The following is a 144,179-nucleotide window of genomic DNA, read 5'->3' as shown; positions in this document are numbered from 1 at the left end:
AATGTAAGCAAAGTACAACAGTGTGAACCAAGTCTTCTATGAGCTTAATGATTAGAGTTACAAGGTACAAGAGCATGAAGAGCTCCAAGATACTAAGCAGTGATAGTGAGAATTCCCTAAAAATGAGTAGTGAGGCCCTATTATAGCCAATAGACTGGACCTCTAATGGATTGTCCCTTGTGTCAGTTATGGTGATGACTCGCCTTGGTAACTACCAACCCAATTGCCCATCTAACTTTGTTTGGAGGCAGTTCCCACGGTTTAGATTCCTTCCCCCTTTTCTTCAGATTTTGGAATATTTCCAAAATTTTCAGCAAACCCCTATGATCACTCAAGCAATATTAGTCCAACAAACTATCTTCTGTTTGTTGAGAGTCCTCTTTCTTGGAGGTGTGTAGAGCACTCTTGGTGGTGCACTATAAGCCCCTTGATTCTCTCTCTGGATCAGACGATATAGAGCTTCCTGCTCTAGCTGGTCCTTGTGCACTGTCTTCATTTCTACCTTGTAAGGTGTTAAGGCATTCCAAGTCTTTGCATTTGGATTGTATAATGTTCTTATGCCTCTTGTGAGTCTGCCCATGGCAAGTTTATGATAGTAAGAAGCTGTATGAATTTAGCCTAAGAAGCTGTATGAATTTAGCCTTCATGAAGTGGCTAATTGCATTTGCCTCTGGTTTCAAAGAGATTTCAGCCATCTCCCTGAACCGAGGTTCAGAAGCTGCCTTGTTTGTCAGCTTGTGCTCTGGGATTTTGGAGGCTTCGATGGTGAGTTGGAGAAGATCATTTGTGATCATGATGAGTTGTTGTATCTGAATGTGTCACTTGTCCCATTCTTAGCCTAAATGTTTGTAGGGCATGCAACAAGTCATTAGGGCTTCATCCAAGACATTATTCCAGGCAGTCCATTCAATTAGTGATAGCCCTTTCATACCACACATGTGAATCTGCAGCAACTGACATACATGCATCATGGACAATAGGATCATAAGTGCACTCTGCACTAAATGCCCATTCTGTATCAACATCAACATGATTCACAATCCCCTTTGACAGAAGACTCTACAATTGCTGCACTTGTATTGGACCATGTAGTGGATCCAACCTCTTTCTTCTTAGCCTCTTTTTCCTTCAATTTCGGACACAGCTTGATCAAGTGATCATTAGCTTTATAATGATGGCAACGCATCTTCTTTTTTCCCTTATCACCATAATTTCCAGACGAAGTGCTGTCAACCGAAGCATCAAGAACAGAAGTTTTGCCACTCGCAGCAGAACCATAAGAAGTGGTTACATTGTTGTTCCCACCTTTTCTTTGAGTTGTAATAAAAGCCTGTTCAACTACACGTTGCCTAGTCCTATTTTTTCTAGAAAGTGACTCTTGCAACAACAATGTGCATAATCCATCAAACTTGACAACTTCAGGATTTCCTTGGGATAACAAAGTCAAGTTTCTCTTGGAATGCAATGCCACCAATAGCAGAGGTCCACTAACCAGAATGACCCTCAAAGAGTAGGAGATCAATCTCAAAAGCCTCTTTCATTTTATTTGCATTACCAGAAAGATGATGCAATAGGAGAATCAGATAGTTTTGAACTTCATTGAATGCATTCCAGATCCTCCAACGCGCATGTATGCCCTACCTGCTAAAGAGGATAAATTCCCTAGGTTCTTTCCACTGTTATATCCCAAATACACTAAGCCAACTAACCAATATAAGTATATCAAGATAGTGGATGAGTTAAGGATTTTGACAGTGGTGCTACAAAGCACATTACCTCACATCGTGATTGTTTACCTCTATTGAGTCTATCCCTCATGGGAATACGATGACTTGTGCCAACAATGCCTCTTATCTTGTTCAAGGAGTTGGAAAGATTGTGCTTATTGCTGCAAATGGCAGTTCTTTCACACTTGTTGATGCATTGTATGTAACTGGGATAAAAAAGAACCTCTTGTCTGTATCTGCACTTGCTAGACTTGGTCTCGTAGTCAAATTTGTGGATGACAAATGTACAGTTCATGATCTCAGTTTTGGTGATGAAATTGTTGCATCTAGCCTTTTGTGTCATGGGTTGTACAAGCTTACTTTGTATGACAAGTGTGGACAAAATTTTGCAAATGCAGTTGCAGATTCAAGGACTGTTTCAGATGCAAAACTATGGCATGCACGTTTTGGACATCTGAATTTTACAAGTTTGCTACGTTTGTAGAAATCTGATATGGTTGCTTCTTTGCCGCCTCTTGAAGCACCTGCCAAACATGTTTGTGAATGCTTTATTGTGGGTAAGATGCACCGTTCTAAAATTCCAAAGGAGGTTCATCAGTTAGGGCCGCATGCAGGTCGCAACTTGTGCATAATGATGTTTGTGGGCCTATGCAAACTCCGTCCTTGGGAAATCACTTGTACTTCTTGAATTTTATTAATGACTACTCCAGGCATGAATAGGTATATCCGTTGAAATCTAAGTCCGAAGTGTTTATGTGCTTCAAGCAATTTCTTGCTATGGTTGAAAATGTCTCGAAATGTACTATGGGCACCCTCCATTCTGATTGAGGGCGGGAGTATATGTCTCATGAATTTAATGCATTTTTGGCTAGTCGTGGGATAAAACACCAATGTACAGTGCCTTATACGCCTCATCAAAATCGTGTTGTTGAGAGGAAAAACACATCTCTTACGGGAATGGCACGATGTATGGTCAAGAGTCAAGCTTTACCACTTTTTTTTTGGCTCGAGGCTGTCATGTGTTCCACTTATGTACTCAATAGGTGTCCTACAAAAGCGTTGTAGTCTATGGCTCCGTATGAAGCATGGCATGATAGAAGCCATCTATTGAGCACATGCGTGTTTTTGGATGTTTGGCTTATGGTTTAGTGCCACAAGCGCAACGCAAAAAATTGGATGATAAGGCTGTCAAATGTATTTTTGTTGGTTATTGTGCTGAAAGAAAGGTTATATGTTGTACCGTCTGCAAAGAAAGCGTATTTTGGTCTCACGTGATGTTGTGTTTTTGGAAGATTTTGTTCAGACTTTGTTGTCATGTACTAGAGATAGTACTGTAAGCTCACATGACATTTATGACAATTTATTGCCTCTTTTAAGTGGTGGAAGTTTGAAAGTAAATTCAAATGAGGCAAATGTACAGCCTATGGGGGTTTCTGAAAATGTTACAGATCAGCCTATTACTGATGCAGATGTACATGATGTACTTGATGAGGAAAGGCTGAAAATGATCAGGCTAGAGATATGCCAAAATGGCTAGTGCACACTTTGCGTGATAGTAAATTGGATGCACCTTTGTCTCGTCGTACTTGTCAACTTCTCACCATGCATGTTATGCATCAGATTGTTACGCTTTGGCTGTGCCTAGCTTATGTAATGTAGAGGAACCCCTATCTTTTGATGAAGCAAAAAATTTAAAAATTTGGATGGCTGCCATGCAATCAGAATATGATGCACTTATAGAAAATGACACATGGACTTTATGTGATTTGCCTCCTAGAAAAAAGGCCATTGATACAAAGTGGGTTTACAAGTTGAAACGCAAGACGGATGGTGAGGTTGATCGCCATAAGACTCGACTTGTTGCAAAAGGCTATGCGCAACAGAAAGGCATAGATTATGAAGAAAGTTTTTCTCCCACTTGTCGTATGACTATTGTTCATTTACTATGTGCAGCTCCTTTTGGTTCGGATGTACATCAATCTGATATTGTTACTGCTTTCTTGAATGGTGACATTTTTTAGGAAGTCTATGTAACGCAGCCTCGTGGTTTTGTCAAGAAAGGACAAGACAACAAAGTGTGCAGATGTAAGAAGGCTTTGTATGGGTTGAAGCAATCTCCTCGTGCTTGGTATGAGAAAGCTGACACTCATTTGGTCAAATGAGGCTTTCGTAACAGTCCAATAGAAAGCACATTGTATGTCAAGCGTGAGGGCGATGTACTTCTCATTGTTGTTTTTTATGTGGATGATTTGCTGATCACTGGTCCCAATGAGGCACATATTGCTACTTTCAAGATGAAAGTTTTGGGGTTGTTGCATCATTACTTGGATATACAGTTTAAGCAGTGTGATGGTGGTATTGCCTTGTGTCAGAAAAGTTACATAGAGACATTGCTATGTAAGTATGAACTTGAGGATTGCAAACCTATTGCCACTCCCATAGAAACAGGTTTGAAGTTGAGTCTACATAATGCTGGTGATCCTGTTGATGTCAGTCTTACCAAACTGTTGTTGGATGCCTCATTTATGTACGCAACACGAGGCCAGAAATTCATTTGCAGTCTCGTAGGTCAGTAGATTTATGCATAGAGCAGGGTCTAAGCATTGGCAGACTGTCAAGAGGATTTTTTCTACTTGAGTGGCACGACTTGTTTTATTCTAAGGGGGAATCATTGCCGCCAAATGTACATGCTTTTTTGGACTCAGATTGGGATGATGACACGCGAGTGTCCACAAGTGGTTTTTGTTTCATGCTTAACAATTCATATATTTCATGGTTGAGCAAGAAGCAACCTATTGTGGACACTTCCCGTTGTGAGGTTTAGTACAAGGCAGTCTTCATAGCTACGGTTGAGTGTGTATGGCTTAGACGCCTTATGGCTGATTTGGGTGTTGGACAAGACATTGCCAACATCATCTACACTGACAGTCAGAGCGCATTGGCAGTTGCGAGGAACCCAGTTTTTCATGCTCACACAAAGCACATTGAGGTGCATTACGGCTATGTCAGGGAGAGGCTATCAACAAGAGAGATCAGCTTGGCTTATGTGCCAACACAGGACAACCTTGCAGATCTTTTCACAAAGGCATTGTTCCGTGAGAAGTTCAAAGCTTTTCGCAAAGCTTTGGGCTTGCTCCCCTTTGTGGAATGATCATGTCCTCAAGGCATGGAACTTCCCTTTACTCTTCGTGCCAGCCCTCGTTCACCACATCACTCCCAGGGGGGATTTGTTACTATATACATGTGGTAGTGATGTGTGTGAACACACTAGGACAGCGGGGCATTTTTTCCCTCTTTAGTAGGTTTTTTCCCTTGTGCATTGTATATACGTCAGGCTATCTATCTTTCCATTGCACACTAAGTAATACACTCTCTGTTGTGTGCCTTGAGCTTCCTTCGTCTTCTCCAAGCTGTGTGCGTTTCCCTGCAACCCTAATTCCTACACCACTTCTAAGCCCCATAGCTTCAAAAGTGTTCGTTCATTTTGATGGAAAACATATTGTTTGATACTATTATGTGGTACAAAACATGCTTGTGGAGTCCGACCGAGTTGCTCCTCCATTTGCTCTGGTAGTTGGATCCAAGATTCCTTGCATTTGTTCTCATAGTCCTGCCCATTTTTAAGTCTATTTTTAAGACCCACCTATCGTGGTTGAGGAGTAGACACAAGAAACCCTAGGGGTGTGAAGATTGGTCGTGAACTTAGAAGGAGAAGGCAAGGATATGGTACACTCTGGAGGTTGTGTAGAGGGTGAGAGCATAGAAATCTCCATAGGGAAAGGTGCAAGGCACGCAAGTTTCCGAGGATAAAGTGCAGGATCATGCACTCTTTGCATAGTTATCCTTATTTACACCATGAAATGCTCCCCTTGCTTGCATCCTTGGTTTTAGGACCACCACCTACGTGGCACACATGCATTGGTCAAGCTGCCTACTCATTAGTTATGAGATTCTATCCGTGATTGTTTCATTTAGTTCTTGAATGTGATTGTTAAAATTGTCAGACTTTATTGGCTGCTCATTTGGCTGGGTCTGAACTACAATTACCGCAAACACTCCACTAGCTCCATAAAATTTTGGCCTCCCTCCTGAACCGGTCTAATATGAAACAACTCAAGTGGTTCATGCTTTGATTTTGAATTAGTGTTGGTATTGGTGCTTCTGGTATCCCATTTGATCTAGCATAACACAACTTGATCCTGGACCAAGTATAAACACCAAGCAACAATAGTCCTGATAGATTTCTTACCCTTACTATGCCAATAGAGAATACCCAGTCGACCTTCCAGACCATGCAATTTTCAATTTAAGTTTCTTAGGTCCCAGTTTTGACTGATATAATAGTAACAGATCCCCATTCTTGAATTCCCTGACTTTAATTTTGCTATCATGCCAATGTTTCCTTCTTTGTTGGACCACCTCTTGTTCCAGCATAGCGCATTGCCTGATCTTATCTAGATGCAACAACTCATCCAATCTTTGTTTCAGATTCTTGTTGAAGTCCATTCCATGTTCCACTGCCAACCTGAGGCTCAGGATTGCAAACTCCATCGGAACTACTACCTTTGTACCATATACCATTATGAAGGGGATCATGCTAGTAGTGACCTTGTAGGCAGTCCTATAAGCCCATAATAATGTTGTCTGGAGTTTTGCATCCCACTAATGTGGCTCTTTCTGGATGATTTTAGTCAAGATTTTCTTGATTGTCTTGTTACTTATTTTTGCTTGTCCATTGCACCTAGGATAATAGGGCATTGATTTTTGTACTGAAAATATCTCAGTCAGTGTTTGAATTGTTTCATTCATGAAGTGTGTACCCTGATTTGAGACTATCTCGATTCTCATACAAAAATATTGTTGTTGATCTGGCAGTGCTATCTGATAGTGCCTTCGCTTTCGCCCACTAGCTCACATAGTAGATATCCATTATGATATACCTATTCTTCTTAGGATTAATCTTCTTGAATGGTCCCATAAAGTCCAATCCCCACTTCATAAATACTCCTAGTGGTTGCACTAGAGTCAGAGGTGTCATGTTAGCTGTCGTCAATCTTCCCATCCACTAACAAATGTCACAGGTGTTGCAAAATGCCCTGACATCCTCCATCATGGTCTACCACCAGAGGACTGCTTGTAGGATTTTTGTTACCATATGCATGTGCTGGAGATGTGTGTGAACACACTAGGACCAGCGGGGCATTTTTTCCCTCACAAAGAGGTTTTTTCCCCTGTGCATTGTATATATGCCCATCAGTCTAAGGCTATCTTATATCTTGATATACATGTGGTACCGATGTGTGTGAACACACTTAGGACCGCCAGGGCATTTTTTCCCTCACTAGGAGGTTTTTCCCCCCGTGCATTGTATATACATCCATCACTCTAGCGCTATCTTACCATATACAAGCACACTAAGTAATATACTCTTTGTTGTGTGCCTTGAGCTTCCTTCGTCTTCTCCAAGCTGTGTGTGTTTCCTTGCAACCCTACTTTGAGCAATTGGTATCAGAGCAAGTTACGTCCTCCCGAGTTTAGTCGCAAGTAGCTCCAGCAATTGGTATCAGAGCAAGTTATGTCCTCCCGAGTTTAGTCGCTAGTAGCTCCAGCACATGCCTGCTCACTTTCTTCGATTTTAGTGAGCTCTGGCGATTGTCAATAGGTCGTAGGTCGAAAAATATTTTGGGAGAGCTCACAGAGCTTGGTCTGCTCAGAATTTTCATTTGAGCTCATTTCGGCTCTGTTCCCTCTATAGACAGTAATGTGTAGGCTATTTTGTAATTTTGTGCAAAAATTATGTCAGTGCCATTTTCTACATAACAGGTCCCATATAGTCTTCGGTTTGTGCTATATAGCACGTGTTGTTCCCACTCCGTTTCTTCTCTTTTTGGGCAGTTTTCACATCAAGTGCAGCATTCATCATGGCTGATGTACGCTTCACCGTACGTATCAAAGATGGGAACTTACCTGTGCACTGTGTGTGAGCCTCAAAAGGCTGCAAACACACAACTAGAAGAGCCTAGCAAGCTCAAAGGGGCAGGGGTGTGTCACTCACCGCTCAATGATTTCGTCGTGAAGGATCCTATGCAAAGAAGAAGAAGATCCGCCATCAATGCCACGCTCGACCACCTTGTCACCGCGGATGCCGCCGCAATGCTCTCTCGCTCTCTCTCTCTCTCTCTCTCTCTCTCTCTCTCTCTCTCTCTCTCTCTCTCTCTCTCTCTCTCAAGCATACACACACACACACACACCTGTGAGCACAGGAAGGAGAAGGAGACAGAGATGGAGCAAGGGCACTTCTTAGCTTACACCTCAGAGAATGAGAATTTTTAGGTCAAATGGACCTTTTATAAGAGTTTGGTCCGTTCACAAATGGGCCCCCACAGTGGCCGATCATTGCAAAACTACTGTAAAAATAAGATACATGGTGCGCCTCTCATCGGCGATCACATATACACCTATTGAACCAACAAACCCAGTCCATGACTGAATCAAATATATAATATGCGTCCGCCGAAGGTGATAGGGTGTCCGTGAGGGTTAACATGTCCCCCTTCATGATGTAGATTCCGTCCTCGGAAGCTATTGAGATGAAGCACGTTCGTCGAGGTGGAAGAGCATCCAAGATTGAATGTCCTTAGCCTTCTTCAATCATTGCAAAATCAACCAAAATTGGCACAGTAACTGCATTCTCATATACAATAAAAAATCATATGCAGTTGTAGGCACACAAATTGATTAGTAATGAAATATTAAACAATTTTTCAGCAATAAACATTAAACTGTACTATAATCAAATGCATAAACAGTTGTAAATGTCAAAAATTGAACAAGTATAGGGTCGCTAATTTAATGATCAAAAGGCACTAGAGGTCAACTATCAATACCACGGGCAAGCTTCTCAATTTTCTCTGGTCAATTAAGCTATTTAATCGCGAGAGCCAAGTATTTCATGTCGGAGGGCTGACTAGAGGCTATACCTAGAAGACCTTGTAGTTAAGCTACGATAAAAGGAATTCCTCATGAAATCATCTCCTGACTTATTTCGTTTTCTTTGACCCCCCAAAGTATTTTCACATTGATTCAATTTTGATGTGTGTGCTTATTTTGTATGCCTTGGGTTTTTTGCTTTTCAAGGAAAAGCGTCCACACTGGGAACCTGTAGGGTGCTAGTACCATAGGTGATACATGTGAGTGAAGTACCAAATCAAGCTTGGATTCCTCTTCCAGCTTAAGATTTTCCATTGTGGCACTTTTTTTTTTGGTTCGTTTTGAGCATTTTAATTTTGTAACTTTGGGGGGTCATATAGCACTGTTACCCTCCCCATGCTCATCACACTAGTAAATTTCCTAGTATTATAACTAAAGGTCAATAGGGACTAAGCCCCACTAGAAAGCCCTAGTACATTGTACACAATGTTGCCTAAATCGGATTAAGAACCTAAAGTAACCATTGATTATTAGGAAGGTATTCCCCATGGTATTAAGAGAAGATCTGTAACTCCTAACTTGGTCAAACTAGCTTAATCAGACTGCTTGGTTCTGAAACCTAGACAAGGGATTATGACAGAAAATTATATACAATCTAATGTTTAATCTAAGCAAATGTGTGGAATATTGTGCTACCAATCACATTTAAAGTAGACAAACATGGATGCAAAAACAAAGACAAGGGGCAATGCTAATGGTCAAGAAACACCTGTTTGTGTTGATGATCGCGCTTGATTTAAAGAGTGAATGAGAGAAAGAGTCCATGAAGGTCCAACTCCTAACAACAGCAACACGTTCCTGTACACACTAGGAAACACAAAGAATACCTCTAGGAGGCACATCGGTGGGAAGAGGCACCAATCCTTATTGAACACAATCAAACAACATAAGGAACCCTAACCTAACTATTTGCACCACCCCCCCCGCTTAGAGAATCAAGGGAACATGATATTGTAGAGATGGGGAGGTAACCCTAAGGCTAAATCCCTATCCTCATCGTCTTGGGAGAATACTTTGACTAATAGTTTTTGAACACCCTAGGAATTTCATCTAGTTGCAAGGCTTCAAGCGATTAATAAAGTCTCTCACGGACTCTCTTCCTCTCGTTGGGCTTTCTAGAGTTGAGATGCTACACCCCAAAGCACTCCCTCTTGTATGTATTCTTTCAAGAACAGTCTCCTAAGAGTAGGGTAAATCATTTTTTCTTCCACCCTTAGGGTTCTATACCAATCCCTAGCCTTCCCACTTAAGGTTAGGCTTAAAGCATTACTCTTATGGAGGTCATTGTATTCTCCTAGAGAATCGCATATTTGTTCAAACACTTCGATATGCTTTCTCACGTTTCCATCTCTACTAAATTTTCGTGTGAGATTGGCTATTTGTACTGCCTTACTTCTAGGCTCTCTATCAGGAATGTTATGCATATTCTCAACAATAGATCGATCGATAGCTTGAGCAAATGTTGCCAAGTCATCTAAGTGAGTAGGCACCGTGGGTGAAGGTGCTCCAAAGACCACATGTAGAGTAGGTATTGGCATTGGGCTCGGCGCATAGGAAGACCTTGGATTCCAAGTTTGGTACGGTGTTGTGCCATGCGGCGGCCCAAAGTTCATATGTGTGGCCCTAGGCATAGCATACATCGGATGTGACATGCTAATGCTAGCCGATATGGTCCCATTGAAATAAGAGCTTGGGTTGTGGAGCATAGGTTATTGAAACAATGGGAGGGGTAGGAGCTACATGAGTACGAGGACCCATAGGTGTATACAATTGGTACACACTTGTAGGTACTGTTGTAGGCATTGAGCTACCATGTAGCGGTGCTTTATTAACAAAAGAGGTCCATGGCGTGTTTCTTGGCATGCCCATCACTGGGGTAGGCATGGTAGACGTGGTGTCATCGAGGGAAAGATGAGCTAGACTTGGAAAGGTAAAGCTATCACTTGTGGGTTCAGATTGCACTGAGACCCCTAGCGAAACAACATATGGAGGATCCATTGGACTTACTGAGGGAGTCTCCATTTGCAATAAAGTTGGTTGTTTAGCCTTCCCTGTATCCAAGAATCTCATGGGACCCGTTGAAGGCATGTGGATCCCCTTGTTCTGTCTCTCTAGCTCAATAACCCTATGGATGACCTCACAAACTCTTTGTTGTTGATCCTCTATACTAGTAGCACTCGTTGTGGATTGTAGGACATCTAACCAACCCACGTGATAGGTGTGACCTATGTATAGGTCGGTTAGAATTTCCATTTGTAGTTCGTACTCCCAGTTCTCATTTAGGAACGCTCCATCTAAGATTGAGGTGCTAGGGGTGTCCTTTGAACTAGATGCAATGTGGCTCTCTATGGGTTGATCCTTAGTGGTCGCTAATTCAGGAGGAGTCGATTGCTCTCCTAGTAGGGATATTGACATAGGGGCTTTCGCTTTTAACTCTCTTCGTTGCTCTGCCTTGCATAAGCTCTTGATTTCCTTTTCCCTAGCTGCAATGATATACCGCTCAACCTCTTGCACTTCAACAAGGCTTCTACCATCAGGTAATATAACCTCGGAGGGGAATAGCTTTGAAGAGTTAGGGGGTGCAATGAATGGATTATTCACGTGCACACTCTCCAGGAGCATGGGGTCTACGTTGGTCATGAATGGAGAATTTACTTCCCCACCCCTCTCATTTACATCGTTAGCTCCATGTTCGGAGTGAGTGGCTCTACTAAAGGTTTCCTTCAAGCATCTAAGCACACTCGGCCCATACCGTGGGCCCATGGCATTCATGTCTCGGCTTGAGCTATCAAGATTAGGCATTGGGTAACCCTCCATGACACCGTAGTCAGAGGAAGAGTCACTAGACACAATATGTGGGTCCTGATGAGGGCCTAGAGCCTAAGGTAGAGGAATAATGAGTGCCCACGTAAACGGAGACACTCTCATTGTGCTCGTCCTTTAGCACACGACCAGAGCATAGGTGCATGTAACCTCGACACTCTAGAGGTGTTGGTGAGTGTCCATGAAGATCGCTTACCTAGTTTTTTAGGTGTTTACAACCCAATTTTCAATGTATTTTTGGTCCCTTTTTAAACCGAGGCACGGAATATGGCATGTAATATCTCAAAACGAGCGTCTTGTCTAGGGGGATGTGCCGTGCTTTACAGCTACCGATTCGGTTACGTACAGTCCTCGAAGTCCTAAAACTAGTCTTTTCCTATGTGGGGAGGGGTCTAAAATTAGTAAGTTCAAAGGGTGAGTGTGAAGGGGATGGTGGAGGACTTGAGGAACTTGTCCCACATGCCCTCCCTTCACTTGAGGTGCTAGTCTTTATATTTAAAGTAGTGTGTATAATATATCATAAGACTGAGGCCTGGGCCTGGGCCTGTGGGCCTGGGCTTGGGCTTGGGCTTGGGCTTGGGGAATGATCCGGATCCTTCCTTTTAGGATAAGGTTTTTTAAATTTTAATTTTTGAATTTATTTTTGGTCTCAATATTCCCAAGCATTTTTTTTAAAACAATTTTTAAAATTATTTTTTTGTTTTTTTCCAAAAAAAACTTTTTCTGAGGATAATGTGGCCACGTGGACACCGAGCTCCCACACACACACAACAGCTCCTAAGAGATCTGTCTAACCTCCTTGCAACTAATTAGTAGCTAATTAATTGTCTAACACAGAATTGCACACTCATAGTGACAGTCAACGCTAATGAATTTCTGGCTAGTTGTGGGATAAAACACCAATCTACAATGCCTTATATGCCTTAGCAAAATGTTGTTGATGAGAGGAAAAACAGGTCATTTATGAAAATGACATGATGTATGGTCAAAAGTCAGGCTTTGCCGCATTCGTTTTGGCTTGAGGCTATTATGTGTGCCACTTAAGTACTTAATAGGTGTCCTACAAAAAAGCTTTGCAATCTATGACTCCATATGCAATCTTTGCACATGTGTGTTTTTGGATGTTTGGCATATGCTTTGGTGCCACAAATGCAGCACAAGCAATTGGATGATAAGGCTGACATATATTAATTTTTGTTGGTTATAGTGTTGAAAGCAAAGGTTACAGGTTGTATCATCTGCAAACAAAGTGTATTTTGGTCTCATGAGATCTTGTGTTTGTGGAAGATTCTATTCAGACCTTGTTGTCATGTACTAGAGACACTAATGTAAGCTCACATGAGATTTATGACACTTTGTTGCCTCTTTTCACTGGTGGAATCACATGACTGTTGGAATTACGGTTGCAGAGAAACACACACAGCTTGGAGAAGACGAAGGAAGCTCAAGGCACACAATAGAGAGTGTTACTTAGTGTGCAACGGAAAGATAGATAGCCCTAGAGTGATGGACGTATATACAATTCGCGGGGGAAAAAACCTCCTAAAGAGGGAAAAAATGCCCCGGTGGTCCTAGTGTGTTCACACACATCACTACCACATGTATATGGTAACAAATACCCCCTGGAGTGATGCGATGAACGAGAGCTGGCACATGAGTAAAGGGAAGTGCCATGCCCTGAGGACAGGATCAGTCCACAAAGGGGAGTAAGCCCAAAGCTATGCGGAAAGCTTCAAGCTTCTCACGAGACAATGCCTTTGTGAAAAGATCTGCAAGGTTGTCATGTGTTGGCACATAAGCCAAGCTGATCTCTCCTGCTGAGAGCCTCTCCCTGACATAGTGGTAATGCACCTCAATGTGCTTTGTGCGAGCATGAAAAACTAGGTTCCTCGCAACTGCCAATGCGCTCTAACTGTCAGTGTAGATAGTGTTGGCAGTGTCCTGTCCAACACCCAAATCAGCCATAAGGCGTCTGAGCCATACACACTCAACCGTAGCTGTGAATACTGCCCTGTACTCAGCCTCACAACTCGAAGTGGCCACAGTAGGTTGCTTCTTGCTCAACCATGATATACATGAACTTCCAAGCATGAAACAAAAACCTGATGTGGACACTCGCGTGTCAAAACAACCAGCCCAATCTGAGTCCGAAAAAGCATGTAAGTTTGGCGGAAATGATCCCCCCTTGGTATAAAACAAGCCAAGATGTAAAGTGCCACTAAGGTAGTGGAAAATCCTCTTGACAGCCTGCCAATGCTTAGACCCTGGGCTATGCATAAATTTGTTGACCTGTGAGACTGCAAACTGAATATCTGGCCTCGTGTTGCATACATAAATGAGGCATCCAACAGCAGTTTGGTAAAGAGTGACATCATCAGGATCGCCAGCATCATGTAGACTCAATTTCAAACCTGTTTCCATCGGAGTGGCAATAGGTTTGCAATCCTCAAGTCCAAACGTACATAGCAATGTCTCTATGTAACTTTTCTGACACAAGGCAATACCACCATCACACTTGCTTAAACTGTATACCCAAGTAATGATGCAACAGCCCCAAATCTTTCATCTTGAAAGTAGCATTCAAATCAGCCTTAAATTCAACAATGTGTCTATCATTTGGTCCAGTGATCAGCAAATCATCAACATAAAGAACCACAATGAGAAATACATCATCCTCACGCATTACATACAATGTGCTTTCTGTTGGACTATTACGAAAGCCTTGTTTGACCAAATGAGTGTCAGCTTTCTCATACCAAGCATGAGGAGATTGCTTCAACCCATACAAAGCCTTGTTACATTTGCACACTTTGTCCTCTTGTCCTTTTATGACAAAACCGCGAGGCTGCGTTACATAAACTTCCTCAAATATGTCACCATTCAAGAAAGCAGTAACAATGTCTGATTGATGTATATCCCAACCAAAATGAGCTGCCAATGCACATAGAAAACGCACAGTAGTCATACGAAAAGTGGGAGCAAAAGTCTCTTCATAATCTATGCCTTTTTGCTGTGCATAACCCTTTGCAACAAGTCGAGCCTTATGGCGATCGATCTCACCATCCGGCTTGCGTTTCAACTTGTAAACCCACTTCGTACCAATGTCCTTTTTGCCAGGAGGCAAATCACATAAAGTCCATGTGTCATTTTCTATAAGTGCATCATATTCTTATTGCATGGCAGCCATCCAATTTTCTGAATTCTGTGCTTCATCAAAAGACAGAGGCTCCTCAACATCATGTAAACTAGACACAGCCAAAGCATAACAATCTGATGCATAAGATGCATGGCGAGAGCCTGAACGAGTACGACTAGACAAAGGTGCATCCAATTTACTATCACGCAAAGTGTGCACCAGCCATTTTGGCATACCTCTAGCCTACTCATTTTCAGCCCTTTCCTCATCAAGTACATCATGTACATCTGCATCAGTAATAGGCTTATCTGTAACATTTTCAGAAACCCCCATAGGCTATACATTTGCCTCATTGGAACTTACATTCGTATTTCCACCACTGAAAAGAGGCAACAAAGTGTCATAAATGTCCTGTGAGCTTACATTATTGTCTCTAGTACATGACAGCAAGGGCTGAACAGAATGTTCCACAAACACTACATCCCGTGAAACCAGAATACATTTTGTTTGCGGATGATACAACCTGTAACCTTTGCTTTCAGCACTATAACCAACAAAAATACATTTGACAGCCTTATCATCCAATTTTCTGCATTGCACTTGTGGCACCAAAGCATATGCCAAACAGCCAAAAACACGCATGTGCTCAATAGAAGGCTTTCTATCATGCCATGCTTCATATGGAGTAATAGACTGCAAAGCTTTCGTAGGACACCTGTTAAGTACATAAGTGGCACACATGATGACCTCAAGCCAAAAAGAATGCGGTAAAGCTTGACTTTTGACCATACATCGTGCCATTTCCGTCAGTGACCTGTTTTTCCTCTCAGCAACACCATTTTGTTGAGGCGTATAAGGCACTGTACATTGGTGTTTTATCCCACGACTAGCCAGAAATGCATTAAATTCATGAGACATATACTCCCCCCCTCGATCGGAACAGAGGGTGCCCATGGTACATTTCGAGACATTTTCAGCCATAGCCAGAAATTGTTTGAAGCACATAAAAACTTCGGACTTCGCTTTAAGCAGAAATACCCATGCATGCCTGGGGTAATCATCAATGAAAGTCACGAAGTACAGGTAATTGCCCAAGGACGAAGTTTGCATGGGCCCACAAACATCACTATGCACAAGCTGCAACCTGCATGTGGCCCGAACTGAACCATGCTTTGGAAACTTAGAACGCTGCATCTTACCCAAAATACAGCCTTCACAAACATGTTTGACAGGTGCTTCAAGAGGCGGCAAAGAAGCAACCAAATCAGATTTCTGCAAACGCAGCAAACTGGCAAAATTCAGATGACCAAAACGTGCATGCCAAAGTTTTGCATCTGAAATAGCCCTTGAATCTGCAACAGCATTTGCAAAGTTTTGTCCACACTTGTCATACAAAGTGAGCTTATACAGCCCACGGCACAAAAGCCCAGATGCAATAATTTCATCACCAAAACTCAGATCATGAACTGTACATCTATCATCCACAAATTTGACTACAAGTCCAAGTCTAGCAAGTGCGGATACAAACGAGAGATTCTTCTTGATCCCAGGTACATAAAGTGCATCAACAAGTGTGAAAGAACTGCCATTAGCAGCAGTAAGCACAATCTTTCCAACTCCTTGAACTAGATAAGAGGCATTGTTGGCACAAGTGACTGAATTCCCATGAGGGACAGACTCGAGAGAGGTAAACAATTCACGATGTGAGGTAATGTGCTTTGTAGCACCACTGTCGAAATACCACACATGTGAATCTGCAGCAACTGACAAGCATGCATCATGGACAGTAGGATTGTAAGTGAACTCTGCGCTAAAAGCCCATTCTGCATCAACATCAGCGACACAGTCTCCTTTCACAGAAGACTCAACAATGGCTACATTTGTAGTGGAACCAGCATTTGCAGTGGAACCACCCTCTTTCTCCTTAGCCTCTTTGGCCTTCAAGTTAGGACACGACTTGATCAAGTGATCATTAGCTTTACAATAATGGCAACGCATCTTCTTTTTGCCCTTATCACCAGAATTGACAGACGAAGTACTGCCAGCAGAAGCATTAGGGACATAATTTTTGCCACTCGCAGCAGAACCATAAGAAGTGGCTGCATTACTGTTACCACCCTTTCTTTGAGAAACAATAAAAGCCTGTTCAACTGCACGCTGCCTAGTCCTGTTTTTTCTAGAAAGTGACTCTTGCAACAGCAATGTGCATAATGCATCAAACTTGACAACTTCAAGATTTCCTTGGGTCATCAGTCTCCAAGTACTAGCAAAAGTCTGGTAGGAATCTGGTAAGGCATCAAGAACAGTCTGCACAAGGGAACTGTCTAAAATGACTTCACCTGCAGAAATAAGCTGCTCATTGATATCCTTGACACTAGCAAGGAAAGTGTCCATATCATCTTCCTCATGCATAAACTTCGACTCCAGCTCCTTACGCAGCAAAGCAATTTTAGCCTCATTGCGGCTTGCATAAAGACCTGCTAGAATATCCCAAGCCTGTTTTGCAGATTTTGTTGAACGGATGTGAGGAACAATGGTGCGCTTCACAGACAACGCAATCAATGCATGAGCCTGCACATCCTTAACATCCCAATGAGCTTGTTCTGCCGTAAGCAAAACAACTCTAACAACTGCAATCCTTGCAGCAAGAACTGCAACATCCTCAACATCGCCTACATCCTCAGAACCAGGACGTACATCAATGCCCTGCACATGTTCCAGACACCCTTTGACACAAGAACACCTTTGACACAAGAACATGTTGCATCATATAAGCCCACATAGGGTAGTTGTCCCCATCCAACCTGTCCTCAGCAGCAAACATCTTGAACACATCTGTGTTGTTGTTGTCAGCCATGGTAAATGTTGCACTTGATGTGAAAACTGTCCGAAAATAGGAGAAATGGATCGGGAACAACCTATGCTATATAGCACAAACCGTAGAAGACTATAAGGCACCTGTTATGCAGAAAACGACACTGACAGAAATTATGCACAAAATGATGAAATAGCCTGTGCAGTACTGCCTGTAGTGGAAACGGAGGCCGAAATGAGCCCAAATCAAAAATCTGAGCAGACTGAGCTCTTAGAGCTATCCCAAAATATTTGTCAACCTGCAAATGCTCACGAAAGCTCACTGAAATCGGAGAAAGTGAGCAGGCGTGTGCTGGAGCAGCTGGCGACTAAGCCCGGGAGGACTTGACCTACTCTGATACTAATTGTTGGAATTAGAGTTGCAGAGAAACACACACAGCTTGGAGAAGACGAAGGAAGCTCAAGGCACACAATAGAGAGTGCTACTTAGTGTGCAATGGAAAGATAGATAGCCCTAGAGTGATGGGCGTATATACAATGCACGGGGGAAAAAACCTCCTGAAGAGGGAAAAAATGCCCCGGCAGTCCTAGTGTGTTCACACACATCACTACCACATGTATATGGTAACAATGACATTTATGACACTTTGTTGCCTCTTTTCACTGGTGGAAGTTCAAATGTAAATTCCAATGAGGCAAAAGTACAGCCTATGGGGGTTTCAAAAAATGCTACAGATTAGCCTGTTGGGGTATAAAGCCTAATGTGGTCGCCCAGGTAAGTGGGCGGGCCGCCAGGTATGTACACATATTCTTTTGAAAAAACCTAATAAGAACTCACTATGCTCTACACATTACAGTAGAGCGAGTTCACCATATCGTCGTGCTCTTCTTCTCGCACTCTCTCTCGCGTCGCACTTCCGCTCGTACTCCTTCAACTGGTATCAGAGCTCAGATCGAGGCTCGGGGCAGCACTGCAAGAGGCTAGAGTCACCAACTCAGATTGGAGTGAAATTCGAAAGGCGAAGACACGGCCCCAAATCTCGTGGGTAAGCCCAAAGGGCTTGGTGTTGTCAGAATTTCATTCTGAGGTCATCTCGGCCACCGTTCAGCTTCGACAAAGGTCTGCGCAGGCCATTTTCGACTACGTGGTCTCGACGGGTGCAGATCCGACTCTGCAAATTTGGGGTTTTCGGCCTACGACTGCAAGTGCTGAGGATATCGACACTCCCAGAGTGTTGATTTGTGGCTGTCTACACATCGAAGGACGGCTCACAGTTCTTGGAGGCGTGTCACATACGACACGGGCGTATCTACACACAGACTGTAGGCGACATCCACTAGTTCATCAGGTAGCTTGTGTTTGCTGCTTGATATTCCAGATTTCATTCTGACATTGCAGGTACTTCCACATGGGATGTATTGTCAGAGATGATGTATGTCTGTTGAGGGTTTGCTGGCTGTGAGTCACGCAGCAAACAACCGCCGCAGCGGTTACAGCATACAGTGGGAAATTTGTGGATGTATGACTTTGTGGGAAGTCTATGTACTGTCAGATTTACTGCAGCCTTTGTTGAGGGTCGAGTGAGGTTTTATTGAGCTGGGGGATTCTCGAATGTTGAGATCCTTTCGGTGATACAGGTCTTGGAGCGATCCCTCGAGCACCCTTAGATAGGCAGCTAGGATGTATTGACTGTGAGTTAGACAGTTGGGATTGCATCTTTGCTTTACTGCCGTTGAGGCATTGTCGCAGTCTATGCTTATAGGACAGTGACAGGATAGTGAGAGACAGTACAGGTGCAGGATAGGTTTACCCGCAGCTTACAGTGTCAGAGAGACAGTGTTTTTTGAGCTGTTTTTGGTCTGTTTTTTGAGTACACCAGAGCCATTTTACAAAGGAGACTCTGCCAAAATTTATGCAGAATCTGAAGCTTTCTTGGTTCATTTGACAGGTTGATATTGGTTCAAAGGTCAGTTTACAGGGAAAACTCTGCCGAATTTTTCCCAGGAAAGTAAACCACTGTGAAGCGTAGCTATGGTTGGATCACAGGACACTGCTCTTTACAATATCAAGAAGCTGGATGGAACCAATTTCCCATTGTGGAAGAAGCAGATTTGGCACGTGTTGGTACAAAAGAAGCAGATAAAACCTATAAAGCTCAAAGGGATAAAACCAGAAGATATGGACGAAGATGAATGGAGCGAAATGGATGAATTGGCACTTTCTACCATTATGCTGACTTTGGCAGAAAGCGTTTACTTCAATGTAGCAGACGAGATGTCGGCTTATCAAACATGGTTAAAGCTGAGTGATCTTTATGAGAAGCAGAGTGCAGCTTCACAGGTATACTAGCTTAAGAAGCTTGTTGACTTGAAGATGAAAGAAGGGACACCTATGTCCAATCATCTGAATGAATTCAACACAATCTATAGTCAGTTGTCAGCTCAAGGTGTCAAGTTTGATGAACCTGTTAGAGCTATGTTCCTGTTGATCACATTGCCGGAAAGTTGGGACACTTTTCGCACAGCTTTGAGTAATTCTGCACCTCCAGATGGTTTGAACATAGCAGGTGTAGAAGGAAGTCTGCTTACTGAAGAAACCAATAGAAAGACAATGGACAAAGGCAAAGGAACAGCCTTAGTTGTCAGGGGAAGGACCAAAGAAAAGTACAAAGGTGGAAAGAGGAATCAGTCTCGTAGCAAGTCCCGCAGTGCTAAAGGCAAGAGTGACATAGAATGCTACCATTGTGGCAAGAAGGGTCACATGAAAAGAGACTGCAGAGAATGGAAAGCAGAAAAAGGCAAAGAGAAAGCTGAAGACCATGGTGAGAAGAACAAGTCCTCAGTGAAGATTCAAGAAATAAATGTGACAAACACTGTTGTAGAGGACGACAGTCTAGTGTTAGGAGACATCTACTTCTTGAAGAATACAATGGACTCAGCTCTTCTTACAGCATCTGATGGAAATGCACTGAGTGACTGGATTATAGACTCAGGGGCATCACTTCATGTGTCTCCAAACAAGGAGTGGTTTACTTCCTATGTGACCACTAAAGATCATGTTCGGCTAGGCAATGGGCAGACATGTGAGATCTTAGGTGTTGGAGATGTTCAATTGAAGTTTCAGAATGGCTCTTCTTTCACGCTGAAGAATGTCAGACATGTTCTCGCAATTACAAAGAGCTTGATCAACACAGGTTTACTTGATGATGCTGGCTACGTCACCACTTTTGGACAGAACATGTGGAAGATATCCAAGGGTTCTATGACAGTAGCACATGGAGTAAAGTCTGGAGGACTTTACATGATTTATGTATCAAATGTCTCTAAAAATGTAATCAATGTAACCGAGCAGCCGAACGTTTCTTTGTGGCATAGCCGGTTAGGACATATGTCCAAGAAGGGAATGGAAATCTTGTCTCGTTCTGGTTATTTGCCTGGCTTTTCATTTAATGATTTTGAATTCTGTGAACATTGTCTGTATGGTAAGCAAACACAGCAGCCACATAAGCTATAGAAGCAGTAGAAGAGATACACAGTTGGCACTTGTTCATAGTGATTTGTGTGGACCTATGCCTAACCTATCTCTAGGGGGAGCTTCTTACTTTATGACATTTGTAGATGATTACTCGAGGAAAGTATGGGTTTACTTTCTCAAGCACAAGGATGAAGCGTTTAGTGTTTTCAAAACGTTTGTGACACTTGTGGAGAATGAGAGTGGCAAGAAGCTTAAATGCTTACGCACTGACAATGGTGGAGAGTATGTTTCAAAGGCCTTTCAGGACTTTTGTGAGTCAAAAGGTATAAAACGTGAACTTACTGCTCCTTACAATCCTCCTCAAAATGGTATTGCTGAGAGGATAAATAGGACCATACAAGAGAAGGTCAGAAGTATGTTGTCTAATGCACAGCTGCCAAATGGGTTTCGGGTTGAAGCTGTATCAACAGCTGTTCATCTTGTAAATAGATCTCCTAGCAAGGTTTTGCAGAAGGATTCAGTGCCAGACATGGTATGGTCAGGCAAGGTGCCCTCATACAAGCATCTCAGAGTCTTTGGCTGTGAGGCATATACTCACGTTCCAAAGGAATTTAGGAACAAACTTGAGCCAAAGAGTAGAAAGTGCATCTTTCTAGGCTATGGTAATTCTGGTGAGATGGGGTACAGACTTTGGGATCCCGAATCCAGAAAGGTTGTCCGCAGCAATGATGTTCACTTTAATGAATCCAAATATCACTCTAAACCACGAGAGGGTTGAGGAGATTAGAAGAGTTGTCTTCCAAGAAGATGGACCTGCACGTGCAAGACAAAATGTCAGGGCTCAAGAGGAGCAAGGACAGGATAGAGTGGAACCACAAGTTGTGGCTGAGCCTGAGCCACCTATTGTGCGTAGATCTGGACGTGTCACGCGACCTCTTGATAGGTTTGTTCCATCTATGAACTATGTCATGTTGACTGATTGCAATGAGCCTTCATGTTACAAGGAAGCAGTGCAAATGAAGGACTCCGGGAATTGGCAATTGGCCATGCAGTCAGAGATGACAGCTCTGCATAAAAACAATACATGGAAGCTAGTTAAATTACCACAGGGCAAAAAGGCTCTACCTTGTAAATGGGTTTACAGGTATAAGATCACCACTCATGATAGCCAACCAAAGTACAAAGCAAGGCTTGTTGCCAAGGGCTTTAAGCAAGAACAAGGCATTGACTTTGATGAAGTCTTCTCTCCGGTGGTCAAGATGACTACATTGAGATGCTTTCTTGCATTGGTTGCCATATTAGATTCGGTGTTGCACCAAATGGATGTCAGGACAGTGTTCTTGCATGGTGATTTAGATGTGGAAATTTACATGCAGCAGCCAGAAGGGTTTGTTGAGAAAGGCAAGGAAGATTGGGTATGCCAGTTGTTAAAGAGTCTTTATGGCTTAAAACAATCACCGAGGGCATGGTACCATAAATTCCACAAGTTTATGCTTTCTCAAGGCTACAAACGTAGTGAGTTCGATCACTGTCTATATACAAAGAAGGCTAAGGATGGCAGTTGGCTGATCCTTATTTTGTATGTGGATGACATGTTGATTGCTGGCAAGCACTTGGAAGAAATTTCAGCTTTGAAGTCAAAGATGGCAAAATCGTTTGACATGAAAGACATGGGTGAGGCAAGTCATATACTTGGTATGCGCATTGAGAGAGACAGATCAAGGAAGTTGATTTGGTTATCTCAAACAGAGTATATTGACAAGGTTTTGCAACGTTTCAATATGGAGAAGGGAAATGCATTGAGTGTTCCATTGCCACCATATGTGAAACTTAGCAAACAAGATTGTCCTATGTCTGAGGAAGAACAGGCTGAAATGGATAAGATTCCATATGCGTCTACAGTGGGTAGTTTGATGTAGGCAATGATTGCTACTCGCCCAGACATTGCATTTGTAGTGGGAGTAGTAAGTCGATACATGTCAAACCCAGGCAAGAAACATTGGGAGGCAGTGAAAGGAATATTGAGATACCTGAAAGCTACAAAGAGTATGCGTATATGCTATGGGATTCAGGAGCTAAGTGTAAAGGGTTTTACAGACTCAGATTATGCAGGTGACTTAGACAACCGAAGGTCTACGTCAGGGTATGTCTTTACATTGGCTGGAGGAGCAGTATCATGGCGTTCTAGATTACAAGATTGTGTTACTCAGTCTACTACAGAGGCTGAATATGTTGCAGCATCAGAGGTATGCAAAGAATCAATTTGGCTTAATCGACTAGTAACAGATTTGGGAATCAAAGAAGAGATGCCTGTGTTATATTGTGATAGTCAAAGTGCTATACAATTGGCTCGCAATCCAGTTTATCACTCAAAGACAAAGCATGTGGATGTGAAGTATCATTTCATCAGGGAAATGCTCGAGGATAAGCAACTTCAGCTTGTCAAAGTTCACACCACAGAAAATCCTGCTGATCTACTTACAAAAGGACTTCCCTTAGAGAGCTTTGCGCATTTTCGCAAGCAGATAGGTGTAGGGTAGTACATCACTTCTCTACATCTCTTGTATATTAGCTTGTATAGTAGCTTCTCTCACACTTAAAGTACCACATTGGACTTTAAGTGGGAGGTTGTTGGGGTATAAAGCCCAATGTGGTCGCCTAGGTAAGTGGGCGGGCCGCCAGGTATGTACACATATTCTTTTGTAAAAACCTAATAAGAACTCACTATGCTCTACACATTACAGTAGAGCGAGTTCACCATATCGTCGTGCTCTTCTTCTCGCACTCTCTCTCGCGTCGCACTTCTGCTCGTACTCCTTCATAGCCGTTACTGATGCAGATGTACATGATGTACTTGATGAGGTAAGGGCTGAAAATGAGCAGGCTAGAGATATGCCAAAATGGCTGGTGCATACTTCACGTGACAGTAAATTGGATGCACCTTTGTCTAGTCATACTTGTTCAGGCTCTCGCCAGCCCTTGGGTTTTTTAGATGTATCTGAATTAGCAACTAGAAATTTTCTTTTATTGTGCCCATACTGAGTGCGTGTATTACCATGTATACTAGCAGGCACATTACTATTATGTGTTTTCTTCTCATCAGGGTCATCATGAATATGTGCTTTCACTATGGCCTCCTTAAGTGTTTTAGGGTCTTGGGTCTTGACATACTTCTTAAGCTCGGGTGTCACACCTCGTATGAACCCTCGTACTTGTTGAAAGGTATCCAAGCCTTCCAATTTGAGGATAACGTCCCGATAGTGAGAGATATATTCCAGGAATGATGGGTATTGGCACATGGAACATGTGTCCCAAGCCATCCAATTCCGATCGGCCTCGTTTGTAGGCAAAAACTCCTTGCTAAACATTGCTTCAAAAGCTGCCCAACCCTGTGGTATGATGTTCTTCTCCTTGAGAGACATCCACCATTTGTAGTCCTTGCCTTCCAGAGTTAAGCTCGTCTGCAGAGCTCTGACTGCGTCCGGAGTATGCCGTAAGGCGTGAATTCCATCCCACTTGAAGAGAAAGATATTCACTACATCCTTATTGCGGTCTCGGTCTTCTCCCTTAAAGACTGGTGGTTTAAAGTTCTTTAACAAGTCATCCACCTCTTTGGCTGTGAGAGCATGCAATGTATTAGTAGTTGGGCCTTGCCCTTGTGTGCCAACGTGCTCATGCATGTGGGTGTCAGCTCGACTCTTAGACTGTTGATGCATTAATTGAATTACTAATATGGAGAGTTTAGTAACATTTTCATTTAAAGCTTTAAAATTTATCCATGACTGTCATGCGTGTCTGAAGTGCACGAAATTCTTGAATATCAAGCAATTCATAAGTATCTTCTCCTGCCATAGCATCGCGGGTACTCTCCTTGAGAGGATCCGGTCGCAGGCCATCATTGGTAGGATCAGGATTACTTTGCTCAAAATCGAATGTCATATTGATATCCGAATCCATGGCTACACAGTGCGGTGAAAGAAGTACTCAGAAAAAATACCTGATATTGAGAGCACTCGCAAAGTATAGTAGACGTGCTAACTCCGTCAAAATCGAGAGTAGTCCGCTGTATAGTGAATTCCATGAGCTCGTGATAGTTGAATCAATTAGGTTTGAAGATGCCGACAAAAACTTGTAATTGTTCGCTTTGAAAGTCGTAGATGACTTAATCTTCCCAAAGGAAGAAGTTGCAATAGATACTTGTTCAAAAATTTCAACTCCTTCGAAATTTAACTGCTACCGATTTCTGCAAATTCTGAAATTCTGACAGTTTGCCAAGAAGTGACGGCTTACCAAAGAAGTTCGTGGCTCCGTGCCGATTCTTATGTCGAATCTCGGCTGACAACCGTCAAAAATCTTGTGTATGGGGTGTGTGCCCGGGTGGGCATGCGCCCTTGCTTGAATTAATTGGAGAAATTGCCCAAGGCCAAAGGCCTTAGGGAGCCTTTAGTGTGAAAAAAAACGCTGCCCACATTCGACTATGGCGACCTGTAGCGCCACGAGGGCGAGGGAGAGAGAGAGATGCTTTGCCGCTGCGTCCCGGGCGTCGCTACAGTGACGGGATATGCTCCTCGTCGCAGCGCGCATCCGCCAAGCCAAGCCACACGCGATATGGCGGAGGTCGAGGTCTCCTCCCTCCTCGACACAAGCGGCTCTGCACGCGCTGTCTTTTTTCAACTCCTCCCTTAGCAAGCTCCTCTTCACATGCAAAAAGCCCTCAGTGGCTCCACACCCTCTTGCCCAAAATAGACCATGCTCTGATACCAATGTAAGACAGGGGAACTAGAGCCTTTAGAGTCCACCACCCAACCACCCTTTATATAGGCATGCCCCTAGCCCTTTGCCCTAGTTCGACTCTCCGTTCCACACCGCCTAGCCCGACCCTGCCTTGTCAAGTCTGGCCTTGCTGGTGTCCTGACAATATGTTTGGTGAATAATATAAGAAGGCAGGCTATTTGATGAACATATAGGTAGATTTATATTTAGAAGCCTCATGTAGGTCCAAAAATTCTCTACTAGGGTTCTGAAAGCGTATGAAGACATGAAGAGACCACAATTTTACATACTACTTTGCTATTTTCAATGCTTTAACATGTCAATGTGTTCTAAACTAGATGGGCCTCTTCACATATTCTATTTTATTTCTCATTCCTATAGAAGAGAAATTTTTAAATAAGTATTAACAAGGTGAAGTATTCACAGGGGCCTTCAAAAGGCAAAAGGCAAAAGGCAAAAGGCAAAAAGGTGACTATTGAGGGGTCATGAGAGTTAAAAATCTATTTCAAAAAGGAAAAAGCTCATAATGATCTCCATGAGAGAGAGAGAGAGAGAGAGAGAGAGAGAGAGAGAGAGAAGGTACTCTTTAAAATAAACCTTTTATTTAGTCCTTAATGTAAAGTTGTGAAATTTAGTTTACTTCTTAAGCAGTGTTTGAGAAAAATCGGGGTTTACTGCATTTTTATCCAGTTAGATTTGCAAAATCCTACCTAGATTATGAGATGGCCTTGACAAACACCTGTAAATATTTATAACTTTTAATGTAAAAATTGACCAATTTAATATTTTGACCTAGTAACTGTCAAACTTTCAAGTGTGCCCTTAATTTCTTTGGTCAGGAAAAATGCTTTTGGCAAGCCCTGTTCTTAAGTTTAAAACGATTTGTGGTTTTAAAACATCAAACTTTTTTAACAAATTATTATGTTCAAACTTCAAATCATTTGTTGCATCCTTTCCAAAATAAAGTAAATGTAGCATTGAGAAAGATCATGTGAAAGGCTTTCTCTTCAATGCTCTTCAAGAAGTTTTGAGAGACACTTGTCAAACACCAAAAATTGGACGACCTTCATCCATATGGATGCTAAGGCCTTTAGAGGCCAATAATAACAGACTGTGGAAGTTTTGACATTACTACAAAGGACACAAGGTGAAGGTTTACGTTGGCATTCTGAAATATTAATATTAAAGAAAAATCAAGTCATTTATGTATGTAAGCTATGAAATGAAGGAACCCATGACAAAGTAAATCCTAAAGAAGATTTCGATTGGGCACATGAAAAGAAAGGTCAAATCAGAGTAGTAACTAGTAAAAATTTGAATGTACAATTAACTCCCTTCTCCTCTTAGGCTTGTTTTACAAAGACTAAAAGTTGAAAGCCCTAAGCTCTTAGGAAGGAACATTTACAAATTAAATAAATCTATATTAAAGAAAAATTTGAATAGGAAGTCATGATGGGATTGAATTACAAACTAAAAGAGAAGGGTGTCAGATCCTATCATAACCTACATGCCACATAATTTTCTTTGGCATTTGAAAAATAGAAGAGAGAGAGAGAGAGAGAGAGAGAGAGAGAGAGATCCCACAACTCCAAGAGACTCCATGCAACTAAAAACTTCCATGTGTGTGTGTGTGTGTGTGTGTGAGAGAGAGAGAGAGAGAGAGAGAGAGAGAGAGAGAATCTTCCTTGATTCTCCTCTTACATAATTTTTTCATAAGCCTATCGACATACTTGATTGAGATTCTTCTCTTACATATTTTTTCATAAACCTGTAGACATACTTGATTGGATATCATTAGAGATGAACATTTAATACCATAAGGACATTTTGAATTAACCAAAGAGAGACAAGATAATACATTGCCTAAGCCCAAGGAAGGGGCTCAATGATTTTATCTATACAATTATTCAAATATGTAGACATGTAGTAGTGTTAGTGTGTATACGCGCTTCACCAGGGGCACTTTTCTCCCACTGGGTTTTTCCCCCTGGACATCCGGTGTGAAAGGACACCTTATCTCTTAGGGTTTTATATAAGCTTTGTAGCTCTGAGTTTGTATACATTATTATTCCAATACAGAGAGACTACAGAGATCTCGTACACAAGCTCTGTGTCTTCTCCTTCTCCATCTTCTTCCTACTCTGAGTTGCTGTCTTCCTTCTGTTTCCTGTTTCATCATCTTCAACAATTGGTATCAGAGCGAGGTGATTTCCAGAGCCTCTACTTGCGTTTTCGCGTCCGCGCGCGCAATCGCAGTTTTCAGGCAGTTTTCGGAAAATTTGTTCGTGGGAGCATCCTCGACGTTCCGGGAGTATTCTGATCAGGCGACTTGGGGTTTTATCCCCCTTTCGAAGCCGTTCGAGCCCTCAGAATTTTGTTCTGAGCAGCGTAGCAGAAGTTACTTTTCGGAGGCGTTTAGATCAAGAGGGTGTGCTTTTTGACAGATTTTCTTCAAGTAAACAGTTCTTTTGGGAAGCAGCTTGTCTTAGCTTTGTGCTGAGATTTTGTGTAGAGTTTTGCTTGCATTGGAGAGGAGATTTGTGAATCTCTTGGAGGTTCTTTTGCTCTCTTGTGTGCATCTACAGTATGGCTCAATCTACGGAGAAAGAGATTTTTGGTGCGTTTACATCCGAAGACAAATTGGATGGTACCAACTATTCTCTTTGGTCTTTTATGGCCAAAAATGTTTTGGTTGGTAAAGGATTGTGGGATTATGTATCTGGAGATGAAGTTCGTCCAGGTAGCATTGCACCTGCCACGCCTGGTCGTGGTGCAGCTGTTGGTGCAGGACCCTCACAAGTCACTCCAGAGCAAAAGAGATGGGATACTAAAGATGCACAGGCTATGGCTGTGATTGCCTTAACCATAAAGAGGACAATCACACCACATATCAGATCTTGCAGAACTTCTGAGGATGCTTGGAACACTCTGCAAGCTATGTTTGGAGGAAGAAACGCTGCCAGAATAGAGTTTTTGAAGAAATAACTTGACAAAATACAGATGGACGAAGGTGACGATATTGTCGAGCATCTTACAAAAATCAGGGATCTTAAAGAGCAATTGCTTAGCATTGATGAAGTGATTCCAGAGAAGGACTTGGTTTCCAAAACACTCAATTCACTACCACCATCTTATTTGACTTTTCAGACTTCTTTGACTCTGTCTTTGCGAGCTAATCCTGACCCTCTTCATTTTGAAGAGTTAGTGGCTTTGCTATTGCAGGAGGATCAATCACGTAAGAACAAGTCTTTACAGGTGGATGGTATGGATCATGCTCTTGTTGTACAGAACAAAAACAGGGGTAAAGAGAGTGCTCATCACTCCAAGTCTAGTGCAGGACAATCTTCAGAGAAGTCTAAAGGTGATTCCGACAAGTCCAAGAAGAAAGGTAAATGTCACTACTGCAAGAAACCTGGTCACTACATTAGTGAGTGTAAAAAGCGAATTGCTAAAGAAAAGAAGAAAGAGTCAAGTTTGGTTGTTTCAGCTTCTGGTGATTCTTCTACAGCTAAAGAAGAGTCTGCAAACTTTGTGCAGGATTCTTATGCTTTTGTAGTATGTTCAGATTTTTCTGCTTACAGTGTTGACAAGACACAAATGATTTGGTACTTTGATAGTGGTGCATCCAGGCATATTACTTCAAGGAAGGATTTGTTTTGTTCATTGGATGCAGCTCCAGCAGGAAAGAAGGTGACATGTGCAAATAATGCTTCTTATCCAATCAAAGGCGTTGGTAAGATTTTGATTACCATTTCAGATGGTTCAAATTTATGCTTGCCAGATGTCCTATATGTTCCAAGGATCAAGAAGAATTTGTTGTCTGTATCCTCTCTTGCAAAAAATGGTCTTCGGGTCATTTTTGAGGATGACAGATGTGTTGTACGAGATCGAGAGAATGGTTATTCTCTTATCACTACAGGTACGCTAGACAATGGACTATTTGTGCTAGATCGTTATGAAAAGCAGATTCAGGTATGTATTGCAGAAACAAAGACTCAGGCCATGCAGGATGCTGAGTTGTGGCATGCTAGATTTGGGCATGTTGGTTATGGCAGTTTGATGACTTTACAACGTCATAATATGGTGCATGATTTGTCTTTATTGGAGATGCCACCAAGACATGTATGTGAAGGTTGCGTTCTTGGAAAGATGCACAGATTTGCATTTTCGCAGGATGGTTCAGTAAGAGCGACAAGAAAGTTGCAGCTTGTACACAGTGATGTATGTGGTCCTATGAGGACGCCATCTATAGGAAACAGCCTTTATTTTGTGACCTTCATTGATGACTTTTCCAGGTTTTGTTGGGTGTATCCACTCAAAGCAAAGTCAGACGTGTTTGCAGTTTTTCAACATTATGTCGCCATGGTTGAAAATGAAACAGGTTGCAAAGTACAGACTCTTCGTACCGATCGAGGAGGTGAATACATGTCAGGTGCATTTAAGGATTTTTTGGGAAAGAAAGGCATTAAACACCAATGCACTATGCCATACACACCACAACAGAATGGTGTTGCAGAAAGGAAGAACAGGTCTTTAATGGAGACAGCCAGATGTATGCTCAAGGCTAAGAGTTTGCCTCATAAACTATGGATGGAGGCAGTTGCTTGTGCAGCACATGTTTTGAACAGGTGTCCTACTCGTGCCTTGAAGACCATTACTGCATATGAAGCTTGGTATGACAAAAAACCTTCAGTCAGTTATCTTCGTGTTTTTGGTTGTCTTGCTTATGCTCACATCCCTCAGCAGTTACGTGGGAAGCTTGATGATAAGGCAATCAAGTGTATATTTGTGGGGTACAGTAGTGGAAGTAAAGGTTATAGACTTTACAATCCTGCTACAAACAAGATTTTTGAAAGTCGTGATGTAATTTTTGCAGAAACTACTGCTCAACCTATGGTTGCTTTTGATGTACCTCATATGCAGACACATGATGTATTTGAAGGTTTGCTTCCTTCTTTTGTGGAGAATCAAGAATCACAACAGGTTGATAATCTTGATCAATCTTTTGATCAGCATGTGACACCTCATGATGTAGAGGAAATTGTGCGTGAAGAGCAAGAAGTTCTCAGGGAAGAAAGAACCTTGCCTAAATGGGTTCAGAAAACTTTGCAGGATAGCAAGTTGGATGCACCGTTGCCACGAAAAACACGTGCTGGTACTACTTTTGGCAGAGAGCAAGTAGATTTGGCTTGCTTTAGCACTCTTTGTGATGCAGATGAGCCTGATTCATTTGAACAAGCTTTAGAGTGTGTTCAGTGGAAAGATGCTATGCAGCAAGAAATTGATTCTATTAATAAGAATCATACATGGGATCTAGTGGACTTGCCTACAGGCAATACTGCAGATGAAATTGAAGCGTTTAAAGATGCTTTGAGAAAAACCTTTGAGATGTCTGATCTTGGTTTGCTACATTATTACTTGGGTATTCAGTTTGTGCAATCAGAGGATGGCATATACATGTTGCAGGCAAAATATTTGCATAAAATTTTGGACAAGTTTGGTATGCAAAATTGTAAGCCAATCTCTACACCCGTAGAAACTGGATCAAAGTTGAGCATGCACGATGCTGGAGAAACTTTTGATGTACATACTTATGCAGCAGCGGTTGGTTGCTTGATATATTTGGCAGGCAACACTCGTCCAGACATTCAATTTGGGGTTTCACAAGCAAGCAGATTTATGCACAGCCCAGGTATGCATCATTGGCAGGCTGTGAAGCGCATACTTCGTTACCTTTCAGGTACCCCTAATCTTGCCATGTTCTTTCCAAGGGGGGATATGTATGGAAAGCACAGTTCTATGCAGCTTCTTGGTTACAGCGATTCAAATTGGGCTGGTGATTTTGACACACGACATTCCACAAGTGGCAATTGTTTTTTCTTGGGAAATGCATGTATATCTTGGCTAAGCAAGAAGCAACCCACAGTGGCTACATCAACTTGTGAAGCTGAGTACAGGGCAGCTTTCACGGCAACAGTTGATTGTGTATGGATACGCAGGTTATTGGCAGATCTTTGTGAGTGTCAACAGGCACCCACTACCATTTTCACTAACAGTCAGAGTGCTATGGCAGTTGCAAGGAATCCAGTATTTCATGCAAGAACAAAGCACATAGAGGTTCACTACCACTATGTCAGGGAAAGGCTACATGCAGGGGAGATCACACTAACTTACTGTCCTACACAGGATAACATTGCAGATCTATTTACGAAGGCGTTATCACGAGAAAAGTTTGAAGCTTTTCGAAAAGCTTTGGGCTTACTCTCATACACATGATGATCTGCTACCTTGTACGGATTCACACTATCACTACAGGGGGGATTTGTAGACATGTAGTAGTGTTAGTGTGTATACGCGCTTCACCAGGGGCACTTTTCTCCCACTGGGTTTTTCCCCCTGGACATCCGGTGTGAAAGGACACCTTATCTCTTAGGGTTTCATATAAGCTTTGTAGCTCTGAGTTTGTATACATTATTATTCCAATACAGAGAGACTACAGAGATCTCGTACACAAGCTCTGTGTCTTCTCCTTCTCCATCTTCTTCCTACTCTGAGTTGCTGTCTTCCTTCTGTTTCCTGTTTCATCATCTTCAACAAAATATTGGGATAGATATAATGGGATTGAGTTACAATCTACCATCATATACTGATCATAGGTACAATTGCAAAAAAACTAGTACAACCAAGATCCCATCATGCACAACGAAGATAATCTAGTACACTTTGAAGACTACGTAGGAAGCCTTGTACTTCTTGTATCTTACCAATCACATTTTGAGCATGGTCTTCTGTTTCTTTGGTCCATTCCTTCTGGTGTTCAAAGTTCCTGTTGACTATCTTTTTTGCACAACCTTCATCTTGTAGGGCTTCATAAGGTAGCACATCTTTTACATGAGATTTGTATCTATCCTAGGCATATTTGTGTATCCTAAAAGACACCATCAAAAGAGACTCTCAGACTAGGAGTCTAGTAAGGACCTTGATACACATAAAAATTCCTTTGCCTCTAGATAATCCACAATAATCCTAATCAAACTTTGTTCCAAAAGATTGAAGGAAGGCCAATGTTTGCCCTTAACATTGGTAGTTTCTAGGAGGGGACAAAGCCTAGAACTTTAATAAATGAGGCAAAAATGGGTAGATTAAACGAATAGTTTATTAAAAGGTGAGCACTATACTTGATTCCTTCCTTGTATCTCGGACAATCCCTTGATCGATTCACATTTTGAGTAGTTTGGGAGCAGTCCAAATAGCCTTGTGAAGATGAGTCATAGAAGAATCAATTTCTTGGGATGAATACCCATTGCCTAATGCTCTAAAATTTAAAGGACCAATATTTCTTGTCCTTGTTAACCATCCATCTCCTATTGAGAGTGGTTTTGAATAGAGGGGATGGTTCATGTGAGTGAATTGGGGGGTGAATAACTTGTAGCCCCCTCTCCATTTGAATGCCTTGTAGGAGAGCGGAGATACATAGTTTAGAGTCAATCTTAGATTTACAAGGAAACTATTTCACCTAGCTCTTAATAACTATATTTCTCATGGTTTGAGGTTAAAATGCAAGGAAGGGTCTAGGTCTGTGATCCACTGACCACTATCAATAACCCAGACATCTCCCCACATTTGAAGGCCTTTGTTGTGTAACTTTGACTCTACCCTCTAAGAACCCTCCTCGATCCTATCAACATCAATTAGAAGTTACCAAAGGGAATCGACCCTCAAGATAGTTAGACTAGTGTGAGAATCCCAATTGATGTAAAGTTTGTACTTTGTTGTGCAACTTTGACTCTAGCCTCTAAGAACTCTCCTCGACCCTATCAACATCAATTAGAAGCTACCAAAGGGAATCAACCCTCAAGGTAGTTATCCTAGTGTGAGAATCCCAATTGACGTAAAGTTTGGACTTGTGTATATCCCAAGATCTCCATAAGAGAGTAGATGAGGTCTAAACCACAAGGAGAAATGGGAAACTTTTGAAGAAGATCGTGATTAAAGCAAGGCTTTCCATCCATGTTCCTATGATAGCTTGGACCTATCAAGATTCCTTGGAAGAAGGATAGCCCATTCTGAGTCAAGGCTAAGAAAGGCTACCATGATGGTTCTTATATCCATCTTGTTAGTTAAAACAATGATGTTCCTGATCCCCATACCACCTTTACCTTTTTGGAGACAACATATATCCCATTTAACCTTTGCCAATCTAGAGGTGAAAGGATCACATGCCCATAGAAAGTTCCTCAATACTTTGGTAATTTGATCAAGACGATAATGAGAGAGTCTCTAGCTAGCCAGGAAAAAGATAATGTAAGCTACTAAGAAATGGTTTATAACCATGTCAAGGAGCCCTTGTAACCTTATCCATGATCTATTGAGCTTGATTGCAAAGTTTGAGCAAACCCAATCCCATCTTTGGATAAGGAAAACCCCAAAGCCCATAGGGATCCCTAGCAGTCTAAATATATTATCCTTCCTTGGTGGGATTGCATCCTTCATTCAACAACCAAACATGGATAGAGATGTTACTTGCATATACACCCCAGTTATGTGGTGATTAATTTTGGATCCCGAGGCTAAGCAAAAGGTATCCATATATTGCCAGAATATCCGCATAGAGTTTTGATCATTAGCCAATGAGGCATTTGTGTTGTTTGCAAATCGGGATAGACAATGTTTCCTATCTGAGTTTGGTAATTTGGTATCTTTGATTAATCCTTTGGAAATTTTGTCATTTAATAAGGAAATTAAGCCCATCCACTACGATGGAAAATAGAAGGGGAGATACGGGGCAATGTTTCCTAACAGGCCTTTGTATAGAGAAGGGCTCTAAGGGAGACCCATTGATAGCAATTCCAAACAATGTCTACACAAATGTTATGAATTTATGACGGAGGCCCATTCTTTCCATTTCATTAGTGGGAAAAAATACTTTTCTTAACACATCCTTAAAGACCGCCCATGTATGCAGTATGATGTCCTTCTCTTTGAGCGATATCCACCATTTATAGGCTCTGCCCTTTAGTCTTAGATTTGCTTATAGTGCCTTGATTGCATCCAATGTTATTCTAAGAATGTGAATTCCATTCCATTTGCTCAGAAATATATTCACCATATCTTTATTGCGCTCCTTTCCTCCCCTCAAAAGGTCGGTGACTTAGTGTTTTTCAACAAATCATCCACCCCTTTTTGAGAGAGAAGGCATCTGGATTGGAGTTGTGCTCTTGCAGACCAGGGGTGTTTATTCCAAGCACATGAGTCAAAGAAACCCGAGGCTGTTGTAACAGGGCCCTTGGCCGACTGTTGTATAAATTGTACAAGGAGAACATACATTTTACTCACATTCGCTTTCAATTGTGAAAAATTAACAGACATTCATACTTGTATTGCTCTAAATTCTTGCATATCAAGAAATTCTATGCTATCGTCTTGCCAGTTGCCGTGCAGGCATCCTCTATGAAAGTAGCTAGGTACGAGGCAACAATAGGTTGAACGGGTGCAAGCGTTTGAAAATCGAAAGCATGATGCATGTGTATGTATGAATCCATGGTGCAACCGTGCTGTGTGAGTAGTAAGAAAAGGAATATCTTGTTCCAAGAATCACATGGCGAAACGCAAGAGCAAAAGCAGAAGAGCAACCGCCATAAGAGATGGCAATTTATCTTGCCAAATCGAAGACCAATAATCTTGCCAAATCGAAGACCAATATTCAAAATAATTTGCCAAATTGTTTCTGATGTCGATTACGACTGCAAAGTCCTCCAAGAACGGATACTCTAGAGAAACCATCAAATAATTCAAAATAGCTTCAATTTTGAAAAACCTTCGCTCCATGTGCTTCAAATCTTTGAAAAAGCTTCCAAAAGTCTTCCAAATTAACTTGCCGGAAAAATTTCAGAATTTGCAGGTGTTGTAGTAAATGCACCGCCTTGCCAATTCGGGAAAACTTGGAGGAGTTCTCAAGTTTTGGATCGAAAACGGTGTGCATGCACCCCTAATCAATAAAAATGGTCAAATACCTGACCTTGCTTGACCTTGGGCGCCCATTTAGTCCTGAGGGGCGCCCATCGTGTGGAGCTATGCGCCAAAAAGAGAGGGAGACAGAGAGAAGGCGCCACGAAGGTCGGATTGGCTGGCTGCAGAGACGAAAATACCCCGCAGGACGGCGTGAATCCGTAGAGAGTGAGAGAGATTGATTTCGTGCAGGTCAACTCCACATCCCCCTTCGCCCAATGGAACGCTATGTCTTTGTGCGTGTGCTCGATTCAATCTGGTTCTAATCAGGGTTTAATGCGGGTTTCGTAGTGTGCGTTTTCTCTCATCTCTCTACAGCCACGCTTAGTAATGCTTCAATGCAAGCCTCATTACCCTCGCGGACTAACTTGAGATGGGTGCTTCTAAGCGCCTTTCTGATTGGTCTGATGAAGCAGGTAACCTTTGTATCAAAAGATTGTGCAATTTCCTGTCTGATGAAAATTCCTAGGCCTACTCTTGTTCAAGTCTTCGTATGTTCTTTCTTACGAGCAGATGAGGGCAGTCATGGTCTAGGAGGATGGTACAGCCCCACCACTTCTTCAACGGCACAAAAGAGCACGATGATAAGGTAGCCCACTACCTTAAGTTAATGCTCTTTGAAGTTCATAATCTACATTGCAGGCTCTTTGCATGTTGTTGTCATGCACACAAGCATAGGCACAAATATTTGGTCAAAATTTCTTTCCTATAACTCCCAAAGTCTTTTTCTTTTGCAAATCTTCATGGAGGATTGGTACTCCCTTAATAAAATTGCTAGAACTACAATCTTAGGTATTCTTGTGTCACTTGAGATAACATAAACAATGCACACAGGCATAGGCACAACATTGCATGCACATTGCTAGTCTTTATAGCTAAAGACATGTTTTGTGTCATTTTCTTTATGGCCGATCCCATCAGTGCTCACATTTTTCAGTTTGTACTGTAAATTTCCCGGCTGAAAATAAAAAAATTAGCAGCTGTCTTTTCATTGAACCTTAATTTCCACGGTAAAAATTTATGCATTTTAGTTAATATATACCTCAGATGCTGGCATAAATCCCGGTTGTCTCATCAGCTGGACCTTAAAAAACAAGGTTGAGAAAATGGTTTTTTCCCAGCAGAGGATCCCACTTTGTTTTTAAACATGGTCTCTCCAAAGTTTTTCTTGCCGAAAGCTCAACATAGTTGCTGCCACCTACTTTTGTCACAAATTAAGGATGTGTCTGACTCAGTTAGATAACTGTCGAAGGTCATTAAGAGTTAAAATTGAGTTTCATTTTTTTTTTCTGATGAAGTGGTTTTGTGAATTCCTGGAAGATCATAGATTGACTTGATATATAGTAGTTCTTCATCAGATTACCTAATTGATTGGGTAAGATAGTATAAAGAGATCTTTAGAGACTCAGATGCACGAAAGGAATTTTTAACTAAGCTTAAGTACCTTGTAAGTCCAGAATCAAGACAAGTTCTTGAAAGTTCATTATGATGCTTTAAGGGCTTGAGGTATTATTCTCTTGTGAACTTTTCCCTTGGTGTTGTGACAAATGTTTATTGGTATTTGACCTCTCTTCGAGAGCGAAGGAGCAGAACCTTTGTTCAAGAGATTCTAGGATCGAAATTTGAGACTGCTTCAAGAGAGGGTTTGCTTTGAGATCAAGTCGAGGGATCATGAAGATGAGGGCTCTTGTCACGAGGACGTGGCAATTGCTAACCTTAGTTGTTGGTTTCTTTCCAATGATTTTTGTTTAATTTTTGAGACCCTCTTTTTGAAGTTGCAAATGGTCGGACATTGCATGGCCAATGTGAATGGTAGTGTCCCTCGTAGACGGGAAGTTGGTCGGCAATGGAATTCGTATAGTAAGAGGATGCCTAGGCTCAGTTCAAGATCATGTAGGTCCCCCGCCGCACTTAGCAAGTTGGTGGATACTAGGAAGTGAACTCAATAAAGCCATAGTGCCAAGGTGGGGTCACCGAGGGAAAGTACCCGACAGCTGGGCCACATTGCATTTTTGGATGTGGTCCCCGTGGGGATAGATGGTCAAATGACCAGTGGGTCCAACGGAAGCATCCCCTAAAATTTAGGGAACTGCTATTTTGGACCATAAAATTTGTTTGCGTCATTACCTCCGGAATGACAAGGGGAACATTTTAGAACTCTGCTGCAAAGTCAACTGGGCAACCAGTCGAGAGATTTTTAAGCGGGAAGCCCAAAACGGTAAAATGCTTGTAAATGTGCCAAGTGGCACTTTCTGGTGCACTTTCCTCATGCAGAAAAAGGGGCGCTCAATTTCTAGCTCAGAGGGGCCTCATTTGCAAGCTGTCCGGTTAAGAGCTATTGACTGCAAGCTTTCCTTCTCATGTACAGTGTGGTGCAAGAAGTCATGTCTTGCACACCTCACACTGCTCTCTCTCTCTCTCTCTCTCTCTACGTGCAGTAATGTGATGCCCCACAAAGAGGGCTCTTCATTTGACTCGTGTACAACTGTGAGGTCTTATGCGTTTTTGCTGAGGCAAGAGCCTCTCTGAGCAGGAACATGAGTAGCTAACTATTGCTCCAAAAGCAGGCACCGGTGAGGGTACAGGTGCGTTTTCGCGCTGGTTATGCGTTGAATTTGGACTGTTTTTCAGCCATACTAATGTCAGAACCATGGGGAACAATGCCCCACTGTTATAGGACAGTTGAGGGACTGTTTAGGGCTGAAAACAGGGCAAAAACCAGTAAATACAGCGTGCTGAATTTACTATTTTTGGGCAGAAAACAGAGGGTCTATGTCAGTGGAAGTGAGTTCAAGCAGGGGAATTGGTTTCAAGCAAGTTTTGTGGTTGTTATGCTACCGAAATTTTGCCAAAACAGGTGCTATCTAGCTGGATACAGGTAAAGACTTCCCAGGATTCTTCTTGTAATTTACCCTATTAAAGAATAAAGAAATACCGAAAGGGGTGTCAATTTTGGGGCCTACAGGTTGTCGGCGTCTGCTCGGAGCATTCTAGCTTCTGAGCCGTGTGTGTGCTTTGAGTGTTAATTCCCGTTGCAGGTTACCTTTGCAAAGTTCTGTGTGTGTGTGAAAGTCTAAATGTAAGGTGCAGCGGAAGTGAATGTTGAACTTTGCTCAAGATGAGTGCTTCGAATTGTGCTCAAGGGTTCCTTTTATTTACGAAAGGGAGAGCCTTCCGTTCCTTTAGTGAGAGAGTGCAAATGATTACAAACAAATGGTAAACATTGTGAATGAAGGTGCTGAGACTGAGAGATAGAGAGAGAAGAGTACGACACCAGAATGTGGTCAAACCCTCCTCCAAGGGCCCCACTCTCTATGGCGGGAGCGGTCTACTATTGATTGCACAAATCTCTACAATGCAATGGACTTGTCGACGATGTCGACGATGAGGACGGCGACGAGACGGGCTGAAAACTGAAAACGCTAATGGCTGAAATCTGCAAGTCTTGTCTCTGCTGAATTCTGACTCTATGTCTGTGACGACGGCAACAACGACGCGCTGAAAACGCAGATACTGAAATCTGCGAATAGCGGGCTGAATCTGCAATTGCTGGCTGATCTGACTGTGCGGCGAGGATCTGCTGCGGGAAGATGAGATCTGCGAGGTTTGAGGGCTGCGGTACGGAGGATAACTGCTGAAAATGCAAAACGCTGGTGCAATGATACTGAATTGTCGCGGAAAACTGCAAACGCTAGGGTTGGTTTGCTGTTCCCAAAACGCTAGGGCTGAAAATGTATCTACTGCAAAAAACGCTAGGAGATCTACTGTCGCCAGGCTGATCTGCAAGTTGCAAACGTTGGGGCCAATCTGCACTTGAGAAAAACGTTGGTCCTTGGTGGTTGAAAACGCTAGGTTGCCGGGTCTTGCTGAGAAGGTGCACTGTCAGATTTGTGGTCTCTGCTGCCTCTTCTGTCAGAGAAAGTGATAGCACTAGCTTTTTATATATAGATCCTTAGCTAGATTGCCCTACCCAGTTTCCCAACAAAGTCACTTATTAATAATAAGTGAAAAATGGCGAAAGAAAATAGGTTTTTTGCACTGTAAAATGCTCTTGATGGTACTGTTGATGATCATGCTGTGTGCAACCAGAGGATATGCATCTACTCTTAAGTGCCTGGACATGCACGGTCACTGAACAGACTCACAAAAGTGCGAGAACACTTCCGAAGCTAAGCTAATTGAACCCTTGTCATGAAGTAGCTTGTCCACATGCACATAGGGTTAGATGTGCACGTGACATCCCCTCCTTTTTAAAGTGAGGTACTAGTACTGATCTGCATGGCTTCCTTGTAGGCTGCCAACAATTCGGGATAATCTTTGAAAAACTCTTCATCAACCTACACTGCCTCTTGGGTGCCTCGATCCTTGAACTTCAAAAAGTACTCACTTGCTTCTCTGAACCATAGCGAAACCGATGCAACAACACTTGCTCCAGCTCCATGACTTCAGCTTCATCGATGATCTCCGATTCTTCTTCTTCTGAAATGTCCTTTGGAGGTGTTCCCTGAAACACTTTCAACCAAGAAACATGGAAAACGTTGTGCATTGACCACGAGTTAGTTGACTGACCGAGGGAGTCAAAAGTGACTGGAACGGACGGCCAAAAGCTGCCTCATATGGAGTTCGACCAATGGCAGAGGAAAAAGAGTCATTCAAAATAGCCTGAACCAATGGGAGCTAGAGATCCCAATGAGACTGCTGATCATGCACATATGACTTTAAAAGATCAAAAGCCAACTGATTGTAAATCTCTGTCTGGTCATCTGACTGTGGATGAAAAGCCGATGAAAAATGCAGCTTAGTGCCAAAATTTTCAAAGAGTGGGATGTAAACTTAACATCTCTATTTGAAACAATCGATTTTGGCAAACCACAGAGGGGGTACAAATGCTTGATGAATAACTGTCACGAGGACGTGGCAGTTATTAACCATGTCACAGAGATGTGGCAACTGCTAACCTTGGTTGTTGGTTTCTTTCCAATGGGGTTTATTTTATTTGTTTAAGACCCTCTTTTTGAAGTAGCAAACGGTCGGACATTGTATGGCCAATGTGAACGGTAGATTCACCCGCAGACGGGAAGTGGTCGGCACTGGAATTCGTATGGTAAGAGGATGTCTAGGCTCAGAGCAAGATCATATAGGTCCCCCCGTCGCACTTAGCAAGTTGGTGGATACTAGGAAGTGAACTCAATTAAGGCGTAAAGTCAAGGTGGGACTACCAACAAAAAGTATCCGACAGTTGGGCCACATTGCATTTTTGGATGCGGTCCCAATGAGGATAGATGGTCAGAAGACCAGTGGGAGCCCAACGGAAGCATCCCCTAAAATTTAGGGAACTGCTATTTTGGGCCACGAAATGTGTTCGCGTCAATATCCTGAAAAGGTCCATCGGGAATAGGCAGCGGAACCAAGAGGCCTTGTTGCTTACACCCCGAGGAGCTTTTACCTTTTGACAAATAGTGCACTTTGTGACATAACGAAACACATCTTTTCGCATTTGAGGCCAATAAAAGAATCTTTTTATTTTTTCCAGAGTGGTGTTCATTCCCTTGTGCCCACCCGTGAGAGAGTCATGTGCATCATGCAATATGGCCCTCCTGAGAGAGGGCAACACACATGGACGTTGCCGAAAATACAACAAACCATCACGAATGAGATAGTTGGTTGGCGATTGGGAAGCAAGAGCGTGCAACCATTGCTTGTCAAACTCGGAATCCGCATACTAGTTTTTCATGCTGTCGAAAGACACACCCTGAAGAGAAACTGTGGATCTTGACTCAAGAGCCAGGATCTGTGCTTTGCGACTTAATGCATCTGCAACAGGGTTAGCTTTTCCAGGCTCATACTCAATCAAACCTCCAAATTGCTCAAAACATTGTGACCACCGTGCTTGGCAATCACTCCAATGTGCACTAGGTATAGACTTGAGCCACTTGAGGGCTTGGTGATCTGTCGAACTGTAAACTCTCTACCATACAAAAAATGCTTCCAATGCTTAAAAGAGTGATTGACAGACAAAAGTTCTTTATCATAAACTGAATAGTTCTTTTCTGCACTATTGAGCTTTTGACTAAGAAAAGCTATTGGACGACCATGCTGTTGAAGCATAGAGCCTATGGTGACATTGCTCGCATCCGTGTATACCTCAAAGGGGTCATCCAAAGAGGCAAGGATAAGACACGGCGCTTTTATCACTGCAACCTTGAGAGCTGCGAAAGCCTCAATGGCTGCCTCGGATAAATCCACGCGCTGTCGGTGAGTCTTTACCCCTTTCAAAATATCAGTCATGGGTGCGGCAATGTGTGCAAAATTCTCTATGTGTGAACTATATGCTTGACATAAACCAAGAAAAGAACGCACGTCATATGCAGTTTTGAGCAAATCCCAGTTACGTATCTTTTCCACCTTCGCGGGGTCTAGCTTGACGCTTTCTGCAGAAATGGTATAACCCAGATAAGTAACTTCAGCGAGAAAAACCTCAAATTTCTTAGCTGCAATGTACAACTGACACTCATCCAAACGGGCTAGTACCCTTTCTACATCCTTTTCATGTCGGTCCCACGATGCAGAAAAAATGAGAATATCAAGAAGAAAGATGAATACACATACACCAACTATATCGCCGAAACGGCCTACTATGAGACGGTTAAATGTACCCACGGCACCCGTCAATCCAAAAGGCATAACAACATACTCCCATTGCCCTCGCTCCGTGTGAAAAGCGGTCTTCACATTGGCTTAAAAAATTGGGGCAAGCCAATCCACTTTGGCCGGCCACTTGGCATTGAAATTTTGGGCTTTAAAATTTACGTTGGCTGTTGGCTAATGAGTTTACGCTATTGGCTGATTTACATAAAGAGTTCAGCAGCGCAACGTTTCATCATTGCCCAACGATTTGGTAATTCAGCCCAATGTAAAGAATTTCAGCATTCAGCGTTTTGGGAATTTCAATGCAAAAGCAAAGTTATATAGGAGACGAAGAGAGACAAATGAAAAGGCATGTCTCTTGGTTAAGAGACATGACTTTAGACGTAAAGACACATCCTTTCGGCGAAGAGCTGCAACCATTGGGCGAAGAGTCGCACCCGTAGAGCAAAGGGGTGTAACCAGTCGTCGAAGGAGTGTGGCTTTTGGTGAAGAGGCACGTCTCTTGGACGAAGGGGTGTGACCATTCAAGCGCAAGGGTCCTGCTTGGCATGGCACTTCGCATATCTACAACTAGGAAGAGATGTAATACTGCAACATAGTCACAATCGTGACACTATGTGTCCATGGACAAGCTACACCATAATAGGGTTTCCGTCAAGTCCAGTCAGTCTAGATTAGAAGTGATCTGGCACTTTTGTGAGTCTATTCGTAGACCGTGCATGCTCAGTCACTTAGTGTAGATGCATATCCTCTGGTTGCGCACAGCATGATCATCAGTATTCCCATCAGAATCCATTAGAATCAGTTAGGAGATTTTTCCAGTGCATTTAGCCCTATTTTCCCTATTTTTGACATTTTCCACTTATTAATTTAAGTGACTTCCCAACAAAAGTAGGTAGGGTAAATTGGGTAAGAAAATATATAAGCAAACCAAAGCTAGCACTCTTTGGCAGATGAGCAAGGAGCACAATAGGCCTTTGGCAACCGGTACTCCCCTCTCTCAGCAAGAACCTCTCAAGCACCCCATCAGCCCTAACGTTTTGCTCATCTCCAGCCCCCCATCCTGCTTGGCGTTTTCAGCATTGGCCTGGACCGCATTTCTTCCCCAACACCTAGCGTTTTCGCCATCGCTACAAGCTGCAAGGAACCAGCGTTTTCAGCCTTCATTCACAGCAGAGAAAGCAGCGTTTTCAGCATCAAGTACAGCAGCGTTTTCAGCCATAAACCGCTGCCGACATCAGCGTTTTCCATCCCCCCAAAAACGCAGCCAAATCAGCGTTTTCAGCAGTCCCAAATCAGCCCCAGATTTTCAGCAGATAGCGTTTTTGGACAGCCGTGAAAAGCTTGCAGATTTCAATCCCTTAGGTCATTGTCGCCATCCCAGTCATCGTCACCGACATAGCCCCGAGTTGCATCAGTTTCCATGCATCATCATTGTACCACTTTGTGCAATCATAAGTAGACCACTCTCGCCGACGAGAGTGGGGCTTTCGGAGGAGGGTTTTACAACGTCTCTGGTGTCGTATCTCTCTTCTCTCTATGTCTGAGTCTCATATACTTGCATGCACAGTGTCCACTCACTTTGTTCGTGATCATAGCACTCTCCATTAAGAACGGAAGGCTCTCCCTTCTATAAGAACTAAAAGGAACCTTGAGCAAATATGGATCACTCATCTTGAGAAAATACAATATTCATTCCGTTGCACCTAACATTGGTATCAGAGCTTTGGCAGTGTTCTGTATCACTCAAGCAAAGAACCACAAGAATCACAAGAATTTTTTTCTGCTTGTTGCGGTCGCACGAACCCAAGTTCGCTTGGGCGCGTCGATTCGTAATCGTGTTTTTGAAGAGTGATAGGAATCCCAGGAAAGAAGGGCTTGTTCAGCCTCCCCTTGTGTCTCTTTTCACTCATTGAGAGCGGACCGTGCACTTAGCGGCTGCCCAATTGATGTGAGGTGGGAAAAAGCAACCTTGGTGTGAGCGCAAGGCCGCCAAGGGGTGCGTCCGCGGAAAGGAGTAGAACTCGGGTGAAGAGAAGATCCTTCTCAAACACGGTTTGCAAGCGAAAGAAAACCTCAAGAACCTCAAGACCCTCAAGAACCCAAGTTCCTCGTGGACTTAAGAACCAAAGATCATAGTGCATGGTCGTCACCCGAAGCGGAATGGATACTTCGCATATAGGTGATGAGCATGAGAGAGGCGACGAAGAATTTTCCCCACCAAGAGATTTTTTCGACCCTTCCCCTTTGCCATCTACGCCACGAGTTGTACCAACTTCCATGGAGATGATGGTCAAGTCGATGTTGAACATGATGGCGGCATAACAAGAAGCCAATCCGCGAAGCGACTCGCCTTACGCTGGCACAACAAGAAGCGAATCTCATTGCGCTGGCCCAACAAGAAGCGACTCCAATTGCTTTGGAATGCGAGCGCGAAGAACGAAATGAACGAAATGCAATACAACAACAAGAAGCGAATCGAGTTGTGTTGGCACAACAAGAAGCAAATCGCATTGCTTTCGAACGCGAGCGCGATGAACGAAACGAACAAAAAGCAGAAAGGGAGGCCGAGTGTGAGGCTCAAAGAGACCTACACACTCAAGAATTGATTCGACAAGTACTTGTCTCGAAATCCGAACCAGCCAAAGATCGTGGGAGTTCCTCAAGTGGCGCAAGCCACGATGTGGATTTTAACAACCCAATCACCGAGAAGTTGACTTTCAGTAAGTATGATGGTAAGATGGATGCTACAGTTATTTATTCTTGGTTGCATCAAACTTTGTGACAACTAAGAAGACAGGAAATAGCAAGGTTTTGATGGCAGCTATGTACCTTGTCGGTTATGCCATCAATTGGTACCATGCATGGCAAGAGGCATAGCTAGCCGCGCACCTAGAGGAAGCCGACGAATTCACGCCCCTTTCCTTCAATTGGGTTGATTTCCAAGACAAGCTCAAGGCGCGGTTTATGCCACCTCAGTACCTCACACGATTGAAGGACGATTGGCGTGCTCTCAAGCAAAATGGTATACCGGTTATGTCTTTTTCTAATCTTGTTTTGCAGCTAGGTACCCAATTACGCAAGTCGGATGATGAACGCAAAGAGGCATTCCTTTTTGGGTTAGACGACTATATCAAGTTTGATGTAGAAGTCTTCAATCCAATCGATCTCAACAAGGCGGTCGCGATTGCTCTCGCACAGGAGATGAAGCACAACAAGGGAAAGCCTAAGGAGAACAAGACTTCCACAAGTACCTCGCAGACTTCTCAGAACCCTTAGAACGGTAAGAATGGTAACCCTTCTAACCAATCTTCCAACAGTCTCTCAGAAAAGAATTCTTCCAATGAATCTAAGGGTAAGGCTAACACAATTGCTAGACCTAAGCTCACTCGAGATGAAAAGGTAGCACAAGGAATTGTAGGAGGATACATCACGTCGGAAGAGCAAAGCATTTATTCTAAGGAAGGTCGTTGTTTTCATTGTCACATTAAGGGTCACATAAAAGAACATGTTCTAAGCTTGAATTGAATGAATCTAAAGAATCCACAGAACCCACTTCCTCTGTCCATGCAATTAATGATAACACGAGTGTGTCCAAGATTCTCATGACCCTCCCATTGATGATTCTCTCATTAAATGTTATGGTCATATGACGGGGCAGCGTTTTGTCATATTGTTTGACCCAGGTAGTATGCATGATGTGATCAGTCCCTCTCTTGTTGAGAGAGCCCGCCTCGAAGTTAGTCAGAGATCTCCTATCGAGGTCTTTGGCTTTCTTCCTGGTATGGATGCTCTCATCACGGAGGAGTGCCTTGATGTGTTGTTTGCAATTCAAAAAGCTGTCTTCACTAGAAGATTTGTTGTTTCTCCTCTCTCAGGATGTGATATGATTTTAGGCATTCGATGGTTTTGTGATGCTGACCCTTTCATTGATTGGGAGGCTAACACTTCCAGTCTCAATGCCAAAAGTGATTCTCCCATTGTCATTCATGGAGAGCACATTGTTCATTCTCCATCTCTCATTGCTAATATGCAGGACAAGATTGAACGGATTCATGCGAAGGAGACTCTCTGAGTCTCTTTTTCTCAAAAGCACGACACACAGGATTTGCATGATTGTGAGCAACATGGTGATTTGATTGACAATGATCAGTATGATGATTTGGATGATAAAGACAAGCATGATGATTTGCATGAAGAAGCTGTGATTGTTCACAAGGATGATGTGTTAGTTGATGCTTTTTCTAGCGACGCTAACCTCGTTGCAGATTTGATCAATCACGAAGGATCGATCTTGGCTCTCGAGCCTAGGTCCAAAGAACCCTCATAGGAAGTATTATGTGTTCGCATGATTGATACGTACGCATTGTTCGAATGTTTCATTCGTGATCGTTTCGTGTATTTTAGTCAGCATCTTTATGTGATCCCTTTTCCTAGGCATGACATATTGTATGTTGAGCACGTTGGTGCAACTAAAGTTGGTCTGTGCTAAGAAGTGTGCAATGCAATGATGTGTATGTTGACATGTGTATGGTAGAGGGCTAAAGCAGGTATGAAGGTCCTGGGCAAGAGAGTGGCAACGGAAATGTATGCTTAAAGTGGTTTTTTAGGCCGGGGGGCCCTCCAAAGTGAGATAATGACGGCATGTCAAGGTATTCAAAATACGAAAAATGTTTCCCGAAATGTAGTATTCAAGATGCTCTAGAAGCTCGTCCAGACAACTCGCCAAACGGAGCCCAAATGTGCAAGATATGGCAAGTTGAAGTGGGATGCGTTTGCAGATCCTCGCTGGATTGGGCAGGCACTGGTGGTTGGTCAAGGCGGGTGTGAAATGATACACGGGAAGTGCTCGAGTTGTGGAGCACGCCGGTCTTTTCGGATTGAGAATCAGGCTTCTGGATGGAAAGTTATGGGCAATCAAGTTTTGGGAGGGGCTAGTTTCGAGGCGGTTGGGCTGCATTGGGAAACGTGCCATTTGGTGTTTTCTCGAGCTCGCCAGGTGTTTGGTGGATAGTATGCAGCACGTGATGCTAGTCGGAGTCGACGGCACCTGAATCGGAGTGCGAAGCATGGAGATATGCTTCGCTGAGGTCGGCAGTTCGTAGCGAACGTGGATGGTCAGATGCTTTTTTCCATGTTTGGGACACGTCGTTCAAGGCCGTGAGGCGGTCTGAATGAAGTGGAGTTCGTGGGGTGTGGCTTGGCAAGAAGAAGGTTCAACGAGTCCGAGCACGTGAAGCACCGGCACCATGGGAAATGAGGAAAAAAAAAAGGAAAACCCATGGGCTATAAGTGTAAAAAAGTAAGCCCATTGGAGTTTGGCTAAAAAGAACTCTCAATAGTTAAGGGGAGGAAAAGAAACAAAAAGGAGAGTTGCAAGAGGCTAGTGGCGCCCGGCGTCACTGCTAAAGAAGGAATTTTTTCCTTTGGACTTGAAAAAGGAAGAAAAGGGGAGAGTGAAAAAAAAGAGGGTGCGACAATTTTTTCGAGGCCAGGAGGAGGGTTTTGCTCTTTGGCTCCTTAGGCTTGGGAAGGAGGAGAAGCTTCGTACGCTCGATGGTGGGAGTCGACATGGGTGGTCGGTGAAGCGGCTCGAAAGAGCGAAAGCTCTGCAGGAGAGGTAGCCAACGAGGGCTGCCAAGGGAAGTAGCTGCTCTCGAAGTGAAGCGCGAGGTGAATTTTCCCATCGAGGCGTGTGCCGACGGGTTCGGTTTTGTCGAGGGAGGTGTGTGTCCCTCTGTATGAAGCGGCGATGGCCATGGTGTAGCCTTGAGCACAATTCTTGGAGTTTGTACATGGTTTCTGGTTTGAAAGAGAAGCTTTCATTGTCGATTTTGGCATCGTCTTTTCCCCCTTCTCCCCTTTCTTCTTTGCTTGTCTCCAGGGTGGGTGGTGCCGGTGTGTGAGCGTGTGCGCCCCTCGGGCTCCCTGTGTGTGTGTGTGAGAGAGAAAGAGAGAGAGAGGTGTGGAGTTGTGGAAGAGTTGGAAGAGGGCAAGATCGGTGTGGTAGCTGTCCGAAGATTGTGCAGAGTGTTTGTGCGTTGGGCGAGGCCCTGCTAGTGTGAGTTGCTTGTTTTGAAGGTGTTTTCGAGAGGACAGGGGTGCTGTGAATACCCTGAGCTATATAGGGGCCATTGCGTGTGTGTTCCCCATTCCCCCTCTCCATCTTCTGGTGCCCCCACGGAGGAGCACACTGATTGCTCCCTGGTGATACGTTTGTAAGCAAAAATGTGGCAGAGTGTTGGTCCGATTTTCAATGGTGATGAAAATGCGGATGAGTGGCTGGCAGATTTCGAGTTATTTATGCTCTCATTGCAAATGTGGAGTGATGAAGAAAAGCTGGAGACAGTTCCGTTGGTGCTGCGAGGAAAAGCGAAGGCATGGTTCGATGGTCTCGAAGCTGCAAGTAAGCAAGACTGGGTTGGTTTTTGAGAGCGGTTTCTCTGCAAGTTTCACAAAGTGGTGTCGTCTGCTGAAGCGGATGCAAGGATTAAAGGGTTGCGACAAGAAGTAAGTGGAAATTTTGATGCTTTTGTTGATAAGTTCGAAGCTTGTTGGAGTGATCTGGTTGCTGCCACCCAAGTGGTCAATGCGGATGGTTTCAAGCTGGACAAATTCCTAGCTTGCCTGTGTCCTCAAGTTCGAGATAAGGTGGATGATGAAGAGCCAAAGACTTATGCCGAGGCAGTTAGAGTTTCCCGGGTGAAGAGCACGAAAATGAAAAGAAAGCTGGAGTTAAGCTTGTTAAAGCCTGCAGATTGTGTGCATGTTGAAGCAGCAGTTTGTTCTATGGGCCCGTCGAGGATGGTGCCAGTGATGCGAAGTGTGGAGCCTGTTAGGGTAAGGCCTATGATTGACTATGTTCCTTGGGAATTACCTGTTGGTGAAGCATCTACTCCATTTGTGGAAGAACTTGTCAGTGAAGATGAGCCTTTTATTGAAGAGAGCCCATGTGTAGAGGAGCTAGCAGATGCCAAGTGTCCAGTGTAACTTGAAGAGGTGGAGCCTGTTCTTGTGGAGTGCTTGTATGAAAAGGTAGTAGACCGTGGACAAATGGTAGGTGCCGAAAGGTTGGGGTTGGATGATGAAAGTGGACAGGATGATGGTCCAACTTTTGTGGAGCAACTAGAGGATGATGATGATGATGATACCGAATTGGCCTATGGTAAAGACGATGAGGCTACAAGCTCAAGCTTCTGGGAAACGAGCGAGGAGGATACAAGCTGGGAGACTGAATCCGAAGGGTCTATGCTAGTAAAGGTAAAGTTACCTTGTTATATGCATGAAGATGTGGTGGTTGCCACTATGAATGAAGAGCAAGGAAGAGTGTTGGAGCTTGCGAATAAAGACATGCAGGTGAGAGTGCTATGCGGCACCATGCTACTGATGATGCTCATCAAGGTAGCTGTGGAAGGTGCTTTGATTGTACAGCAGATACAAGGGTTTCCCAAGAAGGAGAGAGTTGTTGTGGCTAAGGAGGAAGAACAGGCTGAAGAATATGGCATGCAAGAGGTATTGGACGCTCAGAAAGATGAAGAGCAGCTCCAGCTATCCATGGATTGCATGAAAGATGCCTTGGATATGGGTTCTTTTGAGTAGGTATACTTGGGTGAGGTTGATTGGGGGTTTGATGACCCAGTGGGTGAGATGGATGAAGAGACACGAGTGATGGCTGGGAAAGCTTTGACCAGAATGCAGGTGATACGAGGGTCTATCCCTCTACAGCTGGCGGTTTCTTTGGGAGAGCAAAAATCTGCTGCTATGGTGGTGTCGACAGAGGCAGGTATGGAGGTGAGTACGGAAGCGATGGTGACTAAGGTGCCAATGTTGAAAACATTGCCCGCCAAGTGGAGTGGTCCTCTTGAACATGAAGAAAAGTCCAAGGGTGTGGACTTGTTCGAGCTGTCAAAGGAAATTTGTGTATGGTGGTTGAAGGGGATGCTGATAAATGCAGCTGTGCAGTGGGCTGTCGAGCAGGTGCAGGATTTGATCGAAGAGGATCTGGCTTTATATGGTTGGGAGGGAGGGCATGGTATGTTTTGTGTCAATGATGATATGTCTGATGGAAGCGGTGATGCTTTTGATACTGTTTTGTTGGAAGTGGATAATATGCCTATGAATGCTAGGAGCATTGGAAGCATGTCGAGGGAAAGTTATGTGGATGATTGGCTGTGTGATAGGATGCAGCACTATGGAAGGCCGTTGCAAGTGGATGGAAGTGATCAAAGCCAGGTGTTTGACCCAGGTGGATGATGGCAAGTAAAGTAGGGGGTTGGGCAACCCGCATGAGCAAAGACAGCGTGTAGCAGGTGCCAATTTTGTACATATACTAGGTGGTTTTACAGTGTACAGAGAGTCTGTTTTTAGTTTGCAGTTTTTAGTACAATAAGGCCATGTGTGGTTGAACATAAATGTTCAACGAGGGGGTGGGCAATGATGGTGCAGCTAAAGTTGGTTTGTGCTAGGAAGTGTGCAATGCAATGATGTGTATGTTGACATGTGCATGGTAGAGGGCTAAAGCAGGTATGAAGGCCCTGGGCAAGAGAGTGGCAGTGGAAATGAATGCTTAAAGTGGTTTTTTAGGACAGGGGGGGCCTCCAAAGTGAGATAATGAGGGCATGTCAAGGTATTCAAAATGCGAAAAATGTGTCCCGAAATGTAGTATTCAAGATGCTCTAGAAGCTCGTCCAGACAACTCGCCAAACGGAGCCCAGATGTGCAAGATATGGCAAGTTGAAGTGGGATGCGTTTGCAGATCCTCGCTGGATTGGGCAGGCACTGGTGGTTGGTCAAGGCGGGTGTGAAATGATACACAGGAAGTGCTCGAGTTGTGGAGCATGCCGGTCTTTTCGGATTGAGAATCGGGCTTCTGGATGGAAAGTTATGGGCAATCAAGTTTTGGGAGGGGCTAGTTTCGAGGCGGTTGGGCTGCATTGGGAAACGTGCCATTTGGTGTTTTCTCGAGCTCGCCAGGTGTTTGGTGGATAGTATGCAGCACGTGATGCTAGTCGGAGTCGACGGCACCTGAATCGGAGTGCGAAGCATGGAGATATGCTTCGCTGAGGTCGGCAGTTCGTAGCGAACGTGGATGGTCAGATGCTTTTTTCCATGTTTGGGACACGCCGTTCGAGGCCGTGAGGCGGTCTGAATGAAGTGGAGTTCGTGGGGTGTGGCTTGGCAAGAAGAAGGTTCAACGAGTCCGAGCACGTGAAGCACCGGCACCATGGGAAATGAGTAAAAAAAAAAGGAAAACCCATGGGCTATAAGTGTAAAAAAGTAAGCCCGTTGGAGTTTGGCTAAAAAGAACTCTCAATAGTTAAGGGGAGGAAAAGAAACAAAAAGGAGAGTTGCAAGAGGCTAGTGGTGCCCGACGTCACTGCTAAAGAAGGAATTTTTTCCTTTGGACTTGAAAAAGACTCACAAAAGTGCCAGATCACTTCTAATCTAGACTGACTGGACTTGACGGAAACCCTCTTATGGTGTAGCTTGTCCACGGACACTTAAGGGGAGAGTGCATTCCCTTGTGAGAAATCTTCATTGTCTCTCTCCTGTGCAGTTTTCTCTCTCTAAAAACAGCAAGCGCAGGTGTCTTCTCTCTCCTCCCCGGAGTCAAGGAAGACAATACCTCAGCCCACAAGTGCTTATATGTTGAAAACAGGTCATTTCGGGCTGTTTCTCTTCAAAAACAGGTTTTTTCTGTTAAATACAGCAAGCACAAGTGTTACAGGTACATTTGGGACACTTTGTGCAACACCAAGCCACTTGGAGAATTGGGGGTTTTGCCCTATTTGTTGAAATTTCAGTAAATTTCAGCAAGTTGTCACTTTAAACTTGGGGGTTTTGCACATGTGCAAGATTATTCAAGTCTACGCCTACAGGTGTAATTATAGGAGAAATTCTCGAGGATTCGAGTTGAGAAATTGAGGGCTTTTGCTGATTTTTCAGAAATTTCAGCAAATTGTGCAGTAACTTTTGGGGCTTTTGCAAATGTGATGCAATTCTGGACATTTTGTGTCATGTATTGCAATTTGTGGTACAATTGAGCAGAGTTTGAGACCTCTCTCACATATATAGGAGGTTTATGTGACAATAAACACATGTATTTACTTGTGGATGCTTCCCATTGAGTCTATGTATTGCTGAAAATACATTTTGCAGCAGCTTTTACCTCAATTGCAGATTTGAGGTTGTTGCAAATGCACTTTGGTCTTACTGTTGAAGTGGGAGCAATTCATGCACAGGATGCATGCTTCATGTGTGTGCTGAAATTTTAGTATTTACTACTGAAATTTATCTCTTTTACTGTTATACACTTTGGATAAAGTGTTTGTAACCCAGTGTTACGTTTCCTTGCACTTCTATAGTGTTCTCTGAGCCTGTAAGAGGCTAAAATTGCAACTTGCAGCTTGCTGTTATAAAATTACAGCAATGAATTTTTGGTCTATTTTGCATCGAAATGGCTTCCAATGCATCTACAAGTAGCAGTGAGTCAAAGTCTTTGATGGAAATCAAAAGATTTGATGGCACTGGCTTTGATTTGTGGAAGGAAAGAATGCAAGACATTCTATTCCTTAAAGATTGCGAAATGCATTGCTCGTTGCAAAACCTGAAAACTTGTCAGATTCAGATTGGGCAAAGCTGAACAAAAAGGCTATTGCCTATATCAAAATGGCTGTGTCAGATGATGTGCTTACTGATATTAAGCGTCTTGACACTGCAAATGCTATTTGGCAAAAGTTGACTAGTTCGTATGAGAATAAAACTCGTGTGAATCAAGTTCATCTCATGCGGAAACTTGTAAACATGAAATTGGATGAGGCAAAGCCTGCATTTGAGCATTTGAATGCGTTTACAGGTGTTTTGAGTCAACTTCAGGATTCAGGGCTGCAACCATTTGATGACAAGTTGAAAGCTATCTTTCTTTTGATTACTTTGCCTGACAGTTGGGAAGCGCTTGTTGTGTCATTGTCAAACAATGCTGCTTTAACCTATGATGGTGTAAGAGGCTCCATTCTCAATGAGGAGATTAGGAGGAAAGCCAGTGGTGAAGGTAGTGGCACAGCTTATCATGTAAGGGACAGGTCAGAGAAAAGGAACAATGTAGCTAACAGGGGCAAGAGTAGAAGTAAGAGCAAGGGAAAATCTCAAGATATAACTTGCTATCAATGTGGACGCAAAGGGCATAAAAAGCATGATTGTAGATTTTACAAGCAAGATCTTGAGAGGAAGAAGCAGCAGCAGGGTAAGAAGAAGAAGGATGCAAAAGATGCTAAAGGTGATGATGACACATCCTCTTCTTCCAAGGATGTTGGCAAGGCCAGTGTGCCCTCTAGTGTGGTCATAGAGGAAATTGTTGATGTGGACGAAGCACTTGTCGTAGCTTCGAGTGTCTTTGATGATGTTGTGGCTATGGCAAGTGATATGTATATCACGAAGCTAGATCTTATTGACGCTTTGCTTTCAACACATGATGGGCTGTCCCAGTCTTGGATAGTAGACAGTGGTGCCTCATTTCATGTAACTCCTTCTTTGGAGTCTTTTGCCACATACACTGCAGGTAACCTGGGTAAAGTTTACTTGGGTAACAACTATGTATGTGACATTGAGGGTGTTGGCACCATTCACTTGGCTTTGGAAAATGGCCAAGAACTTGTTTTGCATGATGTTAGGTATGTGCCTGGCATTAAGAAGAGTCTGCTATCAGTTGGGCAGCTGGATGTAAAGGGCTACTTCACTACTTTTGGTGGTGGCTCTTGGAAAATACAAAAGGGTTCTATGTTGATTGTGAAGGGCAGCAAAAGGGGAACTTTATACTATTTGCATTGCAAGGCCTTACCTGGCAAGTGTGTTGCTATGCTTGAAGTTCATTGCCCAATGGAACTTTGGCATAAGAGACTTGGCTATATGAGTGAGAAAGCACTACAGGTTCTCTCCTCTCTTGGGAGATTTGATGTAAAAGTCCTTGCCTTGAATTTTGTAAAGATTGTATCTATGGTAAACAAGTGAAGTTCTCTTATTCGTCTGGTGTCTCTAAAAAGTTGCATGCTCTTGATTTAGATATTCAGATGTTTGCACTATGCGTGTGAACTCACATGGTGTTGATGCTATTTTGTATCTTTCATTGAGGATTTCAGTAGAAAGACTTGGGTGTATGTACTTAAAAACAAGAGTGATGTTTTTGATGCTTTTAAAAGATTTCATGCTTTTGTGACCACACAAAAGGGTCTCAAGTTAAAGGCCATAAGAACAGATAATGGGGGAGAGTATGTATCACGTGAATTTAATGTTTATTTGTGAGATGCATGGTATTAAAAGGGAGTTAACAGCCCCTTATAATCCATCATCTAATGGCGTGGCTGAGAGATATAACCGCACAATTTGTGAGAGGATACGTTGCATGTTATCCACAGCTAATCTTCTGCAAGAATTTTGGGGAGAGGCTTTGAAAACTGCAGTTCATGTATGCAACCGTTCTCCAAATCGTGCTTTGGACAATGGCATCCCCGAAGAGGTTTGGTCTGGCAAACCTGCTTCATATGACCATTTGCGTGTTTTTGGCTGCGAGGCATTTGTGCATGTGCCTGTAGATCAGAGGACTAAGCTAGACATGAAATCCATCAGAGGCATCTTCATGGGTTATGGAGATCAAGGTGAGATGGGTTACAGAGTATGGCTACCTGATTAGAGGAAGGTTGTACGGAGTCGAGATGTAGTATTTAATGAGGCTAAATTGCTCCAAAATGCTACACATGTAGACCATGATAAAAAGAGGGTCAAATTTCATAATGGCCAGCCAACCATAAAGCCTTCCTTGGCTGAAAATATGGTGCCTATTGATGCTGAAAATGAGCAACAACCATTTGTGCAACAACCAAAAGATAATGGACAACAAATAGATGCACAAAATGGGGTAGAACACAATGACCAACAGGCTGAAAATGATTTACAACAGGGTATAAATGTTGAAAATCAGCCGCTAAATGATAACGGAATCATTCCTGAGGATGTTGACCCTTTACCGGCAAATGTAGATCATTGGGTGAGGAGATCTACATGTCAGAGACGTCAACCAGAGAGGTTTCAGCCATCTTTGGATTGTGTTTTGTTGACTGAAGAGGGAGAACCTCTTACATACAAAGAGGCCCAGTCTTGTGACGGCAGAAGTAAGTGGGAGCTTGCTATGAAATCTGAGATGCAATCACTGTATGCAAATAATACATGGGAGCTTGTGCATTTGCCCAAAGGTAGGAAAGCTATTCCTAACAAGTGGGTTTATAAGATCAAATGTATTGATGAAAAACCCAAATACAAAGCGCGTTTAGTTGCCAAGGGTTATGCACAGAAGGAAGGCATCGACTTCCAGGAAATCTTCTCACCTGTAGTGAATATGTCTACTCTCCGTGTGTTGTTTGCTCTATGTGCTATCTTGGATTTGGAGCTTGATCAAATGGATGTGATCATTGCTTTCTTACATGGTGACTTGGATGAGGAGCTGTATATGCTGCAGCCTGAGGGCTTTGTCATTCCAGGGAAAGAGCATTTGGTATGCAAACTAAAACGCAGCTTGTATGGGCTGAAACAAGCTCCTAGACAGTGGTACAAAAAGTTTGATACTTTTATGCTCAATCATGGTTTCAAACGTAGTTAAGCAGATCACTGTCTTTACACTAAAAAGGCTCCTGATGGTAGTCTTATTGTGCTAGTCCTATATGTGGATGTTGATTGTTGGCAAGCATTAGGAGACTTTGAATGCTTTGAAAAAGGAGTTGAATTCTCCTTTCTCGATGAAAGATTTGGGTGCAGCTGAACATATTTTGGGTATGCGTATTAGGAGGGATAGAAAGAAGCGTCTTTTATTCCTTTCTCAAGACAAGTACATCAAGAAAGTACTTGAGAGATTTAATATGGCTGATGCTGAGCCTCTTGGTGTGCCCTTACCTACGCACACAAAGCTTAGCAAGCTTGATTGCCCAAAAGATGATATAGCTGCGCATGCTATGAAAGGCATTCCTTATGCTTCAGCTTGTGGTTCATTGATGTATGCCATGGTTGCTACACGACCAGACATTGCTTATGCAGTGGGAGTTGTAGCAGGTTCATGTCTAATCCTGGCAAACCCCATTGGGAGGCAGTGAAGAGCATATTCAGGTACTTAAAAGGTACACTGGACACATGTATATGTTATGGCAAGGGTACACTATTATTGCAGGGATTCTGTGATTCGGACATGGCAGGTGATCTTGACACTAGAAAGTCTACTAGTGGGTATGTATTCACACTTGCTGGAGGTGCTATTTCATGGTGTTCAAGGTTACAGAAGATTGTGGCATTGAGCACTACAGAGGCTGAATATATTTCAACCACAGAGGCTCTTCTAAGGAAGCTATTTGGCTTGGCAGGTTGGTCAAAGACTTTGGTCTTCCTGCATATGCTCCAGTGCTTGGTTGTGATAGTTAGAGTGCTGTATGTCTGGCTAAGAATGCCATGTTCCATGCTCGTACCAAACACATTGATGTGCGTTACCATTATATACGACAGGTATTGGATGATGGCCTTGTCACACTGACAAAGGTCAAGACACAGGATAACCCTGCAGATGTTCTCACTAAGTGTCTTGCTAAGACACAACATCAGCATTGCTTACACTTAGTGGGAGTTACTTAAAGGTACCACATCGGGCCTTTAAGTGGGAGGTTGTTGGGTCTAAAGGCCCTCTTATAGCCTCTCTTACTCATTTATTCATTCTTTTATACTTGGGTGTGTTCACACCCAAAGGCCATTTAAATGGTCATAAGTTTGTACCCTTACATAATAATAAAACATAGGGTTTTTAGTTGTGTGCCCAAGAAACACAATAAGAAATCGTACGCTTCCTTCCTCTCTCTGCAACAGCGCTCGTGCTCTCTCTCTCTCTCTCTCTGCTCGTGGGTTCTTCTACACCCATCGCTAGCCCCACTATCACTTCACAAAGTCTTTTGTGGCTCCTTCAATTCTTCAACTTCGTCTAGAGTCATGCTTCTTTCTTCTTTAAGAATCTTCATGACTGAAAATTCTAAACCCATTTCCAACACAATAAAACCATGAAATACCTATTTTATGTAAAGTGAGTGGAAAAAATCTTGTCTTCCTCAAAGATTGTGCATGCAATGTAGATGAACAAAGAGACGGAGTGCTACACCGTTCACCACACACACGCAAACAATGAGATCGAATCTTGTCATTCTGATCCAAATCAATCAACTCTGGCAATTCACAACGGAAATGCCCATGCTTGGTGCTCATACTTTCTTGTGTTCTTTCTACGACTGTGTTGTGCCAAGGAAGAGACATGGAATGTGACTTCCTTACATGCATACTTTTCACCTTATCATGAACAATCCGCATACATTCGTGCTCATCCATGAGTGAAACGTGCTCAACATACAATATGTCATGCCTAGGAAAAGGGATCACATAAAGATGCTGACTAAAATACAAGAAACGATCACGAATGAAACACTCACACAATGCGTGCGTATCAATCATGCCAACACATAATACTTCTTGTGAGGATTCTTGGGACCTAGGCTCGAGAGCCAAGATCGGTTCTTCCTGAGGGGGTTCTTTGGACCTCGACTTGAAAGTCAAGATCGATCCTTCGTGATTGATTGAATCTGCGACGAGGTTAGCTTCGCTTCAAAAAGCATCAACTAACTCATCATCCTTGTGAACAATCACGTTATCTTCATGCAAATCATCATGCTTGTATTGTGATCATGCAAATCATCATGCTTATCATTGTCTATCAAATCATCATGCTTATCATTGTATCATCATCATGCTTCTCATAATCATACAAATCCTGTGTATCATGCTGTGGAGAAGAAGAGACTGAGAGAGTCTCCTTTTCCCGAATCTCTTGCATTTGTGCCTGCATTGAGAAAGGAGTCGCAAGAACTCTTTCATGTGTTGGTCGTCTTATCTTTGACGGCGGCTGCCATTCTTTCTTGGTGTTTGCGCTCCATTTCTGCTTTTCTTTCTGCTCTTCTTTCTGCGTGTCTTCCATTTCTGCTTTTCTTTCTGCGTGTCTGCGATTCATTTCTGCCATTCTTTTTGCATTTCTTGCTTCGCGTTCTAGCTTCCTTTCCATAAACATCTGGTCCAAAGGCTCCATAGGAGTTAGTGCAATCCTTGACGTAGATGGGAACTAGAGCTAGCACTATTTGGCAGAAGAGGCAGTAGGAGCACCTTGCTCAATAGGCAACTTCTCAGCAAGACCAACCCCCGCGACTACTCTGGCGTTTTTACCACAGAAGACCTAGCGTTTTTGCATCAGATCAGCCTTGGCGATTTGTGCACAGCAGATCAGCCCGGCGTCGTCAAGACACAGCAGATCAGCCTAACGTTTTGCATTTGCAGAACAACTGGCGACATCAGCAGATTTTCAGCCCTAGTGTTTTTGGTTTGCAGATCAACATCGTCGACATAGTCTAGACTTGCATCAGTCTCATGCATACCATTTGTACCAGATTGTGCAATTATAAGTAGACCACTCTCGTCGACGAGAGTGGGGCCTTCGGAGGAGGGTTTTTATAACGTCTCTGGTGTCGTATCTCTCTTCTCTCTCTATCTCTCAGTCTCATACACTTGCACGCACAGCGTCCATTCACTTTGTTTGTGATCATAGCATTCTCTCATTAAGGACGGAAGGCTCTACCTTCCATAAGAACAAAAGGAATCTTGCGCACAATTCGGAGCACTCATCTTGAGCAAAGCGCAAACATTCATTCCACTGCACCTAACAGTTGTGAAACCCTCCTCCGAAGGCCCCTCTCTCTATGGCGAGAGCGGTCTACTTATGATTGCACAAATCTCTATGATGCTTGGACTTGCCGACGATGTTGACGACGACGAGACGGGCTGAAATCTGAAAATGCTAAGGGTTGAAATCTGCAAATCTTTATCTGCTGAATTCTGACTCTATGTCGGTGACGATGTCGATTGCGACGATGCAACGACGACGTGCTGAAAACACAGATGCTGAAATCTGCGTTTTCCGGGCTGAAACTGTAAACCTTGCGGAAACTGACCGTGAGACGAGGAATTGCTGCGGGAAGGTAAGATCTGCGAGGTCTAGGACTTGATCTGCGGTGTCTAAGGGCTGAAAACTGAAAACGCTGATGGTTTTTGGTGTTCAGTCGCGGTGAATCTGCAAAACGTTGGGGCTGATCTGCAAACCAAAAACGCTAGGGCTGATTTGAAATCTTCTTGCAAAAAACGCTAGGGCTTTTGCTGTTGCCGGATGTCTTGCAAATGCAAAACGCTAGGCTGATCTGTGTTTGTGTTGTCGCCGGGAATCTGTAAATGCAGAAACGCTGGCTGATCTGGGGTCTTGATGCAAAACGCTAGCCTCTCTGCTGTGTAGCAAAAACACAAGGCCTTGTTGGGGGTTCCTGCTGAGAAGGTGCCTGTTGAGCGGTGCTCCTGCTGCCTCTTCTGTGAGAAAGTGCTAACTGTAGTTTGCTTATGTACAAACTTACTCAATTTGCCTCACCTACTTTCCAACAAAAGTCACTTAAAAATAATAAGTGAAAAATGTCAAAAATAGAGAAAATAGGCTAAATGCACTGCAAAATTCCCCTGATGGATTTTGATGGAAATGCTTATGATCATGCTGTGTGCAACCAGAGGATATGCATCTACACTAAGTGTCTGGACATGCACGGTCTGTGAACAGACTCACAAAAGTGCCAGATCACTTCCTATTCTAGACTGACTAGACTGAACTGAACCCTTGTTATTGAAGTAGCTTGTCCACGGACACATAGGGTTGGATGTGTCACGTGACACTAAGGCCGTCATCTGTCTTCGGTTGCTACCCGATGGGCTTCGCGTGTTTGCTCACGCTCAAGCTCAATAGCTACCTTTCTTTCTTCGGCCGCCACCTTTCTTTCTTCGGACGCCAAGCGCGTTTACTCACGCTGACGCTCCAAGGCTACCCTTTTTTTTTTCGGCCGCCAAGCACGCTTGCTCACGCTCACGCTCCAAGGCTACCCTTTTCTCTTCGGCTGCCAAGCGTGCTTGCTCGCGCTCACACTCCAAGTCGGCCTTTCTTTCTGCTTTTCTTTCTTCGCGCTCTCGATCCAAGTTTGCTTTTCTTCCTTCGCGCTCGCGATCAAAGATTGCCTTTCTTTCTTCGCGCTCGCGCTCCAAGGCAGCGCGTTGCGCTTCTTGTTGTAACATCATGTCTATTGTCGTCTTGACCAAAGCCTCTATAGGATTTGGTGCAATCCTTGGCGTAGATGGGGAAGGGGGAGGGTCGGAAAAACCTCCTGGTGGGGAAAATTCTTCTTTGCCACCTCCATGCTCATCACCTCCGTGCGAAGTATCCATTCCGCTTTGGATGATGACCATACACTGAAGTCTTGGGTTCTTAACTTCACGAGGAACTTAGGTTCTTGGGTTCTTGAGTGCTTGAGGTTCTTGAGCTTGGTTCTTGGGTTCTTGAGTGCTTGAAGTTCTTGAGCTCTTGAGGTTCTTCTCTAACCCAAGCTCTTCTCTTTCCCGCGGGCGGACCCCTTGGCGGCCTTGCGCTCACACCAAGGTTGCTTTTTTCCACCTCACGTCGATTGGCCGGCTGCTACGTGCACGGTTTGCTCTCAATGAGTGAAAAGAGAAACAAGGGGAGGCTAGACAAGCCCTTCTTTCTTGGGTTTCTTGCCACTGTTCAAAAACACGATTAGGAATCGACACGCCCAAGTGGACTTGGGTTACGTGCGACCGTAACAAGCAGAAAAAAATTCTTGTGGTTCTTTTCTTGAGTGATACAGAACATTGCCAAAGCTCTGATACCAATGTAAGGTGCAATGGAAGTGAATGTTGAACTTTGCTCAAGATGAGTGCTTCAAACTGTGCTCAAGGTCTCCTTTTATTTATGGAAGGAAGAGTGCCACAAAAATACGAAAGCGTAAACTGACTTTTAATTGTACTTCAAATACTCAAGAGAATTGTAAGAGAGAGAGAAAGCTTGACACTTCATTGAGGACCAGAAGATGGGCTAGTCTCCCCCCATAAAGAGATTATCTTTATTACTAAGGGAGAATCTTTACAAGCACTAGAATGGGGCAAAAGCCCGTCCTCTATTCTTTCTTTTCAGCTTCTGACTGAGAGAGTGAGAAAACTACTTTCTGAATACTGAGAGGATTTTCCCTCTGCTACGAGATTTTGGGAAGCTCTTGGAAGCGAGAGTCTATCTTCCACAAAACTCAACGGAAGCTCTTGGAAATGAGAGACTATGTAAGGTGCAATGGAAATGAGTGTTGTTCTTTCTGAAGATGAGTGATCCAATTGTGCTCAAGGTTCCTTTTACTTACAGAAGGGAGAGCCTTCCGTTTCCTTAATGAGAGAGTGCAAGTGATCACAAACAAAGTGAATAAACACTGTGCATGAAGGTGCCGAGACTGAGATATAGAGAGAGAAGAATACGACACTAAACAAGTTGTCAAACCCTCCTCCGAAGGCCCTCCTCTCGATGGCGAGAGAAGTCTATGCTATTGATTGCACAAATCTTGTACAAGATGCTGATGCAAGGTATGTCTAGGATGGAATCGACGACGACGATGACAACGGCGAAGACGATGACTCTGTTGAAAAAACGCTGGTCTTGCTGTTGTTTTACTGTGGAAGGAAATGCTGATTTGCTGCTGTTTTACTGTTGAAGAAAACGCTGATTTGCTGCTTTGTAAAACGCTGACTTGCTTTACAAAGCTGACTTGCTGGTCTTCTTAGGCTGAAAAACGCTGATGTCTGCAGGCTTTGAAACGTTGAGTCTTGCAGGTGCTAATGCGATGACTGTTGGTGAGGGGAGTGGATGCTGAAAAACGCCAGGCTGAAGGGACTGAAAACGTTGGAGTTTCTTTGCTGAAAACGCCAGGCTGAAGGGGGGTTGGCTCTTGCTTGAGATGGGGAGAGAGATGCCTGTTGTAGTTGCATTGCCTGGTGCACTTCCTCCTTGTCTACCAGATTTTGCTAGCGCTAGGTTGCTTATATATTTCATTAGCAAAATTGCCCTACCTAGTTCCCGATAAAAGTCACTTAAAATTAATAAGAGAAAAATGTCAAAAATAGGGAAAATAGGTTCTACGTGCTAGAAAATTCTCCTGATGGATTCTGATGGTAATGATGATCATGCTGTGTGCAACCAGAGGATATGCATCTACTCTAAGTGCCTGGGCATACACGGTTTGTGAACAGACTTACAAAAGTGCCAGAACACTTCCTATTCTAGACTGACCTGATTGAACTGAACCCTGGTCATGCTGTAGCTTGTCCACGGACACATAGGGTTGGATGTGTCATGCGACATCCCCTTCTTTTTAAAGTGAGGTACTGGTACCGATTTGCATGGCTTCCTTGTAGGCGGCCAACAGCTCGGGATAATCTTTGAAAAACTCCTCATCTACCCACACTGCTTCGTGGGTTCCTCGATCCTTTAACTTAAAAAAGTATTGTCGTATTTGCTTCTTTGAACCATGCGAAACCGATGCAATAACATTTGCTCCGGCTCCATGACTTCAGCTTCATAGATGATCTCTGGTTCTTCTTCTTCCGAAATGTCCTTTGGAGGTGTTCCTTGAAACACTTTCAACCAAGAAACATGGAAAACGTTGTGCATTGACGATGAGTTAGGCAATTGCAATTTCATTGAGACCTCATTTATCTTTTTAATGATAGGAAATGGACCATACATTCGAAAAGACAACTTGGGACACTTCTTTCCAACTTGCTTAAGACGTTGCTTCATGATTCTTAAATACACTCAATCCCCTTCCTTGATTGAAACCTCCTAACGATGCTTATTAGCCTGCCGTGAATAAGATTCGTGAGCCTTGCTTAGCCGAAGCTTCACACTCTTAGATATCTCATCCAATGACTGAATTTCAGCATTGGCATTAGGCATTTGACTGACCGAGAGAGTCAAAAGTGACTGGAACAGACGGCCTGTCACCAGCGTGTGACTACTATCTATCCTTTTTGTTGATTTCTTTCTTATTATCTATTTACTTTCACTTTTTGGAAACACCCCTCGGGAAATCTAACTGCCCTGCATTGCATAGCTAGTGTGGAACTGTCCAGAGGGAGTCCATGCCTGAGGGCAAGAGAGCACTAAGGTTGGACAAGGACTGTGGTTAGCCAAGTGGGGTCATTGACTAGCCAAAGTGGAATCCTTTGCTACAGAGGCTACATTTCAGTTCTGGATGTGGCCGCAGTGTACAAAGAGGGTCGGATGACCTAGAAAGATACAATGGCAGCATCTCCTAAAATTTAGGGAACTGCTATTTTGGGACCTGAAAATGTGTTGACGTCATTACCTCCGGAATGACAAGGGGAACATTTTCTTACTCTGCCGTGAAGTCAACTGGGCAACCGGTTGGGATATTTTTAGGCGGCAACCCCGAAACGGGAAAATGCTTGTAAATGTGCCAAGTGGCACATTCTGGTGCGCTTTCGTCATGCATCAAGAAGTGGCGCTGAATTTAGGAGGGGGAGAGCCTCATTTTCAGTTTTTGTCACAGGTTAAGAGCTATGGAGTGCTTGCTTTCCCTCTTATGCACAGTGCGGTGCCAGGAGTGATGCCCTGCACGCTACGCACTGCCCTCTCTCTCCCCTTTGGCAGTATGTTATGCCCCTCTAGTGGGCTCTTCATTTGATCAATGTACAGTTGTGTGGGTTCATGCGCGATTGCCGAGGCAAGAGCCTCTTGCACAGGTACTGGATTAGCTAGCGGCTAATCCCCCCGCAGGTACAGGTGACTTCGGAGAGGTTTCATGCCAGAAATCTCGTCCGATTCAAAGGGCAAGTAGCCCTACAAGTGCGGGAGCTCGAGGACTTGCTAAGGATGCGACTGGCACGCGAAACGGAGCCCGAGACAGTAAATTACAGCCTGCTGTGTATTTTTGCAGGTTTAGGGTTTTGGCCCTAAACGGACCCTAATACCCCCAGGAGGTTCGGGGACGCAAGGGGACCGCTGTACAGGTGATCTGGCGCATTTTCAGGGCTGAAAACAGAGAATTCAGCGAGCTGCAGATTCTCGCCAGGTTTTGCAAAGTGCCCGTATGTGTTGGGAAAGTCAGTCAATGCGTGGGAATACTGACTGTGAGGGGTCCTAGTATAGTTATGCTGCCGAAATCGGGCCGAAACAGTTGAAATTCAGCCGAGTTTGTGCGGGGCAGCTTGTAGGGATCCACAGCGTTTATTCCCTCCTTTGAACAATAAAGAAAGTTAGGGGCCAATCTGGTGGCGGTCTTCTCATACAGGTGCATTCTAGCATCTGTATCCCATTCCCCTCTCTTGTGTCACTATAGCGCAGGTATAATAGACGACTAATAATGGGTGAAAGCTAAATCAAGGTTTGAAGTAAAGTCTACCGTCCTTTTTGGATTGAACAGGCCGGTTTCATGGTTCCATCGACGGGATTAAATCACTTTTTCCCATAGAAGTGAGCCTTGGTCAGTTTTGGGCTTGAAGACATAGGGGATCATAGACCAGACACAAGGAATTGCAATTATGGCTGACAGACCAGATGATGTGACTGAAGAGGTTTCCTCTTCACAGGGTCAACAGACACATGAAGTGGGTGAGTCCTCAAGACCACCACAGACGGATGATGATATATTCAGGACCGAGTTGGCTACTGTTGTGGCTATGTTCACACAAGTAATGCAGAACCCGAGGTTTTTAGCCTTTCTGCAACCTCCTGTTCCGTCTCAGCAAGTTGGGTCACTGGATCATATTCAAAAGCCTGTTAAGGCTTGAGCACAGGTGATTCCTACCGCACAGTCAATGGAAACACCTGTACACTTGACGGAGAACATGCAGTCTCCACAACCTATGCCTAAGGTGCAAGAACAGGTGGCTGAGATGCCAGTCTTTCAAGCTGTACCAGTTCAGCCCGCCACCTTTCAGCAGCCTATAGCTGGTTCTAATGGGCAGGGAAGCAACCTACAGGCTATGCAACAAGTCTTCCCACCACCTTCAATACACCCTGGCTATTTTGGAGGTGGATCGGTATTCCAGAGCATGGCTGGTCATGCATCTGGAAATCAGTTTTATATGCCAGGAACAGTGTTTGGGGGTGCTCGGAACAGTGTTTGGGGGTGCTCAAACGATGATGCCTAACCCCATGTATGGTGTCACAGGCATGCTACCAGGGTTTCAGAGCACTCAGGGCCAATTTGGGATGCCACAGGCAAATTTTGGTATGGCTGGAATTACAAATCAGCAGCCAAATATGGCGTTTCCAGGTCAAGTTAATAGCGGCCAAGGAACACAGATGAACCTTAATAGTGTTCCCATGTTTCAGTCACTTCCATATGACAATTTAACGCCGCTGGAGAGGCCAACTCCGTACAAAGAAGGTGGTAAAGGTGTGACATTGACGACCTTTACAGGGTTTGATGACAGGAAGAAGGCTCTCTCATTCCTCCAGCAGTTTGACAAGGCCTATGCAGGGGGAAACTTTACAGAGGCTTCAAAGGTCCGCAAGGCAGCCACTTTCTTGACAGGGAATGCGGGACAATGGTGGACAACTTTATTGCTTCAAGGGCAAGCTCCGTCCACATGGATTTACTTCAAGCAGATTTTTGCAGTAGCATGGTTATCTGATGATTTCGAAGCGGATGTCATGACATAATGGCACCAGCTAAATGCTGCCACTTGCAGAAATCTGGATGATTACAATCGGAAGTTTTGGAAAGCTCTACTTCCAGTAACTTCCTATAGGTTTGTGCCATTGACAGAACAGATTGAAAAATACTATTGTGGCCTACCTAAAGGATTGAGAAAATACTGCACGAAGACAAAAGTTACTACTTTGACGCAGCTCATCGAGGTAGCAAACACTGGCAATGGTTTGCTCAAGGGAGAAGATTGTGAATTTAACACTGGTGTCAAGGCAGGATCAGGCAAGAAAAATTCAGCCAAGAGGCTCCTAAAGGGACTAAGGAGTCAGCCAACGCAGGGAAAGACAAAGCTACGGCTGAATCAGAAAAAGGACCAGCAAAGAAATGGAAAAAACGTTTTCCTCGCAAGTCAGAAGAGCAAAAGAAGGTCCTGAGGACAGAGAATAAATGCTTTATATGTGAGCAGCCTGGCCACATTGCTTACAATTGTCCTACAAAGAAAAGGCCAGCTGATTCTGAAGACAAGGAGGTTCGAAAAGGAAAGAAGCCCATGGCTGGTCTAGTGCCAGATATGGTGGGCGACAAGCCAAATTTAGATGCAAGTGAGCTTTGCAGAGCATGGGGAAAGGTCAGGGATCAAACAGTGCTTATCTTCTTTGATCCAGGTGCCAAAGCCAACTTCATTTCCCCAGAATTGGCTTCAAAGTTGGGAATCAGACCTAAAGAGATGGGGTATACAGCAGAGGCAGGTTTGGCATGTCCTGGCCATACAGAGGCTGTCACACCCATCATTGGAAAGTTGCGTCTACATATCCAGTCCTATGTAGAAGCTGAAGAATTTTACATCATGCCACTGGACGGATGTGATGTGTTGTTAGGTATTCCTTGGTTGTTTCGTGTACAGGGAATCATGGATGCCTACAACAAAAAGATCACTGTACAGAGCAGGGGAAAGACTCACATTCTGGATGTAAAGCTTAAAGGGGAGTTTATTCCTACTGTATCAGCTTCTGCTATTACTTCTGTAATGAAAAAGCATCTTTCTGCGTACTTGGTTTTTGCACGTGAAGTGTCAGATTGTGATGAATCAAATTTATCTGTGCTAGATAAAGAAAGGTCAATGTTTTTACAACAGTATAGTGACTGTTTTTCTGATTCATTACCGTCTCAATTACCGCCAGAGAGACCCGAGGACCATGCGATAGATTTGGTGCCAGGCAGTAGCCCACCAAATAAGCCTCCGTACAGGGTTAGTGCGGCTCAGCAGAAAGAGATAATGGGCCATGTACAGGAGTTGTTAGAAAAGGGGCTGATTCAGCCCAGTTCATCTCCATTCTGTTCTCCAGTGTTGTTGGTGCAGAAAAAGGATGGCTCATGGCGTATGTGCATCGACTACCGTGCACTGAACAAGAATACCATCAAGAATAGGTTCCTATACCTAGAATTGATGATATTATGGACAAATTAGAAGGAGCAGCTATGTTTAGCAGGATAGATCTAAAGAGTGGGTACCATCAGATCCGCATTAGATCAGAGGATGTGCACAAGACTGCTTTTAGAACAACGTTTGGCCTTTACGAATTTTTAGTGATGCCCTTTGGTCTCACAAATGCTCCTACTACGTTCAATAGGATGATGGACAGAATTTTCCGTCCACACCAGCAGTTTGTTGGTACATTCTTTGATGACATGATAGTCTACTCAAAGAATGAAGAGGAGCATAGGCATCACTTGGCCATTGTGTTCAAAGAGCTACGCAGTCATAGGTTGCTCATCAATGCAAAGAAAAGTGAGTTTTTTCTGGAAGAGATTCACTTTCTGGGACACATTGTCTCAAAGGATGGTGTCAGAATGGATCTTGCAAAAGTTGAAGCGGTCAAGTCATGGCCAAATTTGAAGACGGTGCATGATGTCCGAAGCTTTTTGGGACTATGCTCCTATTATAGAAGGTTTATCCGAAATTTCGCTGAGATTGCTTCACCTTTACATGCTCTTCAAAAGAAGGCAGTCACCTTTAGATGGACACAGAAAGAGATTTCAGCTTTTAATCTCTTAAAGGAAAAGATGACTTCGGATCCAGTCATTGTGTTGCCAGATCTTAGGAGGTCATTTGTTGTCCAGTGTGATGCCTGCGGTAGTAGCATTGGTGCAGTGCTAATGCAAGATGACAGGGTAGTAGCCTATGAGAGCAGAATTTTGCAAGGGCCAGAGATGACCATGCAAGTCTATGAGAAAGAGTTACTGGCTGTGATTCATGTGCTCTTAAGTTGGAAACACTACCTGCTAGGTGCAGATTTCGTTGTCCAAACGGACCATCAGACCTTGCGATACTTCTTGACACAGACAAAGTTATCTGAGAAGCATATGCGATGGGCAAATATCTTGTCCATGTTCCATTTTCAGATTGTGCATGTGGAAGGCAAGAAGAACGTTGTGGCTGATGCCTTGTCAAGGAAGCCACAAATTTCAGCTGTGTCGATTCCTTATCATCATGAACTTGATGATATGAGAGAACAGTATGCAAATGATGAAGATTTTGCAAGGGTCTTCGAGCAACTAATGGATGGACAACGTCATGAACACTATCTTCTTCAAGACCGGTTCATGATGATGCATGGCAGATTGTGTGTCACAAAGCCATTGCGACGCAAAGTTATGGAAGAGAGTCATGTCCCACCGTATGCAGGGCATCGTGGTATCGATGCTACAGTTAAAGCGGTTGAGACATTCTTCTACTGGCCTACATTGAGAAGAGATGTGGATGCCTTTGTGCGAGAATGCCTAATATGCCAAAAGGTCAAGTTTGACAGGCAAAAGGCACCACGGTTATTGCAACCACTACCTATTCCAGATAAACCATGAGAAAGTATTGCTATGGATTTTATCTTTGATCTTCCGAGAACGCAGACAGGAAACGATGGTATTTGGACCATTATTTGCAGATTCAGCAAACAGGCTCATTTTATTCCTGTCAGGAAGAAGATAAAGCCAGATCAGATGGCACGCTTGTTTATGAGCAATATTTTCAAGTATCATGGCATGCCACAGTCGATTATTAGCGACCGTGATCCACGCATGACAAGTTTGTTCTGGAGAGGCTTGTTTGAGAATATGGGCACCACGCTCAAATTCTCTTCGTCATTTCATCCTCAAACAGATGGGCAATCAAAAGAGGCAAATTCTACTGTCCTAGATCTACTGAAGTGCTATGTGTCAGAGCATAAAGGAAAGTGGGAGCAGTATTTGCCATTGGTGGAGTATGCATACAATAATACAGTGCATTCATCAACTGGCAAGGCACCCTTTGAGATAGTTGAAGGTGGCAAGAAAGTTCCTCCCATACTGCATACAAAGGACAAGATATTTGAAGCAGATAAGTATGTTCAGGACATGGATGAAATGTACAAGAAGGTCAAAGTGGCCTTAGAAAAGACTCAGGCAAAGCAAAAGAAAGCAGCTGATCGTCACCGTCGTGAAGTGGTATATTCACTTGGTGATTGGGTGCTTTTACGCTTTGAAAAGGCAAGGTTAAAGAAGATGAAGGGCAAGGAAAGACTGTTTCCAAAGCTCAGCATGCGTTACTATGGGCCTTTTCAAGTGTGCGACATAATCAGTGATGTTGCATATAGGCTGAAATTGCCTGACAGTTGGAAGATTCACAATGCGTTTCATGTGAGTCTTCTCAGACCCTATGTGGGTGATGTGCCAGAAGATATGCCAGCTGAAGATCAGCCGGAAGTCGAGGAACTTGACGAGATCTTGGTCCCCGAACAGATTTTGGCACACAAAGAAAGGAAAGTGAAAGGCAAGGTTGCTAGGCGTTACTTGGTAAAGTTCAGAAACTATCCACCAATGGATGCTAAGTGGATGGAAGAAGGTGAACTTGCAGAGTCACCAACTGTGTTATCACTTTATCTTGAAGCCTTCGATTTGCAACCTACCTTGACCCTTTGAGTTTCAAAGCTACATGGATTGTCAGTGTGACAATGGCTTCTGAAACAAATGATGTACAAGGTATTTAAAGTGAGCTCAAATGAAATACCTGTTACATGAATGTTAGAGCTGTACAGATTGTCAGTTTGGCAATTGCTCTTATGGAATGTCCAAAAGTTTGGTTAGTGCTATAGAAGTGAGTATTTCTTGTCAGTTTGTCAAGGATACAGTGATTGCTTCTATTGAAGAGTACATGTGTAACTGCATTTTTAAACTGTCGGTTTGGGTATGCTCGAAAGTGTTACGGGATCCAACGTGTACTATAAGACAGTGGCAAAATGTGCAGCTACCATTTTGTCATTGGAAAGTTAGTGACTCAAAGCAATGGCAGAGTGCGAAGCTACCACTATGTCATTGGGACAGGGTTCACACGCAGGCAATACATGAGTCAACAAGGTGTTGAATACACCAGGGTTGACAATGAGCATGTATGTGTCGTACATGTGTTGACAGGTGTTGAATACATCAATGTTGACTAGGAGCTTGTACGACATAGATGCAAACGAGGACGTTTGAGATTTCAAGAGGGGGGTATGTCACCAACGTGTGACTACTATCTATCCTTTTTGTTGATTTCTTTCTTATTATCTATTTACTTTCACTTTTTGGAAACACCCCTCGGGAAATTTAACTGCCCTGCATTGCATAGCTAGTGTGGAACTGTCCAGAGGGAGTCCAGGCTTGAGGGCAAGAGAGCACTAAGGTTGGACAAGGACTATGGTTAGCCAAGTGGGGTCATTGACTAGCCAAAGTGGAATCCTTTGCTACAGAGGCTACATTTCAGTTCTGGATGTGGCCGCAGTGTACAAAGAGGGTCGGATGACCTAGAAAGATACAATGGCAGCATCTCCTAAAATTTAGGGAACTGCTATTTTGGGACCTGAAAATGTGTTGACGTCATTACCTCCGGAATGACAAGGGGAACATTTTCTTACTCTGCCGTGAAGTCAACTGGGCAACCGGTTGGGATATTTTTAGGCAGCAACCCCGAAACGGGAAAATGCTTGTAAATGTGCCAAGTGGCACATTCTGGTGCACTTGCCTCATGCATCAAGAAGTGGCGCTGAATTTAGGAGGGGGAGAGCCTCATTTTCAGTTTTTGTCACAGGTTAAGAGCTATGGAGTGCTTGCTTTCCCTCTTATGCACAGTGCGGTGCCAAGAGTGATGCCCTGCACGCTACGCACTGCCCTCTCTCTCCCCTTTGGCAGTATGTTATGCCCCTCTAGTGGGCTCTTCATTTGATCAATGTACAGTTGTGTGGGTTCATGCGCGATTGCCGAGGCAAGAGCCTCTTGTACACGTACTGGATTAGCTAGCGGCTAATCCCCCCGCAGGTACAGGTGACTTCGGAGAGGTTTCACGCCAGAAATCTCGTCCGATTCAAAGGGCAAGTAGCCCTACAGGTGCGGGAGCTCGAGGACTTGCTAAGGATGCGACCGGCACGCGAAACGGAGCCCGAGACAGTAAATTACAGCCTGCTGTGTATTTTTGCAGGTTTAGGGTTTTGGCCCTAAACGGACCCTAATACCCCCAGGAGGTTCGGGGACGCAAGGGGACCGCTGTACATGTGATCTGGCGCATTTTCAGGGCTGAAAACAGAGAATTCAGCGTGCTGCAGATTCTCGCCAGGTTTTGCAAAGTGCCCGTATGTGTTGGGAAAGTCAGTCAATGCGTGGGAATACTGATTGTGAGGGGTCCTAGTACAGTTATGTTGCCGAAATCGGGCCGAAACAGTTGAAATTCAGCCGAGTTTGTGCGGGGCAGCTTGTAGGGATCCACAGCGTTTATTCCCTCCTTTGAACAATAAAGAAAGTTAGGGGCCAATCTGGTGTCGGTCTTCTCATACAGGTGCATTCTAGCATTTGTATCCCATTCCCCTCTCTTGTGTCACTATAGCGCAGGTATAATAGACGACTAATAATGGGTGAAAGCTAAATCAAGGTTTGAAGTAAAGTCTACCGCCCTTTTTGGATTGAACAGGCCGGTTTCACGGCCAAAAGTGCCTCATACGGAGTTCGACCAATGACAGAGGAAAAAGAGTCATTCAAAATAGCTTGGACCAATGGAATATAGAGCTCCCACTGAGACTGCTGATCATGCAGGTATGACTTTAAAACATTAAAAGCTAACTGATTGTAAATCTCTGTCTGACCATCTGACTGTGGATGAAAAGCCGATGAAAAATTTAACTTAGTGCTAAAACTTTCAAAGAGTGCGCGCCAAAAATTGGACGTGAACTTAACATCCCTATCTGAAACAATCGATTTTGGCAAACCACAGAGGGGGTACCAATGCTTAATGAACAACCGTGCTATATCTTGTGCGGTGACTGTGGCTTTACAAGGAATCAACATGCAAAGCTTGCTGAAACGATCAACAATTGTCAAACATTGAGTGTTCCTTGAATGCAAACTTGGTGGAAGGTTAGTCACAAAATCGATGGAGATATCCTGAAAAGGTCCATCGGGAATAGGCAGAGGAAGCAACTGCTTACCCCGAGGAGCTTTTACCTTTTGACATATAGTATACTTTGACATCACGAAACGCATCTTTTCGCATTTTAGGCCAAAAAAAGAATCGTTCTATTTTTTCCAAAGTGGTATTCATTCCCCTGTGCCCACCTGTGAGAGAGTCATGTGCATCATGCAATATGGTTGGCCTGAGAGAGGGAAACACACATAAACGTTTATAAAAATACAACAAACCATCACGAATGAGATAGTTGCTTGGCCCTTGTGAAGCAAGAGCCTGCAACCATTGCTTACCAAACTCGGAATCCGCATATTGGTTCTTCATGTTGTTGAAAGACACACCCTGAATAGAAATTGTGGATCCTGACTTGAGAGCCAAAATCTGTCCTTTGCGACTCAACGCATCTGCAACAGGGTTAGCTTTTCCAGGCACATACTCAATCAAACCTCCAAATTGCTCAAAAAATTGTGACCACCGTGCTTGGCGATCACTCCAATGTGCACTAGGCATAGATTGGAGCCACTTGAGGGCTTGATGATCTGTGCGAACTGTAAACTCTCTACCATAAAGAAAATCTTCCAATGCTTAAGAGAGTGAATGACAGACAAAATTTCTTTATCATAAACTGAATAGTTCTATTAAGCTTCCAGCTAAGGAAAGCTAGTGGACGACCATGCTGCTGAAGCACAGCGCCAATGGCGACATTGCTCGCATCCGTCCATACCTCAAAGGGGTCATCCCAAGAAGCAAGGATAAGACACGGTGCTTCTGTCACCGCAACCTTGAGAGCTCCGAAAGCTCAATGGCTGCTTCGTGCAAGTCTACGCGTTGACGGCGAGTCTTTACTCCTTTCCATGTAAAGTGACTGGAAAAAATCTTGTCTTCCTCAAAGAATGTGCATGCAATGTAGATGAACAAAGAGACGGAGTGCCAAACCGTTCACCATACACACGCAAAAATGAGATCGAATCTTGTCTTGGTGATCTAAATCAATCAACTGTGGCAATTCACAACGGAAATGCCCATGCTTGGTGCTCATACTTGCTTGTGCTCTCTCTACGACTGTGTGATGCCAAGGAAGAGACATGGAATGTGACTTTCTTGAATACATACTTTTTAGCTTTTCATGAATAATCCGCATACATCCGTGCTCATTCATGAGTGAATCGTGCTTAGCGAACAATATGGCATGCCTAGAAAAAGGGATCACATAAAGATGCTGACTAAAATACAGGAAACAACCACGAATGAAACATTCGAACAATACGTGCCGACTAATCATACGAACACATAGTACTTCCTGTGAGGGTTCTTTGGACCTAGGCTCAAGAGCCATGATCGGTTCTTCCTGAGGGGGTTCTTTGGACCTAGGCTCGAGACCAAGATTGGTTCTTTGTGGGATCGATCTCATTGTTTGCGTGTGTTTGATGAACGGGTTTGGCACTCCGTCTATATGTTCATCTACATTGCATGCACAGTTTTTAGAGAAGACGACATTTTTTCCAGTCACTTTACATGGAATGGGTATGTTTATGTATTTTGTTGGAAGTGATTTCAGGAATTTTCGGCCTCGGAGATTCTTGAAGAAGGTAGACGCATGACTATAGACAAAGTTGAAGCATCGAAGGAGGTACATATTACTTTGTGTCGCTGTCACGAGGACGTGGCAGTTATTAACCATGTCACAGAGATGTGGCAACTGCTAACCTTGGTTGTTTGTTTCTTTCCAATGGGGTTTATTTTATTTGTTTAAGACCCTCTTTTTGAAGTAGCAAATGGTCGGACATTGTATGGCCAATGTGAACGGTAGATTCACCCGCAGACGGGAAGTGGTCGGCACTGGAATTCGTATGGTAAGAGGATGTCTAGGCTCAGAGCAAGATCATATAGGTCCCCCCGTCGCACTTAGCAAGTTGGTGGATACTAGGAAGTGAACTCAATTAAGGCGTAAAGTCAAGGTGGGACTACCAACAAAAAGTATCCGACAGTTGGGCCACATTGCACTTTTGGATGCGGTCCCAATGAGGATAGATGGTCAGAAGACCAGTGGGAGCCCAACGGAAGCATCTCCTAAAATTTAGGGAACTGCTATTTTGGGCCGTGAAATGTGTTCGCGTCATTACCTCCGGTATGACTAGGGGAACATTTTACAACTCTGCCGCGAAGTCAACTGGGCAACCGGTCAGGATATTTTTAAGCGGCGAACCCGAAACGGGAAAATGCTTGAAAATGCGCCAAGTGGCAAATTCTCATGCACTTGCCTCTTCCAGAAAAATGGGCGCTGAATTTTTAAGCTGGGAAGGCCTCATTATGCAATCTGTCACAGGTTAAGAGCTATGGAGTGCTTTCTTTCCCTCTCATGTACAGTGTGGTGCTAGGAGTGATGCCCTGCACACTACACACTGCTCTCTCTCTCCCCTACGTGCAGTTATGTGATGCCCCACAAGAGGGCTACTCATTTGACTGATGTACAGTTGTGTGGGTTCATGCTGTTGTGCTGAGGCAAGAGCCTCCTCGAGCAGGAACAGGGGTAGCTAACTGCTGCTCCAAAGCAGGCACTGGTGAGGGTCATAACCTCACCGTACAGGTGCAAAATCAGCGCTGTGTATGCGCTGTAAATTCACTGTTTTTCAGTCGTACGGATGCCAGGACCATTGGGAATCGTGTCCCACTGGCAGAGGACAGTTAGGAGACTGTTTGGGGCTGAAAACAGGGCAAAAACCAATAAATACAGCGTGCTGAATTTACTGTTTTTGGACAGGAATCAGAGGGTATACGATAGTGCAAGCGAGTTCCAGCAGGGGAATTGGTTTCGCGCAAGTTTTGGGGCTGTTATGCTGCCGAAATTTGGCCAAATCAAATGGTATCTAGGTGGATACACGTGAAGGATTCCCAGGACCTTACCTTGTAATTTACCCTCCTAAAGAATAAAGAAATACCGAAAGGGGCGCCAATTTTGGGGCCTACAGGTTGTCGGCGTCTGCTTGGAGCATTCTAGCTTCCGAGCCGTGTGTGTGTTTAAGTGTTAACTCCCGTCGCAGGTTCTCTTTGCAAAGTGCTCTGTGTGTGTGCTTAAAGTAAAGAATTTCGGGTGAAAGCCAACGCCTACCGCCCTACGGGCCGGTTTCATGGTTCCATTACATCAATCACTTTTTCCTTAAAGAGTGAGCCTGGATTGTTTAGGGTAAAGACACACAGTGCAAGAACGCGGGGATTACACTATGGCCGACAAGGGGAAGGGAATTATGGAAGAGGGTTCCTCTCCAAAGGACAGACAGGAGATTCCTATGGTTTTTGAGATTGGCGAGAGCTCACTGCCACGTCAGTCTGTATCTCCTGTCAACGTGAATGTCCCTCCAGTAGTACAGGGCTTTATGACAGGGCAACTTGAGGATGATGCGTTTAAGACTCAGTTAGTTGCCGCGGTGAATGTCTTTTCGCAGCTGGTGCAGAATCCGAGGTTTATGGAATTCTTGCAAGCGCCACCAGTGCAACAACAAAATAGGCAACCTACGCCGCGTACGGAGCTTGTTGAAGCTCAAGCCCAGGTACTTCATGAGGCGCAGGAGGAAAGGGAACACTCGCATGTTGCGGAGTCGGGGGCTCCAAAGCAGGTTCCTCCCGTGCTTGAACAGGTGGCTAGAACGCCTATTCCACAGGTTATGCCAGTTCAGCCCGCCACCTTTCAGAGCCAGCATGCTGTCTTGAATGGACAGGGAGCTGGATACCAGGCTATGCACTCAGTTTTTCCACCACCCACGGTACATCCTGGGTATTTCGGAGGTGGATCAGTGTTCCAAAGTATGGCTGGTTATGCGTCTGGGAGTCAGCCGTACATGCCAGGAACAGTGTTCGGGGGTATTCAAGGCATCATGCCAAACCCCATGTATGGTACTATCGGCATGCAGCAAGGTTTCCACGGCAACCAGGGCCAGTTTGGGGTGCCACAGGGTCATTTTGGCATGGCTGGTTTTTCTGGACAGCAGCCAGATATCGCACCTCTTACGCAAAATGTGAATGGCCAAGGCGTGCCGATCATGCCTAGTATAGTGCCCATGTTGCAGACCATTCCGTATGACAACTTGGGGGCACTAGAGAAGCCGAAGGCTTACAAAGAAGGTGGTGCAGCAGTAAAGTTGAGTACCTTCAGTGGTTTCGAGGATAAGACAAAGGCCCTCACTTTCCTCCAGCAGTTTGATACAGCTTATGCGGGAGGGAATTTTACAGAGGCCTCGAAGGTTAGGAAAGCTGCCACTTTCTTAAAGGACAATGCGCTTACATGGTGGACGACATTGTTAATGCAAGGACAGGCACCCGCCACTTGGGTTTACTTCAAGCAAATGTTTGCATCTGCTTGGCTATCAAATGAATTTGAAGCTGATGTCCTGACAGATTGGCACCAGCTTACTTCAGCTTCGTGCAAGAGCTTGCTGGAGTACAATAGGAGGTTTTGTAAAGCGTTACTCTCAGTGACCTCCTACAGATTTGTGCCACTGACAGAGCAGATAGAGAAGTATTGTTGTGGGCTGCCTAAAGGGCTTCGTGATTACTGTACAAAGAACAGAGTGGCTACCCTTACTCAGCTTATGGAAGTTGCGAACACTGGTCTTGCCCTGTTGAAAGGAGAGGACAGTGGATTTCCGAGCAGTGATAAAGGAGGGCAGCAAAAGAAAAATTCAGCGAAGAAGCCCTTTGTGAAAACGGCTCCTGATGCGTCACAGGGGTCAGAACAGGCCACCAAAGACAAGGATTCAGCTGGGACTTCTGGAGCGCAGGCAAAGAAACAGAAAAGGAAGCCTTTTGTGCGCAAGTCGCTCGAGGAAAAGAAGGTCCTAATGGCTGAGAACAAATGCTTTATATGCGAGCAGCTTGGTCATATTTCTATCAATTGTCCACAAAGGAAAAGGCCAGCTGACTCAGAGGATAAAGAAGACCAGAAAGGCAAGAAGCCTAAACCCACGGCAGGTTTAGTGCCAGACATGGTGGGTGACAGGCCCATCACAGATGCCAGTGAGTTATGCAGGGCATGGGGTAAAGTTAGGGATCAGACGGCACTCATCTTCTTTGATCCAGGTGCCAAAGCCAACTTTATCTCACCAGAGTTAGCTATGAAGCTGGGCATCAGAGCTGAAGAGATGGGGTACACCGCAGAGGCAGGGTTGGCATGTCCTGGCCACTCAGAGTGTGTTACTCCCATCATTGGAAAACTGCGTCTGCATATTCAATCGTATGTGGACACTGAAGAGTTTTACATCATGCCGCTGGAAGGTTGTGACGCCTTGTTGGGGATCCCGTGGATGTTCCGAGTGCATGGAGTCTTGGATGCCTACAACAAAAAGATCACTGTACAGCATAGGGGCAAAACTCACATCTTGGATGTAAAGCTTAAAGGAGAGTCAGTCCCTATTGTATTTGCTTCTGCTATCACTTCTGTAATAAAGAATCATCTTTCTGTGTACTTGATTTTTGCACGTGATGTCTCAGATAGGGATCAGTCAAATTTATCTGTGTTAGATAAAGAAAGGTCAGCATTTTTGCAAAAGTTTAGTGACTGTTTTTCTGATTCATTACCGTCGCAATTGCCGCCAGAGAGACCTGAGGACCATCGGATAGATTTGGTGCCAGGGTGTAGCCCACCAAATAGACCTTCCGACAGGGTTAGTGCGGCGCAGCAGAAAGAGATTATGGGCCAGGTTGAGGAGTTATTAGAGAAGGGGCTGATTCAGCCTAGTTCTTCACCCTTTTTGCTCCCCAGTGCTCCTAGTGCAGAAGAAGGATGGCTCATGGCGCATGTGTATTGATTACCGTGCGTTGAATAAGAATACCATCAAGAATAGGTTTCCTATTCCTCGCATTGATGATATCTCGATCGTTTAGAGGGTGCTGCAATTTTCAGCAGGATAGAACTTAAGAGTGGGTACCATCAGATTCGTATAAGCCCAGAGGATGTGCACAAGACTGCGTTTAGAACGACATTTGGTCTTTATGAGTTTTTAGTGATGCCGTTTGGGCTAACAAATGCTCCTGCCACGTTCAACAGAATGATGTACCGGATTTTCCGCTCGCATCAACAGTTTGTTGGAACATTCTTCGATGACATGATTGTGTATTCGAAGAATGAAGAGGAGCATAGGCATCACTTGACCATTGTGTTCGAAGAGTTGCGCAATCACAGGTTACTTGTCAATCCTAAGAAAAGTGAATTCTTCCTCGAAGAGATCCACTTTTTGGGCCACATAGTCTCAAAGGATGGTGTTAGAATGGATCCCGCAAAGGTCGAAGCTATCAAGACATGGCCAGACTTGAAGATTGTGCACGATGTCAGAAGCTTCTTGGGATTGTGTTCCTACTATAGAAGGTTTATCAGAAATTTTGCTGAGATAGCATCGCCTCTTCACGCATTGCAAAAGAAAGAGGTCACTTTCAGATGGACCCAAAAAGAGATTTCAGCTTTTAGTCTCTTAAAGGAAAAGTTGACTTCAGATCCAGTTATTGTTTTGCCAGATCTCAGGAAGTCATTTGTGGTCCAGTGTGACGCGTGTGGCAGTAGCATCGGAGCAGTGCTAATGCAAGATGGACGGGTAGTAGCCTATGAAAGCTGAATTTTGCAAGGGCCAGAGAGGACTATGCAAGTCTATGAGAAAGAGCTCTTGGCTGTTATTCATGCGCTTTCTAGCTGGAAGCACTACCTCTTAGGTGCTGATTTTGTTGTCCAAACAGATCATCAGACCTTGCGATACTTCTTGACACAGTCAAAGTTATCCGAAAAGCATATGCGATGGGCAAACATTCTTTCCATGTTCCACTTCCAGATTATGCATGTGGAAGGCAAGAAGAATGTTGTGGTTGATGCGTTATCAAGAAAGCCACAAATTTCAGCTGTGTCAATTCCTTATCATCATGAGTTAGATGACATGAAGGAACAGTATACTGTTGATGAAGATTTTGCAAGGATCTTTGAACAATTACAAGAGGGGCAACATCACGAGCACTACCTCCTCAGAGATGGTTTTATGATGATGCATGGCAGACTTTGTGTCACTAGACCACTGCGACATAAGGTCATGGAAGAGAGTCATGTCCCACCGTATGCAGGGCATCGTGGCATTGATGCAACAGTTAAGGCGGTAGAGACATTTTTCTATTGGCCTACCTTGAGGAGAGATGTGGATGCCTTTGTGCGAGCATGCATAGTTTGCCAAAAGGTCAAGTTTGACAGGCAAAAGGCACCAGGGTTGTTACAACCACTCCCGATTCCGGATAAGCCATGGGAAAGCATTTCTATGGACTTTATCTTTGATCTTCCAAGGACACCAACAGGGAATGATGGTATATGGACCATTATCTGCAGGTTCAGCAAGCAGGCCCATTTTATCCCTGTCAGGAAGAAGATAAAATCTGATCAGATGGCACGCTTGTTCATGTACAATGTGTTTAAGTACCATGGTATGCCACAATCGATTATCAGTGATCGTGATCCTCGTATGACCAGTTTGTTCTGGAGAGGATTGTTTGAGAGCATGGGTACTACACTCAAGTTCTCGTCTTCGTTTCATCCACAAACTGATGGACAGTCAGAAGAGGCTAATTCTACTGTCTTAGATCTGCTGAAATGCTATGTGTCAGATAATAAGGGCTTGACAAGATCAGCGATGTGGCTTACAGGCTGAAATTGCCTGATGCGTGGAAGATTCATAATGCGTTTCACGTGAGTCTTCTAAGACCCTTCGTGGGTGATGTGCCAGAAGATATGCCAGTTGAGGATCAGCCAGAAGTTGAGGAACTTGATGAGATCCTGGTACCTGAGCAAGTTTTGGCACATAAGGACAGAAAAGTTAAAGGACAAGTTGCAAGACGTTACTTGGTGAAGTTCAAGAACTATCCACCTATGGATGCAAAGTGGATGGAAGAGCATGAACTGTCAGAGTCACCAAATGTATTGCAACTCTACCTTGAAGCCTTTGGGTTACAGCCTACTTATGCCCCAACCCAACGTGTGCAAAGGAGGGGTAATGATAGAGCTAGTACATCAAATATGAATTCAGTGCCATAGATGGAAATGGCAAAAGTATGAAGGCCTCATTAAGTCATTTGTATCTATGTATGTTACAACCTTTCTTGCGGATACATGCGATGATAAAAGAGTGTTAATAGCACAAGATCATCAGTGACGTGTATTTATGGTATGCAATCGAGGACGTTTGCGATTTCAAGAGGGGGGTATGTCACGAGGACGTGGCAGTTATTAACCATGTCACAGAGATGTGGCAACTGCTAACCTTGGTTGTTGGTTTCTTTCCAATGGGGTTTATTTTATTTGTTTAAGACCCTCTTTTTGAAGTAGCAAACGATCAGACATTGTATGGCCAATGTGAACGGTAGATTCACCCGCAGACGGGAAGTGGTCAGCACTGGAATTCGTATGGTAAGAGGATGTCTAGGCTCAGAGCAAGATCATATAGGTCCCCCCGTCGCACTTAGCAAGTTGGTGGATACTAGGAAGTTAACTCAATTAAGGTGTAAAGTCAAGGTGGGACTACCAACAAAAGGTATCCGACAGTTGGGCCACATTGCACTTTTGGATGCGGTCCCAATGAGGATAGATGGTCAGAAGACCAGTGGGAGCCCAACGGAAGCATCTCCTAAAATTTAGGGAACTGCTATTTTGGGCCGTGAAATGTGTTCGCGTCATTACCTCCGGTATGACTAGGGGAACATTTTACAACTCTGCCGCGAAGTCAACTGGGCAACCGGTCAGGATATTTTTAAGCGGAGAACCCGAAACGGGAAAATGCTTGAAAATGCGCCAAGTGGCAAATTCTCATGCACTTGCCTCTTCCAAAAAAATGGGCGCTGAATTTTTAAGCTGGGAAGGCCTCATTATGCAATCTGTCACAGATTAAGAGCTATGGAGTGCTTCCTTTCCCTCTCATGTACAGTGTGGTGCTAGGAGTGATGCCCTGTACACTACACACTGCTCTCTCTCTCCCCTACGTGCAGTTATGTGATGCCCCACAGGAGGGCTACTCATTTGACTGATGTACAGTTGTGTGGGTTCATGCTGTTGTGCTGAGGCAAGAGCCTCCTCGAGCAGGAACAGGGGTAGCTAACTGCTGCTCCAAAGCAGGCACTGGTGAGGGTCATAACCTCACCGTACATGTGCAAAATCAGCGCTGTGTATGCGCTGTAAATTCACTGTTTTTCAGCCGTACGGACGCCATGACCATTGGGAATCGTGCCCCACTGGCAGAGGACAGTTAGGGGACTGTTTGGGACTGAAAACATGGCAAAAACCAGTAAATACAGCGTGCTGAATTTTCTGTTTTTGGACAGGAATCAGAGGGTATACGACAGTGCAAGCGAGTTCCAGCAGGGGAATTGGTTTCGCGCAAGTTTTGGGGTTGTTATGTTACCGAAATTTGGCCAAATCAAATGGTATCTAGGTGGATACACGTGAAGGATTCCCAGGACCTTACCTTGTAATTTACCCTCCTAAAGAATAAAGAAATACCGAAAGGGGCGCCAATTTTGGGGCCTACAGGTTGTCGGCGTCTGCTCGGAGCATTCTTGCTTTCGAGCCGTGTGTGTGTTTAAGTGTTAACTCCCGTCGCAGGTTCTCTTTGCAAAGTGCTCTGTGTGTGTGCTTAAAGTAAAGAATTTCGGGTGAAAGCCAACGCCTACCGCCCTACGGGCCGGTTTCAGTCGCTTTCGAAAAGAAGAAGGCATTGCAGACCTTTATGAATCTCAAGTATCGCACGACCCACACATCAGACTGGGCCAGCGAAGAGTCCTTTCCAGGATTCCGGATGTTATTGGCGATCTCCCTCGATGCCATACAGTTCAGTACCAGTACCTCACTTTGAAAAGGAGGGGATGTCACGTGACACATTCAACCCTATGTGTCCGTGGACAAGCTACATCATGACCAGGGTTCAGTTCAGTCAAGTTAGTCTAGGATAGGGAGTTATCTGGCACTTTTGTGAGTCTGTTCGCAGACCCTGCATGTCCAGACACTTAGAATAGATGTATGTCCTCTGGTTGCACACAGCATGATCATCAAATTCTAGTCAGATCCCATCAGTAGCATTTTTACAATGCATAGACCTATTTTTCCTATTTTTGACATTTTTCACTTATTTATTAAGTGACTTTTGTTGGGAACTAGGTAAGGAAATTTTGGAAATTTTGCTAATGAAATATATAAGGAAAACATAGCTAGCACTTTCTAGCAGAAGAGGCAACAGGAACTAGTGTGTTCACAAACAACTTCTCAGCAGGATCCCAAGATACCTAGCGTTTTTGCTTCAAAGCAGATGGGCTAGCGTTTTTGGACAAGAACTTAGATCAGCCAGCGTTTTTGCTTCTGCATCAGCCTAGCGACATAACCTCAGCAGATCAGCCTAGCGTTTTGCATTGCAAGACAACCGGCAACAGCAGAAGACATAAACCGGCCCTAGCGTTTTTGGATCAGCCTGGACTTAAGCGTTTTTGCAGTTCCGGCGTGACAAGGCAACAAGAAGACCAACGTTTCCAGTTTTCAGCAGTTAGCACGTGCAGTAGAACCCCGAACATCGTAGATCTCACCTTCCCACAGCAGATACTCGCCGCACGGTCAGATCCCGCGAAGTTTGCAGTTTCAGCCCAGAAAACGCAGATTTCAGCATCTACGTTTTCAGCGCGTCGTCGTCGCATTGTCGCCATCGACAACATCACCGACATAGAGTCAGAATACAATAGATAAAGATTTGCAGATTTCAGCCATTAGCTTTTTCAGATTTCAGCCCTTCTCGTCATCGTCCTCATCGTCGTCGACATTGTCGGCAAGTCCAAGCATTGTAGAGATTTGTGCAATCATAAGTAGACCGCTCTCGCCATAGAGAGTGGGGCCTTCGGAGGAGGGTTAGACAACATTCTGGTGTCGTATTCTTCTCTCTCTCTATCTCTCAGTCTCAACACCTTCATTCACAGTGTTCACCACTTTGTTTGTGTTCATTGCACTCTCTCACTAAAGGAACGGAAGGCTCTCCCTTTCGTAAGTAAAAGGAACCTTGAGCATAGTTCGGAGCACTCATCTCGAGCAAAGTTCAACATTTACTCCCGTTGCACCTTACATATACGCTTGACATAAACCAAGAAAAGAATGCACATCATATGCAGTTTTGGGCAAATTCCAATTACATACCTGTTCCACCTTCGCGGGGTCTAGCTTGACGCCTTCCTCAGAAATGATATAACCCAGATAAGTAACTTCAGTAAGAAAAAATTCAGACTTCTTAGCTGCAATGTACAACTGACACTCATTTCAAACGGGTTAGTACCCTTTCGACATCCCTTTCATGCTGCTCCCACAATGCAAAAAAAATGAGAATATCATCAAGAAAATGAATACACACACACCAACCATATCACCAAAACGGCCTATCATGAGACTGTTAAATGTACCCACGGCTCCTGTCAATCCAAAAGGCATAACAACATACTCCGATTGCCCTCGCTCGGTGCGAAAAGCGGTCTTGAAGATGTCGCCTTTGAATACCCGTACCTGATGGTATCCACTCTTGAGATCGACCTTGCTGAAAACCTTTGTCCCATTGAGCCTATCAAGGATATACTCAATACGAGGCATCAGAAACTTGTTCTTGACGGTCATCTTGTTCAATGCCCTGTAATCAACACACAAACGAGACGAACCATCCTTCTTGCAGACAAACAAAATAGGAGCAGCAAAAGGACTTAAACTAGGACGTATGAATCCTCTAGCCACCAACTCCGTGAGTTGTCGCTCTAACTCTTCCTCTTGTGTCTTGTTCAAACGGTAGGGAGCCTTATTGACAGGCTGTGTCCCCTCCATAAGCTCGATGCGATGGTCCTCTGGCCGCTTGGATGGGAGACGGGATGGAAGATCATCCTGCAAAAAGAGATGCTTAAACTTGGTAAACAAATCTGAATACTTGTCGGGAGCCTGAATGCTTTGGGAAACTGGAGCAACATAGATGAATGCTGCTTGTGCTCCTCGTCGTAATTCTCGCTTTACATGCATATGAGAAATGAGAGGCAAAGAATGCAGACCTTCCTTACCACGAATGATGATGGGGGAGTTAGTCTTGGCATTTAATGTGAGAGTGTTGGCTTCCCAATCAATGAGAGGGTTATGCTCCCGAAACCATCTAATGCCCAAAAGCATATCACATCTTGAAAGAGGAGAGATTAGAAATTTTCTACGGAAAGCAGCTTGTTGAACTGTGGACAACACATCAAGGCACTCTTTCGTGATGAGAGAGTCCATACCAGGAGCGAAGCCAGAGACCTCAAGAGGAGATTTTTGGCTAACCTCTAGGCGGGCTCTTTAAACAAGAGAGGCACTAATCACATGATGCATACTGCCTGGATCAAAGAATATGATAAAACACTGACCCTTTACATGACCATAACATTTCATGAGAGACTCATCACTGTGTGTGTCGGAGACATGAGAAGATTCAGCTTGGTTCATTAAAGTGCTTGTGGTTGCTGTGGGTGCCTTAGGTTCTTTAGGTAGGTCTGTCTTAGGACAAGCCTTCTTGATGTGACCCTTGACGTGACATTGATAACATCTACCTTCTTTAGCATAAATCACTTGTTCTTCAGCCGTTACATATCCTCCTACAATTCCTTGTGTGGCTTTTTCATCCATGGTTAGCTTAGGTTTCCAAGGTGCTTTAGCTTCACCCTTAGATTCATTGTTAGAGTTCTTTTTCGAAGAATTAGAGGAAGATGGCTAGAAGAGTTACCGTTCTTACCATTCTGAGAGTTCTAAGAAGTCTGGGAGGTACTTTGAGACGACTTGTTCTCCTTAGGCTTTCCCTTATTGTGCTTCATCTCTTAGGAGAGATCAATAGCTACCGCCTTGTTGAGATCCGCAGGGTCAAAGACTTCTACATCAAACTTGATATATATTTTTTTTCCAAGAAAAGGATCCTTCTATTAGTTAATGAAACTGCCCATAGGGCTACAACCACCACTTCAAGAGAGGGCTACAACAACCATGATGGGGAGACTCTCCCAATGAAAAAACAACATATGTACAATGAGGCTAAATCAAGAAATGGGAGGAGGGAAAAGCCACACAGGTGGACGGTAGTGCCATCTGAGTACACCTTCGACCATGGTGAAAAAAGGCCCAGGACGCCAGAGTTGAAGGAAAGCCTCTCTGCGCTCCCGCATGCGGTCGGAGCTGCCCTGGAGTCCCTCTGAGAGTGTGGATCAGCTCTAGCCAAAGATCGCGAATAGTCTCTGTTGGTGGTACAGGGCGAGCCTCAGAGATGCGGAAGTAGCGGGCCTGCCAGATGAACTAGAGTGTTAGGCCACTGATGAGCTCACAACACTCCTCCCTCTCACTGCACCACTCCTGTGGAGTAAGCTTTGTGGCAGGTTGGAGTGTAGGTCGCCCCCCCTGCATCACTATCATCCTGCTGGTGGAAGATAGCTCAAACTGAAGAATTGGGCCCGTGAGGGTGGACCAAGCAGCTGCCTCCCAAGTGTACTGTCGAGCCGTGGAAAGAGCAGGCATCAGCCGAAGAACACGAAGCCACACCTGCTGTGCCAAAGGACAGTCCCAAAGACAGTGACACTGACTCTCCACAAGATGGTCACAAGCTGCATATGCGGCCGAGAGACCACTATGTACAAGCTAGCCAGCTCCAATTGCTGTAGCTCTGTGTGCGACCAGCCACTGAAACAAAGTGACTCGCTTCGGCTAGGGGGAACTCGAGGGGGTTGTCGAGGGTGAAGCTGAGGTGGAGGCTGGAGCAGGGACCTCGTGTTGCTCAAGGGGACCACAATGAGTGCCAGACTGGGCAGGCGCACAAGGACCACGATGAGTGCCAGGCTGTCACTGTGGACCCTGCCATCGTCGACCACGAACTTGTTGCCATCCCTCCTCCGTTGGAGCCCCAGGCTCGGAGGGTGGCTCTCCCTGTGTGCTCTGTGTCTATGCCTGTGGCTGCTGGCCAGTCCCTGAAGGTTGGGATTGGGCCTGTGGTGTAGGTCGGGGCCTCCTCCGTGGGTGGACAGGCCTTCGCAAGATGGCCCATTTGTCGACAAATGAAGCACTGATTCGGGAGGCCCGAATACTCTACGCTCTGTCTAAACCAACCCCCACTCACTTGGTAAGTAGGATGACCTTAGGGAGAGTGCGAGTGTCCCTAACCAGCATGCGAACTGAGGGAATGCTGGCCGCCTTGGTAGCTACTGAGGCTGCCGTGCGGAGGTGTCTCCAGGACAGTCCCAATCGCTGAGCCTATCTTGGACAAAAGGTGCGCAAAGGTGGGGGCGAGTGGAGATGGAGGTCACTGTGTGCGGGGGCAGCCGGCAGCGAGTGTGTGTGCGGGCAGCGAACGAGCAGTGGGGGGGTGTGGGGGAGTGGGTTGGACAGCGCGCAGGCAGGGACAGGGAGAGAGCAGCGCGCAGGCGGGGGGAGAGGAGAACGAAGGCGCGCGGGGGGGGGGGGGGGGGGGGAGAGCAGCGACGAGCTTTCAATTGCAGAATATTTAATAGAACTTGAACTAAATGCTATTTAAACTTGATATTCGTCAAACCCTAAAAGGAAAGCCTCTTTGCGCTCATCATCTGATTTGCGTAATTGAGTGCCGAGCTGCAAAACACGGCTAGAAAAAGACATGACTGACATACCATTTTGCTTGAAATTGCGCCAATCTTCTTTCAATCTTGCTAAGTACTGAGGGGGCATAAAACCGCGCCTTGAGCTTGTCTTGGAAATCGGCCCAATTGAAGGAAAGGGGCGTGATTCGTCGGCTTCCTCTAGGTGTGCGGCCAACTGTGCCTCTTGCCATGCGTGGTACCGATTTATGGCATCACCGGCAAGGTACATAGCTGCCGTCAAAACCTTGCTATTTCCTATCTTCTTAGTTGTCGCAAAATAGGCATTAAATTGATGCAACCAAGAATGAATAACCGTAGCATCCATCTTACCATCATACTTATTGAAAGTCAACTTCTTTGTGACTGGGTTGTTGGAGTCCGAATCTGGACTTGCGTCACTTGATGAACTACCAACATCTTTGGTTGGCTCGGACTTTGAGGTGAGAACCTGTCGAACCAATTCTTGCATGCGTAATTCTCTCTGTGCCTCACGAGCGGCCTCCAAGGCCACTCGTCTTTCTTCGCGTGCTTCGCGCTCACGCTCCAAGGCAACGCGATTTGCTTCTTGTTGTGCCATCATGTCCATCATTGACTTGACCAAAACCACCATAGGATCTGGTACAATCCGTGGCATAGATGGGGAAGGAGGAGGGTCAGAAAAACCTCTTTGGTGGTGAGATTCTTCTTCGCTACCGTCATGCCCATCACCTCCATGTGAATTATCCATTCCGCTTCGGGTGATGACCATGCACTGTGATCTTGGTTCTTAAGGTCACGAGGAACTTGGTTTCTTGTGGGTCTTGGGGTTCTTGGGAGTCTTGAGGTTCTTGGTTCCTTGAGGTTCTTCTTTCGCTTGCAAACTTTGTTAGAGAAGGATCTTCTCTTCACCCGAGTTTTACTCTTTTCCGCGGACGCACCCCTTGGCGGCCTTGCGCTCACACCAAGGTTGCTTTTTCCCACCTCACGTCGATTAGCCGGCCGCTAACTGCACGGTCCGCTCTCAATGAGTGAAAAGCAGCAGAAAGGGAGGCTGGACAAGCCCTTCTTTCTTGGGTTTCCAGTCACTCTTCAAAAACACGATTAGGAATCGACACGCCCAAGAAATCTTGGGTTACATGCGACCGCAACAAGCAAAAAAAATTCTGTGGTTCTTGTGGTTCTTTCCTTGAGTGATACAGAACATTGCCAAAGCTCTGATACCAATGTAAGGTGCAGCGGAAATGAGTGCTTTTCTTTCTCAAGATGAGTGATCCGATCGTGCTCAAGGTTCCTTTTACTTACGGAAGGGAGAGCCTTCCGTTTCCTTAATGAGAGAGTGCAAGTGATCACAAACAAAGTGAATAAAAACTGTGCATGAAGGCGCTGAGACTGAGAGATAGAGAGAGAAGAATATGACACCAAACAAGTTGTCAAACCCTCCTCCGAAGGTCCTCCTCTCGATGGCGAGAGAAGTCTATGCTATTGATTGCACAAATCTGGTACAAGATGCTTCGCAAAGTATCTCTAGGACGGAATCGACGACGACGACGAGAACGGCAAAGACGATGACTCTGCTGAAAAAACGTTGGTCTCGCTGTTGTTTTATTGCGAAAGGAAACGCTGATTTGCTGCTGTTTTACTGCTGAAGAAAATGCTGATTTGCTGCTTTGTAAAACGCTGACTTGCTGGTCTTCTTAGGCTGAAAAACGCTGATGTCTGCAGGCCTTTGAAATGCTGAAATGCTGAGTCTTGCAGGTGCTAATGCGATGATTGTTGGCGAGGGGAGTGGATGCTGAAAAACGCTAGGCTGAAGGGACTGAAAACGCGGGAGTTTCTTTGTTGAAAACGCCAGACTGAAGGGGGGGTGGCTCTTGCTTGAGATGGGGAGAGAGATGCCTGTTGCAATTGCATTGCTTGGTGCACTTCTTCCTTCTCTGGAAGATTGTGCTAGCGCTAGGTTGCTTATATATTCCATTAGCAAAATTGCCCTACCTAGTTCTCAACAAAAGTCACTTAAAATTAATAAGTGAAAAATGTCAAAAATAGGGAAAATAGGTTCCGATGGATTCTAATGGTAATGCTGATGATCATGCTGTGTGCAACCATAGGATATGCATGTACTCTAAGTGCCTAGGCATGCACGGTCTGCAAACAGACTCACAAAAGTGCCAGAACACTTCCTATTCTAGACTGACTTGACTGAACCGAACTGTGGTCATGCTGCAGTTTGTCCAGGGACACATAGGGTTGGATCTGTCACGTGACAGACTACCCACCGCTAAGTGTCCCTTTATGCATAATCATTCCTGCAATAAAAACAAGGGAGAAACACGCAAAATGTACGCACACATGCTTGCTGTAATTTTTTGCACATAACTTGAAGATGTTACCTGAGCACGTTCCAATGCCGTAATAGAGACCTTTTACGCGATGGAATCGCACCAAGCTTTGTGTATGCGTAGTGTAGGTAGAGAAGAACTAAATTCTATGAGTGCTTTGCTGAAATTCACCCTAATAGAATTGATTAGGGGCTGAAAATAGAAAATTTGCAGCAGCTAGGCGTGAAAAAAGAGAGTTCCCTTCTACTTTTTCGCGATGAATCTTCCCCCACAACAGCCTATGATCAAGAGAAACCTTGTTCTAGGTAATGGGAGCTCCAAGACTCCACATACACCACAAGGGCTGATTCTCTAGCTTCAATGGAGAGCTCCCATGCGTAGAGCACGCTCACTTTTGGGGGGGGGGGGGGGGGGGAGGTGCACTGCCAACCTGTGAAGAGGGGGAGGGGGCGCCCCTAAATAGCTAGCAGGAAGAGGGGGCGCTAGAGAATGAGGGAGGGTGAGAGTGAGTGAGAGAGTCACTTTGCATTGGTAAGTGTGCCAAGTGGCACACTAAAAAACTTAAGTCTTCTGTTCCTTTGGTGAGAGAGTGCAAATGGTAAACACTGTGAATGAAGGTGCTGGGACTGAGACATAGAGAGAGAAGAATACGACACCAGAATGTGGTCAAACCCTCCTCCAAGGGCCCCACTCTCTATGGCGAGAGCGGTCTATTGTTGATTGCACAAATCTCTACAATGCAATGGACTTGCCGATGATGTTGATGACGATGAGGACAACGACGAGACGGCCTGGAAACTGAAAACGCTAATGGCTGAAATCTGCAAATCTTACATCTGCTGAATTTTGACTCTATGTCGGTGACAACGGCGATGATGACGATGCGACGATGACGCGCTGAAAACGCAGATGCTGAAATCTGCGAATAGTGGGCTGAATCTACAAACGTTGGCTGACGTGACCGTGCGGCGAGGATCTGTTGCGGGAAGGTGAGATCTGCGAGGTTTGGGGGCTGCGGTACGGAGGCTAGCTGCTGAAAATGCAAAACGCTGGTGCAATGATGTTGAACTGTTGTCGGAAACTGCAAATGCTAGGGCTGGTCTACTGTTCCCAAAATGTTAGGGCTGAAAATGTATCTGCTGCAAAAAACGCTAGGAGATCTACTGTCGCCAGGCTGATCTGCAAGTTGCAAACGCTGGGGCTGATTTGCACTTGAGAAAAAACGTTGGTCCTTGGTGGTTGAAAACACTAGGTTTCCTGCCGGGGGGTCTTACCGAGAAGGTGCACTGTCAGACTTGTGGTCTCTGCTGCCTCTTTTGCCAGAAAGTGCTAGCACTAGCTTTTTATATATAGATCCTTAGTTAGATTGCCCTACCCAGTTTCCCAACAAAGTCACTTACTAATAATAAGTGAAAAATGACTAAAGAAAATAGGTTTTCTGCACTCTAAAATGCTCATGATGGATTTTGATGGTACTTCTGATGATCATGGTGTAAGGTGCAGGGGAATGAATGTTTGCGCTTTGCTCAAGATGAGTGCTCCGAACTGTGCTCAAGGTTCCTTTTGTTCTTATGGAAGGTAGAGCCTTCCGTTCTTAATGAGAGAATGCTATGATCATAAACAAATTGAATGGACACTGTGCGTGCAAGTGTATGAGACAGAAATAGAGAGAGAAGAGAGATACGACACCAGAGACGTAAAACCCTCCTCCGAAGGCCCCACTCTCGTCGGCGAGAGTGGTCTACTTATGATTGCACAATTTGGTACAAATGGTATGCATGAGACTGATGCAAGTCTAGGCTATGTCGACGATGACGACGAGACCGACCTAAGGGCTGAAATCTGCAATCTTTCTACTGCTGTCCAAAAACGCTATGGGCTGAAATCTGCGACTAGTCCAAAAACGTTGATTTGGGGGCTGTTTTCGGTGGGTCTTTGACGCTGAAAATCTGCAATTTAATGGCTGAAAACTGAGGTCTTTCTGGGGACGAATCTGCTACTTCTTCATGGTTGAAAAACTGAGGTCTTTACCTGGCTGACTCTGCTACACTTTAGGTGAAAATTTCCAGTCTTTATCTGTTGCTGAAAACCAAAAACGCCAGGGGATCTGATGATAAAAAACGCTAGCAGTCGTGGTCCTTGCAAAAATGCTAGGTGTTGGGTGCTGTTGGCGATGCAAATTTGATGCAAAAACGCTAGTGACTGGGTACTGTTGGCGTTAGTGCTAGATGAAGAAAATGCTAGGTATGCTGGTTGGAGAAACGCCAAGGCTTGGGATCTTGCTTGGAGGGGGAAACCGCCAAGGTTCTGTTGAGAAGTTGCCTGTTGAGCTTGGCTCCTGTTGCCTCTTCTGCCATTTAGTGCTAATTTTGGTTTGCTTATATATTTTCTTAGCAAAATTGCCCTATCTACTTTTGTTGGAAAGTCACTTAAATTAATAAGTAAAAATTGCCAAAAATAGGTAAAATAAGCTAAATGCACTGGAAAATTTCCCTGATGGAATGTGATGGATTCTGATGGGAATATTGATGATCATGCTATGTGCAACTAGAGGATATGCATCAGACATCTACACTAAGTGACTGGGCATGCACGGTCTACGAATAGACTCACAAAAAGTGTCAGATCACTTCTAATCTAGACTGACTGGACTGACGGAAACCCTGTTATGGTGTAGCTTGTCCACGGACACAAAGGGTTGGATGTGTCACGTGACACATGCTGTGTGCAACTAGCGTCCCGTCCGTTCCGTCCGGCCAATTTTTTTCTTTTAAAGTCCGTTTGACCGGCTTAAAAAACGTTGACTGCGCTTTTGACTGCAAGGAATTTACGTGACTTTTTGGCATAGGATCCCTCCTAGGATCCCCCCTCTCACCTCCCACATGCCTTGAGCATTGCTTTGGATTCCATTAGCTCCTCTCTCTCCCTCTCCCTCTCTCTCATTGCTTTGGTCCTTTACCTTGGATTCCATTAGGGCCTAGGCTCCTCTCTCTCTCTCTCTCTCTCTCTCTCTCTCTTATCTAACTCTCTCTTGTGTTCAAGCCTCAAGGGCAAGTGTGTACACTCTAAATCTATATAAGGATGCCCTCTTTCTCTTCTTCTCCATTATGTTCCAACTCAAGGCTCAAGCGCATAAGTCATTCTCAAGCTCTCAAGCTCTCCATTCCTCCATGAAGCATTCCTCCATAGCTCTCAAGCTCTCCATTCCTCCCTCATAGCTCTCCATGAAGCATTCCTCCATTACCATAGCTCTCAAGCTCACCGATAATGCATCCAATTGCACTAGCATGAGCCGACTACTTGAGGCCGAATACAAGAACATTGTATGGACCCCTTGTGCCTCCCATTGCCTCGATCTTCTCATGGAAGACATAGGAGAACTAGAATGGGTGAAGGCCATTCTCACCCAAGCCCTCACTATCGTCAACTTCATCAATGCTAAGGTGAGAGTACTTGCAATTTTTCGCACGTACTCCGACAAGGAGTTGAAGAAACCCTCGGCAACACGATTTGCCTCTATGTGGCTTCTTCTTGAGCGCCTCTACAATGTCCAAAACAAAGTGCAAAAAACCATGGTGTCCGATGAGTTCAAGCAATGGTGTGATGGAGAGAACTCGGCAACCTCACAAGAGGCAAAGGCCATCCAACGGCTTTCCCTCAAAGAAGAATTTTGGGAAGAGGTGAAGGGTCTTGTGGTAGCCATCTTGCCCATCTACAGAGTGCTCCGAATGACCGACATGGAGGGATCTACCATAGGTCTTCTTCACCACTTCATGGATGAGGCATACAAGGAAATAGAGGCATCAACCATTCTTGATGGTCCACCCGATGGGACAGGGTATGATGTATCTCCTTTGCTCTCCATTCTCAAGTCGACAATATGTTTTTTGCTAATTTGCACTATAGTCTATGCCTCACCAGCCTCTCTCTCTTTTTGGAGTGATGTCTTTGAAGATTCCCCCAAGAAAGAGATTGGATTTTATGAAGAGGCCCATTCATCACTTTGCGGCTCTCTTGCATCCTGCCTACAAGAAGCCGGATCTTGTCACAAACCAAATGCTACAAGAAGAGAGCCGCAACTTCCTTCCCAAGGCCCTCTCGGAAGATCATCACGGGGCATTCCTTCAAGAGCTAATCAACTATGGAGACCAAAGAGGCGCTGCTTTTACTTCCGCCATATGTTGGAAGGAGGAGTCCTTGGTGAAACCTCTTTTTTGGTGGGAGAGCTTCGGGTACCAATTACCTCACCTTCAAAGAGTTGCATTAAGGATTCTTGGACAAGTAAACCCTCTTAAGCCTCGGGCCTTGGCGCGCGCTCTCTCTCTCTCTCTCTCTCATGAATTATATTACATACATCATTGATACATGATACTCACTATCTTTTGAATATAATATAGGATTGCTCATCCGGTGCATGCGAGCGAAATTGGTCCGCATACTCGCTTATCCACACCAAAATTCGCAACAAATTGTCAACAAAGCAATCGGAGCGGCTCATCTATTGTCGCTCCAATCTCCGAATGTTGCGCTCCATGCATGAGATGCCTATGGCTAGACAAGTAAACCCTCTTTCTACACACTTGCTTCTCTCTCTCATATGGGCTATGGCTTTGCATTCCAATTCACATGTGCTAACTAGCCTAACTTTATCTTGAGTATGCTCTGCGTGTGAGTCTGTCTGCTGGGAGCTCTCTCATCCTCTGAATGAAGGAGATAGTCTGGAACAGTGCCTCTACTATCATGGGAGGTGCCGCTAGCTCTGCTCTGATGATGTCACGTGGAAGTGTCGGCTTTCCGCAAAATAATCGCGAGATCATACGTACCTGGGGCCTCTTGACCGCACTCCACTGGGTGTCTACGAGGCCTGGGGCCCAAACTGTCGTTGCATACATCATAGCTGGTGTGACTAATGTGTCAAATAGCCACCCCTTCGTACGGGGCTCCTGAAAGTGTGCCTGGTGACATCGCCACTCTAACATGGCCAGCGCTGCGTACCCCCGTGTCAGTCTGTCTGTAGCTGCCTTGTGGAGAAAAGACCAGGCAAACTCGTGAATGTGACTCCAAGGTAGACATATGAAGTGACGATCTCTATCTATCCGCCGGCGGCTGTGAATACTGTTGTAGCTCTCACCATGGGAGAGGTGTGGAAGATCATGACCTTGGTCTTGCCAAGGTTTACTGTCAAACCCTTGTGTGTACAGAACTCATCCAAGGCAGCCAAGTGGTGCTGTAATCCCTCGGGTGACTCTGAAATCAATACAATGTCATCAGCATATAGTAAAATGTATACAGGTGTTCTTGCGAGGTCTGACCCCTCTCTGCGGGCTCGTAGAATGTTGTTAGGTGCAGCGGAATGATTGTTTGCGCTTTGCTCAAGACGAGTGCTTCGAACTGTGCTCAAGGTTCCTTTTAGTTCTTATGGAAGGGAGAGCCTTCCGTTCTTAATGGAAAGTGCTATGATCACGAACAAAGTGAATGGACAATGTGCGTGCAAGTGTATGAGACTGAGAGATAGAGAGAGAAGAGAGATACGACACCGGAGACGTAAAACCCTCCTCCGAAGGCCCCACTCTTGTCGGCGAGAGTGGTCTACTTTTGATTGCACAAAGGCGTACAATGATGATGCATGGACTGATGCAATTCGTGACTATGCCGATGACGACGATGGTGATGACGACGACGACTTGATGGCTGAAATCTGAGATCTTCTATCTGCTGAATTTCGGGACTGTTTCGGTGGCTGAAAATGACTGTTTTGGCTGCGTTTTCATGGCTGAAAATGGGGGAACTTTTGCAACCAATGGGGATGAATCTGCTAACTTCTGTATATGCTGAAAACGCTGAGTACTCGGCTGCAGAGGAGGCTGAAAACAAAACGCTGATGTTGCTCTGTCTCTTAGCCAAAAACGCTAGCTAGATGCCTCCAAAAACGCTGATGGGCTGAACTGGAAAAATGCTAGCAAAGCTGGAATTTGATGGCGATCATGGGAATCTGCAAACGTTGGGATGCTGAGGGTGATGGCGATCTAGGCAAGGACTGAAACGCCAAGTGCTGGAAAATGCCCGGCGAAGATGGGGATCCAAAAACGCTAGGGGTGCTGAGGGGTTACTGCTGAGAAGTTTCGTGTTGAGCGGGAAGCTCGTGTTGCCTCTTTTGCCAGAAAGTGCTAACTTGGGTTTGCTTATATATTAACTTAGCAAAATTGCCCTACCTACTTTTGTTGGAAAGTCACTTAAAAATAATAAGTGAAAATACCAAAAATAGGGAAAATAGGCTAAATGCACAGGAAAATTCCCCTGACTGAATCTGATGGATTCTGAAGGGAATACTCATGATCATGCTGTGTGCAACTAGAGGATATGCATCTACACTAAGTGACTGGGCATGCACGGTCTACGAATAGACTCACAAAAGTACCAGATCACTTCTAATCTAGACTTGACTAGACTGACTGAACCCTGATCATGCTGTAGCTTGTCCACGGACACATAGGGTTGGATGTGTCACGTGACATCCCCTCCTTTTCAAAGTGAGGTACTGGTACCGAACTGTATGGCGTTGAGGGAGATCGCCAATAGCATCCGGAATCCTGGAAGGGACTCTTCGTCGGCCCACTCTGATGTGTGGGTCGTGCGGTACTTGAACTTCATAAAGGTCTGCAACGCTGGCTTCTTTGGGCTGCGCCGAAAGCGACACAAAGTCGTATGTGGCTCCTTCCTTGCTTCAACTTCGTCTAGAGACTTGCTTCTTTCGTCTTCAAGAATCTCCATGGGTGAAAATTCTTCCTGTGAGGGTTCTTGAGACCTAGGCTCGAGAGCCAAGATCGCTTCTTCCTGAATGATCGAATCGTCCTGTGGGGGTTCTTTGGACCTCGACTCGAAAGCCAAGATCGGTTCTTCGTGACTGATCGAATCTACAACGAGGTTAGCTTCGCTAGAAAAAGCATCCACTAACACATCATCCTTGTGAACAATCACATCATCTTCATGCAACTCATCATGCTTGTGAGAAATCACATCTTGATTATGCAAATCATCATGCTTGTCATTGTCATCCAAATCATCATGCGTAGCAATATCATTCAAATCATCATGCTTATCTTTGTTATCCAAATCATCATCATGCAAATCATTGTGAATCAAATCATCATCATGCTTCACACAATCATGCAAATCCTGTGTGTCACGCTTTGGAGAAGAAGAGACTGAGAGAGTCTCCTTTTCCCGATCCTATTGCATATGTGCCTGCATTCGAGAAAAGAGTCGCAACATCTCTTGCCTTATTGCTTTGTTCTCGCGATCTATGGCTGCCATTCTTTCTGTGTTCATGCTCTATTTCTGCTTTTCTTTCCTGGTCCAACTCCTCCATAGTAGTTAGCGCAATCCTTGTCGTAGATGAGGAAGGGTCGGAAAAACCTCCTGGTGGGGAAAATTCTTCTTCGCCTCTCTCATGCTCATCACCTCTAAGCGAAGTATCCATTCCGCTTCGAGTGATGATCATTGTGAAGTCGTGGGTTCTTGTGGTCTTGGGTTCTTAAGTTCACGAGGAACTTGGGTTCTTGCGGGTCTTGGTTCTTGAGGTTCTTGAGGTTTTGTTTCGCTTGCAAATCGTGTTTGAGAAGGATCTTCTCTTCACCCGAGTTCTACTCCTTTCTGCGGGCACACCCCTTGGCGGCCTTGCGCTCACACCAAGGTTGCTTTTTTCCACCTCACGTCGATTGGCCGGCCGCTAAGTGCACGGTCCGCTCTTAATGAGTGAAAAGAGACAAGGGGAGGCTGGACAAGCCCTTCTTTCTTGGGATTCCTGTCACTCTTCAACAAAACATGATTAGGAATCGACACGCCCAAGCGAATTTGGGTTCGTGCGACCTCAATAAGCAAAACAAATTCATGTAATTCTTGTGGTTCTTTCCTTGAGTGATACAAAACACTGCCAAAGCTCTGATACCATTGTTAGGTGCAGCGGAATGATTGTTTGCGCTTTGCTCAAGATGAGTGCTCCGAATTGTGCTCAAAGTTCCTTTTAGTTCTTATGGAAGGGAGTGCCTTCCGTTCTTAATGGAAAGTGCTTTGATCACGAGCAAAGTGAATGGACAATGTGCGTGCAAGTGTATGAGACTGAGAGATAGAGAGAGAAGAGAGATACGACACCAGAGACGTTGTAAAACCCTCCTCCGAAGGCCCCATTCTCGTCGGCGAGAGTGGTCTACTTTTGATTGCACAAAGGTGTACAATGATGATGCATGGACTGATGCAATTCGTGACTATGCCGATGACGACGACGACGACTTGATGGCTGAAATTTGAGATCTTCTATCTGCTGAATTTCGGGACTATTTTGATGGCTGAAAATGACTGTTTTGGCTGCGTTTTCATGGCTGAAAATGGGGGAACTTCTGCAACCAATGGGGATGAATCTGCTACCTTCTGAGTACTCGGCTGCAGAGGAAACTGAAAACAAAACGCTGATGTTGCTTTGCCGCTTAGCCAAAAATGCTAGCTAGATGCCTCCAAAAACGTTGATGGGTTGAACTGGAAAACGCTAGCAAAGCTGGAATTTGATGGCAATCATGGGAATCTGCAAACGCTGGGATGCTGAAGGTAATGGCGATCAAGGCAAGGACTGAAACGCCAAGCGTTGGAAAATGCCCGGCGAAGATGGGGATCCAAAAACGCTAGGGGTGCTGAGGGGTTACTGCTGAGAAGTTGCCTATTGAGCGGGAAGCTCGTGTTGCCTCTTCTGCCAGAAAGTGCTAACTTGGGTTTGCTTATATATTAACTTAACAAAATTGCCCTACCTACTTTTGTTGGAAAGTCACTTAAAAATAATAAGTGAAAATACCAAAAATAGGGAAAATAGGCTAAGTGCACTGGAAAATTCCCTTGATTGAATCTGATGGATTCTGAAGGGAATACTGGTGATCATGCTGTGTGCAACCAGAGGATGTGCATCTACACTAAGTGACTGGGCATGTACGGTCTACAAATAGACTCACAAAAGTGCCAGATCACTTCTAATCTAGACTTGACTAGACTGACTGAACCCTGATCATGTTGTAGCTTGTCCACAGACACATAGGGTTGGATGTGTCACGTAACAAATGTAGTCCTCAATCTCATTGATGTAGAGTTCGAATAGAGTGAGGGAGAGTGGGCAACCCTGCTTAACACCTATGGTGCTAGAAACAGCCTCAGACAAACCTCTTGAACAACGTACCCTCCCAATCACCTGCTCATAGAGTGCATAGATGGCCCAAATCATATCTGATGGTATATCCAAGCTCTGGAGGCGTCGGAAGAGCCTCTCTCGTGGCACTGTATCAAAAGCTTTGCGGAAATTCACAAAGTAGCAATATAATCTCTTCTTCCGCACCTTTGCCCCATCAATGAGGCAGCGCAGAATGAAGATGTGATCAATAGTGGAGAAAGCCCGTCGGAAACTTGCCTGGCCGCGTGCTCGTAGACCCTCAATCTCTGCATATGAACTGAGCTCTGCCTCAAGTACTGCACCGTATAGCTTGGCCATGGTGTGGCCAATCATGATGGTCGTGTAGTTCCCTGGGTCCAGGGTGTCGCCAGATTTGTGGAGAGGCACAATAGTGTGCCTGGGCCACTCCTTTGGGAAGCCCTCCCCTATAGCCTGGTTGAAAACATGTGCAAACAAAGGGGCTATAGTGGAAGCTGTGTATATCAGATGCTCACTCTACAATCCAATATCGGCTGAGCGGGCATGCTATAGTCGGTCTATGGCCCTCTGTACCATCCCTGCTGTGAAGAAAGCGAAGCTAGTAGGGCGAGGCTCGGGTGGCGGTGGGATGGGAGGCTGCCCAGGTACTTCGTACAATCTCTCAACATAGTCATGCCATGTCTGTGGATCTCCAATAGGAGTGGTCGGTCGTGGCTCTCGTAGAGTACGCCATGCTGTAGCACTATCCATGCTCATGAATAGCCGGCATAGCTCAAGCTCCTGTGCCTCCTCAAAGGCTTGCCGCTTCCAGCGTGTGAGGGTCTTCATCTGTCTCTTGGCCTCTCCCTTTGTGATCTCTCCAAGTGCTCGTTGAGCTCGTAGTCGATGATAGAGAGCCCTGCACTCATCATCATACCAACGGTTCTGTGGCATAGTCCCAGGGGGGGGGGGTGTGTGACCAGAGTGGGTGGTGTGTGGAAATGAGCTGATGGCTGATGTTTGAAGAACAGATGTGATGTATGAGGTGAGTAAGGGTAGTGGGGTGTCAGGGTGAAGCAAAAGAAGATCGTTCTCGACGTGGGCCGAGTATATGGGAGCTAGCTTGTGTATGAAGTGGATGGTGGTGTGTGGGGTGCGTGTGGCGGGTGTATGTGTGGGGGTCTCCCTTGAGGGAGAGTGCGAGATATGTGTGGTCGGCCCCAATGGGTTTGGGTGGGATGGTGAAGGAGATGAGTGTGTGGGTGGCCTCTCTGGATCCCATGATGTAGTCTACTGTACTCCCCCCTCCAACTGTGACTGCAAGTGGTGTGTATGTCAATCCTCCTGAAGCAGGCCACTGAGCCCTCCCATTATAAATAACGAGACGGTGTCGAGAGCCTAGTTTGAGTAGGTGGGGGCCGTAGAGTGTATGTGTAGTATCGGCTGGAACTCGTGCTGTAGCCTCCTCCTGTATGGCGGGTAGTAGCTGTGGGTGCTCTATGTCAAAAGCCTCACATTGATCACTGCCTGTCATGGCGTTGAAGTCTCCCATAAGGAAGACTTCCCCTAGTGTGGAGTACTCCATGATCCCCTCTGAGAGGCATGTGTATGGTGAGTCCTCCTCTCGATCTATCATAGCGAATCTCGAGCCATGAGGGGCGAAGTTGCATAAAGCTATAGAGATGATCCTCTCCTGTGACAGCTGTAGTTGGATCCAAAGATATCTGGCGTGTGGATCACATGCGACAATCTGTATTTTGTTCTGAAGCCCATCTCTGAAGAGTATGGCTGCTCCTCTTGATCCTCTCGTAGTGCGCTGGCGTGTACAATCTCTGTGTGTAGACTCCCAATGGAATCCTTGAACTCGAGGTAGGCTCCTGTCGGGGCTCTCATGTGTCTCTGTCAAGAGAATGATATCCTTGCCTCGACTCACCTCCTCAAGCCTCTCTGGATGTGTCCATAGATCTCCATTGCAGTTTCAGACTGCAAGATGTATCTCCTCTAGTGTCTCATAGGCCGCGAATCCCTATGGGATGGCCTTGCCATCAATGATGACCCGGCAGTCTCTGTATGAAGCCTTCTTCCCCTCTTTGCGAGCTTGGTGTACTCCCGGCATACATGTCCGGCGATGAGCTACCTGCATAGGCATGAGGTCGTCATCAAGGTAGATGGGGGGGCCTTCAAGCCCTCTCAAGATCATCCTCTTGTGAAGGAAGGTGGATCGTACCTCTTCGGAGGGGAATTGTAAAATGAGAGCTCTCTTCCTCGTGGGGTGCCTCCCCGCTCTCCAAGATTTCATTAGAGATGGCTATGCTACCACAGATTGCTTGGCAGGGGGATTCTCAGACACGTGATGAAGTTTTTTCAGTCATCACTAGTATTACACTATGGAATGTTTGGAGACCTCGTTGTCTTCACATTCTAAGTGCGGCTCCACAGCTCCTTCAGGATACCCTCATTGCCATTTGGCTGGACATCATTCATACCCTGATTTGGCAGTGGGATTCTTCCTCAGGTACATCTCGAGCAGCCGAGGCTCGCTGATTTTCCTTCCTTCGGCGTTGGGCCCGATCCCCACTCTTCTTCACACTTACAGGTGGCCAGATTACGTGGCATTATGCCCCTCCTCGGTGGTTTCTCCTCCACTCATCACATCGACCACCATGAGATTGTTCTAGTCGAGTTGTCACTATAGTGGCTCTCATCCTTACATTCAGCTTGTACACCCCACGTGATAGGCTATTTTGGCATCCGTTGGGGATTATATTGTACTCAGTAATATACAGCCCTGACTTTTTCCAAAAGAGAGAGAGAGAGAGAGAGAGAGAGAGAAATGAAATGCTCAGCCACTAAGCCATCATGATCGTATGCTCTCCCAGTCCTCATCCTGTCAATGGCCTTCTTCACCATCTCAGCGGTGAAAAAGGCACATGTATGTGGGCATGGATCGGGGGGGTCGGGAAGGGGCTGCTGTCCAGAAACTGTGTACAAAGATGATGCGTACTGACCCCAGGTCTCTGTAGAGGTAATGGCAAGGGGGGGAGACTGCTCATGAAAGAGCCTCCATGCCTCACGCGAGTCCTGGCTCAAGAATAGCTGGTATAGATCCTGCTCTAGTCGAGCCAAAAATGCCCTCTTCTTCCGCCGCACCATGCGTCAGAAGTCAATCTGTGACTGTCTGTGTGTGATGTGCCCCAAAAGCACTTCCCTTTGCAGTCTAGCTCTAGTCTGATGGCATTCCTCATCATACCAGCTGTTCTGAGGCATGCTCCCAGAACGACGTCTCTGCTTGGGCTGTGTGTGTGGGTATGCCTCTGTTGCTGCATCATGTAATGTCTGTGTCAGTATGGTAGTAAGCTCCTCCAGAGGTCGCCCCGGCTCCTCAATGGATAGGCGCTTGTAAATCCCGTCTATGTATACAGAATCCGTCTCCCGCGTGAAGGTGTAGCGAGTAGGGGCTGCTACTCGTGGAATGTGTGCTCCATTGAATTGGAAAGAGATTTAGCGACACAATAGCATGATCCACTGCCACCCCAACAGGTCTAGGCCCAAGTTCCCAACTGTGAGATCCTGTATACTAGATATGAGGCTCGGCTGTGCCATGACATAATCTACCGTGTTGGCTCCATGTCTGTGTGGAAAGCATGTAAAGCCTCCCGCATCGGGAAATTTCTGTAGGCCATTCAAGATGGCCAATCCATGTGTAGTCCCCATGTCTATCAAGTGCCGTCCATACTCAGTATGCTCCCCACCTTGTGATATTCTGGATAGGCCCATCTCAATAGAATCCAGCTCTCTCAGCATCTCCTTTGAAGTATCATAAAATATTGTCTGATGATGGGCAGTCCTAGCATTGAAGTCCCCAGAATGATAATGTCGCCATCTCTAGAGAATTCCCATATGTCATCATCCAAAATAGAGAAGGGGGATTGTCCTTTGGGTGGTGCATATACTGACGTACTCGGTGGAAAGTAGAAAATGGCAATGTAAAGATATCTATTAGTCTCTGCTCTCAATCTCACCCACATGTACCTCCTAGCTTGCGCATCTATGCGAGCTATATGTATCAATGGCTGCAATTCTTCCTTGAATAACACTGCTACTTCTCATGAGCCCCGCCCTCTGTGCTCTGATCGTGTCTCCTGTCTACAAACTGTCTCCCATCTGTACCCCCCAATGTGAGGCATAGACTGCCCAGGGGCTTGATGTGTCTCAGAGTAGAAGATGATCTCTCCCCCAGTAAAACTCTCCTCAAAAGCACCCACATCAAGACGCGTAGATCCATTACAATTCCAGGTAGCAACTTTGAGTGTGGTCCCATAGGTCTCGCACCGTCATGTGGAGCGTGGCTCCAATATCATCACTCTGCCATCTTGGTAAAAAGAGATCTTACCTTTTGCCCTTGCCGCCCTAATCTCTGGCATTACCTCCTGCATATGAGCGATTTGTGAGAGGGTAAGATCATCCCTGAGAAAGATGCCCGTTTCTTAAGAGTGGGTCTCTTCTTAAAAAAGTCCTTCGCTTCCATGGAGGAAAAACGAACGATGAGTGCCCTTTCTTTCGAGGTTTCCCCCTTGCTCCCATTTTTCTTGTTGCCCACTCTCCATGCTCTTGAGTGCATAGGCTCATGAACCCCCATCAAAGTCGTGAGTTCTTTTACCTCTTCGTCCACATTATCTTTGTCTTTAAGGCCGCAAATTCTCACATGTAGAGAGCGCACACGCCTTCTTTGCTTCTCTTCTAGTGTCAGTTTAATTATGGTGGGTGTGCACGTTGTTGTTTCCTTGCTTTTCCCCTTCTTGGCAACCTCAATCCATTTCTCGGCCTCATCTGCCTTCTGTTGAGTCTTTGTGATAACATCCATCCAAGAGGTCGTCATTTCTTTGTGTTGGTCTCGCACTTGTTCTTTGATCGTTTTGAGCTCTTCTATTACTGAAGGTTGCAATTCTCCTTCTTCAAGTTTCGTGAGCGTGCCTCGGCGAGCTCCTTCTTGAGTGATGCAATCTCTCCGTCTTGGGCCGTCATCCGATCTCCCATTGCCACGATCTTGCTTTCTTGGGCCGAAACGCTATCCTCGAGCATTCTTATTGTCCCTAGAAGTTGGCGGTTGATATTGGTAATGGTTTCGACCATTTCTTCTTTGCATTTTGAAACTACGTCTTCTAAGGGGTCGGCCTTATCACTTTGCTTCCCTCATGCTTGATCGGTGTCAGAAATGAGGAAAAATTAGCCTACACGCACAGGTGCTTCCACATTATGCGTACATGTTCCACATTAAGCATACATGGCGCATTTCCTGCAATTTCAGCAAAATACAACCAAGCAGCAAAAAACCCCGTTTTTTGTGTAATTTCTGCAATTTCCTGTCAATTCTGCAATTTTGAATTTCCTGTAAATTTTTTGAATTCTGCAATTGCCTGAAGGCCTGCGATTTTTGATTTTTTGATTTCTGGCGGACTGTCTGCTGCTGCTGCTATACTTGCGGGTGGGGTGGGGGGGTGCAACAGACGGGGGGTTGCAATGTGCAATGTGGGTGATGTGTGATGTGCAATGTGTGTGTGTGTGTGTGTAGGGGCGGCAAGCTGCAACAGCAAGGGGGGATGGGGGCGGGGGCAGCACCTGGTTGCAGGTCGACCTCTAATGCAGCAGCTACAGGCGGGTGGGGCTGTAGTGGAGTAGCAGCAGGAGCAGCAAAAGTAGCGTTGTGGGGGGTTGGGGGAGCAGCGCGCAGGTACCAGCTGAACAGCGTGCAGGCATCCTCAGACAACAGCGCGCAGGCGTCAGCAAAACAGCACGCTAGCAACAACAGGCAGTGAGGGTGGTGGGCGCGGCGCGCGCGCGAGATAGAGAGAAATGAAATGATATATTAACGTCTTCAAAAGGCCAAAATGACCTATGAGACCATCAGATACTAAGTGGTGAATCTAATATAATGTCTGAAGTACAAGTATAAAAAGTACTAAATGTAAAATGTGAAAAATGAAAATGAAGTGTGAGATGTGAAATGTGAAATGTGAAATGTGAAATGTAGAGTAGGCCCTCAATGACACTCTGGGTGTCGTGCTAGAATGCCTCTGATCCTCTGCTGGAGTCTCTGTCGATGGAGTGTGCTCCTGTGTCTCGGTCGTGGTCGTCTCGATCTCCCGAGCTCAGTCGCCCTGTCAATGAGAGTGCCTCTAGTATGAATGTGGGTACATGGCTCCCTCGATCCAAAGAAATCTGTGATCTGTCTCTGTGATTGTCGTACTCCATGCCTCCTCAACAGACTATCTCTATGTCGAAGTAGCTCAAGTAGATATAAGCCAAGGCATCTCTGATCTTGATACCTCATGACTCTATCTAGGGGTCCAAAACCCTCTCTGAATAAGCAATGGAAGCGCCCTCGTATCTCATAATACACAGTGCAGTGGCATATGTAGTGTAGCTCTGTCTCTGTCTCTCTATCGCATAGTTGGCATATCCTATACTCTGGTGGTATCCCTCTGAATCTACCCGTCTGAATCTCTAGCTGGTGTGAGGATGTGCGAATCTGACCAATAGCACATCGTAGACCATGAGACAAATGAGTGTCCATGTAGCTCGGACAAATCACAAACCCATCTCCCGAAAGTTGGAGAAGATGCTCTTTGTAGAAAGCAATCTTCGTGCCCAACTCCTGCATCGGCTCTACCCATGTCCTCCTGGTGTCCAACTGTATAAGATCCTGACGAATGAGTCTAGTGATCTCCGTTCGTGTGACTGGCAGTGAGGGTGCATCTAGGGAATACTGAAAAGGAGGCAGTCTATCCATGCTGAAACCATGCCTCTGAAACCATGAGGTCATTTGTGCATACCAACATGATGCGTCTCCCTGCATCGCTAACTGTCTAGAGGACTCAAGAGCCAATCTAGTATATCTGCCTCATTGTGTATCCCATAGATTGTGCATAAAGGACACTGATCTGGTAAGAGCCTCAATCTCTATAGGAGGGGCGGCTACCTCCGCTCGAATAATCGCATGTGGTACGGAGGCCTTGGCTCTAATCATTCGGGATATCATAAATACCAAGGGTCTCTCCATGCTGCTCCAACTGTCATGATTCACAAATGGTCCCCAAACCTGGACCCCATAAAGCATAGCTGAAGCAACCAAAGTATCAAAAAGCCATAGCTTTGTTCGTGGTTCTTGAAACCGAACCTATGAACACATCCTCTCTAGCCCTCCCAATGCCGCATAGGCTATGGACAGTCTAGTCTCTGCTGCTCTCCTCAGATTAAACCTCGGTCCCGTGAATACCACCCCCAGATATGTATATGCATCTGTGTACTCCACAGTGTCCTGACCATATACGAGTGTAGGTTCCGATCTCTTGACCCACTGTGGTGTGGTGTTAAACACCATAACCTTGGTTTTACCAAGGTTCACAGACAATCCACTATCCTCTGCAAAGCTGTGCAATGCATCCAACTGTCTCTGCATGCCCTCTGGTGACTCTGATATCAACACAATATCATCAACATATAATAACAAAGGGATCCATGTCCCTGCTAGCTGAGCCCTTTGTCGCCCTCTCTGTCAATGTAGTCAGAAACCTCATCTACATACATACCAAATAGTGTAGGGGACAAAGGACACCCCTGTTTCACTCCAATAGTGGAATGAACAATGTCAGAAATCCCCTCTGGTGACTCTGATATCAACACAATATCATCAACATATAATAACAAAGGGATCCATGTCCCTGCTAGCTGAGCCCTCTGTCGCCCTCTCTGTCAATGTAGTCAGAAACCTCATCTACATACATACCAAATAGTGTAGGGGACAAAGGACACCCCTGTTTCACTCCAATAGTGGAATGAACAATGTCAGAAATCCCCTCAAGAGTGGGTACATGGCCAGTCACTGAGCTGTATAAAGCCATGATCCCCCATATGATCTCTGTGGGTACTCCCAACTTCAGTAGCCTGCGCATCAATTTGGCCCTCGGCATTGTGTGCATTGTGTCAAATGCTTTGCGGAAGTCCACAAAGCAACAATACATCCGTCTCCCATGTGCCCGACCCTCCTCAATAATGGCTTTGAGTGTAAGAATATGGTCCAAAGTGGAGAAACCCCTCCTAAATCCAGCTTGTCCTGCTGCTCGTATGCCCTCATTTTCTGCCCATTTACTCAGTTGCTGTTCAAGAATGGATGCATACAACCGTGCCAATGTGTGCCCTATCATAATAGTACGGTAGTTCCCTGGCACCGTGGGGTCCCCTGCCTTGAAGAGAGGTACAATAGTAGATAATCTCCAAGACTCGAGCATGTATCAAGTGCTCTGCCACCAAACCATCATGATCATATGCTCTCCTAGTCCTCATTTTGTCAATGGCGTTCTTCACCATCTCAGTGGTAAAGAAGGTACTAGTGGTTGGACATGGCTCTAGAGGGTCTGGTAATGGTGGTTGCCCAGGTATTGTATATAATGATGCTGGATACTGACCCCAAATCTCGGGAGAAGTAATCACTAGAGGAGGTGACTGCTCATGAAAGAGACACCAAGCCTCACCTGAATCTCGACTCAAAAAGAGCTGATACAAATCAGGTTCCATCTGGGATAAAAAGGCCCGCTTCTTCCGTCGCACTAAACGCCGAAGGGCAATCCGGGACTGTCTATATGTAATGACTCCAAGTATAAGCTCGCTGTGAATCTGGACTCTCATCTCTCTGCACTCCTCATCATACCAACTATTCTGAGGCATGTTCCCAAAACGTCTTCTCTGATCTGGTTGAGTGTGTGGGTATGCCTCTGCTGTTGCCCCATGCAAGATCTACTGGAGTATAGAAGAGAGAGAGAGAGAGAGAGAGAGAGAGAGAGAGAGAGAGAGAGAGAGAGAAATGAAATGTTATATTAAAGTCTTCAAAAGGCCAAAGTGACCTATGAGACCAAAAAGTTAAAATGTGGTGGATCTGATACAAAGTCAGAGTCAGAGTAACAAGATGACAAAAATGAAATGACAAATGTCACAATAAAATACTATGGAATCCTAAACTACTAGGTGTGAACTAAGCAGCTAGCTGGGATAGCTAGATCACAAGAGATCCAGCATCGGTCGCTGGCGGATCTCATCAATCTTCTCCATGGTGAGTAGTCTGACCGGGCGTCGTGCATGTCGAGCCAAAGTAATCCGAATCCTCTAATGTAGCCTCCGCCGATGCTGTGTAGTCCTTCGCAGTCGTGGGCGTCTGGATCTCCCCAACTCAGTCGCTCGGTCGATCAGTGTGCCTCTGGTGTGAGACGACGAGTTGTGCTGTGGTAGTAACTCCTCCGAGCGTCTAGTGGCAGCTCGAAAGAAATATGTGATCTGTTTCTGAGACTGGCTAGCTTGTCCTCTCATCAGGCTCTCTCTGTGTCTGCATAGCTCGAGCAAAAACAAACCCAAGCATCTCTGATCCTCGTACTGCATGACTCTGGAGAATGGTCCAAAGCCCTCTTTGAACAAGCAATGGAAGTGGCCTCTATCTCGTAGTAGACGGGGCAGTGGCATGTGTAGTGCAACTCTGTCTCAGGCTCGATGTCACACAGGGGGCATGTCCTGGCCTCTGCTGGTATTCCGCTGTATCCCCCAGTCTCGATCCGCAGCTGGTGTGAAGATGTGCGTATCTGGCCGATAGCACATAGTATCCCATGAGACAAGTGGGTGTCCATGTATCTGGGCCTCGTCACAAAACCATCAACCGTAAGCTGGAGGAGATGCTCTCTGTAGAAAGCCATCTTCGTGCCCAGCTCTTGTGCTGGCTGTATCCATGTCCTCTTGGTGTCTACCTGAGTCACGTCCTGGCGAATGAGCCTGGTGATCTCGGACTGTGTCAGAGTCAGAGAGGGTGCATCGAGTGAGTACTGGAAGGGAGGCAATCTGTCTATGCTGAACCCATGCGCCTGAAACCATGATGTCATCTCCCCATACCAGCATGCTGGATCTCCCTGCATGGCTAACTGTCGAGAGGACTAAAGTGCAAGGCGGGCATATCTGCCTCTTGGAAGTTCCCACATGCGGTGTATGAAGGAGACAGATCTGGTGAGCGCCTCAACCACTAGTGGGGGGGCAGCTAGCTCTGCTCGAACAATAGCACGTGGTACTTAGGCCTTGGCTCTAATGAGCCACGAGATCATAGAGACCAGAGGCTTCTCCATGTCCCCCCATCCATCACTGCGGCCTGTCCTCCCGTGATGATCCAATGAAGGTCCCCAAATCTTAGCTCCATAAAGCAATGCAGAAGCCACCAAAGTGTCAAAGAGCCAAAGCTTCGTCCGAGGCTCCTGAAACTGAACTTGTGAACACATCCTTTCCAATCTACCCAATGCTGCATGGGCTCTGGTCAGTCTAGTCTCTGCTGCCCTCCTCAATGAAAATGCTGGCCCACTAAAAACCACTCTGAGGTAAGTGTACGCATCTGTATACTCCACATTCTCCTGGCCGTATGTGAATGCTGGCAGCACCTCCTGATCCACTGTGGGGTGGTATTGAATACCATGACCTTGGTTTTACCAAGGTTGACGGACAAACCACTTTCCTGAGCAAACCTATTCAAAGCATCCAAGTGACGTTGCATCCCCTCCGGAGAGTCGGAGATCAACACAATATCATCAGCATATAACAATAATGGAATCCATGTCCCTACCAGCTGTGCACCTCTATCACCATCTCTCTCAATGTAATCAGAAACCTCATCCACATGCATACCAAATAGAGTAGGAGAGAGTGGGCAGCCCTGCTTCACCCCAATAGTGGAGTGAATCGGTGTGGATAGACCCTCTGAGGTGCGTACCTGCCCCACTACTGACGTGTATAATGCCATGACCCTCCAAATGAGCTCTGTGGGTACTCCCATCTGCTGTAATCTGCGCATCAATCTAGCTCTAGGCACTGTGTCAAATGCTTTGTGGGAATCCACAAAGCTACAATAGATCCGTCTCCCGCGCGATCTATCCTCCTCAATGATGGCTCTGAGTGTCAAGATATGATCAAGAGTAGAAAAACCCCTCCTGAACCCTGCCTGCCCGGCTGCGCGTATCCCCTCCCTCTCTGCCCATCTACTCAGCTGCTGCTCAAGAATAGATGCGTACAACCGTGCCAATGTGTGTCCAATCATGATAGTGCGATAATTCCCAGGCTCCATAGGGTCTCCCGACTTGAAGATAGGTACAATAGTAGATAGGCTCCAAGTAACATGCAAGCCCTCACACATGGCATGATTAAACATCACTGCTAGAAGCTTTGCCAGTAGATCTCTGGCATGCGTGAAATGCTCAGCCACTAAACCATCATGATCGTATGCTCTCCCAGTCCTCATCCTGTCAATGGCCTTCCTCACCATCTCCGCGGTGAAAAACGCACCTGTGTGTGGGCATGGATCGGGAGGGTCAGGAAGGGGGGGCTGCTCAGGAACTGTGTACAGAGATGATGCGTACTAGCCCCAGTCCTCTGTAGAAGTGATGGCGGGGGGGGGGGGAGAGTGCTCCTGAAAGAGCTGCCATGCCTCACGTGAGTCCTGACTCAAGAATAGCTGATATAGATCCTGCTCTAGCCGGGCCAAAAATGCCCTCTTCTTCCGCCGCACTAGGCGTCGGAAGTCAATCTGTGACTGTCTGTGAGTGATGTCCCCCAAAAGCACCTCCCTCTGAAGTCTAGCTCTAGTGTCCCGGCATTCCTCATCATACCAGCTGTTCTGGGGCATGCTCCCCGAACGGCGTCTCTGCTCAGGCTGGGTATGTGGGTATGCCTCTGCTGCTGCATCATGTAGTGTCTGTGTCAATATAGTAGTAAGCTCCTCCAGAGGTCGCCCTGGCTCCTCTGTGCATAGGCGTCTGTAGATCCCATCTATGTATACAGAGTCTGTCTCCCTTGTGAAGGTGTAGCGAGTAGGGGCTGCTGTCTGTAGCCTGTGTGCTACACTAAACTGAAAAGAGATTATCATTGACACAAGAGCATGATCCACTGCCACACCAACAAGTCTGGGTCCAACCATGAGATCCTGGATACTAGAGATGAGGGTCGGATGTGCCATGACATAATCCACTGTGCTGGCTCCATGTCTGTGTGGAAAGCATGTAAAACCCCCTAAAGCGGGAAATCTCTGTAGGCCATTCAAGATGGCCAATCCATGTGCAGTCCCCATGTCTATCAAGTGTCGTCCATACTCAGTGTGTTCTTCATCTTGTGATAGTGTGGATAGGCCTGTCTCTGTAGCATCCAACTCTCTCAGCATCTCCTCTGAAGTATCATAAAATACTGTCTCTGTAGCATCCAACTCTCTCAGCATCTCCTCTGAAGTATCATAAAATACTGTTTGATGATGGGCAGTCCTAGCATTGAAATCCCCTAGAATGATGATGTCACCATCTCTAGAGAACTCCCATATGTCATCATCCAAAATAGAGAAAGGGGACTGTCCTCCGGGTTGGGCATACACCGACGTGCTCGGGGGAAAGTAGCAAATAGCAATGTAAAGATATCTATCTGTCTCTGCTCTCAGTCTCACCCACATGTACCTAGCTTGCTCATCTCTGCGGGCTATATGTATCAATGGGTGTAACTTCTCCCTGAATAACACTGCCACTCCTCCTGATCCCTGCCCTCTGTGCTCTGATTGTGTCTCTTGTCTATAGGCAGTCTCCCATCTATATCCACTAATGTGAGGCATAGACTCCCCAGGGGCCTGATGTGTCTCAGAGTAGAAGACGATGTCTCTTCTCTTGAAACTATCCTCAAAGGCGTCCACATCAAGTCGCATAGATCCTTTACAATTCCACATGGCAACTTTGAGGGTGGTCCCATGGGTCTCGCACCGTCATGTGGAGCGTCGCTCTACAATCACAACCCGGCCATCTCTGTAGAAGGCCGTCTTTCCCTTCTCCCTTGCCGCTTGAATCTCTGGCATTACCTCTCTCATATGCGCAAGCTGTGTGAGAGTGAGGTCATCTCCAAGGAATATGCCCGTTTTCTTTAGTGTAGGATGCTTCTTCAAGAAGTCCTTCTTTGCGTCCATGGATGGGAAACGGATGATTAAAGCTCTCCCTTTTGAAGTCTCCCCATTGCCTTGTGTCTTCTTCCCCACCCTCCATGCCTTTGTATGAGTAGTCTCGCTACCCATCATGCGGAGAAGTTCTTCAACTTCCCCTTCCAGATCATCTCGGTCTTTTAGACCGGTTACTCTTATATGCAAAGCTCTAGTTTTCCCTTCGCTGTTCTTCTTCTAGAGTCATGTTGATGATTGTAGGAGTGGGGACAGATGTGGTTTCTATAGCACGCGGCCCCCTTGCAGGGTTAGCTCACGGCCCTGCTGTTCAGCCTGCTCAAATTCCCCACAGAGGGAAAAGGCCTATCGCCTGCGTACCTGCGACATGCCTGATATAGGCGCAGCCTTGCTGCGTGCTGCCCCGAACCCGATAGAACTGAGGGCACCGCCCTGTTGCCTGCTGCTTCGGACTGATGTTGAAGAGGGCGCAGCCCCAAGCTATTCGCTGCAGCAGCAGCAGCAGGTGAGCACGCTACAGACCAGCAGCCATCAACGCGCCATAGCTTGCAGCAGCCATCAACGAGAGAGAGAGAGAGAGAGAGAGAGAGAGAGAGAGAGAGAGAGAGAGAGAGAGAGAGAGAGAGGGGCTGCAGACCGAGCAGGGAATACACAGGGAATTCACCTGCGCGAACGCTAATTTTGGGCGTGCTGTACCTGTGCGAACCCTAATTTCGGGCCTGTTGTACCTGCGCGAACCGTAATCTAGGGCCTGCTGTACCTGTGCGAACCCTATCTCTTGGTCTGCTGTACCTGCGTAGGGTGCGCCATAGCTTGCAGCCGCCAGAGAGAGAGAGAGAGAGAGAGAGAGAGAGAGAGAGAGAGAGAGAGAGAGAGAGAGAGAGAGAGAGAGAGAGAAAGAAAGAAAGAAAGAAAGATTTTTAACGTCTATGTCAGGCCGAAATCGGCCTATGAGACAAATCAAATGTACATGGCGTGTATGTCATCCGTCTATCGAAAAGACAAATGAAACAAAACTGATACAAAACTGAACTGAATGTAGGTAATGGAGTATCTGAGGAGGGATGGGGCTCTATCTCTAGGGGTATATGCATGTCTATATGCTCAAGGTAGTACAATCATGAGAATGCATCAAGCTCTCTAGCTCCATCCTGTACAAATGGGGGGATGTAAGATGTGGTACATGGGCGGGGCTGGTGCCAAGGCTACCCGGATGAAAGCTGTCGGGTCGGCCCTCATCTGAGCTACTCGCTCCTCAGTGGCACGGCGCTCCCGGGCTCGGATCTCCTCGATCTGTCGGTGGTGGGAGCTCACGCCCCTGTAGCCTGTGACTCGTGGTCGTCGTCTAGCTCGGTTCACCTCCGCCTGTGGGAGTGTCACTCCTCTCTGAGTATCTGGTGAGGTAGGGGTGGCAATCCTCTGAAAGAAGTCTGTGAGCTGCGACTGTCTCCCCTCTGTCTGTGTAGCTGTGCGTGGCTGTAGTAGTGTGTCCCGATGGCTCTGTATCTCTAGTAAGAAACGTCCGAGCTGTCTCTGATCTCGAGAGTCCATGATCTCTCGGAGAGTGGGCTGTCCTCTGAATAAGGCCTCATACCTGCCTCTGATCTCAGTGTATGCTCTGCATCTACATACAAAGTGCTCCTCACTCTCCACCTCCTCTGTGCAGGCTCTGCAGACTCGCTCCTCCCTGGGAACACCAGTATGTCTCCCGATCTCAATCTCTAACCTGTGTGAAGCCACTCTCAGCTGACCAATCGCCACCCGTGAGCTATGTGGCATATATGTGTCCATATAGCGTGGTCTCTGTATGAACCCCCCAGACAATATGGTGAGAAACTGGTCTCTGTAATCTGACATCCTCGTCCCCAAGCCAGGTGACTCCCAGACTCTCCTAGTGTATAGCTGCCACATATCCTGTCTCAATACCAAGTTTCTCTCACTGCGAGAGAGGTGAACAGATGGTGAGTGGGGGTCGTACTGGAATGGTGGTAGGCTCTCCATGTCAAGACCGTGTCCCTCAAACCATGCTCTGACCTGTGAGTACCAAGCTCTCGCATGCCCACTCTCTGATAGCTGTATAGCTGCCTCAAATGCTCTACGAGTAAGTCTGTCAGGAGGTAGCTCTCTCATCCTCTGGATGAAGCAGACTGTCTGGAATAATGCCTCTACAACCATAGGTGGTGTGGCGAGCTCGGCTCTAATAATGTCATGTGGCACTGTCTTCTTGCTGCGGAGCAAGCGTGAGATCATACATACCTGTGGCCTCTCAAGCTGTGTCCACTGGTCATCTGTCAATCCTGGTGCCCATACTGCCGCCGAGTACATCAGGGCCGGGGTGACTAAGGTGTCAAAAAGCAAGCCCTTCGTGCGGGGCTCCTGAAAGTGTGCCTGGTGGCATCTCCGCTCTAGCATGGTCAGAGCTGCATATCCTCGGGTGAGCCTGTCAGCCGCAGCCTGCCTCATAGTGAAGGGTCCTGGTAGGCTGGTGAATGTGATGCCAAGATAGACATAGGAGGTGACTACATCAACCTGTCCTCCTGCTGCTGTGAAGGTGGCAGCGCTCCTCACTGCACTGGATGTGTGAAAGATCATGACCTTGGTTTTATATTAACGTCTTCAAAAGGCCAAAGTGACCTATGAGACCAGAAAGTTACAATGTGGTGTATCTGATACAAAGTCAGATTAACAAAATAAATTAAACTAGGATAACAAAATATAAATACTGCGGGATCCTAAACTAAGTAGTACAATGTGAAGACAATATGGGAGGGGAGTAGAGATCCATCTTCATCTGCACTCTAGACGACGAAAGAGTATGGCTTGAATCTTTTGCCATAGCCTCCTTCGAAATTGTGTAGCTCCTCTCCTCCCTCGGGGTCGTCTAGATCTCCCTAGCTCCAATGCTCGGTCTATGAGAATGCCAGTAGTGCGGGTAGACCTCTCCACCGTCGCTGGTTGCTCCTCTGTTTGTTCTTCTGGGTGTACAGTATCTAGTGTAAAGAAATCTGTGATCTGTCTCTGGGGATGTCTCTCTTCACCTCTCCTCAGTAAGGTTTCTCTATGCTTGTGTAACTCAAGTAGATAAAGCCCAAGACATCTTTGATCCTCATAACTCATGACCCTAGATAGAGGCCCAAAACCTTCTCTGAATAGATAGTGAAAACGGCCTCGTATCTCATAGTACACTGTGCAATGATATGTAATGTACTTCTGTCTCTGGCTCTAGATGGCATAAGCGGCATATTCTGTTATTTGCTAGTGTTTCTCTGAATCTGCCAGTCTCAATCTCGAGCTGATGTGAGGACGTGCGTATCTGGCCAATGGCACAACGCAAACCATGCGAAAGATGTGTGTCCATATAGCTAGGTCGAATTACAAACCCATCCCTTGTGAGGTGGAGAAGATGCTCTCTATAGAAAGCCATCTTTGTGCCCAACTCTTGTAACGGCTCTATCCATGTCCTCCTCGTGTCCAACTGGATCAAATCTTGATGGACGAGTCTATTAGTCTCTACCCGTGTCAGAGACCTCAAGGGTGCCTGAAGAGAGTATTGAAAAGGAGGCAACCTGTCCATGGTGAAACCATGTGTCTGAAACCATGATGTCATCTGAGCATACCAGCATGATGTATCCCCGTTAAGAGCTAATTGTTTGGAGGACTCTAGAGCCACCCTGGCATATCTGTCTCTGGTAGTATCCCACAGACTGTGTACAAAGGAGATTGATCTTGTGAGCGCCTCAATCTCCATAGGAGGGGCAGCTAATTCCGCTCGAATGATATCATGCGGTACAGAAACCTTGGCTCTAATCAGTCGAGAGATCATAGATACTAGGGGCTTCTCCATACGCCTCCACCCATCTTGGCCTATAGAAGGTCCCCAAACCTGCACCCCATATAACATAGTAGAGGCAACCAGAGTATCAAAGAGCCATAACTTTGTCCTAGGTTCTTGGAACTGAACCTGTGAACACATCCTCTCCATTCCTCCCAGAGCCGCACTAGCTCTAGTTAGTCTAGTCTCTGCTGCTCTTCTCAAGGAAAATCTCGTCCCAGTAAAGACTACCCCCAGGTAAGTGTATGCATCTGTATACTCCACAATCTCGTGACCATACTTGAAAGTGGGAACTGATCTCCTGACCCATTGCGGTGTGGTGTTAAACACCATGACCTTGGTTTTACCTAGGTTAACACACAATCCACTATCCTTTGCAAAATTGCGTAGTGCATCCAACTGTCGTTGCATACCTTCTGGTGAGTCAGATATCAGCACAATATCATCAGCATATAGCAACAATGGGATCCACGTCCCTGCCAGCTGTGCACCTGTGTCACCCTCTCTATCGATGTAATCAGACACCTCATCAACATACATACCAAATAGAGTAGGAGACAATGGGCAGCCCTATTTCACTCCAATGGTAGAGTGAACTAAATCAGATACCCCTTCCGGAGTGCGTACCCGTCCCATCACTGATCTGTACAAAGCCATAATCCCCCAAATCACCTCTATGGGCACCCCCATCTCCTGTAGTCTGCGCATCAATCGAGCTCTTGGTACCATGTCAAATGCTTTACGAAAGTCCACAAAGCTACAATATATTCGTCTCCCATGTGCTCTGCCCTCCTCAATGATGGCCCTGAGTGTCAGAATATGATCAAGAGTGGAGAAACCCCTCCTGAAGCCGGCTTGACCCTTTGCTTGTACCCCCTCGCCCTCTGCCCAATTACTCAAGTGTTGCTCCAGGATGGATGCATACAACCGCGCCAATGTGTGTCCAACCATGATAGTGCGGTAGTTCCCAGGCTCTGTAGGGTCACCAGCCTTGAAGATGGGCACAATATTAGACAATCTCCAAGTCTGAGGTAATCCCTCACACATGGCACGATTGAACAACACTACGAGAACCTCCATCAACATATCCCTGGCATGTATAAAGTGCTCCGATACTAGACCGTCATGATCATATGCCTTCCCGGTCTTCATTCTGTCAATGGCCCTTTGTACCATCTCAGGTGTAAAGAAAGTGCTCGTAGCTGGGCAAGGCTTGGTAGGGTCTGGAAGGGGTTCCTGTCCAGGAACCGTATATAATGATGTCGCATATTGGCCCCACACCTCAGGTGAAGTAATCACTGGGGGAGGGGAGTGCTCATGGAAGAGACGCCATGCCTCTCCTGAGTCCCTACTCAAGAACATCTGATACAAGTCTCGCTCCATTTGGGCTAGGTAAGCTCGCTTCTTCCGTCGCACAAGGCGTCGGAAAGCAATCCGAGACTGTCTGTAAGTGATGAGTCCTAAAAGAAGATCCCTCTGAAGCTGGTCTTTCATCTGTCTGGATTCTTCATCATAGCAACTATTCTGGGGCATGCTCCCAGAATGTCGTCTCTTGCCCGGCTGAGTGTGTGGGTATGCCACTGATGCAGCCCCGTGCAATGTCTCAGTTAGTAGCGTGGTGCACTCCTCCACTGAGAGGCCTGTACCATTTGTGCCAGCTGTGCCTTCCAATAGACGGTGCCAGATCTCCTCTGAATAAACGAAATCAGTCTCTGGAGTAAATGTATAGCGGGTGTGTGACCTGCCTCCTGATGTCTGGGTTGTACTATACTGAAATTTAACGGATAGTGTCAAGAGAGCATGGTCTACTGCTATGCCCACTGGCATGGCTCCTACTATGAAATCCTGAATGGAGGGGATAAAGCTCGGTTGTGTCATAACATAATCCATTGTACTGGCCCCATGTCTATGTGGAAAGCATGTGAAACCGGCTGCTCCAAGAAATCGCTGTAAGCCATTAAGTATGGCTAATCCATGTGTAGTCGTCATTTCCATGAGGTATCTCCCATACTCCGTTTGCTCTTTGTCATCTGAGCATCTGTCAAGCCCCAATTCACCCACATTAAGCTCTCTAAGCATCTCATCTGAAGTGTCGTAGAAGACTGTCTGCGAGTTCCCCGTTCGGGCATTGAAGTCCCCTAGGAGAATGATATCACCATCCCTAGAAAACTCCCAAATGTCATCATCTAGGATAGAGAAAGGCGCTTGCCCTCTGGATGCGGCATACATTGATGTACAGGGAGGAAAGTAACATATGGCAATATATAGGAATCGACCTGTGTCAGGTCTCAGTCTCACCCACATATATCTAGCATGATCATCTCTTCGTACAATATGCAGTAATGGTTGTAGTTCCTCTCTGAATAGCACTGCTGCTACTCCTGAACCTCTACTCCCATGCTCAGATCTCGCATTTGTCCTGTGAGCTGTTTCCCATCTGTATCCCACCACATGTGGCATTACTTGTCCAGGGGCTTGATGAGTCTCTGAGAAGAACACATTATCCTTGTCTTTGAAACTCTCCTCAAATGCGCCCATGTCCAACCTCATAGACCCATTACAGTTCCAGGTAGCCATCTTCAGTGTGGTCCCATAGGTCTCGCACCGTCATGCAGTACGCCGCTCTAAAATCACCACCCGTCCATCTCTGTAGAAGGCTATCTTTCCCTTCTCCCTTGCCGCTGTAATCTCTGGCATTACCTCTCTCATATGTGCGAGCTGTGAGAGAGTTAGGTCATCACCGAGGAAAATTCCTCTCTTTTTGAGAGTAGGCCTCTTCCTGAAGAATTCCTTCTTCTTTTCCAACGAGGGAAAGCGTAGTATGAGAGCTCTCCCCTTTGAAGATTCACCCGTGCCATCACTTTTCTTACCTACCCTCCATGCCTTTGTGTGCAGAGGCTTTTCCATCCCCATCATGGATGTAAGGCTTGTGACCTCTTTCTCCACATTGTTTATGTCTTTGAGACCGGTCACTCTCACATGCAGTGCTCGCATCCGCCTTCTTTGTTCCTCTTCGAGAGTCATGTTGATAAGCGTCGGTGTACAAGGAGTTTCTTGACCTTTCCCTTTCTTGGTGACCTCAATCCATTTTTCAGCCTCGTCAGCCTTTTTCTGTGTCCTTGTTATCATCTCCGCCCATGAAGATGTCTTTGCCACACTCAGTTTCTCTTCCTCTGTGATCATCCTTACCTGTTCCTTAATTTCCTTGATTTCATCTATTACCGAGGGTTGAAATTTGCCTTCCTCTAGTCCATTGCTTACTCTATCAGCAAGCTCCTGTTTAAGGGCTGAGACTTCTTTTTTGAGTACCCGTATCTCGGCGTTTGGGTTCTCCTATTTGAGGGTTGAGACTTCTTCTTTGAGTGTCTGTATTTCTGCGTTAAGGCTCTCTTTCTCCTTCTTCCATTGTGCGCCCTCATTGAAGACCATCTGAAGTAGGTTGGCCTTCTCCTTCCACCATCCTTCCATCTCTGTTTTCCACTCCTTCATTTCCCTCTCCATCTGCGCCATCCGCTTATTCGTGAGCACGAAGGTTGCCTTTGCTCGTGGCTTGCAAACAGGTGAGACATTGGCGGCTTCCGTGTCCTGTGCAGGGTCTTCTTCAAGTGGATCCCTTACGGTGAGGCCCAAAGAATCAAGGTCTTCTTCAAGTGGATCCATTACGGTGAGGCCCAGAGAATCAGAGAGAGAGAGAGAGAGAGAGAGAGAGAGAGAGAGAGAGAGAGAGAGAGAGAGAGAGAGGTGCGATAGATAGGTTGAGGGGGGGGGGGGGGCGCTGCGATAGACAGGGGGGGGGGGGGGCGATAGGGGGGGGGGGGGGGGGGGGGGGGGGGTTTGATAGATGGAGGAGAGGGGCGATAGACTGAGGAGGGGGGGGGGGGGGGGGGGGGGGGGGGGCGAAAGAGAGGGAGCGTGCGGGCAGCGCGAGAGAGAGGGAGCAGCAGGGGGGAAGCGCGAGGGGCAGGTGCAGCAGGGGGTGCGGAGCGAGCAGCAGGGGGAGGGTGCAGCGGGAGGGGGGGGGGGGGGGGGCGGGCGGGCGGGCGGGAGGAGCAGAGAGAGAGAGAGAGAGAGAGAGAGAGAGAGAGAGAGAATTGTCTACTTGGAGAGAATTTGAGGATAGATGTATACTGAGAGCATGGCGGTAGCGTAGAGGCTTCTTGGGCTAATGATATTCTACTTTTCAGACTATAATATGGAAAATTTCAAAAGTGGTGCGCCGCAGCAGGAATTTTCTGTTAAACATCTTCAATGTATTCAAATTAATTCATAAATTGTGTAGATTAAAAATATCTGAAGTAATTTTTCATGATTAACTTCTTGTTAATTCAGCTATAATCAAAATAGTAACAGATTTTCTTTGTGCAGGATGCTGGTGACAATACTGTACATACATGGCAAGTGAAGAAAGTGTGGGCTTTATTTGAAACTGATGAACTGGGGAGGCCTCAAAAGAAAATCGCAGGAAGCAAAGAAGGTTGGTCTAATGAAGAATTACAAAGACAAGGGTACGAGCCTTCAAATAATATGGGCCATGAAGACCCAAAGAAAAAGCAGAAATTTAATCCTCCAATTCTGCTGATGGTGTGCGATTGGCAGCTGTCTGATCTGATTCGAAGCAGGTGGCAGCATGATGCCACTCACCTCCAAAATTCTCAACAGTGCTTGTGGAAGGCTATGGAGAATGTTTCTCATGGCAACCTGCCCAAAGAGCAACAGAATAGCTCTTTTAGCATCCTATCTAGAAAGCCTATGGTGGTGGAGTCAGAAAAGGACCAAGCTCTTGCAATGGGCATTCACGAAAATGGAGAACGAGCTTATATTGAGGAGGACAAGCATGTGGTAGAAGGTGTAGCAAACAGAAAGGGCAGCAAAGAGCAGGACATTGTCTTGTCAACTTACAGATTGCATGTTGAGAATCCAGGTGACAATGGCCTTGGTATGAGCTTTGCTGCACCATTGATTTTGAGCAGAACTCTACTTGAGCAGAAACTAAACTGCTGTGGAAGGGATTTGCAGAATGTCAGCTTTTTGAACTTGAACCATGAAGGGCTTTCTTCATTGGGTGATTCTGTGCTTAATCACTGGTGCCCCAAGATCAGGATACTCACAGCAGATATGAATAGGCTGAATAGTCTGAAGAATGCTTTTGCTGGGTATGAAGAAACATTAGAGCAGCTGTCCTTGAAGGACAACTTTTTGTGTGAGCTTAATGGGTTGGAATGCTTACGTAACCTGCAAGTTGTTCATCTAGATGGGAATTATCTTCTTCATGTGTGTGCATCTAATCTGAATCTGCTGGAAGAATTCTCAAAAGAAGGTTTCAGAGACAACGTGAACATAGATGTAGTTGGGCAAGGAAGAAGGAAAGTAGTCTTACCAATTTCATTGGGAAGCGCAAGATGTCTCCCTCTATTATGCTGGCGCAGTCTAAGAGAATTTGGAGTGAGCTGCAACAGAATTTCCAAAGTCGAGAGACTGGGGTTGTTATGCCCAAATCTTGAAGTTCTAGATCTAGGTTCTAATAATCTCGTTTCCCTCGGCTGGTCAGAAGAAAGTGCACTTTTTGGTTTAAGATGTTTAAGAGTTCTGGATGTGGGACAGAATAGACTGAAGGGATCAAGCCTTTGGGATAATTTAAGGCACTGTCCTCTTTTGGTTTCTTTGGTTGCATCGAGGAACCGACTTGAGGATCTGCCTACCCATGATGGAAGTGTTTTCCTCAGAGAGCTATGGCTGAATGGAAACTCCATCAGATGTTTTGCTTGTGCTGCTTGGCTGCCAAATCTACAACGCTTGTACCTTCAAGACAATGAAATTGACACGTTGATGCCTATTTGCGGCTTTCCATCTCTTGAGGTGCAGCCCTGTAGCTACCATTCCCATACCTTAATCTAAATTTTCTTATCATCTTCTACTTCTTCCAAGGACCTAGCTCTTTCGTTTTCTATGCTGCTTGTGATTGTGAAGTATGCATGCACAGTAACAGTTTGCTTCAGAATCAATAACAGGTCGTCTCATCTTTCTTTTTCTTGATTAATACAACAATGTCTTTTAATTGGAGTTTTTTTTTTAATGACTTGCTATCAAATAATCCATCCCCACTCCTTAGAGATGCATATATGGACCATTGTGCACTCATACTTAGTTGATTGACTGGTAATAAATTTAGGTTCTTGATCTTTCTTTCAACAAAATTTCCGAAGTGCACCAACTGCAGCAGTTGGGTTGCTTTTCTAATCTTCGATCCCTTCAACTCAACGACAATCCTGCTGCCGAACTTCCAGATTATACAGTGAAGGTTCTTGAAGCTGTTCCATGGCTTGTTGAATTGGATAATGAGCCTTTGACAGACTTCTCCAGACTACAAGCAGTGAAAAATTTATATTCAAACATAGTGAGCACTTGTGGTCTTTGGTATGTTCGGTCCAATATATTGAAGGGCAAGTTGCCCTGCCCCAGTATTTTGAAAACCCAAAGTCAGGGCAAAATTAGTCATGAAAGAAATTTAATTCTGGTTAATAGCATCATGGCAGGTGATGCAGAACTAAATACATTATGGGCTATCCTTTTAGAAGTATCTCACATGTATATAAGTACTTATTTTGGCAAGGCACAGAGTTGTTTGTCACCATTTTCAAAGGAATGCCAGTGGAGATTGCAGTCCTTTTGGCTCATGTGCCTGGCTCAAAAGAAAAGACTCTCCAACAGCTTGAGGGAGTCTGCTAGCTTGAAAGGAGGAAGAGACAGTTCGCTCGGAGACGTGTCAGGGATGATGCATTGCCATGTAGGAAATAATGGGATGGCTTCGGCTGAACCATACACGGGAGGGGGGATTTGTATAAAGAGCAGCTATGTTGCTGACTTAGAACGATGTTTGGGGGAGCATATACAGTTTAATGGCAGTCCTTATGAGAATGTCCTCATCCTGAATGAGAGTTACAAGCTTGAATTGGAGCTACATGACAGACGAGTGTCAAAGGTGCAAGCTCTTGCGAGAGGTTTTCTAGTCAGAAAACAAGAACTCGCTGCTCGTAAACAGCTACTTAGCATAAGTCCCAGGAAAACTCATAAGGGCAATCTTGACTTCCACGCGGCAGCAAAGATACAAGCATATTGGAAAGGATGGAAGGCAAGAGGATTTTTACAACACCTTATTGCAAGGAAAATGAAGAGTGTACGATCAATAGCAAGGTTTCAAGCTCTATGGAGGGGATTTAGGACACGAAAAAGGTTCCAGTTGGCAATGCAAGATTGCAAGTATGAAGATTCTGATGATTTTGAATATCCTCTGCTGGTTGAAACTGATTACCTTCCAAAATTTTCCCAGCTCCATGAGTTGGATCCATGCAGCATATATTCAGGGTTTCAAAACAAGTATGATATACATGAGCTCCCTAGCCAGCTTTTACACTACTTTCAAGAAGCGGATACTCCCCAGACAAATGAAATGCAGGGAGGGAAGCTTTTTAGCGGAAGTCATTGTAAGGTGCGCCCTCGTACTATGTTAGAGGAGTTTCTCATTTTGGAACTATGGTTGTTAAAGCTGTGCATAAGGAGCGCTCTGAAATTTATAGCACATACACTCTGCTTGCAGTATCAGCTATGGTATATTTCAGATGGATCTGATCCCCCAGTTCAATGTTTGCTTCCGACAAAACCAAGAGTGTTCTTTTTGCATTTATATTTTACATGGATCTGCAATCCTTGCATAACAACACTGCCAGTTTCTTGGCTTCCTTCTGCCTTGTTTCTACATGTTGAAGTGTCGGTCTGGTTTCCTTTGTGTTGTGCTGTTCTGATTCTTTGTAAGATGATGAGTATCTCGAGAAAGGAGATGAAAATCTGGTTTTCTGAAAACTATGGACCTTAAGAGAATCTGGAAAAATTTTCAACTAAATAGTACCTCTCTTTCATTGACAAAATTTACAGGGTCATGAGGCTGAATCTGGAAAGCATCTCCACTTGGCGGTTGAGAAGAAAGCTGCTGTGGCTGAGATAACAAAAGACTGGTCTGAATCATTCAAGAATAATACAATCATCAATTAAGAACATTATGTACCTACTGAAACATCTCAAAACATGAACTTGCTTTGTATAAAACCTGACACCATTATCTTAATTATGGTCTATTTAGACATCCACATCTTCATGTTTCTTTGTTATATGGGAAACAAATTGAACAAAACAACTTAAATTATATGGATCCTTGTTGGAATCTCATTAGTAAGCTTTTCAGAGACATTTGTCTTTGTGCTGTAAGACCTTGTTCACGAAAAGTATAGGCTTACTACTAGAGTCTCAACAGCATGACAGTAATTAGTGAGCATTGAACATATGCAGCAAATCACAGACGTTGCCATGTTACTTGACCGACCAAGTGCAACAGTCTAGACAAGGGAATCATCCCCACATGCTAACACTCCATTGTAGAGAATACCTGCATTGGAGCTACATGTGGTGGAGTGCTCAGGATCCCACCCGACTAAGATGAAGATGGAGGTGGACACAGAGGAGGGTGTGAGGCAATTTGGGGGAAGGGGGGGGAGGGTGGAATAGATGTGGGAACAGAGATTGAGCTGAAGTAAGGAGACAAGAGAGGCTAGAGAGATAGCTATAGTTTTCCATAATGCCTTTATGGGAACGAAGATTGAGCTGAAGTAAGGAGCCAAGAGAGGCCAAACAGATGGCTATAGCTTTGCATAATGCCTTTACGTCAGTAGACCCTGAGCCCATGGATGCTTGTCGAATAGAGGTGTGGGTGCATGTCCAACAGAGGGTGATTGAGGGTATGTGTTGAGTTGTAGCAGCCTCTCTCGGAGATTGAGCTGTTGGATGCTTTGAGGGCGTTGTCTAGACATAGTTGCCTTGGGGAGTATTGGCCTTTGTGAGGCACTGGGAGCTTCTTGGTCAGGGTTTACGTGGTGGATTGCAGCATTCTATGGACACAACTGTGATGCCACATAGTTTATCAAAGGTTCTGATTCATCTCATCCGCAAGTAGGGAGGGTCTCTTGATGGTATTAGATAGTGGAGACCTATCATGATGTAGCATTGATAATGTGTCGTGCTCTCTACAGTGGGTGGTCCTCAGTGCAATGTGCGTGACAATCTCACTCAAACAAACTGAACAGAAAAGGAAACCATAGACATCAACAGAGCTCCCAAAGACACAACAGCAGACCAGAACATATGACTTGACTATCTCAAAGACTGATACAGACTCTGGCGTGGCAGCACACTCAGCTCCAGCCCAGGACTCACAGGTACAATGGGGGTGTCGAGGCTCAGATGTGCAGGGATGGTGAAGATGTGCTCTGTGTAAAGACCCACTCACTCTAGACCACTACGTACAAGATAATGCCACTGGCCCAAACGACTACTCATATGTACAACCATAAAGAGACACCAACGGCTCATAAATGTCCAGTCAGCTAAGTCTATCTCCAAACTGAGTGGTGGTGGTGACCTGGCCACGATGTCCACTAGACCACCGTCGGTACCCTGCCACGTGTCGCCCCCCAGCCTAGAGGGTCCGTCCAGTGTGAACCAGACCAACTGTGACTAACTGTCCAACTGTCTGCCTGTCCTGTGAATTGACATTGTAGCCCTGCTACAGGTTGCTTGCCACAAGACCGCTCACCGTCTCGGTGAGAGGAAGATTGAAACTGTGAAAGAAAACTACTAGTATGTACAATGGTGAGCTCCTGAATTTGTCATCCAAGAGATAGAGTGGTGGCCACTGCTGCATCCAAAGTATCAGCCTCTGGAGGTGGAGCCATCAAATCGATTGTGGGGCCTTGCCGTATGTGAGCTCTCCTGTCAGTAAGTGTGCTTCCTGGGAAATGACCAACCACTTGCTACTGGGCAGATGGTAGCACCTGTCCTGTAGTGTACTGAGGATGTCGAGTAACACAGCCATGGCAATGTGCTCCAGCAACTCCGTCACAAGAAGTCATATTTTGCATCTGAGGCAATGGTGACGACTGAAACCCTTGAGGAGGATACTGTTGTTGTTGATTGTAGTACTGAACGGGAACTGGAGTCTTTGAGTAAAGTCCCATAAACTGCTGAGAAGGACCCGTCTGCATGCTGCACTGGTGTACCTGCTCCAGTCCACCCATATCCCATACCCATCATCGTAGGCTGTGTTGCCCTATTTTCATGTAAGAGCAATTCTCTAAATCCTTGTACTTGATTTTGAAGGTCACTAATCACTTGAGACTTTAACTTCAGGGCCTGTTGGAGTGCGAAAATAGTGGCATCCCTATCGGCGATGGTGCTCTGAGCAACCTTCAGAGCTCCCACCATAGCTGCGTAAGTAGCTGCGTGACGCTAGTGTGTGGCTGCTAAACGCTCTGCTCCAGGCTCAATGGTGGCAATGGCTTGCCTAGACTCTTGCAATATATGCTCAGATAGTCGAAAAAATGATGTAGAGTCCGACCCGGTGGAAGGTCCTGTAACAGTGTCAGGGTGAAGAGAGTTGGCAAGTGGTACAGCTGGTGGGACTGGTGTGACAAGTGACACTGCTCGTGGTGGACTGGGCGCATGCCTCTCTGTCGGAGTAGAGATGGTGGGAGTGGTTGCAGCAGGACTAGGCATAGGAGAAGAAGCAACTGCCACTGGGACGTGGGAGCTAGTTACTGTGGTAGGGGTAAAAATAGCAGCATTAGAGAGAGGAACACACACTGTAGAAGCCATAGCTGTGACATGCATAGTGTGATCTGCACCACCTGAACTTACCATCGAATCAGTAGCGACTGTATGCGAGGAACGTCGAAGAGGTTGCTTCACTCGAAGCTGTTGGCTTTCCGAAACTGGCAGGGATACTAAAGATTCTACTGTGTCCTTCACTACCTTTGCTCTCTTTTTCTTTGGCTTCTCAGGGAGATCCATTGTCTGTTCAATATCTTTCCCTTTTCCCTTAGAGCTTTTACGCCGCATCTCCGCATCCACATCCATGGGACTAACAGGTATATTAATGACCCAGGCCAACATGGGAGTTGCAAAGCATTGAAAGCTAGATTGCACAGATTGCACCTGAGCTCTGAATCTTTTTGCCCGCGACTGTATAGAGATAGATAGAATTCGATGAAAGCCACACGGGATGGTGTGGATGAGGCAGTATAGGCCTTCGCAGTGCCAGAATATAGTAGGCACGTCACATTTGCCCTTGCCCTTGCCCTTGCCCTTGCCCTTGCGGACTTTAGGATCTCTGACCAAAAAGTAATACTTGAAAATGGCCCAGAGCTTTTTATTCCTTGCATAGTCATAATGACTCGTACTAAGTAGCTCTTTGCATGCCTCGATTGTCGCATCTTTCGAAAGTTGTGAATAGGTTCGCGTAGCCGGTTTTACTGCAGGAAAGGTTGTCATCCCCAAAGCGTTACCAATGCGTGTAGCAGTCAGTGGGTGTCCTTTGACTTTGGGAAAAAACTTGAGAACTGCATGCACCATATCCATGGGAATATCAGAAGGCAGATCGGTGTCTGCTAATGCTGACAGACCTAGTGTATGCAGCTGGTCTTTTAAGAAGACTTCTCGAAGAGACGGATGAGGCTGCTGCAGATGGAAGTTCAAAGTGAACTTTGTTTGGGTCTTGGAAGAAGGAGGCAGAGGAATTTGATGACTTAGTACCTGCATGATGGCTTTCCTCTTCTTTTGGTTTTTTACAGCTTCTTCTTCTTCACCCTCTTCCTCTTCCTCTTTGCTAGAAGACTTTGAGTCGGAAGCAGAGCCTGAGTTGGACGCCTTGTAATTCTCATCACTGTGATCAGTGGAGGACACATCGTTGAGGCCATGGCTGGAGGTATCCACATCCTCTTCCTCTGCAGAACTTTGGGATGTCTCAGTTGGCCTCTCTGGGGAGAGAGCTTTCTTCTTCCTAACTTGTTTGCTTGTACCAGCCATCGTAAAGCTAGCTACCTGGCTTGGCCAGTGTGCAGGGTGAACTCTCGAACTCCCAGATTCAGAGATGTAGCGCTGTACTTGGAATAAACTATTTCCCAGAAAGCTGTACTTCGAAAAGCTTGATTACACAGGAGGCTGCACTTTAAAAAAATCGATGATTAAGCAAGAAGCGAGTAGGCGGCACTTTAAAAAAAAAACGATGAGCAGGCGGATGGATGCAGGAAGAGGAGGGTGGGCGAGGAGATTAGTGAGGACGAGGGGTTTGGGTAGGGTAAGGGCGAGGGGAGTAAGGCGGGGGGTTGGGGTGGGGTAGGGGCGAGGGGTGTAAGGAGGAGGGTAGGGGCGAGGGTAGAGAGAGTGGGTAGGGCGAGGGTAGAGAGTGGGTAGGGGCGAGGGGAGAGGGTGGATAGGGGCGAGGGGGTTGAGGTAGGGTAGGGGCGAGGGGAGTAAGGGAGGGTAGGGGCGAGGGTGTAAGAGGAGAGTAGGGGCGAGGGAAGAGGGTGGTTAGGGGCGAGGGTAGAGAGAGTGGGTAGGAGCGAGGGGAGTAAGGGAGGGTAGGGGCGAGGGGAGTAAGGGGAGGGTAGGGGCGAGGATTTAAGGGGAGGGTAGGGGCAAGGGTAGAGAGAGTGGGTAGGGGCGAGGGGAGGGTAGGGGCAAGGGTAGAGAGAGTGGGTAGGGGCGAGGGGAGGGTAGGGGCGAGGGTTTAAGGGAAGGGTAGGGCGAGAATAGGAGGGTAGGGGCGAAGGAAGTAAGGCGAGGGGGTTAGGGTAGGGTAGGGTCGAGGGGGTGAGGGAGAGTTGGGCGCTGGGGTTGAGTAGATTGTAGGGGTGAGAGGTTGGGTAGAGGGATAGGGTCCAGGGAGAGAGTAAGGGCGCAGATAACCGGGAAGAGAAGGACGCAGTGGGCAGATACAAAGAGAAGGAAGACAATTTTCTACTTGCAGATTTAGATTGGGAGAATTAGATCTGTTGGTTGCTGAAGCTTAGAGAAAAGAAGGCTATTAGGAGATTAAGGCTCGCAAGCAATTTTTACTCGTAGCAAGTTTTGGAGCACAAAAGTACAGAACTCTAATGGCCCCTTCCTGCAGCTAGAATACGAGTTGCATTGCTAATGGGACCAAAGGTTCTTTGCTGCTAATGGGACCAAAAGTTTTTTGACATAAACTCTGCCATATTCTTCACATAGACATTATTGAATTGTGAGCCTCATAAAGTCCTTGATTACATATCATTCACTTTCTCAATCGCCATCTAAGCAGATTCCACTTGTTCAAATTGAACAAAACCACGACCTCTGGAGACTCCCGACTAGAAGCTTAACTGGAAAGACCTTAGTACTTAACGCCAAATAACACTGAGGATAGAAACAATTAGAGGAGGAGTGATTGGATTGTAGAAGTTCACGACAATACCTAATTACCAAGACTTAGTGGAGAAAAGATATCTTAGAGGAAAGGCGGAAACTTACAGACATAGCAGAAACTGAACACCCATTTTGGTGGAAAGATTGTGGGGAGAATAGCAGAAACTGAGACAGTAACAGAACACCCGTTCTGATGGAAAGATAGTGGGGAGGAGAGAGATGGGACATAGAACCTACAGTTGGCGGAATAGTTGCAGACCCTTTACTCAGAGGAGTAATAGCACTTGATTCTGGAGCCATTTACCAGTGGCAAAGGAACGCCTTCCAAAGTGACTAATTGGACAGCCCCCTGTGGCAAAGTCTCCTGTACCCTGAAGGACCCTTGCCACGCTGGGATCAATTTCTTAGCTTTCTTCAGATACTTAGCTTGATAGAGTAGCACCAGCGAGCCTTACATTATTTTCGGCCTTCGGAGATGGCAATCATGCCACGCTTTGCGACGAATCTGCTCGGCTTGGAGAGCATGTGAAGCTAATCTCCTGCTTTCTTCTAACATTGAGAGACGAGAGAGGTTTGCTGAAGCACTCCCAGCTGTGACACGACGCTTCCCACTCTTGCTGAACCTGAGTTGAACTCATATGGTGCAATTGCCTCTAAGCCAAACTCTAGCTAGAATGGGGTGTAGTTAGTGGTTGCCTTGAAGGAGGTGCGATAAGCCCAAACTGTGCCGAGGATAGCCTGAGCCCAAGAGGTTGGATGCAGATGACAAGCTTTCTTAAGAAGCGCGATTAGCACTTTGTTAGTGCTTTCAGCCTGCCCATATACTCTAGGATAGTAAGAGCAAGATTTGCGATGAAAAATCTTGTAATTCGTGAGGAGAGTGGAGATCAAGTCGTTGACAAAATGACTACCTCGATCACTGGTGACTTCCAGAGGACACCCAAACCTGCAAAAAATATTTTCATACAAAAATTTTGCGACAGTGGCGGCTGTGCAGTCGATGTTAGCCACCACTTCGGCCCATTTCGTTGCATAATCTGTTGCTACCAAGAGATACTTACGATTGCCTGGTTGAGCAGATGGAGTAATTGGACCAACAAAGTCCAAACCCTATCTCTCAAAGGGCAACCACGCCATAGATACCTGGAGAGGGCGATTTGATTGCTTGCTAGGCTTAGGTGCACATTGCTGGCAGACATCACAAATCTTGACATGAGCAATAGCATCTTGAAATATATAGGGCCACCACAAGCCTGTCTGTAAGATTTTTTGTGCCGTGATGTGACCTGGATAGTAGCCACCTGTAGGACCATTGTGTGCATCCTCTAGAATGTGGTCTACCTCATGAGGGGAGACGCACCTTCACAGCACACCATCTAGCCCCGATTTATAGAGTTGTCCACCAATCAAGGAGAAAGGTCTAGACTTCAGCAAGAGTCTTCTTTTTTGCAAGGGAGAAGCATTCTTAGGATATAGGCCAGTAGAGAGCAGATGTAACACATCTCTATACCATTCTGGGGTCGTGTCGACCTTAAAGAGATGACTATCAGGAAAATCGTCATCAACCCCAGTTCCGGGCTCACCTGAGTGTATGCGAGAGAGATGGCCGGCCATGACGTGCCGCTTGCCTGGACTAAAGACTACTTCGAAGTCGAACTCCTGGAATATCAGTAGCCACCTCCGGACTCTTCCTAGAACTTGGGGTTTATTTAGAAGATAGCGTAGCGCATGATGATCTGTGATGATAGTGAAGTGAACCCCTAACAAGTAATGACGAAACTTTTGTAAAGAATACACCATAGTGAAACCTTCCCTTTTTGTGGTGCTGTAGTTGTGCTCTGCTTTGGTGAGCAGGCGACTTGCATAGTGAACAGGGCGATCCAGGTTGTACTCTTTACTAGGCTGAGTCAGCACAGCCCCCACAGCCAGCTGACTCGCATCCGTATGCACATGAAAAGGAAGAGACCAATCTGGAGCCACTAAAATAGGTGCTTCAGTGAGGCGCTTTTTGAGGTATTCAAATGCTTCAGCCTCAGCTTTTGACCATTTAAAGGGCACTGTAGCACTAGTTAGTCGTGTCAATGGTTGATCCACCTGTGCATACATTCGTATGAACCTACGATGATATCCTGTGTGGCCTACAAAGCTCTGTACACCTTTCGGGTTGATGGGAGGTGGTAACTTCAAGATTGCCACTATCTTCTCTGGGTCAGGTGCTAAACCTTTGGTAGACACCACATGGCCTAGAAGTGTGCCCTCAGTGACCAAAAAGTGACATTTGTTAGGATTGAGTTTTAGCCGTGCCTCTTTGCACCTGAGGAAGACAGCAGAGAGCTGAGCGAGGTGTTCCTCTAGATTTTCCACTGGGGTTGAACATTGAGCACTTGAGAAGGTCGAAAAATCGTCCATGAAGATGCGAAGATGATCCGTAAGCAGAGGACAAAAGGTGAGATATACCGCTCGATTGAAAGGTGGAGCGTTTTTCAACCCAAAAGACATTCTAGTATAGATAAAAATACCCCAAGGAGTCACAAAAGCTGTTTTCAGCTGATCACCTGGATGGATGCCCAACTGATTGTATCCACTAAACCCATCCATGAAACTGTACAAAACATGCCCTGCTACATCTTTGAGCACACGCTCAGTGAAAGGTGTGGGAAAACCATATGGAATAGTTACCTTATTCAACGCGCGGTAATCTACACACACCCGAATTTTATTGGATTGCTTCTTAGGCGCTATCACCATGGGTGATAACCACTTAGAGTTCTCCACAGGTACGATGATCCCTGCCTCTTGCATTTTTTCGAGCTCTGACTTGACAGCCTCTCAATACTTCGGGTTAAGCTTATAAGCTCGGCCTCTGACAGGCTTAGCCCCTTCAACCAGAGGGATTGTGTGGAGACCCAATTCTGTTGGGATCCCTTCCAAATCCTTGTAGGACCAAGCAAAAACATCCTTAAACGAGTGAATAAAAGAAACTACCTGGTCAAGTAATGCGGGATGCTCCCATAACCAAGCTGCTAAGAGGACATGTTGAGGGTTGTCAGGGTCGCCCAGGTTGACTTTTTTGACAGGGTCAAGAGGTGTAACTGTGGAGGGTACTTCAGAAGTTGACAAATGAGCTGCCTCTTTGGAGCTTCGAGACATCATGTGGTGGCGTTTGATCGATTGGAAACTCCGCATACTCTTCTTGTAACCATCCTGGTGGAAGCTCATCGAAGGGTAAATCTTCAGACACAGACATAACAGAGTGCTTTTGAGTGGGCGGGGCATCCGACCTGGGAGATGTTAGAGGAAGGGAGGAATCATTGGCGAGTTCATGCAGAGGAGATTTTTTCCCCCTTCGTTGATGTGTGATAGGTTCCCCGAGGCCGAGGGCTTCCATAGGAGGATCATCTGAAACATGAGAATTTGGGGCTGACCCACGTACTTCTTGGACTGGTCCACTGTGTGCTGTAGGACTACTGTCTAGTGTAGGACTTCTGACATCTGTGTCCGCCTGAGGAGTTGGAAGAGAGAGTGTTACCGGTACATGTGAGTTTTGAATAGAGACCACATAACATGGCATCGAGGCGGTAGCTTCCAACCACTGCAGCAGGTCTTCGTCAGACCTGTCAGGTGGGATGGGTTACTCAGGGTCGGGATTGGACTGTACTGAAATTGAGCTGTGATGAACCACTGGATCCATACCTCCTTCGAGCCGAATTGGTTGCATGGGGGAGCGAGGAGTATGTATCCACATGGCGTCGTTGCCCCAATCATGAAGTGCCTTAGTATGCCTCAACCATGGTCTACCAATTAGCAAAGGAAATCCTCCCTCCACCTGAGGAAGACCGACCACCACGAAATCCAAGCTAAATGTGAAGTCTTGTATCATCAGAGACACCTTCTCTACTATGCCCACAGGGTAGACTGTCCTCTGGTCTGCCAATGTAACAGTGAATGGAGCAGGGCGGGTAGGCTGCAGACCTAAGGCCAACATAGTAAATTCTGGCATCAGATTGATCCCAGACCCACCATCCACTATGACGCCTGAGAATTGATGCCCAAGAATAGACACAGTGAGACGAGGACTTTTGTAGTCGGTGAGGGGAGCAGCTGGATATGAAATCATGTAGGACTCCAAGGGCTGCATAGGTAGGTGCCCGCCACTAGGCCCTGTACACACCAGGGTACAGAGACTGGATGATGGAAAGGGTGTCACTTCTAAAATTTGCATCAAGTCGAAGCATGTCGTACAATGACACTTGCTGAAGAGTGTTTTTCAAGATAGACTCTGCTGTGGGCTTGTTTCCTTTTATTAGAGCTTGCTCTGGTATCTTAAGCTTCTGCAAGTCTTCTACTGCTTCGATGAAAGCACCATCAATATCTAATAGAAGCGAGGTAGGTTGGCTCTTGACACTACCTGCTGGTTTGTCAGCTACTACTGGAGTTTGACTCATTTGTGTGACAGGAGATGGAAAGATTGGACCACCTTGGAGGCTGAGGCCAAGAGCAGCTCTCTGGCCCCGTGTGAGCACCCCAGCCGGCTCTTCCACTTGCTTCAACCCTTCTTGAGAGGCAACTACAAGAGTGGAAGGCGGTGCTTGTGGAATGGAGCTTACTATGATGAGGTTAAGCTTTGGAAATGTAAACTCTTGCTGGTTCTGGTTTGTGCTTGCAGATGTGGACGCTCGTTGTTTTGGGCAATCCTTACTATAGTGATCCTTAGCTTCAGGGCAATGTCGGCAAGGAGGGGACCCTTCTGGTAAGGGACATTTGCTCTGATAGTGTCCATACTCCCCGCACCTGTAGCACAAAATTGGCCTATTTGAGGGGCGAGATGGTCTCGGCCCTTGCTGCATTTGACCGGATGCTGACGTGTAGAAGCTTTGGGGAATTGAAGGAGTACTAGCATGATAAAAGCTGGGGATGTAAAGTTGGCATACCTTGCATAGGAGGTGTTGTCAGCAGAGGTGGCATCGGGTTCTGATGGCTATATGGTGACACCAGGTTTGATGCAGGCGTAAGCCCTTGTTGGAGAGAAGGACCTAGACTTTGTTGTATCTGCCGTAATCCCTTGATATAATAGCATTCCTTCATCTAGGAATCCCACTCAGCTCCAGCCCAGGACTCACAGGTACAATGGGGGTGTCGAGGCTCAGATGTGCAGGGATGGTGAAGACGTGCTCTGTGTAAAGACCCACTCACTCTAGACCACTATGTACAAGATAAATATGAGGCCATGGGCTCATTCTCTAGCATGCTTCCGGGAGAAGGTGCAGAGCGTGGAGTACCGGCTTGTACTGTGTTGATGCAATATAAAGAAATACTGAAAGGGGCGCCAAGGTTTGGGGCCAATACTCTCTCGGGTGGAATTCCGCCACTCCGTGTCGCGTGTCGTCTCTCTCTCTCAGTTCAGTTGTTATTGAAGTGCCAAAAGTCTGTTCCGTCTGTTCTTTTCTATTGGCACGTGGTGCCCTTCGTGTGACAGGCAGAGATTGTTCATGACTTTTGGTTGGAGCTGATTCACACTCTGAGGGGTCTGATATCCAAGGAAACAGCACTTTTAGTCAAGCGATACATCTGAAATTAAAATATTCAAGGACGTATTGGATCAACAATGAATAGATATTTAGCCTTTGAAGCTTGTTGAACTAACTTGGTTTTATGTCATACGGTCTCTGCTTCAGGGGATTTTCAGATGAGAAAACGGCATTGCAATTAATGAGGGCATTGGCGAATACAAGAAAGCGTATTAAGGAAGCCCCTAGAGCTAGTACGCAAGTTCTCTATCAGATAATGAATTCATTATACAGTTGCAATCAGCTTTTGCATCTAATATGACCTTAATTCTCGTTTTTTAGGCTCTCAAGCGCGATACAATGCATTCATTTCAAAATGTGCTAAACACAGTAGCCTTTTCACCAATCCATGTCTTCCAGGTAAAATTTGGAGTTTTTCTGCTGATTAATCTTTTCCTTTTACAATTTCAGAAAAAAATATATGAATAAGATGCCCAAGGGACTCTTTGAGGTTAGAGTAGTACATCAAACTATTGGAGTGTCCCGTTTATCCTCTAGAACAAAAACCAGTGGGAGATACCAAAGAGAGAGTGACTTTGACTAAATTGATTTCTCCCCGTTGAGGACTCAAATTTTCGAGAGTATCATGCAGGCTTGAGACCCAAGGTGTCTCTCTCTCTCTCTATGTATAACGCTTGGTGAGAGAAAGAAAAGGCCACAAGATCTCTATCTTGGGGATGATCCCCTGTCGAACAAAAGGAATGAGAGTAGCTGTGAATCCTAAAAAATGGGTTTCCCCCGTGCTGATACCTGTAAGAGGAACATGCCAACATCGAAGAGTCCATCTCTCACCTACATGTCTAGATATCTCCATGGGCCAAGAGCGACAAAATATGCCGGAAGCCACTTCCTAGAGATGTTCAGTCTCTCTACACCATGCGTGTACAAGGATAGACACACCTGCACCTGCTTTTTTTCCAGAGAATTTTCGAAGACCTGCTACACAATTGTACATAGGAGGGGAGACACACACTTGCATGTGTATTTTCTAGAGATTTTCCAAAGCTCCTACACCATGCATGTAGAAGAGCAGACACGCCATGCTGCACTTAGGAGACAGCTACATTATGCATGTAAACCGACTCAGGCCTTTGCATGTTCTTTGAGGTTCAGCGAGAGGGTCGCCTCCACAGAGTTGCTACTAAGGCACCAGAGGTAGTAGAGTGTTGCTTTCAGTAGATTCGAGTTGTGGGCATCAGAGGGAGGATTTGTTTGCTTGCCGATAGATCTTGAGACCGGACATTGGAGGCTCTCGGCTTGGGAGAGTCGCCCTCTGTTGCGACGGCAGTCGGACCCTGGGGAGTGGTTTTGGCGGAATCCTTTTGCTTCAGCTGATCACCCAGGGATCCCTTTTTTCTAGTACACAGCACAACTGGGGCACCACATACTGGCTGCTCGGAGAGAGGCCCGCCCTGCTGCAGTAAGTAGGTCACTGGCGGGAGGAGGGCCTCACATCTGAGTTCTTTGACAGACTTTTGGGAGCGCTTGTAGGACAGCAGACAACCGAGGAGAGTCACCATGTTCCAGTGCCTTGTTGCCCATCGAGCTACCACAAAGGGGAGTTGGTTAGTCTACAGTGGCCATCCGGCGGGTTGTGCCGCGTGTGACCACCCACTTGAGTCACAGAGGCATTGTCTATGGGACTGCCCCATGGCACAGCATGTTTGGTTTTGGATTCTACGGTTGATGCCAGCCCTGTCGTCAGCCAGTCAGTACACTTGGGGTGTTGCTGCTTGGTCCACCCTCACAGGCCCAAGACTTCGTTGTGAGTTGTCCTCAGCTAGCAGGATCATTGTGATACAGGAGGGCCGGCCTACACTCCCCAGCCTATTACAAAGCTTACACCGCAGGAGTAGAGCGGTGATAGAGAGCTCTATTGGCAGCTTTTCTGCATCCTGACTCTCTGGTTCATATGGAGAGCCCATTGCTTCTGCATCTTCGAGGCCCGCCCCATCCCTGCGGTGGAGACCTTACGCGATATATGGCTAGAGTTGATCCACACACTTCGAGGTCAGATTGAGAGGCTGCAAGGCAGCTCCAACAGCTCCAACCTAGGACTTGTAGGGACAATGGGGGTGTCGAAACTCCAATGTGTAGGGATTGTGTAGATTTGTGGTGCCAGACTAACTCACAACTCAAGACTTTAGACTCATAGGATTGTCTAAAACATAAAATGACTAAAACAAATTGATCATATGTACAACCATAAAGGGCAGCCAACGGATAACTCAAATATCCCTGACAGTCCAGCTGCACCTATCTCCAAACCGTGGCAGCGATGAACTGGCCATGGTGTCCTCTAGATCACCATTGCTTCCACGTGTCACTGTCTAGACGAAAGTCCACCCAGTGTGAACCCACGACCAACCGTAAGTGTCTTTCCCCTTCCATTGGCACTGTAGCCCAGCTACATTAAATAAAGCTTTGTTTGCATGCTGTTTTTGACGCATACGTGAAAGTAGTCGCACAATTGATGTGTAAAACTACCATGAAACAGTTGATGTGTAACATTAGCATTAAATTTAGCATAATGACCCTTCAAGTTAGGTTTTGGGATTTCCCCCCCCCCCCCCCCCCCGCCCCCCCCCCCCCCTCCCCCTCCTTTTTTGTTGTTTGGGGGGAGGGGGGATTTGGGTTGGCTAGTGTCAAAATGCCCAAATAGGGTCACTTTTCATTCACACAGTTCATGTTGTATTGAATGAGCCACACATGCATGTAGCCACATTTGTTGTGTGTCAACCTTTTGTAGATCGTCTTTAGCTATTTGGGTTGATTCAAGTCACCACCCTATGTGTATATTGGAATCTACCAGACGAACGTGCTAAGGGCTTAAAAAATAGAGTTAGATGGTATCTATGTAGTTATCGTCACTTTTCTTTCCTCTCACCTCTCAGAGATGGGCTTTGTCCCCCTACAACCTTCCCCCATGAAGGCTAGTGTCAAAATGCCGAAATACTTTTCGGTCACGGCTCACGTAGTAGTAAATGAGCCGCACATGCATGTAGCCACGTCAACCTTCGTAGAGCTGAAAAGAGGAGCTAGAAATCAAGGAACCACTCCCCACCAGAGTAATGCATGTTCATGCCCCCAGCCCTTGAGGTGAAAAACAACGAAGTATGCACCTAAAACCAAAGGAACACTGATTTTCTCTAGTGCATTGCTTGGGACAACCAGCCAGGGCTTCCCACATGTTCGGTGAAGGATGGAAAAGCTTCGAGCAGTAGCTCTTTAGTTAGACATGGTATCCATGGATACAATGGACTAAATGAAGCAGACTTTCTGATGTATGGCTGTATGAAATTAACTCGAGGGCCAGGTATTGGACTTTTGAAGGAGGGAAGGGGATGAAAGTCTAGTGCTCCACCTGGCAGTTCTCCCTGCCCACCACAATTGGCTGCAAGGTGTTCAGTAAAGTGAAATCTAGTGGAACGCAATGGTTGCTGAAACTAAATAGCATTGTCTCTTGTAGCTTCCAGAATGCGACTAGATTGATGCGTTATCCCTTTTTGCCTCTGTTTTAACATAAGTGATCAAGCTTTATGGTGTGTTACAGTTAGCCAGCAGGTAAAGCCTGAGAGTATTGAAGATGAGCTGAATGGATGTCCAATTGCCGATTCCAAGGTGTTTCCTCTTCCTCTGGCAAGAGCATTTTACAGGAGTCTTTTTTGAAATTCTCTGCTCACAGAGATCTACTTTTATAGCACTAACCCCACACTGGTCTTGTTGGCAGGGTGGTCTGCCATTGCAGGCCCGGCGATATATAACACCATCTGTAACCACACTTGACTTGAGTCCTGAGGAGAAGATCTACATTACCAGCAAGCATTGAAGGTGAAGATTATCTGAATGTGGTGTTGTGCTTATTGATGTGTGTTTTGATGAGATGGGAGGTTCTCTGCAGCCCTTCTGTGGCCGAGTTTTAATACTTCGATTTCACTGTAATTGGAGTTGAGTGCTCTTTTACTGCATTTGCCTAATTGTGATCTATGACAAATATTATCGTGGGTTTCCTTTCAAAGAAAGTGGGGCTGGGATTTCAGTGGAAGTACATCAATACTGTTCTTCCCATGGGTCAGCATAGATTTGTGCCCCGTGCACGTTTTGCATAAGTAATTTGACTCTGGAGTTATAATCTGTGTCTTGTTTTCTTCATGTTGCTTGTTTCTTTGAGAATTTATCCTTACTTTGAGACCGGTCTCGACTCTCAGCTATGCTGTTATTATGTTCTCTTGTGTGTTTCTTTTAAGGGCGTACTGACAAAACAGTATAACCTCTAGTCACATGGCTATTATGTTGTGTACAGCTAGGGACTTGGTGGAGTTGTTCACATGGATGAAGTCATGACATTGGCATAAACCAAAGAATTAGGTTTGTTACAGAAAACAAGTCCTGGAACAAGGCATCCCAGGGACGAAGGCACTAGCGAAGATGTATGAAGAGAAACACAAATTCCTACGTAAGTCCCAAGAAAATCAATTGCCATGTACAGTCGTTGCATTGGCAATGTCCAATGGTCCAACAAGGTATCTTGGAAAACCCCCTTAGCACAATGAACAATCCTACTAATGCAAGCTCCATGTACAACCAATAAGTCCATCCATGTGAGCTCTCCGAGTACTAAAACTCAACATAGCATCTTCCTTGTATAAGCGGTGCTCACATATCTCGGTTTCTAGTGCAAGTTTTTGGGTTTGAAAGGCCTTACAATTTATATATGCAACTGGCATGCATGCCAAACACCCTCTTTATATGAAAAGTATGTCATTTCTAGACTACTACCTTCACTCCCTTCGCTTTGCAGTTTGGATGGATTTCCTTTTTGTCCATATTTGTAACATATTTTCTAATGGATTTCCATCTTCATTTGTCTCTTGATTTTCCATCTTCATTTGTCTTTTCATTTTTTAAACTCACCCTTCACTTTAATATGTTTTTGAAAGAATTTTTATTTTTCTGAGATCGGGGACCTAATGGCTGTAAGAAAAAAAAAAAAATCACTACCTTACACTAACATAGTGCAAGGAAACTAAGCGCTAAAAGAAAGGTAAGGAAGAAGATATGGCTACTGGATCACTTCTTTATATGGAGATGAGAAGTCTTTTGACTTTCCATTTTCATGGGGCTTCTCATCTCTTAATTTCACCCTTCACTTATGCATTTAAGATGTTTTGAAAGGATCTTTATTCTTCAGGCATTGGGAGGCTCTATTAGGGCCAATGGTAAGGGAATGGCTAGTGAAAGATGGGTGGGCAAGGGGATCTACGATTGGGAGCATGTAGGTTTCAAACGGGATCTACGATTGGGAGCATGTAGGTTCATGCACATTTGTGCATTCGGGTAGGATTGTAAATTTAAGTCAATTTGTAGTCCACAGTCTTGAATCCATGACCGCCCCTTAGCTAGCCATGTGCTTTGACCACTAAGTGATAGTATACCCTTTGTGCAAGACCCTCTTATCACAAAAATGAAACTATGTCCTCTATGCACGTTGACTAGAGAAGTAAAATGTGGGGCACCTCTATAGCTAAGCCTCCTTGCCATTTGTAAAACACACTCCTTGAACAAAAAACCTTAGCCAAACACACAAGATGGTTTCTTTTCTTCCAACTGAAGTCTCACCTTTTTGAAATTACGAGCACCTTACAAGACAATTTGTGAAGCTAGGGGTTGGAATTACAAGTATACGCAAACCAAGCCAACCATGAGACACCAAAAACACCATTTTCTTAGCCAAGGAAACTCAACTCTCAAAAACCCTCCAGGAACAAGCCAACATTTAAAAATCTCTCCCTTGCTTGTGATCTAGCCTCCATTTGGATGATCATAGGTCCAATTTTCCTCCCCAAAATCCTTATGCTCTTTCCCCAACTCTTAGTGAACGCATATCCATGAGAACTTCAACGCTCATGCACACACATATACATATACATACAAGTTTGAAAAGAAAAAATTCTAATTCATTCCCTCACACTCAAATAAAGAAGGAAGGAGGGGATTGTAGTAAAGAGTCAATGTCACCCCAAAAAACATGTACACGTATGAGAGTTCCATAAAAAAATGTACCAAGTCATGTACATTATTACATTGTATCGTCCATTTTCCATTTATAAATACATGTTTCCAAGTTTTTCAACAAATATTTGTGCACTTTTAGCATTGCATAAAAATGTATGTGCTAGCGGGTCATTGTGAAGGATGATGCATCATAGCTATCTGTGGACTAACACTTCAATGTTAATATAGTTAGAAAGTTGACCCGGTTGGGACATGAAGACTACATCGGCTTGTCAAGCATGACGTAATAGAACATTCACATTGAAGAATGAGCTAACAAACAAGAACGATTGAGCAAAACCAACAAGCAAACAATCTCGACTATACGGCCACAAACTATATTGGGTGTTTTAACGAGCAAACGAGCTTGAAATGTAGTGAAACAAAAGGGGAGTGAAATAATACTCTAATAAAACATTGGAAGTACAAAAAATCCATCCGGGTGTGCAAAAAATCGCATCTCATCGTTTCATAGGTGGTCAAAAATTACCCCTCAAGCTTGTGTTAGCTTAAGAATACCTCTTTAACTCTTCTCCAAAAAAGTTAGTGAACTTGGATTTGCAACCGGACACCATAAAGGTGAGAAATCTTGAATTGAACTCTTGATCTAACCTCTTTTTTATGGTGTGCTGCTCACTTTCGAGAATGACACATAAAAATGAGTTAAAACTCATGTTTATATCTATGGCTTTGAGAAAATTAAAGCCCTAAGGTATTCAAGGCTAAAAAATAACTCATTTAACCACAATCTACTTACCTAGGCTCATCATATTCACATCACAAGCTGAAACTCTTCTTGATCCTAGATAGTTATATACTATCCCTCTTTGTGGAAAGTATTTTAAGACTTTACAATCAAACACAAAAGTGTAATGTCTGCCTTGATGTCTATCCTAGCCGATAGATTCAACTACCCCAATCTTCTAGTTGTCTTTGCATTTGTGCTCTAATCTCTTCATGTCATAAAAGTGTTACTGTTATGAAGTTATCATCGTAAACAATAGCATTCCTTAATTTCAATTTTAGTGCCTATCCATCGGTAGCACTATCAAGGAGTGTCCATGGTTGTCTTGAAGGTTGTTGAGATGTACGTGGATGTCGATTTGAGGTAAGTTTGTCAATGTAGTACATAAAATTGGGCAATGATCCATAGAATTAGATCCTTTATAAGTCACATCAATTTCACAAAATTCTAGAGTTGGCATGAAAGAGGATAGAAGTGATTGTCTTGGAATCATTTTGGAAATGGATGAATCTCCCTTGCAAATTTATCCTAGTACTTTACCTGGATACCAAGAAAAACATGAGGAATATCCTTGGCAGGATCTATTGCACACCATGGATCACAATCCATGGGGTATTGGACTTTGCAAAATTGATCTCAGGATCTCCAAGCGGTGTGGATCATTGTTGAGGGTTTACTTCATAAGTTTACAAAGTGATTGCATATTCTTGGTTCTAAGCCTATTTTGCTTGTCTTGTAGATTTTCATTTTCTTTGAAATTGGAGGATTTGGCTTACAATATAGTGTAGATATCAAGCCGATGAAGTCACTTTTGTTGGTGATGGATTGTTATCCATAAATAACCTACCTTTTGTACCTAAGACAACTGTTGGAATTAGGGTGAGGCAAGCTTTTCCATGCATGGGAACCCCCCATATATTTTTGCCCTTTTACCAAAATATTTCCTATTACATAAGTTACTTTTGATTTTTCTTCCCTTTTTCACAAAAGTTTTAGCCTTTATTTAAAAAAATAAGACTTATGCTAATCAATCACGATGTAGCATAAATAAGTAAGCTTTTTTTGTTGATCTTTTTTTTTAACTTTAAATATTAAATATATATATTCTAAATTACATTATATATTTTAGTATTTTTAAATATATTTTTCATGTATATATATTATTCCACCCTACCAAATATTTTATTCACTAGTTTTCATTTTCAAACCTCAACCCCACTTTCAAATTTCAATAATACCTCCATCTAGATGATTGCCAATCTTTTCAAAACTCTAGGTCATGTTTTCATACACATGAAGGAGCTTACATTTGAAGGCAAGAGAGAAGTCCACTCAAAGGGGACCACCAAAAGACTTTTGCAACCACAAATAACACATTATTTGGATGAATTTTTTAAGTAAAGAAGAACTCCGAATCTGAAGGAGCGTTCAACATGAAAGATGTAGCTCGTGATCTCAACTTTTAGCTCAAATTTTTTCAGAATTTTTGGAGTTATGAACGCGGAGCTATGATTTTTGTAGTGGATCCCAGTTTTCTCATGTAATGGTGACACAGGCCATCCCTAGTTTTCTTCCCTCTAGAATGGCTATGGTTCTACAAGTCTTCAAGCATGATTACAAGAGACAAGGCTTTTAATGAGGTCTTGGCCAGTTTAGAGTGATTCTATTACCATTTTTGGAGGATCCATCCTCATCAACAAATATCCACCTTCGACAACCTCTCTTATAATTTTCTTACCTCTCTCTTCTCTCCCTAATAAGCTTATGTCTAGCCAAAGCTACACTATTGTAAATATTTCCTATCCTCTACATCCTACCCACATTCTCTCTTCTTCTCTCTCTATTGACTCTGGTATTTTAAATAATGAGGAGACAAGATGGGAGCTACACTCACATGCACCCCATTTTCCTAGTCACCAAAGTGGGACACTCACCTCAAATAGAAATATTGCTAAATCCTCCCCTCCTTCCCTATATAAGTAGGCCATGAGAGCTCACTAAAACACACACACACACACACACACACACACACACACACACACACACACACACACCCCTATCCATACACACTCTTGTGCTACATGCCTGTAGCATGAACCCTAATCACATAATCGCAACACCATCATCATCACCATCACGATGCACAAAAGATGAGCACCACACCTCCACACCACTTGTAATTAAGGGTTGAAGGCACAATTTCAAGAAGAAGAAGGGTGGACACACTCATGATATTCCTCGCCATCAACTCCCATCTCTCCATTATGCCTCCTACGATCTTGTCCCCTTCTCATTTTCCTGCCATACGCCACCTATTGTATTCATCTTTTGCAAACAATCAACACACTCCATCTTGGTGCCATACTTTGTGTCGCTTTGGATACATCTCATTGTGGGTATGGTATATGCTTGTTCCTTATCTTTTTTGTTTCTGCTTATGTAAAGGTGTGCGGATTCGCCATCATACACACACACTCTCTCTCTCTCTCTCTCCCTCTCATATTCCTATCATCTTGCTACTTCCATCTTGAGGTGTGCGGATTCGCCACCTCTTGTATGATAAGTGAGCATACTCGCAAGTTTCCCCTACCTCATTATCTTCCTTACGAACATGCACGAGTAGCAAGCCCATTCTCACTCATTCACCACTCCTCTCACCTTATTCTCCGACCACCCCATTCCACATTTGGGCGTGGATCTTGAAATTGTTTTCCATGGCATGCTTCATTGTGTATATGTATGCGTCCTAGCCGCATATCTTGCTAGGTGGTGCCCCTATTTTGTATCCCCCATGATGAGGCCATTGTGCATAGTCTTGGTGTAGAGGCCACCGGGTCTATTTTTTACTTCTGCCTCTCAAGGGTTGCAAGGAAACACACACAACTTGGAGAAGATGAAGAAGCTGAAGGCACACGACAGAGAGTATATTGCTTAGTGTACAATGGAAAGATAAGTTAGCCCTAGAATGATGGACACATATACAATGCATGGGGGAAAAACCTCCTAGTGAGGAAAAAAATGCCTTGGCGGTCCTAAGTGTGATCACACATATCAGTATCTCATATATG

At 45.2% G+C, this 144,179-nt stretch overlaps 2 protein-coding genes across 6 annotated transcripts; one reads left to right on the top strand and one right to left on the bottom strand.

Moving 5' to 3' along the window:
* The first annotated feature begins 35,800 nt into the window (after nucleotides 1-35,800).
* Nucleotides 35,801-139,181, top strand: LOC147446651 (uncharacterized). 5 transcript variants are annotated; one of them, XM_086525840.1, is made up of 11 exons: nucleotides 35,802-35,938; nucleotides 36,038-36,162; nucleotides 36,260-36,335; nucleotides 119,842-121,332; nucleotides 121,646-122,962; nucleotides 123,406-123,485; nucleotides 134,421-134,506; nucleotides 134,595-134,672; nucleotides 137,866-137,933; nucleotides 138,043-138,143; nucleotides 138,616-139,181. In XM_086525840.1, the coding sequence occupies exons 3-10, from the start codon at nucleotides 36,285-36,287 to the stop codon at nucleotides 138,139-138,141; spliced, it is 3,270 nt and encodes a 1,089-aa protein (XP_086381966.1). In that variant the 5' UTR covers nucleotides 35,802-35,938; nucleotides 36,038-36,162; nucleotides 36,260-36,284; the 3' UTR covers nucleotides 138,142-138,143; nucleotides 138,616-139,181. The 5 variants fall into 5 exon arrangements, 3 of the variants coding, with proteins under 3 accessions (XP_086381965.1, XP_086381966.1, XP_086381967.1); XM_086525839.1 differs by having other exon boundaries at nucleotides 35,801-36,162; XM_086525841.1 differs by having other exon boundaries at nucleotides 35,802-36,162; nucleotides 122,093-122,962.
* Nucleotides 124,048-127,584, bottom strand: LOC147446652 (uncharacterized). Its single transcript, XM_086526271.1, has one exon. It carries the CDS (start codon nucleotides 127,381-127,383, stop codon nucleotides 125,809-125,811), a length of 1,575 nt encoding a protein of 524 aa, XP_086382397.1. The 5' UTR covers nucleotides 127,384-127,584; the 3' UTR covers nucleotides 124,048-125,808.
* Nucleotides 139,182-144,179: the final 4,998 nt, after the last annotated feature.

This window comes from Adiantum capillus-veneris, chromosome 12 (assembly GCF_014529385.1).
Source record: "Adiantum capillus-veneris isolate H3 chromosome 12, ASM1452938v2, whole genome shotgun sequence".
In the NCBI taxonomy this organism is placed as follows: Eukaryota; Viridiplantae; Streptophyta; class Polypodiopsida; order Polypodiales; family Pteridaceae; genus Adiantum; species Adiantum capillus-veneris.
This window is presented reverse-complemented; position numbering and strand designations above follow the sequence as displayed.

Coding starts and splice junctions, on each gene's coding strand:
- LOC147446651 (XM_086525839.1), top strand. CDS start 36,285: ATGGTACAGCCCCACCACTTCTTCAACGGCACAAAAGAGCACGATGAT. Junction 134,507..134,594: donor TAAGGAAGCCCCTAGAGCTA/GTACGCAAGTTC, acceptor CTCGTTTTTTAG/GCTCTCAAGCGCGATACAAT. Junction 137,934..138,042: donor GTCCAATTGCCGATTCCAAG/GTGTTTCCTCTT, acceptor TCTTGTTGGCAG/GGTGGTCTGCCATTGCAGGC.
- LOC147446652 (XM_086526271.1), bottom strand. CDS start 127,383: ATGGCTGGTACAAGCAAACAAGTTAGGAAGAAGAAAGCTCTCTCCCCA.